The sequence below is a fragment of the Hippichthys cyanospilos genome, chromosome 3 (assembly GCF_059441005.1).
Source record: "Hippichthys cyanospilos isolate Australia breed blue-spotted pipefish chromosome 3, RoL_Hcya_1.0, whole genome shotgun sequence".
NCBI lineage: Eukaryota > Metazoa > Chordata > Actinopteri > Syngnathiformes > Syngnathidae > Hippichthys > Hippichthys cyanospilos.
In genome coordinates this window covers 23503131-23647309 of record NC_142371.1, presented here as the reverse complement: position 1 = coordinate 23647309, position 144179 = coordinate 23503131, and the positions used below count along the sequence as shown (strand labels likewise).

Genomic DNA, 144179 nt, shown 5'->3' with positions numbered 1-144179 from the left:
AATCATTCCGACCTGCACCTGAATCGATAGCTTGGTAGCTAGTTAGCGAGACAGAAAGGTAAGTACATAGGATTTTGCCTAATAGATGGCGCTGCACGATTATGGCCAAAATAATTATCACAATTATTTGAAATCACGATTATTACTCATGATTACTCATCATGTTTGGTCAAACATGTCTGTGTATTTCCCTTGTTGTTGCCCACACAGGACAACACAGCTAATTTACTTGCTGAGTGCAAACCAATGAAAAAAAAAATGAAGCCCACTTAGAACCAAGCACATGATTTACTTTCAAGCAAATTTTATTCAATTAGATGTCAAAATGTCATTTTCGGTCATTTCAAACCGAATGTATTCCAATTTTGGGTCTCAATTGACAGCTAGCCCTGTATATATTATAAATTAGGTGAGAAACAACGCCACTTCACACTGGTAAATAAGATATTCAGGTGAGAAAAGCAGAGGCTTTTGTCATGCAAACATGTGGGAAACACTGCCCCCTGGTGGTAGAACGACAAAGAGTTTGATTTGACATGTATAAGCGGCTTTTTAAATCGTAATATCGCTGAGGATCAACTTACCAGATACCGTAATTTGCTAAATATAGGACGCACACCTGTATAGAACACACCCTTAATTTGATTTTTATTTTTATTTCGTCCCATGCTGTTGCCATGGTGATGGACTGTTTTCAAAGACACATATTGTTGCTGTTGAGGGAATTAACTTGATGCATACTCATGAAACTTTACAAACTTTACCATTTTGATTTTATCTGAGAATTAAGCGTCATTGGTTCCCTTTTATAGATGTCAGATTTAAACAAACGCCTCCAGGAAAATGTACATTTCAAACTTTGCATGTTTCCTCTTAAGATCTTTAAGATAGAAATCACTGAAAACTTTTTACTTTGTCGCATGCTGTTGTCGACTCACTATTTACAAAGAAAAATGATTTTTTTCAAGGCCTAAACCTGAATGATACTCATAAATCTTCACACACTTCAGACTTGGCATTTAAATCCGTATTTTGAAGATTTTTTTTTTCCATGGGATTTTCATTGGCACTAGAAATTTTTAACGAAATATTCTCAGTTTTTTCTCAATCTGTTCAAATTGGGAGGAATAGGTAACAGCCCAAGGCCTACAAAAAAGTCTTTTGGAGCTATATATTAAATCAAACAGGAAGTCTGCCATTTCGATTTTATTTTCGCTCTTTCATAACGGTCTAAATCCAACAAACTCTTCCTAGAGCTTATCCAATCAGCTTCAAACTTTGCGCCTCTCCTCTTAAAACGTATAAAATTGAAAGATACCGAAAGATTACGTTCATGATGATGACGATGACATGGCGGTGCGCTGTTTGCAAAAAGAAATGAGGAGGTTTTTTAAGGGTCTAAACCTGGCTGAAAACTAAAGAAATTTTGCACACACATCAGATCTGGTTTATAAATAAATAATTTATAGATTTCTTCTGCAATTACAAAACGTTGGCCTCATGATGCCCCTTAATGAAACATTTTCAGTTGTATGTGGTTGTAAGAAGATAGGTCATGGGTCTGCAGATGATTAACTGAATGAAAGAAGTAGTTGGTAGGTAGTAGACAAGAAGGCTGTGGTACAGAGTAGGTTAAGTAGTGGGTATTTAGTTGATAACTGATAGATATGTCGGTCAAATCGTTGATACGTAGCCAGTAGCTAGCTAGGTAGCATGACAAGTAGCTAGGTAGGGCAGATTTGTATCTCCAGTAAAAAGTAGGTAGCTACGGTCTCCACAAAATCAAAACACACACTCAAGACCCGCAATGGATGGCAAACAAAACAAACAAAGTGCAAACAAAGCCTTCCTATGCGAGGAGTCAAGGGAGTTATCCCTTGCCTGTTGCTGTAACACAGTATCCAAAAGGCAAGACCCTCGGGACTCCCCAGGGGAACCCTCCCAGGGGAGCCATTAATCCGGAGCTTCGGTAGCATCAGCCGCCGAGGGAAAGGAGGAAACTCACGGGAGAAGGGTTGCAACGGAGGCCCGACACGCAGGAAACACCTGTCACCCCCAACGCTAATGAGACACACAATTAGCAATTAGCAACGCGTTCTGTCAGCGCTAATACCTACCTAGAGCACACATACAATCAGCCTCTGTGCTTGGAAGAAACAAGACCACACATACTGTATGTACTGTAATAATATACTATGGTGTTCTTGTGTGATATGATGTTCCATGTGTGTTTAAAGATTTATAACAATAGCATCAATGCTACTCCCACTAAACCTGGTATTGTCGCTCTGTTAACATTAAATTCGCTGGCTTTGTCTAGATGAGATGATATGATTTGCTCGAACACTAACATTTGAAATGCACAATGTGTAATTCTTCTCTTGTTTTATATGCCAGTTTTAAAGTAACATTCAAATGGCTATTGGCAGGGGTTAGTCACTAAGCCCTTGTTTAGCACCAGTACCCCCGCCCCCCACACACACATTTTTAATTGACTTCTGTATCATCATAGAATATACCACAGACACAGCCTATGACCCCAAAACACTTCTTAGAACAATTTCACACTCATCTTACATTAACCTTAAAAAATTGATGCCTTATTGCTCCTTTGCTTCAAAGTATTAGCGGCATCTTGTGCTATCTTAGAACGTATCAGAAAGTAAAAGAAAATACAAATATGTGAGTTTTTCAGCAAGGAGGACAGGTATCACAAGAACAGATATCCCAAAGAAAGAAAACACTACATTTGTAATGTTCATTAATTAGCTACGTAACTCACGACAAAATACTAATATACATTGCTATGTACGATGACGGCAAGTAGCTAAGTTGCACTTTCATCACTAAGATTCATGAGTTGGCTAACTCACAACATTTTTCATTGCTAAAATTCATGTTTTCCGAAAGTAAATATGATGTTAGCTGACTTGCAAAAACATATCGGTAGACAGCTTTGCATAATAGTTAGCAACAGCATGCTATCACAACAGTGCAGTGTTTTCTACCTGCATGAAATGACAAAATTATACGTGCTAAAGCTAAACCCATGCTACATTTTCTTTTATTAGTTTTTACTGTATGGCGACCATCTTGGCTCGGTCACTGTTCCACCCTTGAAGAAGCATATGGCCCTAATCTGAAATGGCAGCCCCCTTCAAAAAACATTAATAGAACGTAGCGTGAAGGGAATAGGTTGTTTTGGTTAATTATTAGCTTTGTTGTCACTGGCTACTAATTACAACTTGGGAAGCAAGGGACTTCTTCCAAGGCCAACATGGATGTTGGGCATGTCCCCACGGTGGCGCCAGCCTTGTCCCACACCGCCACTATTAGCTTGGCGTTAGCTCCACTTGCCAGCCGTTATTAGCCTGGGTATTAGCGTTGCACAAACTCAGCACTACCTGCATGACTGCTCTTTTGGGACGCTGAAGCGCTAATAATAATAATTACACAATGTAAAAGATAAGGCCTTTAGATGCAATGGTGAATATTCTAGAATTTATCGCAGTGTTGAATGGAATTCATTTGATTAGTATGTTAACATATGACACTTATCGACTGAATATTAAACAGAAGTTTACTAGCCAAGCTAACACATGTGCTAAGTCAATTCAATTTAAAATCGATCAGGATGCTAACTCGCAACAAATTACTACATTTAACTTCCAAGATATGCAAGGTCGTAGTTAAATTGGTTGCTCAGTAGGTAAATGGGTAAGATGTGCTATTGGAAACTAGGTAGTAGGGAGGTAGCTGTCTGGTGGTAGGTCCATACAGTATATAGTATGGCAATTTTAAATAGAGATAATTTGTAATAAGTCAATTGTGGGAACTAGAAAACAGCTAGTGAGGAGAGTGTGTTCCAGTTGTACGATAAATAGTATGTAAATCACAAGATGGTCAGTTCTGTTGATGTAGGTAGGTAGAAATACAGAAGGCAACACAAAGGTGGGTAATTTGATGCTATTAGCGTAGGTAGCTAGATTGATGTATAACATGTTGGTCGTCTTTAAAACGGGCAATGGGTGGATGAGTAGTTGCAGGCAGGTAGATAGGGTAAATTTAAACTCAATTTAGTGTTTTTGGTTGCATTATTTTGAGATTTGCTTGAATTTTGTTAATAATCTCAACAAAATGCTTTTAATTAGCCAAATAGCTTAGCTGGCTAGGCTTGCAAGATGGTGCTATTAGCGTAGCTAGCTAGATTGATGGGTAATGGTTTGGTAGTTGTTTAATCGGAAGATAACCTCCTGTCAGTAGCCTAATGTTACCGTTTCTGGGGAGTTAGGAAGCTAACAAAAACATCACATTAATTTATAGAGTATTAATGTGAATTATTTGACTGTAGCATCGTTAGTTAAGATAGCAATGCTTGTTAGCACCATGGCTAGAAACCGGGCCTTCTGACACTTAAGGTTACCTTTTTGATTTTGATTTAGTAAGATGGGGGAAAGAAAATATTTCATCTAATGTGCGCACACACAAACATACGCACACTTAACTGCCTGTCATGGTCCCAGCGGTGGTGAGTTCAGGTATCATGGGAGTTCCCAATTTTCCAGCTCACACAACAGAGCTGCCCACTGAGACAAGTGCCTGAGTGACATGATGCCCAATGCTTGTTTGCACACACAAATGCAAGCAGTGACTTTTTGGGGCTGAGCAAGCATTGTGAATTTGACTTTTATTGGACTCTGTGGATTATTTCGAGTTGCTGCGTTCATTGCTATTGTAAAACGTGGCGGTTTTCATGAACCACTGAAGTCATCACATTACTTATAGCACGCAAGACTGGTTACTGCAGACTCCTGTGAAGCCATGATGGAGGGGCATTTTGTGTATAACTAATCTTGAGCACAAATTCAAAACTTTGCGCATTTTGGCTGTCAAGTGGGCCCGAGCCCATTTGGACCGGAGTAGCATGAGTAAGCCCACCTTGGTGAGGTGAATGTAGGTATGACTTTCATCTTCCCTCCCTCAGCGTGCTGTTGGGCGCATTGTTCATCAGGCCCGGCTCGCTCCATTAACACGGCAGCGTCGAGGTGACTTTAGCTGCTAATGAAAAACAGATGTGTCCGTTTAATAGTCTTAATAGTGCGCGTGTGCCCGTGTGTGTGCGCGCCTCATTAAATCAGCAGGCCTGATGGTGATGAGAGGCAGCTAATGAATGAAGACAGACGTGTTTAGCGGCATGTTGGATCTATCATCTCGAGGTTTAGTGAGCGACTGAATGACCGGATGGTCACTGGCTCAAATTCAGCCGCCGTCCGCGCTTTTTTATTCGATAAAGCGCTGACCCAGCGGCAGCAAGGGGCAGGATGTGAAGTGCCCCAATATAGCCATTCATTCAAGCTAATGATTAGCCGGTTAATAGCCAGATGCTCACCTCATTCGCTAATGGACACGTCACTCACTAGGCTAGGCCCCGCCTTTTCAAGCCGAAAAAAAAAAATCGATTACAATAATCTATTCATTATGCGCACTTTGTTACTGTATCGTGTTAGTATTTTTGTTAAATCAATACATATCGATCTGATTAATCAAAATATTTTAATAGCTGCAGCCCAAGATGTGATTAGGGATTCAATAAATAAAAAAAAAGGTTTTAACTTTTTTAGCTCATCACTTTTTGTTTGCTTTTTGACATATAATCTTCTTTTGTTTTTTTTTATTTTAATAAAGTGCCATATGTTCATCATGACACGGCGCCGGGGAGCTACTGCAGTGAATTGTGGGAAAATGGCAGGTGCTATCAGTTCCCGGCTGAATAGAAACATGATTAGATTGAAAACTTATGAGCCGCCTTAGGGAGGGAGGGAGAAGAGTGGGAGGGGGGGGCGTGGGGTAGGGGGGCTACCATAGGAAGGTATAGGGGCATGCAGATAAACATTCTGCATTCGCAACCTGTCATCTAGTGGTACAGATTTGGAATTGCAACATAAATAGCAAAAGCAAATTGATCAATAAATTAAATATAAAATTCAAATTTGACTATTTTTAAATAACGACTTTAAATTTTAATACGTTTTTTATTTCATTAGTTAATAGATATAAATAAGATTAGGTGTTTCTATGTTATTGATGCATATTTATTATAAATAGGAAGATTAACACTCACTACACACTTTGATACATTATTTCAAACTAGTGAATGATTTCATGTTATATTAACAAAACATTTGGAATGGATTGTTTTTTATTTTGGCACATAAAATAGTTTTGATTATAGTTTTTTTGGCTGTCAATTTATCAAGTACACAATTACTACAAATTCCACAGATTAGATAAGATTTTTAATTTAATAAAATGGATGTGTTTTCCCACAATTTGATTAATTTACTGTCTAATGTTTTCAATTCTACCACCCAAAATTTTCTAAGGTTTTCATGTCAATGCATTGGCTGCACAATTCTAGATATTTTCAACACTATTAAAAACTGCAGTATTTTTCAGACAATTGAAAAAAACACATTAAAATGAACTATTTTAACTTTTAATTACACCTTTTATCGCCTTTTTTTTCCTTTTAAGAAGAAAACAAAGAATTAATATACTATTTATTCCATGGGGTAGGTAAAATATTACGAACAAAATTTACACAATAACTACAGACAAACGCCAGACAAAAATGACACAAAAATTCAGTCCTCTTCGGAAGAAGGACATCGACCACATTTAACGCTCCGACTTCAGCTTCCAGGCGGATTTTATAATCTAAATATGGTATTATTGTAAATATTATTCTGCAAATAAAAGAAGTCGCTGCGATACTTTGCCACGGTCCTTATTTTAATGAATTGACAGAAAACATATACATGCATCGAGATAAAGTAGTACAGTGTGTGAAACGAAATACAATTTTTCTATTAGACAATTTTACGATAAATGCAAGCTCTTACTTACGTAAATATCTGTTATCAGATTCGCAGATAACTCGCAGATAATAGTTTTTAAGAAGTGAGATGAATCGCGTTTCAATACAGGCAATTTGGCTTGAACGCAAATCATTAAACCCTTCCCTTTCATATTTGCATTAGTCCCTTTTGGCCACCAGATGGCAGCAGTGTATCACTTCTACATTTGTCTGCTTGTCAAGCCAGGGAAAAGTACCGGTACTCATGTAAAAAAAAAACATATTTTTTTTTTGCTGTTGTATTATTTGGAATTTACAATCAATTATAAACAGGAGAGAGGCGATGAACTTACCTCACCACACAGTGAGACCGATGACTTTGACGAGGGTCCTGCAGGCCTAGGAATGCAGTCGGCCATGATGTGTTTACCTTTTGACCTTTTTACCTCCCTTCACATTGATTTTAACTCTTTTTGCTAACCGGAGTTCAAAAATCCAGTTTAGAAACTCTTGAATGATTTGAAAAATCATTTAATAGTGTCCCCTAAGTACTGTAACTGTGATTTGATACACAACTATTTATAAGGGCTTCAAAACCGATAAATGAATCATTCCTAATTGTTAGCAACTGTCCTCCTATTTGTCACTTGTCACTCCTATTTGAAGTTTACTCCAAGACTGGCCCAAAACAACAGAGTTCAAATCTGCATTTTTACATAATAAGAATGTTCAAAGACTCAGATTTCATCTACCCAATGTGAGCTAGCTTAATGCTAACATAGCATCAAACACATAACAGCATTGCTTTTCTTGTCGATGATCTCATCTTTGATAATATTTCATAATCAATACGCGTCTGGAACTAGAAAACTAATAGCTCTCCGGCCCTTCTCCAGACACATTTTTGTCCTTTGATGGATTCAAGATGCGCTTTTATGATCTTGAGATATGAAGTGCTATAAAAACGCTAGGAAGGGAACATGCAAGGCTGTGTTTATTTTATGTTTGCTTGGAGGGTATCCAAATGCAATATTAAGGGCTGCCTTTTGAGGCTTCAGGCTTGTGGAGTGTTTGACTTTGGGGACGTTGGGACGGTTGAGGTTTGAGGCATTTAGAAGTATTGGAATTTAAGAGTTTTTTTACCTTCAGGTGATGGACTTTTGATTTGTTTGACTTCTGCAACATTTGAGGAAGGTTTCAGTTTTCGGGTGAGGGGTTTAACTGAGGCGGTGGACTTGTGATCTGTTTGACTTCTGAAATATTTGACTTTTGAAATGAGACTGACTTTTGAGGGGTTTTGAAGGGATGCATTATTGAGGTGGTTGACTTTTGGGGTGATGGATTTTTGTGACGTTTGCCCTTTTGGCTTAAAAGTGTTTGACTTTTGAGTTGTTTTGTCTTTTGATTTTTGAGTGTGACTTGAGACATTTTAAGTGTTTGACTTTTGAGGCAGTTGACTTTTGGGGTGATTGGAGTTTTGTGAAGATTGACTTAGGCTGTTTGACTTTAGGAATGTGTTCTGGAGTTTGACTTTTAGGTATTTGACTTTTAAGTTGTTTGGTTTGAATTATTTGACCTTTGAGGTGTTGAAACTTTTGCAAGATTTTAACCTTTGAACTGTTTTGGGGGGATGAAATTTTTACATGTTTGCTTTGAGGTGATGGATTTTTGTCAAGTTACATTTGGGCTGTTGAAACATTTGAATTGTTTGACTTTTGAGGGGTTAATTTTGAGTTTCGGAGTGATGGTAATATTGAGGTATTTGACTTTTGGGTAATGAATTTGGGCAGTGACATTTGACATGGACTGTTTTGAATTTTGGAGGCATTTTAGAGGGATGAATTACGATGGTTGGACTAGTTTTGCAGTTTGGCTTTAATGTGTTTTGACTGACTTTGATTTTTTGGCTATTGAATAATTTGAATTTTTAGTTGGACGAGATATTTGAAGTTTGACTTTTAAGGTATTTGAAATGTGTGATTTTGGGGGCAATGTAATCTTGGGAATCATGGTGTGTTTGATTTTATGGGCTATGAATATTTTGGCGACTTTTGAGCTGGCATTTTGAGGCATTTTTGACTTAAGTAGTGTTATGACTATTTTGGTGCTGTTTTAATATTTTTTTTTCCAACAAATTTAACTTGGAATCATTTCTATGGGTCGGACATTTCGAGGACAATGGAGGCTGTTTTTTCTCCCTGGAGACCACCTCTGTGAGTGTCGTCATCCTCGGGATCATGACAGCGCTCTCGCCCCAGCCAGGCCTCTTAAGTGCTGCACAAGAGTGCTTTCTTTGACTCGCTCCCGACCCGACGCATTTAAAGATGAGCAGAGCATAAACGATTGCCGGAGGAAATCCACGAACGCTGCGGCGCTGTGACGCATGAGAGCTACTGGCTTTACGGACAGCAGCAGGCCCGTCAGAACCCCTCAGGGCAAGACGCTTTGAGCCAGCATGTTGCTGACCCATCTGACTAAAATACACACTGTAAAAAAATAAGAGTCTGGTCAAAGAAATGGCTGATTGGGCCCAATTTGGACCTTTTCAACTGAGGGATGTACTCACTTTGTTGCTAGGGGTTTCAACTATGTTTGTTTGTTGTTTTATTTTTTTGAGTAGCTGTTCTAGATTGTAGCAATTACCATATTTTCCGTGCTAAAGACCCACCTTAAAAGGCTTAAATTTTTTTCAAGAGCTGACAGTGCGCCCTATAATCTCGTGCACCTTATATAGCGCATAAACCGCGGGTTTTCATTTTTGGGGGACGAAAAAATAAAATAACTTTATCGCCATGTAAATTCTTCAATTTTTACTTGTGCGTTTCAGTTATAAATGTATTTATACAATTCAAAATGTTATAACAGTCTTCTTGAACTTTTGATGTGCTATATATGCTCCAATCTTGAAGCAATGTGTATGGGAACGCGGCAGAAAAACTGCCAAGTTTTTGTAAAAGAAAGTGCGATTTTATCAAATAAATTCAGAGAGTTCTGATTGATTTGATTAAAAAAATAAGTTCAATATTTAATTGAATAATATTTATATTATTTGAACTCTTGATTCGTGTTGGCATTGATCTAAACATTAGTTTAATGTAATCAAAGGGTACTTTTTCCCTCTATATTTGAGATGCTTTCCACAAATCATCTTTATTCTTAATTTCTGACTGAAGAGGGAAGATTCCCTTTAGTGCAGCACCATCTAGTGGATGCATAATGCAAGCTCAGCCACAACAGTAGCTTCTATTCTATGCGCCTTATAATGTGGTGTGTCGGTGTATGAAAACAGTTTAAAAATAGGCCATTCATTGAAGGTGCGTCTTCTAATCCAGTGGGCCTTATAGTGTGGAAACAAGGTAGGCATTTCTTCAGTTTTCCTTCAATAAAATTGACAAAAGTGACACATAATGCGTGTACCAAATAAAAACATTAAGATTTAGTGTCAATTATATACATGTTTTAATATCTTGGCACAATGGGGAATATTTTTTCTGTTTAAGTTGCACTGGGGCAGAGGAAGAAAAAAGTTATTATTATTATTATTATTATTATTATTATTATTATTATTATTCCCGACCCCATCTTTCCTATAGCAACATGATGAAGCTATTTAAAAAGCTCCCTACTCTAAATAAAATAGACAGGAGCACATTATCCCAATTTGCTGACATCACTTGCACAAGCTTCTCGCCGGCAATAAAACAAAAGAACAAAAAAAACCAAGATATTTTACTGCTCACCCGCGTCGTCAAAAACCTCTTAAGAAGCAGTGTTGGAGAGCCACGGCCTTGAGGAAAAGGGGCAATAAAAGCCTAAAAGGATCACATAGATACAATTGCTGATTAAAGAAACCAAATAGACAAGGTTATACTGTTGAAATTGACACTTTAATAACAATGAGTGCTGTTATATTTATCTGCCCATTTGTGCTGCTCCACCGTTTATGTTCAAATATTTGTGGCTGAAAGGGTGCACCGTAACATGACACTGATGTTCTTTGCTAGTCTTTCTACAATGTTTTGGAACAAGTATTAGGCAAAACGGTATTTGTACGTTAATTGGAAATACAATGACACTTTGACACCACACGGCAAACATGTTTTTAAACAATCGTTTTTTATTTTTTGTCAGGGATAGATAAAACAACTCAAATACTTATTTGGTTTCATCTTGTCTGCAATTAGAAACACACCACGGCACTGAAAGACAGCCTTTCTTTCTGGTATGGTTGTTATTTAATCTGCACAAGTGAACGTTTCTAAACCAAAATGCGTTGCCAGCATCCAGCTGCACCCACGACCAAACTCATTTCGTAATCAGGCAGTTTTATTTCAGCTGAGCAGTGGAAACATCCCCCCTCCCCAACCCCCTTTCGAGAAGGTAGCATGAGGGAATTTTCATCTTGGTCCAAATAAAATAAGTTATTAATTGCATTTATTCACTTGGCAAACAAGTCCAAGAACAGTATCGGGCACTACGAAGTAAAAAGGCTGCACATATTAACCTAATGCAGATAGGAAAACATGTGGCAGTTTTGCTCATGCACTTGCTGGTTGCTAAGAAGTCCTTTCTGTCACATAGACATATACATATGTTGTTGTTTTTTTTGTATAAAATACATCTTTTTTTCAACCCAAGTTGTAATAAAAACAAAAGGAGGAAAAGTAACAGGTATCTCCATATATACACATCAGGTTTGCTTGGCACGCAACAAGTTCAGGAATGTAAACAACATTGCTTCCCTTCACATTCACTATTGTGCTTTAAGGAACATCTCGGAATATCCAAAGGCTTATGTGTGTGTGTGTGTGTGTGTGTGTCTGTATTTTTGTGTCAAGAACGCAGAGAAGAAACTTCACCAGGCACCAATTCAACAAATCCACAGTCTTAGTGAATCTTGCATGGAAGAGACAGGAGAGTTTAGGCAAGTATAATGTGCTACGGTCATTTTGTACAGTGCTACCTTGAAGTTCCCGAGACCCCAAAAGTTGTCGAAAGTTGTCGAGTTGATCCAGAATTTTCAGGTAACTTTTTGGCCAAAGAACAAAGAAGCATTGGAAAAGGAACAGTCATCGAATGTAAAGTCAAGAGGCAGATCACGCGATATTTCCACTCAATCACATGACCGTAAAATCCCACAGGACCTCGGCTAAATCCCATGTGACTTTGACAAGAACCATGCGAAATTTCTGCTGAAGTACCATAAGGAAAATCAAGTGTGGCTTCCACCAAATCACTCGAAACTCCTGCAAAAATCACACAGGTCTTGTGCAAAAATGACACATTTCTATTCAAATTCTGCAAGGCCTACACAAAACCATGTGAAATTTTTGCTACAACGCCACAAGACCGCTACTACTAGCTAAAATCGCGTCAGCCCTCCGTACACAACCACCGTTAAAATCTGCCAACTATCCCATAAAATCACACAAAGTTCCGCCTAATGCGTCAGCTGTTTGTTCATCACAACAGACTGAGATTTTGTTCTTTGAAATACGGCAATGAGGGGCTCCAGCGGAACTCTGCTCAGAATTTTAATACAATTTCGTGAGGCTGTTTTTATACAGATGGGAGGAGGTTTCATACTACAAGCTCTCGTGCGATTTCATGGCCATGAAAATTCTCGTCCCTGCACGGCACAATATTTATCTTGTCTTTGTTTCTTATTCGTTAATGTTCTGCATAACAGTAAAACGCAATGCCAAATGTGGTCCGGCCAATTTCAGAATAAACCTTGTCCTACCAAATAAAATACGGTACAAACATGAACCCTTTTTGGTATGACTTTTGAATTTGTTCCCAGCAGCGAGTCGCGAGAACAGCTGACTTTGATTTGTCTTTCTACTGCGCAACTGCAGCTCCCTAAGGGAGACCCAAGTCCAAATATAAACAACACAACAAAATCACATTCAAATTAAGGTAGCGTAAGAAAAACCGACCTCATTACGTTGATATTTTATTGTACAGTGTCTATCGCCAGCATTTAGCAAGAGCATAATGTGGAAATGTGTTATTTGGTCTTTTTTTGTGTTTGTTTATCACCAAGCAAAAAAAAAAAAAGGTAAAATATTTGCAGAAAAGACGACAGTTTGTTAACGCCGCAAAAATAATTGCAGCACAGTTAACACAAGCAGTCTTCCTTTTGTTAACATTCAGTAAAGAGGAAAGATCTCGGCTGTAGCTGAAAAATGAGTACCAAAAGTAACTCTTCTGTTTATGTTTACATTTGCGAGCCACGCTGTTAATTTTCTTCAGTATGCTTAGCAAAGAGGAAGTATTTTGGAAACGGGATCATTTATAGTAGGCATATAAAGAATTGTGCGCAATCCCCTTCTCATCTAGTCCCCGTGGACTAGATCTGGTCTAGAAATCTGGTCTCGTGGGATTTGTGTCCCATCCCATCCCTATTATCTACCAAAAGCAGCCAACACATCAAAATGACTTGGCACAAGTTTTGCTTCATGCTTAGAGCCGTTATCTTTTTCAATTTAGCAGGGTGTGATACTTCCTGTTTTTTTGTTTTTTTTTTGCTATTTCTATAAACCTTCTGTAAATGAATAAGTGGTTTGAACCGCCTCTTAGATTTTGAATTTGAGTCCATATGTTTAAATGGAAAGAGTATTGAGTACCTATGCATCATTTCTATCTTTATATGCTAGCTGCATGTTACACTTGAAAGGTTTTCCTGAGGTGAGTGGTTGAACTTCAAAGTACCACCTTATTTGCCCGATGTTCTCCCGCTCACACAGGATGTGACCTGCCGGTTTTCTTAAGGATTTAAGCCTTTATTTCCTCAGTAGAAATACCTGAAGATAAAAAAGCGGCGTCCGGTAGTTCAAAGTGTTGGGCGGAATGTAAGATTGTCGTCAATTGTCGTCTTCGTCGTCGTCATCTGTGAGCTCCGCCTCAGCCACGGCCATCTCGGGAATGGCCTCCAGGCTACGTCGGCTACTTTTGGAGTCGGACGAGCCGCTTGCCGGTCTTCCTTTGCTGAGGTCGCACGTCAGTGCTGCGTAATGGATCTGCTTCAGGTTTTCCTGCACTTCGCTGCGGGCGTGTTTTAGGAGGTCTGCCTGGCCCTGAGTGTGGGGGGCATCAAAGGAGAGTGAGATATCCATTCTCACGGGTTTGAAAAGTTCTTGGGTATACCTAGCCGATTTACATTGGATTAATAATTCAAAACTTCATTGTTATCACCCGATCTAATGTTTGTGGTCATATTTTCTCATATAGTGGGGCGGGCCTCCCTGGGGGGGCGTGAGGTGATGCCGGCGGGAGCGGACAACCCCAAGGAAAAGCATTTGTTTTTGCCATGAGAAGTGTAATTGTGATAAATTGGCATCTTAATAATGCTGATTGCATTTCCAAGTGTCTGGCTGATATACCAAATTTGCAAGTTGTTGTCAACTTTTCAACATTTTTGGGGAAAAAACAAGTATTTTTTTGTTCCCACTCTCTCTTTTGAACAGATTCTCCCGGCATCTGACTTCAAAACTATGTAAATGTGTGACGAACACACTTAAAATTGATTTGACTTCCTAGTCATACCGGCTCCGTGACAGAAACTATAACTACAATGTGGCCCCCGATAAAAATGATTTTGACACCCCTGGCTTAGACAAACCTTTAATCTAGATAGCTGCTGTAAAAAGTAGTTAACAGTTGTTGAAAGTTTATTTTATATTGCTTTTTCCTTTAATCAATGTTATAAAGAATGCAGTTATAGGTATGCAATTTTTATCCATAATCTTATTTATGGTCACCTTGGCAAGTGGGGAGGCGAATATTTTCTCTTTCCTGGGGGGGCTTTGCAAAATGTAATTGAGAAGCACTGACTTAGGGAAAAAAAATATATATCTATCTGGGGACAATACATTTTATGAGGGGTTAAAAAATTGGGGGGTAAAATGTAAATTATATTTTTGAGGGAGAATATAAAATGATAGTTTTAGGGAGAACACATCATTTTTTCTTCCTGTAGCTTCTGCAGTTTAAAGTGTATCTTGTCCTCAGTGAAAGTTCATGCTCGCTAACGCTTGAAAAAACATGCTAGCGGAAGACTTTCAAAGCTTGTTCAAAGCAAAATCCCAAAGGAGAAAAACAAGAGCAACACCTATTCTGAGAAATGTCACTCTCATTTGCTTTTTCTATGGAGAAAAACAAAAACAAAAAAACTGTGACTTGATTTTAAGGTCGTATTGCCAAGCCTATGCATCACATTTATTAATTACACATTCAGATCGTTAAAAAAAATACACAAATTGAAGGCATCACCTTGAGAATGGTAATGTTCCACGTGAAGCTCTCCACAGCCTTGTGAAGCTTGCGGCCCTTCAGACCTTCCTTGACCGCCAGCTCGTGGAGGTTCTGATGGAATTGCATGGCTGGCGGGAAGAAAAAAAATATGTCAAGCCTATGGCACCAACAATCGTTCATGTCTGATGCCTAACAGTTGCCATTCCTACTGATCACTTTTTAACAAACCAGGCTGACTCAAAAATCCGGTGCCTCTCCCAGCTGGCTTCGGCCAGTAAGCGGGGGACACTCTAAACTGGTTGCCAGCCAATCACAGGGCACACGTAGACGAATAACCATTCACGCACCAAATCACGCCTAAGGACAATTTAGTTTGTCAAATACACCTGCCGTGCATGTTTTTTTGAGTGTGTGACGAAGCTGAAGTCCCAGGAGAGAACCCACTTGGGCTCGGGGAAAGAATGCAAACTCCACACAAGAAGGCCGGAGCGAGGTGGATTTGAACTCGGGTCCCTTTAAACCTGAGGCGGACGTGCTATACACTGCACAAATGAGCCGTATTAAAACAGATCTTTGAATTTTTTTGGAGCATCTTTTTTTTTTCTATCCAACATATTAAAGCATTGTTCAATATCTAACGTAATTTTCAAGTTCTTTCAATCACTTTCTTGAAAAGGCAGTATTTCAACGTAACATTTTCCAAGATCTGCCTGCAACCCGCTGATTCTGTATATACAGATGGTCGGTATGTAATTTGATTTTCAACCACTTGAAATCTCTTCAATGAAAAGGCAATATTTCAACCGATTGTTTTCCAAATATTGCTAGCACCCACGGGAACCTTTGAGTACGTGACCGAGTGCTAAAATGCACTCTGAAGAAATGAACGTCGGAGGGAAGACGTCCATTTTCCATGTGTGTTTGTGGGCGTGCGTGTCGCGTGTTAATGGCTCAGACTGTTATTGCTTTTTTTACAGCCTCCGGTTGGATCTCGAGATGGGCGGGGTGAGGAGTCTTAAAAGGCAATAAAGTCAAAACGCGACGTTGATGTACACACTCAGTCGGGCAGAAGGGCGATGAAGACCAGAAGCATGACGAAGGAACAAGCGGAAGGAGGTCTCGTCGGCGTGTGAGCATGCATCATTTTTGTTTGCCGCCAAGAATCCGGCTAGTGGGGAAGATGCGCTTGGCACTCAGCCTACATACTACCACTTCCGCCGTCAGCTGGAGTCAGCCCTCCTCGCGGGTCCTGTTGGTGCCATCGCCATGGAAACACGAAGAGATAGGACCCCCCGCCCCCCCAAAGACACACAAGCAAGGGAGGTTAAGCTGGTATAAACATTGGCGAATGCTAATTCCAATCACCAACGCACACCTTTAACCCTCCAATTAACTGATGTGAAACAATGACGTCACATATATACGTTTCAATTTCTGGTACGATTACTTCTTTCTGCACTTTATGACTACAAGGTGCACACATACACACGTCTATGTGGGGGGTTGCCTAGCAACACTGGACAGAGTCTGGCAGGCGCAAAGCAGGAGCAGAGAAGATCCTCCTTTTTCAACGGGTGATTGTGCAAGGAAACAGCGAGCTGAATGGGAACCCACTCCACTGACGACTGACCCCCATTTGCTCAACTTCTTCCAGGCGGTTTTGTGGGATTGTAACTGGACACCCTGAAGAATGTTACACCTGGGAAAATTGCTGTGTTTGTTGGTAATCACGGAGCAACACAAAATCTAAAATTTGCAGTAAACCGGAGCAAGGGGTATGGAACTACGGCCCACCGACTTCTGATATTTTTCGGCAAAAAGGGGCATGGTAATTTTCATTTTAGTCATTTAGTCAAGTCAAAGTTTATCTATAAAACAAATTTAAAAACAACCCCAAAGGGCCGACCAAATTCCTGCACAGTTACTAAAATACAAACGAGTTATCAAGCACAAATATAATAATAAAACAGTATTTTAACCCATATACTGTAGCTCAGGGACTACCGGGTTAATCTTCACTAAATATTTATCGTTGAAAAGGTAATTTGACAAGGACTATAAATGCAAAATGTTTAGAAGATGTGTGCGTATGTTTTGAAGAAACCAGGCGCATGTCGGGCATATGAGTTTTGAATGACAAAAATATGAATTTTCAAAATGTCCATTTTTGGATTCATACAAAAACACATTCCTTAAGGTCTCTACTTTAACATTACAGCAGCCATAAAGTTCTTGCAATTAAAGTGTAGGAAATTAAGAGATTAGTAGACCAAGTGCATCATTGCATTGGACTTTTTTAATCCGAAAAGCAAGATAGCACATCCCTTTGAAGCTGCCAATGAATGACCTGGAATCCCTAGTCTCAAACATCATTTCATGAACGAGTTGGGTAAATTGACAACGTGACCAATAAAAGTAGAAAGCATAGCGCGAACCTTTTGCACGACATCAAACAGAAACTGAGCGAATGAACTGCGGAACTGACACCGTAAAACACAGCTGTGCAATATGAATCCTGTCCTTCTTCATGACAGGGAGATCATCGGTAAATAATGCAAATGTAAATGTTTTTCTAACTGTAATATTTTGCACTGTCATCCTCATATGTATATAGTATCTTCCACTGCATCTACTCCATAATATAATCAGAATGTGAATCTTATCCTTTTTTTAGTGGCTCATTATCATGACCCTTATTGACCTATTACTGTTTTTATTGCCTTACTATTGTCTACTTTATTATTTTCTTTACTGTGTAAAATGCAGATTTGTTTTAGGGAAGTGAACAGACTAAGGATTTCACTGTGCAGTCTTACCATGCATATGACAATAAAACTCTTTGGTGGGGTTCTCTCTGAACTATTTTGATTTTTAATGTCATGCATTTCATTTGTGCATTTAAGTAAGAGGTGTCATGACACCATTCGATGTTGGATTTACAATTGAGCCGCAGAGAAAAAAAAGTTTTTAGTAGTCTCAAGAAGGCGTTCTAAAAAATGTTCAGGATGTCTCTCATTTTGCTTTGAAGCGGCCATTGTAGTGCCATCGGTCTGGAAAAGGACATCCTCTTCATCATTGCTTTTTGTCCTTGCCTGTGGCCAGAGATTTATGGAGTTCCCCTTGTACAGGACAAACAACACCGGAGACTCCTTTGCCAGTATGCAATAAAATTGCTAAATTTGCACAATGTATGAGCTGGGCATCCGTCTGGTGCGTCTTTTGTTTTCATCTTTCCATTGTAATTTGTTTTTTTTAATTGCCTTGATTGTTTTAAACTGTATTGATGGTTTCAAAAGTGTCTGCGAGTGTTTTGGTTGGTTGGATTTCCTTAGGGATAGAGACATCAAAGATTACTGAAATAAACTTGGATTTTTTTTTTTCTCCGCTTTATTCAGTCCCTGATGTCAGTTTGACTTAACAGCATGACACTGAGCAGACATGTACATTATGAGTAAACCAACAAAAAAGTCTTAAAAGGCCGCTCACAGGAAGTCTGCCATTTCGGTTTGAAGCGACCATTTTAACGTCTTTTCCTTCAAACACATACTTGGAAACTAGGTTGAAGCCCATGGATTTTTTTCCCCCCTTTAAATCAGCCCCACAAACCACATACACTTGACAAAATGACAGTTGGGAGGTATTTTCAACGTTGGTAAACCCACAAAAAAAAAGGCACTATTTTAAGATAACTTTCAGGGATCCATCTTTTTAGATGGTTAGCATGGAAAATCGATCTGAAAACGGAAGAAATTTAGTATGGTCATTCTGGGCCAGGTTCGATGACTAAGATGCCATATAACAATGTTCACGTCACAGACGTGTGAAAAATGTCTTCAGAGGAACAAAAATGTCCTTACCTTGCGGGAGGTGGAAATGATATATCATTTTATGCTAGGTGAATATGAATTTGATCTGAAATGACTCAATTTGAAAGTAACAATGGGAGGTTTTGATATTGAGATCTGCAAATAATTAGACAACACACACTCAAATTGTCCAGAGACTAGTGGATTGTGCTTTGTAATTTTGGCTCAGACTGGAAGAAAACTTCAATGAGGGTTTTCCTTTTTTCTTTTTTTTTTTCTATTTTGTTTTTGCTGGGAGACTATTAGAAGTGACTGTGATTTTCAGGATTTAGCTCAGTTTGCCTTTTGATTTACCAACACCCCACAGGCCCCGTTTTGTTCCCCCCTGCGTGCGTGTGTTTTGTGCCTGCGTGTAACAGCCTATTGCAGGTCCTTTTATGAAATAACCAAGCTGAAACCACCAGAAAAGCGAGAAACACACTGCAAAGGGTGGATGTTTGCACAGAGCCAACTGGAAGCTGACTGAACTGGATCACATCCACACATGTTAACAGCAAGGGAACAAAAAGCTTGAAACCATAACCCTGGCTGCGAACCCTGACCAGAAACCCAAATGCTGAAGCTTTTACTTTCTTAACTCAATAGTGTTAAGGAAATGCATTAGAGCCTTTGTTTGATATTAGGCTTAAGGTCTCTAGGTTTTGGTCTTACTTGCCAAACAAATCAGCACAAAATTTGATCAAAAAGGTGCTGTAGTAGAGTAGTCCTCAACCTTATCATAAAACTGTATCACTGATAACAATGTGCTTTCATCGAAAACGAGGCATATGTTTTGCAAAGGAGTCACAATTAAATAATTTAGCTAAAGCTTGCTTCATCTTCCAATTCATTTGCTCTTAATTTGAAAGCCACTGCTCCAGTAGAATGAATGTGCCTCACTGATAACTTTTTTTTAGTAAATGTCTAATGTTTAACAAGTAGTACTAGTAGGAAGTAGTTCTCTAGTAGTGCACAGCTTTGCCTCCATATTAGGCCAATATATTGGTGTCAGATTCTGATTGTTTGATAACTTTGGGCAAACATACTTGGGCAATACTGCAATTTCAGCTCTTACATGTCTTTTTTTTAATGTAAAGAGGTAAATAAGGTTCAGTTTTTAAACAAAATTTAGAACAGTCTGCATACAAATAAATATAAAGACATTTTTATGTCAAGTGGCATATAAAATAGAAGATCTAAATGCCATGCAATTGTAGACATTCTAACTCTTGTAGCTGGATATAAATGTTAATTTTAATACACTGATATATTAATACATTAACATGACCTTGAATTTAGGAGAGTGAGGTGTGGCGATCTCATAAGTGTGGTATCAGGTGAAGCATGTTTTGTAATGTATTGTAATTGCCCTGCTTGTGTAGCAAAATGGTCCCTTTAGTGTGTATAAAATGTCATACAGTATTGGAAAAAAAGTTGTATAGATTCCAGTCATTTAAGTACTATACTGAATACAGTAAGTCTGAGTTGCAATGACACAAGCGTACTTGTGCAAAGATGTTGCGGTAGATAACAACAAAATGCTCCAACGGCTTTTCAAAGAGTGATATGACTTGAGTGGTGCATTTATTTCAAGGGCAGTGTGTCTTGCGGTGATGTGATGGATTATTCACAATTTTGCTGCAGGAACCTCCTGTTGATGTAAAGGGGGAATTGGGTTTGACGTGACCTACTTTCTACATAACACAATGCATACATACGCTATAGAGGCGAGTGTGTTTAATTACCTTCCCTATCTGTTGTAATCTCATTTGATTTGACTTTATGGAGACAAATACTGTGTTTTTTTAATGGTTGTGTTTGTATTCACACTTGAGGGAGGACTACTGTTTGCTCATAAACGCTGTGACTGCCAAAGGAGCACTTTGTCAATGGGGGTTCGCACGTTGTGTGAGTGTGGGTGTGTGCGCGCACGTGTGTGTGTGTGTGTGCACGGATGCGTGTGTATGTGTGTGTGTGTTACAATAACAGTTACATCACATCCTGGAGCGCTCAACAAGATGTTAAGCAGCAGCGGAAGAGGAGATCCAAATAACAGCTTGTATAGCTTTAAATATCCTCAATTATTTTTAGAAGATTGCCAGCCCAGACACATGAGCCACAAACATCGGGCCGGGGTAAAAAAAAAAAAAAAAAAAAATTGCTGACGAATGTTACCTTGTGTAAATGAACCAATGTCAACAAGCTGTGCAAATTTATTTCTAAGGAGATGATAGGCAAATTACATTTTCACAGCAGCAAGCCTAGGTATGTAAATTTGACTGCAGTTGGTCATTTAAAGCTGCAACAATGGATGAATCGACAATTAGTCGATTATCAAATTAATCTAATTCATTGATAATCATCACTCAATCGTGGGAATCATTTTGAGAACAAGGTCTAACAGTATACAAAAATTGTCCAAATCCACAGAATTTCAGTCTCCCAATAGAAATCTGGTTTCTGTAGTCCTTTTCTTAATTAGAATTATTCTAATTGTTTTGAATCAAAATAAAACAGCTGTTTTTTTTTTTTACTTGTTTTTACATGGGGTGAAAAATTACAATGAAATTAAAATAATAAAATATGATTTTTGCCTTTTTTTAATTATTAAAAAAAAAACGAATCATTAGTTACTGCCCTACTAAATCAATATTTGAAAACAAATTGACAAACAATGAATTCTGTTGAATTTTGAGCAAAATGTAGTTAGGGCTCATCTCACGAAGGTCACGTGACCAAACTCAGAAAACCGATTATCCCTGATTGGCCGTTGCCTGAGCCACCCTGATGGCATTTTCAGCCGACAGTAAGTGTCAAAATGACTGCCCCTGAGATAGATAAACACAGGTGCATTTTAATGATGAATTCATATTCCATAAACTTTAAGTGTTTCAAGTTCAACAGCCCTCGACCCATTTCAAACTCTATTATCAGAATAAATCCACTCAACACACCTGAGACACAGGCTTAATCTTATAGAAAAATCTTATCAGACAGAAGAAGATTGTCCTTGGTCAGCATGGGACAAAATCAGGACTAAAACATCCCGGTTGTCTTCATGTGTGTACATGACTTTGCCATTCACATTCAGTAGAAGGGTTGAGTGTGACAATAGAAGACATAAAAAGTTGACTTTCTACCCTGCTGAGCACATTGTGGTCAAGTCACTGCTGCACATTATCATCGCACAGTCCATAACCACAGAGGAGTTAATGACAGAGAAACTTTAAAACAGTACGGCATCTGTTCGCCATTGCAAAGTGTGTCATTAAAACACACACACACACATATTTTAGCTTACGCTAATTGTGCTTATGCAAATGTACCACAATGGCCTCGACTTACCGGCTTTTTGGGTCTGGAGGATCCTCTCGTAGACAGTATCAGAGTTCTCCAGGAGAGTTTTGCTAGTCTGGATCACCTGGAGACCAAAGACACACACACACACACGCACACACACATTAGCCTGCTGCTATGAGGTGGTGCTGCGGTTTTCGGGGAGCTTCCGCACATGGGAGGTCTCTCCGAAAAGACAGCAGCCACTATTACAGGAAGGCCTGCGGGGGCGAGGTCGCCTTCGCAAAAGCCCAAAATTAGAGGGAAAGCAGACAGGAGGACTTTTCTATTAAAAGCTTCGCGTCTGGAAGGCAAAAATGTAGACGCGACTGGCTTTGAAAAGAGAAAATGTGGCTCTTGAGGTAATTTTAGCAAGTCAAACATCAGGGTGAGTCATAGCAAGACGCTAAGTTTAGCTGTGATGCTGTTAAATGGATAACACAGACTAGGGGGTCCTGCCGAGAGTTGCTCATAAGGCATTTTCTTAAGGCATTAGAGAACCTCATCTACAACACTCCACACATTCCAGCTAAAGTCATTATTAACTCATTCACTGCCGGCTCAGTTAAAATGGATCTTTAACATTTCTAGCAATAGTCTATAGTTGTCGAAGGCAATGAATGAGTTAAAATCAAGTAACAATGGTCTAATGCCTAAGTTACTTTTAGGAATGTACCCATTCAGCCAAACTTTTTGAGGAATGTTGGCATCATCCTTTTTTAAAAATCCATTTCAGTGTTAACTACAGAAACCAATTTATTGGAATTTATTGGAACAAAACACAACAATATGCCTATGCGTTATTCCAGACCTCGGCAAACAAAAATTAGAAATCATTTTATGAAAACAACCAGTTTTTTACAAAATATGTGTGTATGACAGGATTGTGTTTTAACCCGTATATTGTGGCTTCGGTTTTCGGACATCACTGAAACGCTTCTCAACATCGGACAACAATATGTTTTTGTTATTTGACACCTCATGACAAAGCAAAGAAGCACCCTTTTTTTTTTTTTTTTTTGCAACACGCACGAAATAATAGTGTGTCGCAAGCTATTGAAACAGATTTAGAATGTTTGTGGCATGTTTACAAACTATATTCAAACAGAAAATACATTCCCTACATCTTTTCCATTTACATATATTTTTGAAAACACTGATGGCACTAATGAGACGCATGTGGCTCAGGAGCTGTGGGTTGCAGAACATTAATTTAGACTATCAACTCACTGAAGTGAAAATCAACTTTTCAAACCTTTTCTGATTACCTGGATAAAACATTTAGGTGTGTGCAATCGATTTTTAAGCATCTGAACACAGCACAGTAGAGCTTTAAAAAAAAAAAAGATTATAATTTTGTTGCAGCACGGCAAAGCCCTGACGGTGCAATCACAGTGACACCGCAGCTGCAGTAAACGTGCTCATTGCTGCGGCGCACACTGTCATTACCTCCCCCAGGGCGAAATCAAATGGCCGTGTGATTTATTTTGAGAGCATGTTCATCTTCCACCCAGACGTAATGCAGGGATCTTTTCTCCAAGTGGTCTGGGAAGCATCTGCTTACAGTACCTCGCCATAATAAACGCTGAAGGTGCTTGTAATTGTGTGTACACACACACACACACATTACCCTACCGAATGTACATCTGAGTTCTAGATCCCCTTTGCACTTTTTGTCCTCATGGAAGTTTCTTTTTATAGAAGAAATAAGGGTTAGCCCCAGATTCTCCTCCCACCAATTAGGAACCAGAACAGTTAGTCTCCACGGCGGCTCAGTCCCACACAGCCCAGTGTCCCTAATGATCCACACATTATTTACAGCGCGCCTCATTTTCATTAGGTTGGGAGCACCAATTAGAGCCCGGGCTTTTGATTGCCTTGATTGTGCTCCACAAATATCTGTCGCTCCCCCCGCCAACGCAAAATTCAATTGTCCTCTTTCCATCACAAACAATTACCTTCACCGGGGTCACCTTAACAAGCACAAGCGCACATTACATAACAGTGCGACTCCATGCCGAATGAAAAGCTAAACAGCCGCGGCGTGCCCGTGCTGTGCATTTGATTAGCTGCTAAATTATTCAAAGTGTCAACGACTGACAACAACATCCGCTTGTCTAATGTGCCAAGAGGCTCTGGAAGGAAATCAGCCATGTGTAACAAAATAAATAAATATATGAATAAGGGAGACGAGGAAAGCCTGGTGTGTTGCATAATGCGCCAGTATTGATTTTCTTACTTCGCAGCAGCGGCGATGCTATTAGCTCACCAAGGTCGCCGTCCCCATTAAGAGCGGCAAAGTCAAGTTATTGATCCGAATGGTGCCGACGCTGATTATTTTTCCGTGGTGGTGGACCGTTACATGTCAGATATATAGACAAAAGCACCCATCCATATATTTTCTATAGCTGTTGGGAGGAACCACAGTCTATGCCAGTTAATATTTGGGTAGCAAAGTGAAGTACAGTAACCCGAGTCAACAATCACACCTTGGGGTCAATCGCGGTGTACATTCCATAAACATGGGCGAGAATCAATTCATTTACGATAGTGCATGTCCTCATTTGGCTTGCGGGTGAATCTTTCACATTCAGACGAATGATTTGGGTTTAGCTGGAGTCTATGACATTTCAACTTGACTTTTCAAAGATTCAAAGTGTTTGCCATGTGCTATGTTGAGAAACAAGTTTCTCTACAATTATTATGTTTACGCTATACGATGGATTTCTTTACAGCCAACAGTTTGCAGTATATATATGCTGTGAAAGATGGTCTCGCTCGGCCCATATGTGACAATACAGGTACCTTGTTTTAAACAATGTAATGACTGAAAGCTTCCTGTAGATGGCAATGTTGTATTTCTTAGGATGAGAGATGAGCACAGGTTTTGAATTGAAGATAAAGATTAGGGAGTGAATCTCATCTTATGTCAATCGTAATGATTTTTCAAAATACTTAAGTTATTTAAAACCACAAAGTCCACCTTTAATATCTGAAACAATTTAACTGATTACCGTATAGGGCAGCAACTATTGAATATTTTAATAATCAATCTGTTGATATTTTTGTCAAATCAATGGAACTGAATAAAAAACGCACTAAGTTCAATTTGTTTTAGTCCACACTGCATCATTTCAAATTAATAAGTGCAAAACATGCCAAATCAATCAGGATTCGGATAAGTATGACATCAGAAAAGGGGCAAAAACCTTGCTTATTTTCAAAGTAAAAGAAAATATTTTGAAATGTTTTATTTTGATTCCACAAAATGTTGCTCACTTCAGAGGCTTATAGAAACCGGATACTTGGAGATAGTTGGAAAAGCTTAAATTTAACTAGATCTCAAAACGATTACTCTGGCTACATAAATGATTATCGATTCATTTGACAATCGCTTAGTTGTTGATTAATCATTGTTACTCCATATTAATGTCCATAAGTCATTTTTTTTCTACTTATGCCCTACTGCCCGAAGATGGCTGGGATAGGCACTTGCAAGCCCGCGACCCTAGTAAGGATGAAAATGGATAGATGGATGTTTCCTCCTAAACAAAGATATTTTCTGGACTTCCCCTTTTATCTGTTTAATTTTATCTTATACCTTTTAATACGTTTTAACTTTATCTTATACCTTTTAATACGTGCTACAATTTCAATGCACTTGACTTTTTCCATTACTCACCAAGTCATAGGTGGTGAAAACCTTTTTGAGGACCTCTGGCAGCAAGCCTTGCGGCTCCATGACTGGATAGTGGTCAGCCAGGTTGAAGAGTATAAGGGGGCCGCTGTCCTGTGCACTCAGTCGAGGGGAGAGGGCCAGGATGCACTGCTTGAGATTGGCCACTGCCGAAAGGCCGCACAGTTCTTTAAAGGACACGATGGCATTCTGCGTGGGGGACGATAAATCAGGAAATTACTTCAGTGTCATGTTTTGTAATGTCTAGGCTAAGCAGACAGTCTGGAAGAAGTTACCATTAGGCATTAAAAGGACTTCCTGCAAATCTACAACACCGAACCACCCAAGAACTATAGTATAGCTGGCAATAATGTGAAAGAAAGAGGCTACTGGGTACATGTGCCATTCTCAGGATGCCCAAAAGAGCTACAGTATGTCTTATTAAACATTTGACCAATGGCCCATGTGGAACACTTTTACCAGTTTGGAGGAAAAATGTTGGTCGGTTTTGCCAAACCTAGCAATCTAATCAAGCAAATGGTTATCAAAACATTGAATGACCCAGATTTTAAGGAGCCGCATGAACAAATTGAAGAGGCAAACTGGATTAGCAAGTGTCTGACCTGCATGTTTTCTCTGAGGTCCGTGGCCTCTCTCAGTGGAAGCGCAGCCGTCTTGAAGACATCATCCAGGGCCTTGATGAGCAGGATCCTCATGCTGGCGTACTCCCTGCTCCTCTTGCCCTTGCGCACAGACAGGCCCCTCTTGTGGGGCTTTCCGCCGCCCCTCCGATTGGTGATGGCCACGTGGACGAAAAGCAGGGTGTGCGGCAGGACCTCGCCGGTGAGCGACTGCAGCGGGATGTGGCGAAAACCCGGTTGCAGGCACTCAAAGGGGATGGTATACTGGCCGATGAACTCGTCACCTATGTAGTCATCGTCCAGAACCACGAAGCGCACCATGGCCAGCTCGGGCAGGTTGATCTGGAACTCAAAGCTTTCATCAAACAGCGGGTTGTCCCCGTTCTGATTGACGGTCTTAGTCCTTTGCTCGGCACAGTCGGCGGGAATGCCGTGGATTTCAGCGTACACGTAAGGGTCTACGACATCCCCCTTGGCACCCGAGCCTTTGGGCTTGGGAAAGTTTTGTCCGCTGATGATCTTAATGTGCAACAATTGGGGAGAGACACCAGGCACTGAATCTTTTGTGTTGGCACTGAAATACGACACCTGCTCACGCATAATCGCTGGCCTCAGGACGTAACCGCAGTTTCCGTTCTGACGGAACCAGCCAATGTTCAAATCCATCATCAGACCAGGAGTCTGGTAGTTCATGGCCACAATCTGGCAACCGCACTTCCAGAAGTCCTGTGGGTTCATGTTGCTGGAGTCGATACGCATAGGGCTAGGGTAAACCCGCGCAAGAAACTTCTTGTTATAGTTAACAAATTCCCCGGGAAAATCACTAGCGCAGCGGCCAGCAAAGACCTCATTGAAGGAGCAGAGTTCCCAATGCTTTTGGCCCTGGAATGAAGTTGGGAAGTCCTTGAACTCCACCGACTTGCACAAGGTAACCAGATCGGAAAGGTCCTTTGACAGCTGGAACTTCTTGGGCACAGCCGTCTGTTGTTCTGGTGAGTCAATGCTCATTCTCTGCGACATCTCAGCCCCCTCATCCTCATCCGTCACTTCACCCTCTGAGCCAGTGAAGTTGGTTCCGAGTTTCTTGCCCTTCAGCAGGATCTTTCCCTTCAGATCCGAAGGAGACGGAAGGTAGCAGTCATCGGGTTTCGGAGGATCTAGGCTAAGCTTATCTCCCAGGATCTTCTTGAGGTGCTGAAACATGACCTTCTGTTGCTTCAAAGAGCAGTGGTTTTCCAAACACAGGATCAGCGGGTATTCTGACGCAACAAAGGCGTACTTGTTGACCACATCAATGACGCTACGAAAGACAATCTGCGAAGTCATGGTGTGACCGGTGTAAATCACGGGTTCATTGTCGGGTCCGTCCCAAACATCCAGCTCCACGCTTCGACAACCCATCTTGAGGGCTCGGATGTACCCCGTCACATCAGAAGGACCCCTGAACTGATCTTCTATAAGGTATGTGTTGTGAGACGCATTGATGTAGTAGTGGGATAATGGCTGGTTCATGTCTTGGCAAACGATTTTGTGCTCGGGGTCAAATATGTGACACTCCGATGACAGAAGGTAGTTAGTGAAGCCGTCCAGAGAGAGCCACCCTCTGAGCCGACCCTCTTTGGATGGCTCATACTTCTGGATGACCTCCAAGCTCGTGTCCTCGCTGACTTGCGCCATGCCCTGCTCTGCCTCCAGGAATATCATCAAGTCCTTCGTGTCCAAAAACTCCTTATTGCTGGAGAACTGGACAAAGAGAAAATAGATTTCCGGTCTCGTGCAGAGGTCGTGAAAAACCTCGATAAACTCATCTCTCGTCACCTGAGAGCCGACCTTGTCTTTTACTTTGTGAAGCTCCTTGAACTTCAGCTCAATTTTCACATTCTTAAGTCCCGGGTTCAACTTTTTGACCAGCTGCACAGCAGCGCATATTGTTATATGTTGACTGTTGTTGTCGTCCACTTCGCTAAAAAGTTCACCAAGCCAGGACGAACGCATGTTATTCTGACTGCTCTCTATCATGTTCAGCGTGTGTTTTCCGTAGGAGATCAGGTATCTCAGGCCAGTAATCCAGGTGTTAGCTACATCTGCAGTGTTGGCCACCAAGTCCAAGGACTCATAGTTCTCACCAAAGATAATGGAAAACGCGCAGTCCTCCGAGATCTGATCATAAGTTCCATTGGTCCGAAAAGTGTCCGTGTTCTTCCCTGTGCGAACCTCTTTGATGGACTTGACGTCGATTTTGGCCTTGTCCGACTCCTTTTTGGTGGGTTCCCACCGCAGGGACTGCATGTCGGCGTCCAGCATAAAGTAGCGGTGGTAAACCCGCGAGTTGGAGCGCACTTTTTTCAGTTCGGAGCCGTCGACCATGGCGGTGATGCAGTCACTGGCGCTGTTCATCTTCTTCTCTGTGGGCATGCTGCTGAATGACACAGTCTTCTTCCGCTCCTTTCGCTGTCTTGAGGAGTCCTGTGAATGTAACAAAAGTATTTGAAGGAACATAAGATGGAAAACTTCATTCTTAATGTCTTGTAAATGAATAGTTGGCTCCCTGAGGTGCATTCACATCCATGAAAGGTGTAATAAAACAAAAAACAAGTAAATATTTTGTTATCTCTGCCCATTACTTGGTAGCTAGACTGTCTGAAGAGCTGGACAGGCCTTAGTTGTGTGATTCATCATCACGTCAGAGGTAGAACTAAGCAAAGCTGTATTGAGTTTTGTCGGAGGCACAGCTTAGCCTTGAATAAATTGCCAATATTTGGTTTCTCTATGAATTTCTCAATGCAGCGGGGTTGAAGGGATGGGGTTGGAATTTTTGTTGACGGTGTGTCCGCTGCATCCACCGAACACTCAAATCCGCAGAACTAAGTGTGACCTGGTGTCTTGGTTTTGAAGAGCTAGCTTCAAGATGGAAACAACCATACCATGGTAGCTATGGTGTGCTAGCATGTGCATCAGAATTCGCAAATAACACCATTTACAGTCGTCATGGTTAACGAAATCTGTTCTCGCTGTTAGCCTAAAAGTATATATAAGTGGATGGGGATAGGGTTTGGAGGTTCATTTTCATGAGCTAGGTCTCACCCTCCATTTTTGAGGGGGAAAAAATATGCCGTAGACATTGTGAGCTCAACTAGAAACTTTTTTTTTACATTGTGAAAAAAAAGCATGACATGTCTCCGTTAATGCATGAAATCACATCCAAATCCAGCGCCAGCCTGGTCGCCTCCTGAACTGTGAACATATTTTGCACTTCTGACTTGAGCGGTGGACTACAAGTACCTGTCACTGTACATTACCAAGAAGTTCCCTTCCGGAAAGAAAAGTTGCCCACACGAATCGACTCAAATTCTCCAGGCAGCGTTGACATTCTCAGTGAACCCTGATACTTTTTTTTTCCACTCTTTTTTTATTTCCCCATTGTCAATGCAGCACCGGGTTCAACTCAAGGGCAAACTTTTATGTTGTGGACTTTGCAGAGTTCACGGAAAGTCAAAGTTGTTCATCATGCAACAAGATAATGATACCCATTAAACTTGAGTGAATAAATGACTGAAATTTGACATCACGACCATTAAAAATTTTCTGCTCATTTACATTTGCGTGTTTAATTAAAACACCTGTTATCTCTCGTCTGGTATAGTCAAATGATCTTTGGTATAAAGTGTGTTTTATCGAACATTTAGTCTACTAAAAACAATACAAATCTATCCTGTTGTTAGGAACAGAAACTGAAGGTTTAGGTACAAACAACTTAAAGGGATAATCCACTTATTTAGAAAATAAATAATATGTTTTTAAAGGTATTAACTGCACATGAAAAATACTTCAGTTATCAAGTTAATTAGAAAACAAATGTTAACTTTTTACTGCTGATAACAACTAAATAAAGCGGGTAATCACTTGTAACGTAAGCGTTGACCTTCGTACTTTGTCATTAGGTCTATGTTTTTTTTTTCTTTTTTTAATACAAAATTTAAGAATACATTCCAGTGCTCATATTTTTTAACATAACTCCAGGTGTGAGTTTGACAGATAACCTAAAGATTAACAAGTTTTGTGTAAATATTCTTGACAAAACGAGGCTGAAACACTGACAAATGTCAAATTTTTTTTATGTGTTTAAAAAAGAAAAACAAGCAAAACCAAAAAACTGCAAAGATATGAAAATATTTTATTAACCCTTTAATGGGCACAGCGGCCACTTTCGGCCGATAGTCTAAACAGGCAAAACGTGCGAAAGCGTCTGCAGCAACAATGGCTTTAATTCGATCGTGCCTCTAAATTTTTCTAAAATCGTGAAAATTCTTGCCTGTTTTAGTACTTAAAAATAGAAAAACGTGTGCCTAATAAAAGCCATTTTTGCCGGTTTAGACTACCAGCCGAAAGCGGGTGCCGTGCCCAGTAAAGGATTAATTGTGTTTGTGGCATGTTAAGACCTTAAGGCAAGTGTTATTCATAAATAATAATTACAGCATTGAGTATGGGAATTTTAGCCTTTTGGGGGACTCATAGGTTACAAATGAAGAGGCCCCAACGAAACTAGACCTGCACAATGTCCAAACACACTGGCTCAATCATAACACGCTTCAAACATGTTAAAAGCCGATACACATAATTTACTTTTACCTCCTTTTGGAAACGCATATATAGCTGGAGGATGTGATCTGACACAAACTGACGCATTTGCCAACTACTTATCATGCTAAATAATAACAAGTTACATTTCGCTTGCCGATTATGAGTTTGACAGTGATATGCATGAGGGCACATAATCCTTATGAGCGGGCGAAAGAATGTGAGCATGTTAACGCAGTCAACTCAGCGGTGCGCTAATGGCTTGTGTCTTCTTCCTGTAGATTAACCTCCATTTCCCTCGGTCACAAGTGTTTTTTTTTTTCTCTCCAATTTCACTCATCTAGTCTCATCATTCCCCTTAAATTTCTAATGCTAATTTTTTAAAGCCGGAGGCAATTTGAGTAATCCAGGAAACGAGAGGGTGAGGCGAGCAACACTTGTGTAACTCAGTTACACTCCAGCTGACGCAAGAATAAGCAATGTGCACACACACAGTGACACGCATCAGCAACGCTTGGAAGAACATCTCGGGCATGCCAGCGGCTCCAGTACCTGGAGTGACACAGGAAGTGACAACGAAGACGCTCACTCAAGGGCGGGGCGGTTGGAAAGCCATCGAAAAACAAACACACAACTTCTTGTACTGAATAAACAAAACACCTGTGTCTTCTTGGAGCCAGGACGTGACGGTCACACGGGATGAGACAAGAGTCAGCTGTGTGACTGCCTTATGAATGCTCAATGTGGACGTCTTTCAGTAACATCAGCATGAGCCCCCATGAATGGACAAGGGATTCGCAAGAGATTAAAATGCCGGTTACCAAGATGATTTAGTTCCCTTGACAGACGAAAGCAGCAAATTATTACAAACTATTACAACCGGTCTTAGAAAATGTCTCAACTGATTGGAAAAAATCAATTAAAAAAAAAAAAAAACTTTTCCCCCCCTCATTTACACTTCAGTTTTCTCAACAAGGCGCTCGAAAGCAGTCGAGAGAGCCCAAATTTCCTTCTCACACACTGACAGTCAAAGGTGGAACTTAAAAAACAATCCCGCTTCTGCCACTGTACCCCTGTGACATGCACACACATCTTGGCAACAACATGGCACTCTAAAACCTTTTGGATTTTTGGTGGTGCTGCAACTAACTTGATTTGAATTACCAATTAATTGGTCTATTAATCGATGAGTCCGATTTTGAAAAAGACATGTTTTGATTTGCATCCCTTTATCGACAGGAGATTGCAAAAAACACTTTTTTTTCCCTTTAAGTATAATTAGATTTTCTTATGATGATTCATAACAATACTATTACGCTTTCTTAAAGGGACAATGTGTAAGATTTTGACCGTTTTTCATGACAGAGAGCAGGTACCATTGTCCGTAGCTATAACAAATATGGCCGCCTCTGGAGAAGTGCCACCTCCCATGTAATATAATTTAATGATAACTAAACCAACAGTTATATTTAAAACATACTGTCGTTAAGAACACATATTCCTTATTAATGAAAAACAGTCTAAATTTTACATACTGTTCCTTTAAAGGACACAAGAAATATTTTCAGTTGAGAGGCAAATTCTGAACATTGAAAGCTTTAGGTTTCTAGACAATTAATTGTTTATCAAAATTACTTATTGATTACTTTGGTAATCGATTAGTTGTATTAAAACCATGTTTGATTCCTATTGTTTTGGTTTCTCTACTTGGGCTGTAATCTTTGGAAAAAAGTACCACATGTACCGTATTTTTTCATAAATACAGTAGGTCCCCTCCCCATGTTTTACTGCAATTTGGGTGAATTTTAAAAAAACATGACTATAAGTCTACATATCGAAAAGTATATATAATCATTTTGAGCCTTGTAAATGACATTATTATTATATTATTTTCGCATTCTGGTTGCGTTATTCAAACACAGATTTGTGGAGAGAATTGGTCTGCGCATTTTTATGCGCATATAAGTCGACCCCCCCCAATAATTGGTTTGAAAATGAGGAAAAAAACGCAACTTGTATAAGGAGAAATAGTCAACAAATCATTGGTTTCCAAAGTAAAAGCAGATTTAGCTGATTTAGATTTAACTCGCTAACTAGTAGTCAAAGCTAGCCATGGTATTTAAAGCACTTTAAAATGATATCTGTAAAATCCAAAACTAAATAGTTCTGAGTCTTTGTTCATGCTTTCAACATTATCTTTACATATCTTCAGTTTATTTTAAAAAGCTGAATTCACTTTACGGGGCTTTTATTATGTTGTATTGTGAAATGACTAAATGTGAAAAATAAAACGGCGGCTTCACGCTGCAACACCTGCTAATTTGCAACTGCTCTCAGCCAGATGGACCAGTTCTGTTTTTACATTGCAAACAGTAAATAAGCCACAGGGCCGCCAAACACTTTGCGCTGTTTGTTGAACATTCTGGTCGTGTGGAAGTACAGTTCAGATACTACACTGCTGTTGTTGCTGCAGAACTGATAATACGCTGTGCGGTTTGAGTTGTGCTTACCACATCCTTTATCATCACCTGACAGAGTGAAATAAATGTTTACCTTTCACCCTCAAGCTTATTTTAATTTTCTTCCCTGAGTCACATTGTTTGCTTCTTTTACCGACAATGTTTGATGCATAGGTGAGGTACAACATTCACTTCTGCTTTGAGCTTCGGGTTTTGAATTTGGGATCTGATTGTTCTATGGCTTTTACTTTCCCCTCATGCTTGCGTGGGTTCCTGCAAGTACTGCCGCTTCCTCCCACATTCCAAAAAATATGCATGGCAGATTACGTGAAGACTCTATAGGTTATCCTTAGGTGGGAATGTGAGTGTGAGTGGATGTGTTTTCGCCACCTGGGACCCTTCAGGGTGTACCCCTGACGATCCGAAGTCGAATGAGTCAAGCTATCTGTAAATAAAGAAGTGAACTTTTTTCTTTTCTTTTTTTTAAGTACCGACACTTTTCATTAGTATAAAATATGCATTTTCTCTCTTTTTTTTTTACCCTTCAAATACTGGGTTTGCTGACCAGATCACTATAAATTGTAGAAATTGTAAATATAGTTAATTTTGCAAAGTGCTATATCCTGAAATTTAGGGCTGCCATCAAATGTTTTCTAATCAATTAAGTAAGACAAAAAGATACCTGATTTTCAAACAAAGATTAGACGAAAGTGTTCACATGCACAAAAATGATTAGTGGTCATAATCTGATAGAAAAAAATATTTATGTGTCTGGAATGAAGCCTATTTTACGTCTATTTTATGATTCAAGTCCTCAATTAACAAGCGATTACGATAAATACAGTGACACGTCACCTTTCAAAAAGGTTAAATAGTAAAAGGAATGGACATCCAAAACGGCCAAATTAAACCCACAAATTTGGCAGCAAACTTAAAAGGAGTTTTTTGGTTGTCCGTTTGTTTATTTTTCCATCACATCAGTTGGGTTAGGCATTGAAATGTGAAGCCTGTTACAAGTTGTTTATTTCCTACTATTGTTGCTAGACTTCCTTAAAACCAGATTGTTACTATTTGGACAGTTGTTTACACGTTTGAATGAAAAATGAAGAACTTCAAATTCCATCCGCTCTTTTGTGCCATGTAATGTGTATTTGTTAAAAGGAATTGCAGGTATATGAAGACTTCCAGGAAAAATTCTGTATATTTTAGTACAGTGGCACTTTGACATGAGCCAACTTTTGAGCTGTTCAAGATACAAGTTGTCATTTGGACTAACTATTTTTGCAATGAGAGTTAGAACATTAACAGAACATAAATAAATGTAGTGATTTAAATCAGTGTCGTTATCAGGCTTCTGTCCACCTTGCTGATGACTTTATCATTTGACTAAATTGTGTCTGCTGGGGATTAATGAATAAATAAATAAATAAATCAACAACAAGCTGGATTGTGGCTCTTCAGGCATGGACGTGGCCACCCCTGATTTAGAGAATAATATTCACTGTATATTCTGTGGAGTTGTGAAAGTCTTCTTTGCTTGTGTCTTCATTACCATTTCACTGCCCCCCGGTGGTCAAGTCATGCACATCAGAAGTACTCACAATACGAAAAAACGTGATGTGCAAACTGTTTGATTTCTTTTTCCTTTTTATGATATCAGTGGATGTTTTAAAAATGCTTCAGAGTGTGCTTTCCTTGAAATAAAAATAAAGATCTTACAAAAATATTAGTTGTGTTTATGCGGAAAGGCTGGAAATAATGGAATTTCAGGTCATTTCAATAAGGAAAAATGATATGCAATACAGTATTTTGAGTTAAAAGCATGACTATTCAATTGATTTCTTTTTTTTATTAGATTACTTTTTGATTGAATGAGAGGGATACATTTTAATAAGCAGAAAAACAAATGACAGAACAATGGAACGCTGTGATTTGTAAGGTGTTTTCTCCAAATGTTGTTTTATTGTCATCGCAAAATCATATCTGAGTAACGCTGGGCGTTAAGTGACTCATGTGATGTTTATCCATCTGCGTCGGGAAAGCAAAGGGGGCATGAAAGCACAACGTGATTTTAAAACTGATTCACAGCGCATCAATTATCGCCCGCACTGATTCACAGGGGCTCTCGATGGTGCCGTGTGATTACGGGACTCTTGTTTTGTTTTTGTTTTCAGGCCACTGAGCATTGTGGCTATGCTGGCTGTAAAAAAAAAAAAAAAAAGTATTTCAAAGCAGGGCGTCAAGGATACGACCACGGAAACTTCTGGAGCCAAATGGGAAGTCACAAAGAGTCAAATTGTGGCGGTTGTATGAAAATCATATTTTTTTAAAAAAAAAAAGGGAATAGGGCTGTGAAGTGTCTCCATTATTCATTCAGAGTATACAGCTCAAAGGAGGTTGATGCCACCAAGATAAACTACATTCTGCTGGCCTGGGATGTTCTCAAGCAGCAAGAGGTTATTTGAGTCTTTTGAGCAAGATTCATGTTTAGTAGCGGGCACATAACAATATGATTAACTCGTTCTACAATCATTTCATCCACGGGTAGGTCTACAAATGAAATAATGAATTCCAATTACTGTATTGTTTAGTTGTGGCAGGGTAACCGCAACTTGTTTTTTCGGCCTTAAAGGGGAAGTCAATCCCAAACTGTTCCTTTAAGAAGCGTATGAAGCCCTACTTGGCTCAAGTTAACATGATTAATATTGCATTTGGGGAATATGAATTAAGTAGCAAAATCTACCCCTTGACATTGTAACTGCTACTCAGTTAGTGAAGATGACTAATCTCTAAATAGGTGAGCTGTGATTGGCGAGCGAACAATGTCATTTTCACTTGACAACAAGTGGCGAAATGTCCGCCCCCTAGGATGGACAAAAATAGTTGGATGTTGCTGCTTAATCCAATATTCTGTAAATATTTACCAAATTACCCTCTTTAGACCAATAGGCCAGCAAAGGACATGTTGTTATGAAATTTTGGGGGTTGACTTGAAATGTCCATTTAATGTCAGATCCTCAATATTGATTGTGAATCGTTCTACATGAGCATTACTTTTAGGGAAATTTTGTATCATATTGATTTGAGACATGGTAGTTGTTATGGTAAGTAGAGTGTCCCCATGGAAGGCCCTGGCTGACTTCTGCTAAAAAGTCACTTTTACGTCACATATCCAAATTTATGCTGTCTTGCCACAACAGTTGAGCAAAACATAGCACTGAAAGGAGGTGGAAATGTCTGCAGGACTTTCGACATGTTTCACTCCTATGTGCTGTCATCATCTTTGCTACTTATTAGGCAAGCTGTAATGACTAAATCTGAAGGCCAGAACGCCAAAGTATGAATGCAAGGGCCACAACTGCTAAAATAAATAAATAAAATAAAAAATATTAAGAGTTCATGAGGTTCAATTACAGCTCCTACCCTCCTGTGTGGAGTATGCATGTTCTCCCCGCACGGGTTTCCTCCGGGTGCTACGGTATCCTCCCGCTTTCCCAAAAACATGCATGGTAGGTTAAATTGGGCACTCCAAATTGCCCTTCGGTGTGTTTGTAAGAGTGAATGGTCATTAGTCTCTGTGTGCCCTGTGATTGGCTGGAAAGCAGCTCAGGGTGTACCCCGCATGCTGCCCAAAGACAGCTGGAATGCTGTAGACACCAGCAAGTCCACGACCTTTGTGAGGACAAGCAGTTATGAAAATGTATGGATGGATATCCATTGTCATGCCGTCTTCTGGCAACAACAGAGCAAATTTTCACATCAGAAGCTGGTTGAATTTTCTGCTAAGGGGTTTCGACATGTTTAATGGCGCCACTCCTGTGTGCTGTCATCATCTTTGCTACTTATTAGGCAAGATGCCATGACTAATGTTTGCAAAATTGTCAAAGAACACAATGTACTAATGTAACGACAGCATTTGAAGTGCAATGGGTGTGTGTTGGAAAGTCATCAGTGGAAAGAAATGACGAAAAAAAAAATGTGTTTCACGGAGCTCAGGTGGAGTCTGACTTCCATATTTGCACCCACCTTAATGATGCTGCTCCTGCGGGGCATGTCTGCCTTGTTGTGGGGCTCGACCGAGGCTTCCACGCCGCCGACGACACCACCTTGGCCGACCATGTTGTCCTCACACATGCCACAGTCGCCGTTCGACACCGAGCCCTCACCGGGCGTCTTCCCCGCCGCCTGCACGCCCACCTCGGCAGCGGCGTGATCCAGCAAGCCGGCCCCGTCCTCCTCGAACTCCGCCATGAACGCACACACTCAAGCAGTTCCGAAAACCCCTCCCGGTTCGGATTTAGTCCAAATTCCCGAAGGAGGGCATTTGCGCCGGGTGCTGCTGCGGCTGCTTCTCGATCATCCGCCGCCGGGTTCTCGGAGGTGTCGCGGGGCTAACAGGGGAGGCGTGTGCGCGGGGAGACGGCGGCGGAACCACTGGCTGTGTCGGTACGCGACACCGTGACATTGGACCGAGCCGGTAGCGAGCTACTGAGCCAAAATACAAGACGCGCGGGTGGTAACGCGTCGCTTTAAACGGCTAAATCCCCTCGGTTCGACTCACCCGGGGAGCTCCAGCTCGTCGGCGGCGGCGGAGCTCTCCATTAAGGGGGGGGAGAGGCGGCGGGGATTTAACAGCTGCTTCGCTTAGCTACCTAGCCAGCTACCTAGCCAGACAGCTAGGTAGTTAGCTAACTTCCTTGACAACTTTTCGCACATGAAAAAAAAAGCCCTCCGGCAAAAATAAACAAGTGGAACCACCGCCAGCATCCGAGGATGGGGACTTTGCTTGACTCCTCGTCGGGGAAAAGTGCAAGCTACTTAGACGTTCGAACCGCAACTACCACTAGTTGTACGTGCACGCGCACGCAAGTTGTGTCGCTTCGTGAGCGCGCGCCGGGCCAAAACAGGATGTGCTGTCAATCAAAGCACAGCCTTGCAATTGTCATTTTTTTTGTATCGAAGTCTCAGAGCAAACATGAGTATAAACGCGCCGCTTTGAATGGTAATGACTTTTTCATGACAATACAGCATATGTCGAAGGCGCATTTTGGAGAGTGCTCAAGCACCCCTAAATTTAAGTCCCAGTACCAGGAACGGAACAACATCACCGACCCCCCCCCATCCCTTAATCTTAAACCCCGTGATACCTGCCACAAATTATAGTGTTCCCTTGTTTATCACGGGAATTACGTTCCCCGATATACCCACAATAACCAAAAGGCGCAAGTTCTTTTTCCCTTCTTTTGTTCCCATCCATTAGTCTGGAAATGTAAACAAATACATAAAAATAACAAAAACAACAACAACAACAAAAACAATAATAATAATAATAATAATAATAATAATAATAATAATAATAATAATAATAATAATAATAATATTTTTAAAAATCTGGTCTGACTTAGAAGGAAGAAAAAGAAAATAATCTTATTACAAATATGTTTCAAAGAGATACTCATTTAACTATTTTCAGCACAAAACGTTCATATTTGGTCTATATTTGAAATGCTCAGGGCTCAAGTTACAACTAATCAGGTTGAACTGTTTTCTGGGTTTTGTCATGTGACTTAGAAGCCGAGCCATGATTGGCTGTTACCTGAGCACATGTGATGTAAGTTCCAGGTCAGATGCAAATGGCAAAATGCATTTTTAAAAGTATGATTTAAAATTTGAAAGCAATTTTATTATCAAATGAATTATTGCCATAAACATAAGATTACAGCTGCAAATAAATTTCCTTTTAAGTCATGAGATTTATTTTTATCCAGTAAATAAGAGTGAGGGTCACGCTGATCCAAAAACATTACAGGAAAAGAAAAAAAACACAGAAAGGGGATGACAACAGATTATTTTTCCAGAGGTTTCAAAAGCGGTAGCGTGTAGGAAACGTCTAACCAAAGAACTTTCTCTTCACAAGGCGTGATGTCACTGCACACTCAGAGATCGGAACGGAAAGTAAGTGTCCAGTTAGACGGTATGATTTGACTCTGTACAGCTTCATTAATTTACGTAGATAGGCCACTGGCTCACATCAAGCAAAATAAATAAATACATAAATACATAAATAAATTTAAAACAACGAAACAAATCAAGCAAGTCAGTCTACTTGCAGAGGTCGAGCCAGTACAGAAGATTATCCAACAGCGTCATCTGCTGGTCATTATGATGTAGCGACGTGAAAATGATCCGATTTGATCATTTTTCTTGAACGATGTAATGCACTTCTGTGAAGAAGGTTTTCCATGCCCCCCGGGATGATATTGATTTATTAGAACTGGCCCGCAGGCATACTGCTTTTTGCGAGCCGCAAGTGTTTTGCACACACCAATACTACATTTCCCACAATGCAACGTTAGCGCGCCTGAGCGAGAGCGGCTTCATTCCTTAATCCATCAGAAGTCATTAGCTTGCAAAACAGCAAAAGTAAGCTTTCAGTTACCGATCAAAAATGGCAACGTTGACGGTGGACACCGAAAACCGAGGGTTTCAAACAAATTTAATGTGTTTAATGTGTGATTAACCTTCGACTGACCCTCGTCTTTTAGTATTTTTTTTCATTTGCCCCCCCTGTCCATCTGACTTTGACAAACCTGTTGTAATGGAATATAAGAACCGGTAAACTCATTTTAAAACATTTATTACTTAATTCCTATTTATTTTACTCATAGTATTTTCTTGATTTTATTTTAAATGATTTTAAGTTACCTATTTGTAAAATAGAAATACTTTATTTTAGGGCCAGACTGCCATCACTTGATCATGTTTTTTCATTTTAATCTTTTAAAACCACACAAGCAATTGTTAATTATGGTGAATATTTTTTGTTTTTCGATGTAGAGCTGAATTCATTAGTGGTGAAGTTGTGGTCCTAAGTGCTTCATTTTCAAGCTGTAGGAACGATCTCTAAGTGGTACATTTTTAAGAAGCGGTTTTCGAATCACCACGTAAACGAAACCGTGCACATCCTGCAAAGATTTACAGTCCAAGGAAGCGTTGGTGGAGACTGCAGCACTACCCCCTAGTGTATTTTGGGGGTATGGGTCTTCAAAGGTGATACACCAGACTGTTACTTGGAAAAACTTGGCATGGCCTCAAAAGAAATGCGCGTGCCCATTGTTTCATTTAAAATCTTCCAAATCTCTGCAAACTTTCGAATATTTATAAATGGCATTGTGTTAAATGCGCAAACAATAAACACAACGTGAAAATCGCGGATTTAGTTGTGGATCTAAAAAAAAAACAAACATGTAAACATTGCAATCTATAAAATTTTGTGAGATGGTATTTTTGTGAATAATTTTGAGACATTTTGGGTCATTTTCAGGTTCAATCCAGAGACCTTAAACATTTTTAGACCCTAAGCCTACCAATTTCCTTGTTACTTCTGGTGATGATCTCACTTGGATAGGATTTTTTCAACAAAAACGAGAATCAGAAGTGAAAAAAGTTCGCTGCCACACCACCAGAATTTAGTTGTTTTTTGTTTTTTTTTGCAGCTTTGATTCTAAATTTGTTTGAATCAATGAATCATTAGTACCTCAAAACGTATTAACTGTATTTCATTCAAATTAATTTGTTGCTGACCTCCTAAAGTCACATTTTTACAGCTCATGTATTAAATTCTGGCCTTTGACCAATGAAGTGGAGTGGTTTTCTTGCTGTAGCATCATTAAACCACTAGAGTGCAGTGTGGCACTGAGGTAAACAGATAACACCGTCAGTAGTTCGCATCCTCTATTATAACAAACTATGCTTAAAGCTTGATTTGAATTTTAGAGGCGCAAATGAACCACTTTTAGTGTTTTTATTCCCCACGGTGTCAATTATTCGCCCCTCCCTCCGACTAGATGATACGCGAAAAGCCTCTTGGAAAAACGACTATTGTTAAAAATATCCCACTGAGATCTATATGGGACTCGATGAGCTCCTGTTGCTCATACAAAATAGACATGAAAACCTTTCATGACGTCTCTGTGTGTGATGGACTTGTCAATGTCTTCAATTAGCAATCAATCAATGAAGGCAGCAAAGTGCTTTGGTGTTGGGGCTTTGGTTTTAATGATCTTTTGGTCTGTGAGCCGTATGGATCGAGGCGGCCTTGTGGGCCCCTCATAACGCCGAGCGGCGTTATTATCTGGGCTGAAATATTGACCTGCAAGGGCCGTGCTGGGGCCTCGTGGCATTATTAGGATTTTCACGTCCATACAGAAACAAATGGGAGTGCGATGTACACTCATGTTTCCCATGCCTTCATTTGTCCTCTTTGCTACGTTTACTAGCCACATTTGTGTGTTTATAAACTGGATGTGTACGTACAGTATGTGTGTAGTGTGTTCATGCGTGTGTGATGTGGCCCTTGGGTGCCATACTGCGGTGCAACAGTGGCGCAAATATCCCATCAGCGTTGGATGCAAACTTTTGACCTTTTACCACTGAGCAAAATGGAGACCCAAATGCACATTTAATGATGTCCTGGTTTAATGACGCCATCAACAAAACATGGATTAGCGTGCTAATGGAATTATTTCATTGAGATGTCAGCCTAATTGTAATGTGATATACAAACTGTAATTTTACTATTTCAGGATTTATGTGAAAATTTATAACATAAAGTAAGTTTATAATCTTGATTGTGGAACCCAAGCAAAAGCTGCATTAATTGCAGATTTGAAATTTCGAATATTAAATATAAAATATTTGAATGAGACTTCAAATTTGGTATGTAATTTATTATTATTAATAATAATAATAATAATAATATTAATAAAAATAATAATAATAATAACAACAAAAATACATTATTATTATTATTATCATTTCTATTAATAATATTAATATTCAAAGATTCAAAGAGATTTATTGTCACATGTATAGCACAAAACCACACAATGAAATTCTTACGCTGTCCACCTCCCGAGCAGACTGCATTCCAAATCAAACAATTAATTTAATTTTATTATTATTATTATTATTATTATATAATATAACCCTAAATCTTGAAAACAACCAATTAATCACTTACTTGGAGAATGCAGACGACTTTCAAAAATATGGTTTTAAAAAAACAACTTTGGCTGGATATTAAAACTGACAACAAAAAATACTCAACGACATTTGTAAATCTTGAAAAGGTTTTCATTCCAAAAATCAACATGAGTGTTCAAAACCATACTCAAATTTAACAATTTTTATTGATGGTTATAATGATCAACTGAGAAAACCATTATTACAGTAATACTTTTTTGTTGCTATATTAGGCATACCATATAATCCAATTCATTTTTAAATTTTTTTATTTTTTTACTTATGTCAATACTTTGTTGAGAAATAAATAGGCACAAAATACAAATAAATGTTTAAACAAACTGGTGATGAAAACTGTTGACAAACATGAGTGAAAAATAATATTTTGTATTTATTCATACATATATATTTTTTTATTCCTCTCGGATTTTTGTGTGTGCCTATATTAATTTCTCCTTTGTACGATCTTTTTATTTATTGGTATGGTGAGTCATCACAGCAAAATAAAAGTCACATTTCTAACGCCTAAAATAGCTTCTTCTGTGTATTTATTTTTACCTGCAAATACGATGGAACATTACTTTATTAATAATTTAGTACACTTGAATTGACATCAGAGGTCATCAAACTCCATGGCATTGCTCAAGAAACCAATAAAGAAGCAAACATGTGCACATTAAATATAAATACTTTTATAATGTACAAATTGTACAGCTGCAGTGGCGACAGCGAACAATAACAACAACGTCGCTGGACAGGACGGCATACAGATAAAGAATACTTTTACACCATCACTGGTATGTCAGCTTTTTATACACAAACAGGCAGCTGGAATGATGAAATATTCAAACGTCTCCTTCCTGACGGTAAAACTAAACAAATAAAACACCATTACCCATAATCCCTAGAGTGGGGCCAGTCTCAGAGGTCCCTACAGGGAAAAAAACACGTCCTGCTTGGCTCTCGTGACGGAAACCTTCGTCGAGGTTACTATTGAAATGTTAAGACAAACAAACTACTGTCACGTGACCTTGATGATGTCACTGAGGGGAGGGCAGACCAAGGCTGTCGATGATTGACATGTTTAAAAAAAAGAACACGTGAAATTAATTTCATTCCTTACTATGATGAAAACGCAAGCCTTAAGTCAAAAGGGATCATTTCCGATACAGTACGGTAAGATATCGATAACACTGAATCATAATATGTAACCATCCGGAATCGATATACTATGAATTGCAATCTGATGAAATACCATCGCAATTCATAATCCACTGCCAATGACAAGGTGTAATTGCTAGTTTGCATCCTAGTATTTTTTTAATGGCCCTTATGTCATGTTTGGACACCCCTGATCGAGTATATTCTATAAGTAAATTGTGCAAGTATTTTTTTTCCTGTCTTAAATGAGACAGAGGTGGGACTAGTGGCATGTGAAGCTCAATTGATGCTTTTTTTTTTTTTTTTTACGCCCCTTAGAAATATTTTGTCGAAATCTGGGATAACGTTGCGGACGGATGCCCCCAAGAATAAAATTTATGCCTCTCTTCATGCCTGTAAGCGGTTGCAAACATCCTGAATTTGAAAATTGCAGTTAGGGCTGAGCAATAAATCTAATTAATTTGATTTAGTCATTTTAAGAACTGAAGGTTTGAAAATTAAAATATATTAAAATATCGTAGTTTTCTAACAACTTAATTTTGGCATTTCAGCAAGTGTTGCAGAAGTTATTGACAGCTTTTATTTTTTGCACGATTAAATAATAACGAATAACGAATTTTGCACGAATAAATTTACATTAAAACCAACTTGAAATCAGTACACATTTAAAAAAAAACATTTTTTCAGAGATTTGGATTTTTTTTTTTTGCACTGATAATTTCTGCTGTCTTTTTCACATTTTCAGCATTAATTTCCAAACGTATAACATATCTCAAACTCACTTTATAAAGTCATGAATGTTTTTCTTATACTTTAGTCGTGGGAGTGACTTCTTGTTTCAGACACAAAACTATAAACAATAAGTGGTACTCTTCCAATATAATGAATATCACTTGACAGCCATATCATTTACCATTTTTTAAAAAATATGCCATTTCTTTTTGCTCCGGAGTCGATGTGAACCGAGGAACCCCTGCAGTATAGTACGGAAAGGAAACTGCACGAGCTTTGCGCCTCTTGAGCGCTTTCTCATTTGCATAAATCATCATAAAACACAAAATAAAACATTCATTTACAGAGCAAGAGCAAAAAAAAAAAAAAAAAAAAAAACAATCCCAACAATGAGAATGTTCTTGGAGCACAATTAGAGTGCTTCTCTCCTCTGGAAAAATCAATCGGGCGGCCAAATGTGACCCTTGAACCCAGGCTGCCATTAAGTATGACCTCACACTTTGCTGTCGGGAAGGGCGCAGACCCTCAGTTTCAAAACAAGAAACCCTCGGGAGGTAGTTTCAAGCTTGGCTTGGTCAATATGACAGACGGGGTCACTCACTTCCAGAAAAGCGTGAAATTCATATTTCGAATCTGGACTCCCGTCGCCAGCACTCCAGTGATGACACTCTCAAAATACTGAAAGAGAATATCCCAGAAGCCAAGTGCGAAACACGCTGATAATAATAACATGAAAATATGTTTGTCTTCGAAAGGCCCTCAAGAAACGACCAAAGTGAGCCCTCATATGGAAAAAAAAACATTGGTGATCTTAAACCCATGTTGGTTGTATTCGGGTGGCAAACAAAATCCGTAAAACTAGTTTGTCTTCGAAGGACCCCCTCGAGTACTCCTCGACTGGCTGATTCTAACCAAAATGGCTGACTTCCCTTGTCGTTTTGGGCATGGCTTATAGGAGTGCTTCTCAAATAGTGGGGCGGACCCCAAAAATAAAATAAGAATTTTGATCGTTTTTTTTTGTTTGTTTCAGACACTTTGATGCACTTGTGTTTTTTTTTCTATTTTAGACTAAGCTGTAACCTGTATACATGCTGTAAAAATAGTTGATGAAAGTTGATTTGTAATGCTTTTTTTTCTCTTGTCAATGTTAAAAAGGGCACAGGTTAAGGTATTGTACTTGTACAATTTTTATAGATATTTTTTTTTTTACAGTCAGCGCGTCAAGTGGGGGGGTACGAAAAGTTTTCTCTTTCCTGGGGAGGGTGGGCTTGTCTCTGGAAACTAATCCTTAAATGGTCAAGATGGAACAAAATGACAAATTTCCTTTGTCTTTTAAGTGGTAATTGAAAAATGAGGCTTCATAACTATTTTTGGGTTCCTCTAGATGGCGCTCTTGCTTCAAAGATGCAGTAGAAGTTTAATACAGGCGATGCAATGTAAATTTAATACATTTCAAATGTACTAGCCTTCAATTTTAAACCAAGAGTGCCATCTGGAGATGCAAAATAATACCACAAATGGTTAACGAGGCTTCGCTTTTCCCATCGTGACTCAGAGGACTTGCTCTGCCATTTTGTTTTCAAGTTTGAGGATGAAGGCTATTGCAATAGAAATGTATAAAATTTCCACTACATATTCAACACAAGTGTGCCATCTTAGAGGACCAAAAAAAAAAAAAAAAACAATTCGCAAGTCACTCATGAGGCTTCAGCTTTGTCATCACTACTTAAAAAAAAAACAGAAAAAAAACACTGTGCCATTTTGTTTTGACTTTTGAAGATAAAGGCTAGTGCAATAGAAATGTATGAAATTCTACAGCATTTTTAAACCAAGAGTGCCATCTAGAGGAGTAAAAATACATCTCAAATGATTCGTGAGGCTTATTTTTTCCATCATTTAAGGTAGAACTGCATGATTATGACCAAAATAATAATCCCGATTATTAATTACAATTATTCATCATGTTTGGTCAAACGTCTATTTATTGCCCTTCTTTTAAACAAGCAGTATATAAACAAGGCTTCAAGGTTTGATACTTACAAATAACAATAAACTAAAATAAATAAAGTAAATAATAATTTCCATAAATTCACTCGACATGGCAAAAACTTGGCACACAGGGCAACACAGCTAACTTACTTGCTGAGTGCAAACCAATTAAAAAAAATGAAGCCGACTTAGAACCAAGCACATTATTTACTTTTAAGCAAATTTTAATCAATTAGCAGTCAAATGTCATTTTCTATCTTTTCGAACCGTTCCAATTTTCGATCTCAATTGACAGCTAGCACTATATTAGGAATCAGGTGAGAAACTCAACACCATTTCACACTGGTAAATGATAACGGCTTTTGTCATGCAAACATGTGGGAAACATTGCCCCCTGGTGGTAGAATAACAAAAAGTTTGATTTGACATGTAAAGCCGCTATAGCTTTTTAAATGTTAATATGACCGAGGATCAACTTAATTAATCATGATCACAATTAAAAATCAATTCATTGTGCAGCCCTAAATTAAGGTTCGTTTTTTTGAACTTTTCAGTCCAAATCTAATCTAAATATTCTGGAATTCTTACAAAATAAATGAGGTATTTTCACCTGTGGGTGAAGTCCTCAAGTGTTAAATAAAAAAAAAAAAAAAAAAAAAAAAAATTAGGCTGGTTAAGGCTAAGCTGGTCTCATGTGTTTTGCGCTCAACACAAAAGCAACAACAGACAACTCTTTGCAACACGTTGACACACAATGCATCTCGTTCAGCGTAATTGGAACATTTAAACGGCAAAACAGTTAAAGAAGAAGAATCATTTCGTTCACGTCGAGGCGTGAACTGTGCGAGGAACCCGGGGTGGACGTTTACTGTCAATCTCGCTCTGGCTAAGTGAACCCCTCCTTCCCTGTGTAAGAAATGCCTGATTCCTGACAGATCCCCTACTGACAAAAGCCATTAGCGACCTAATGAGCGATCCGTGTCATGGATGTGGCCGCCTCGCACCTTAGCGACCGACCCGCTGTCCTGCCTTTTGCTGCAAAACCTCACTATCTCGTGACTCGCTTATTGTCGCAAACAACACCCGCTGAAGAGTGCTCAAAAATCCGGAGGGGGAAAATAAAAAAAACACGCTAACTGCTGTTACCTTAAAACGAGCCAATAAATTTCGATATTGTTTTACAGATGCCTTGCTTCGGATTTTGTTAGTTCAGTTCACGTCTTGGAAGTTTCACAGCATGAATGGACATTTCAGGAATGTGTTTTCTCTTTTCTTGTTGTTAGGCTTGCTCCTAAGTGGAAAATATCAAATTCTTGGCATGGCAAGAGACGTTACGTACTCAGCAAAGGTTACATGGATTTATATACGATGTAAAAAGCTTGTTTGCGCTAGCATGATCAGTTAGCATAAGGTAACGTTATTTATACTTATTGTTTTTCATTCACTTTTTTTATATTAGTGGCCCACGTGGTTTTCATGGAAATATTTACTGTAGTTATTACTGTGTTCGCAATAGGTTATTGATTGACTTCTGTATCAAATTCGGTTACATAAAAAAATCCAAATAAATACAAATAAAAAGCAATGTAAATTTGTTATAATCCAAAGATGCCGTATAATGCAAAGGTAGAACCTCTAAAGTCAAACACCCACTCAATTCATAATGGAAACACGATATAGTTCGGGTACATACCGGAGATGGGGCGAGAAAAAATACTCAGAGACGAGATGCCTCACGAGATTGAGTCCACAAGAAACGAGGAGATTTTTGCAAAATTTGTAACATACTGTCAAATAATTCCTCATTTATTATGCAGTTTTCATTTTTTTTTCTTTTTATAGAGCAGGCAAAGAAAATGAACAATCTAGCGTTCGAATATAAAACTTCTCCAGAAATATTGCGGCGCTCCAATCTTGCGAGATCTCATCGTACGAGATCTCGTCCCATCCCAAATGAAGTTTACGCAGCCACTTAACTCCCTTATTTTAATCACCCCACAACTAAGACATCACAAATGAGAATAATGCTAACCTTTAGCTCACTGCTAGCATTATAGCTAACGAAAGATTTCCGGCAGATAGCCGCAAACTTGATGAGGAACACTGAGTGGGAATACGTCCTCAAATGTAAAAAGCTACATTGCATTCCCCTCAATTTCACATCTGCTTCTTCGGAACATTCTGTACGCAAGGTGAGTGTAGCCGTCGTCGTTGTATCGCTCTGAAGATCTCTTGACGCTACTTTGGATTGCCTGTCGCAAACAAAGCCCTCCCCAAGGGTTTTGCCTTCTAGTCAAGGCAACACTTCAAATCCCGCAGAATTGAATAAATCGCAAGTCTTTTCTTTCTTTAGGCGGTCAGTAGTAAGATGGAGGTTGGTGAGAGTTTGTCCTCCAGACTTTCAAGTTCATCATTCATAACTCTTTGATGTTTCTTCAAAAAGTGAGCGGAGGTCAACCAGAGTCCAAAAACAAGTTTTTCGGCGAGGGGGGCAGCTAAAAGATTGCAAGTGTGAGTTCCAGGTCTTAGTTTGAGAATCTTCATCCGGTTCTTTCAGGTCCTCCAAGTTCACATGGTACATTCACAACGTGTGGTTAAACAGCAGTGTCGGTAAATGAAAGACGGCAGCTTGTGAGGCTCCAAATCCTCAAAATTTGTTGGTGGAACCCTGTCTTGAGGTTTCAGAGGTAAGGTTTCCAGAATTCTGGGCTACTCTTGCAGAATTTCGTTGATTGTTGGGGTCTGTGACTCCGCCGCCATATCCTTGTCTTTAACATCTAGGTCGTCCGATTCTTCATTCTTGTTTTGGTTCTGGTCTGGCTGATCTTCATTTGTATCTTCATCCATTTCAATACCGTTTTCCACTAAAACTTCAACTTGCTGCTCGTCCGTGGCCTCGTTGTCCTTTTTGTCAGCAGCAAAAGTTTCTGTGACTTCCTGGACGTCCGTTCTCTCCAAAGACTCTGTCACGCCCTCTTCATCCAGTTCAGATGTTTCCTTTTCAATCTCTTCTACGTGAGGTACTTCTTCTTTCGTTTGGACAGCTTCTACCTTGACGGCGCTCGTGTCTTCATACTTTCCATCCAGCTCCTTCGTCTTTTCGTTATCTTCGGTCCTGCGCTCATTTTCCTCACTTCCGACTGTTTCCCTGTAGTTTGGGATCTTCACGTCTTTTTCCGGCTTAGGTTGGCTCTTCCTATTTTTGTGCTTTATGCCATTTTTGTTGGCCTTACCGCGAGGTTTGAAGATCAGTTTCTACAACATAGGAAGCTTGCGTAAGCGCTGCAACATTTAATAGAACACAGGAACTCAAGAAAACATAGACACAACAGTCCAATTGAAACAAATTTAACTGTTGGGATCAGGAGAGGGAGAAACTGTTATCTCAAGGTGAACAGTGCAGGGAAACACAACTAGTTGACTTGCGCTATCTCCTAAATCTTTGGCCTATATTAACCGTGTTCTTATGTCATTTTACTCGCACAAAGGTTAGCTTCAGGGGTTATCACTGGTATTCGGGGTCATCTACAATAAATGTCCAGATCTACTTCTGTAAACATTTGGCCCACTGCCGAGGAATTCACTATAACGCTGACAGGGAGGCCATTGTATTTGGCGTAAAAGGGAAAACATCTGTGCGGACAAGGCCACGGAGCAGACATTAGCCAAAAAATCAACAAGAGCAATGTGAGGTCGCGTACCTTGGATTCCCTCCGTTTCCGGCTCAAGACGGGCCGCTGCAGGAACACAATCTGTTTGGTTGCCAGACTGCCATCGCTGCAGAGGACACCAGAATTGTTTTATGACAGGCATAAGACTATTTGCTAGGAGTTTTTACAATTTTTCATACAGTCAGTAAAACGGATAAATCATCTGCCAGGGATATTTGACTAGACAAGATCATTTTAGGCCAGGCAGAACACATTTCTGGCATGGCTGAAAAGTACGGTCAGTAGTTGGTAGGCTATTTCCTGTTTCATTAACCGAGCTAGCTTATTTAAGACCTTAATCCTCTATCTCACTGAGGGGTGAACACTGATGATTGTCAGCCGAGGTACCTGCTCTTTTAATCTCTGCAGTTTATTCAAGGTCGCCAACATTCATGGGTTGCCACGCTTTCGCCAACATTCATGTATTGTTGCTCAATTTAACGTAGTTGAAATTATTATTAGTGTTTCTAACTGAGTATACATTGTATTATTTCAATAATCAGAAAAAAAACAAATTCATCCCTTTGCTGAAAACAGGATTTTATTTCAAATTGAGGTTGTAATAATATAGGTAAACAAAAATTCAGGTAATGGTTCATTCATGTTTCTGTAATATCAGAAAACGTTTTGTTTTTTGTTTTGTTTTTTCCCTAAAAGTAAAATCAATTCAACACATAAGGGTGGTAGCATGAATGACTACATAAAAAGGAGAATTATTTAATTTCCAGGTAGTAGTAGATTGCTTTAGCTCCATTATAATTGATTGAAAATTGATCTAGTAATCAATGTAATTAGTAATGTAAATCATTTGTGATTAGGTAAGTGATGATTACTTTGGATACTTGCCAAAAGTAGAGATTACTTTAGTACTTAATTAGAAAAAGTAATTGCTTACCTTAGTACTTATTACTTAAGGTAAATGATTACTTCAGTAATTAACTTTTTCAGTGCCATGGATGAGAATTCTTGACTAATTTTTACCTAATAAAATCCAATTGACTAGTGTAGTGATAACTGCGACCATTGGATGGCAGTGTTTCCACACTTACAATACAGATATTACCGACATGCAATTCAAAGTAAGCAATGGAACTAGATCTTTCATATGATGTCACCCATATTTAATTGACATAGCATACAATATTCTGTTGGCTTTAAAAGATGAATGAAGGAAAGTGGCCTACTAGAGGTTTCCTTTTCCGATAAGGCCTGGCACTGAAAGAGTTTTAATTACTTATTACGTTTATTTTAATTCCCAATTCTTTTTTTCAGCCATTTTTAAACCATACGTTAGCCAAATACTTTTAAAAAATGTAAAGAAGTACCTGGAATCCAACTTCTGGGGGGAAAAATAAACTAACGTAAAAATATGTCTTCGGGACTGAATGAGTTAAGAGTGCAGTCAAATGTGAGTTTTACTAATAAGGAACACCAGACCTCCTGAACATGCTTCAGACATATGTATACGTTTTTTATGTTATGCATTGCGGTTGACCAGTCCTGTCATTTGCGGTTTCGAAGCAAGATCAGCTCGGGTCTCGTCTGTGTTGGAAACGAAGAGTCTTGATAAGAAAGCGACTTGTCGGTCGTTCTTATGCGCTGCTTTCACGGAACCGGGCCCTCTTAACTGCTGTCATTTGTCAGTGCCACTTTCACGCCGGCGACACACTTTGTAATTTGTCTTTGAGCATTTTTTCTCCATCTAACAAAAGCTTCTATCGCTTCCACACGGGCCCGCGTGTCAGGTTTTGGGTCGGTGCCCCTCTATGATCCCGCGCCTTTCATTCTTTTTTTGACGCCGCTCTCATTAACAAGACGTCTGCTCCGTTTTGTTTTTTTATAAATTGGCCGCCACAGGCCTTTGCTGACAGCTTTATTGTTTGCTTCTGCTTTGCGGCTTTCATGTTCCATCCTGCTGTTTTTTCGGGCTAAAACGGAGCCGTCCGCATGGCCCGCGAATAAGAGCTGCGGCTGCTTGATGACGGCTCGGCAACGTTAAAAGCACCGCTACAAACCTCCCCTTTCGCAAGATGAAATAGATGCAAGAGTTCTTATATAAACCACCCAAAAAGCCTCACAAAACATCTCGTTTTCCATTAGCGGCCTCCTCGTGCTGTCTCTGTGAGCTATTTTCTGGGCTGTCAAGATTGCCGGACGGCTTCCGGGAGAATCAAAGGCGAATAAGCGAGTGCGCGTTCCCAGCAGAAGCTTCAGTCCAGCTTGTTGAGGAAATGACAGGCCTTTGTGGAACACACACTGCTGCGCCAGCAAGACTCACATTTACTCACTTGTGAATGCACCTGGAGGTGGGAGTCTATTAATGCAACATAGAAAAAGGACTTAAAAAAAAAAAGTCATGGAAAGTCACAAACTGTACATAAAATGGACAGCGGTTTCTAGACTAGCTTTTATTTTCAGGCATTGTGATTTGATGTTAAAGCTGACATCAAATTGGTTACCAACAAGTTGAAGCAGACGCTGTTTCTTTTAGGGGTGAAACTCTCAAGCTAATCATGCTCATGCTCTGCATGACAGTAAAACACAAAATGCAATTAGAAAGCCAACTTCAAAATAAACCTTTGTTAACCAGATAATATATGGACAAAAATGCCTTTGTATGCTTTTATTTTGAAGTTGTTCCAAGCAACGTGTTCCAACGTGAAAGCTTGACTATTTCACCACAATACAGACATTGGCTTTCATTTTGGGGGAAAAAAGTGTGTCTTATATTTGAGAGATTTCGGTAAGTCCTTTTTAAGCATTCTTAACTCTTTAAGTGCCAAGCATTATGGGAAAAGGAAACCTCTAGAGGGGCCAGTATATTTTGCATTTTCACTCATCTTTCAAGGCCAACAGATCATTGTGTGCTATGTCTATGTAAATATGGGTACTATCATCATATGAAATAATTGATTTCCATTCCTTACTTTGAATTGCATGTAGGACTTACAACACAGATATTACCTACAGTAATATCTGTGTTATAAGTGTGGAAACACTGCCATCCACTGGTCACAGTTATCACTACAGTGCTCAATCGGCTTATATTAGGTAAACTTTAGTCAAGGGCACAGGTGTCTAATTCAAAGCCAGGAGGACAAATCCGGCCCGCCACATCATTTTATGTGGCCTGCAAATGCTGATTTGACTCCTGGTTTCTGGCTAAAATACTAAACCTGCAAGTTGTCTTCAACTTTTAAAAGTTTTGCGCAAAAAAAAAAACATAACAAAACATTTTTTGTTCCCAATCTCTCTTATGAGCTTTTTCCTGACCTCTGTTTTCAAAACTATCCAAGTGTGTGAAAAACATTTATTTTACTTTACTGTTATTCCGGCCCCCTGACAGAAACGATAACTGCAATGTGGCCCTCGATAAAAATGAGGTTAACACCCCTGGTCAAGGGTGTCAGCTACCCTCCATAAAAAAAACATATTTGATGAGAATTTTATTATTTAATATATTGTTATTGCGATTTTAAAAGACGAGAATTCTCATTTATGGCCCTGAAAGACTTCATTAGCATAATTCAGCATGATGTTGTTGACATCGGTGATGGGAATGTCAACAACAAGAATGTTTCATGGCGATCGGTCAAAAGAAAACTTGTTCTGGAAAAATACTTTGTGCCGTACTTAGTCTGTGTCATTGTCATAATGAGCTTTTGTTTTCTTACGCAATCATCAATCGAACAAGGCTTTTATGTGTCCTCACCGTGCCTGATTTTTATTTTTTTTTTTCATGCCGGCGAACGATGAGATATGACTTAATGGCTGCAAAATGTAATCACCAGCTACACTAATTGAATGCAACCAAGGCGAGACAAGCGCCCGGGTTAATGTTGCGCGGAGACGCCAGCCGAGCGTCGGCTAGCATCCATTTTAGATGAGACAAAAACAACAAAAAGACCCGTTTGCAGACTTGTTGTTTCAACGAGCGAGCGGTAGCCGGCGCACAAACAAGCCTAATGAGTATCAGAGTGAAATGTATCATCAAACTGTTTGCAGGCTGGCTGAGAAATAAGCTGCTTGTTGTAGTCTATCTAGGCCGGCTTGATTAATTAGCTCTGTTGTGTTGCGGCGTTGAGGCACTTTGTGTGTAGAGGGGGTGCGGGGGAGGGATGTGTGTATGTGGGGGTGGGTGGGTGCTATGTGAGATCATGAATCAGTTGTGAAAGAGGATAGAAAATCACTCAAGTCTGGGCGCTGATGGAAATATGTAACACTTCTCTCCATTAGTGGGATGCATCACAGATTTTGTCAATGGAAATGTGAAGCGACTCAACTTTTTTATGCAACGTTTACACCAGATTGTCAACCCCCCGCGAAGTCTGAAACCCGCGAAGTAGGGTATCAGTTCCTAGATTTCTATGTACGCCCCAATATAGCCGCAGTAACCATAAAAAATATATATTTTTTTGTTGTGTATTTTATTTCCTTTCTCCTATTATTTAACATTACGTTATCCTTATTAACATTATCCTATATTAATTAAATAACTAATAATACTTAGTTTATTGAGAATTTGTTCTCAGGACTGGTTATCTGCAACAAGACTCTGGTGAAAGAGTACGCAAGTCATCACGTTGAACTTCTCATTTATTTTAGCTCATGTATGGTGTATCATGTAGTATCTGTTGAATAATAAATCAACAACAATCTTAAGGTCAGTAAACTAACACATAAACACTTGCCGAACTTTATGAATTTACTGTATTTTTAGCCGAGATTAGCGGGTTAGCAACAACTAACAACAACTACAGTACTAACTATAAAGTACAACTTCTACACAAACGAACACATAAAGAGAATAAACACTCATCGCTTATTAAACATAGCCAGTAGCGTGCGTTATCAACATAAATGATAATAAACCATAAATATGAGCCTACCTTGTCATTCACTACATCACCGTAACGAGCCGAATGACGCACAGAGAACTTAAAATAGGAAACGGAAATGTAACGCGACCCAACAAATAAAAGCATACATTTCAAAATAAGATAAAAAACGTCACGAGGGGTAAAACGCTTGAAGAATTCTTAACATAGTTATTAACTAATATTACTTAGTTATTCGATGAAAACAGTACTGTATAATGTACTTTTTTGCTTTTTTCCATTTTTGCGCATTTCTTAAATTATTTTTTTATTTTCAAATATTTTTAATTTTTCCTGGAAAACCCCGCCAAGTACTGAGACCGCAAAGTAGGATTGATCACTGTATTAGATAAAATATATACAAAATATTAACACTTTGATGTGAAAAATAGCCAACTAAGTAATATTGTCTCTTTAAGACATTTCTGTATTAAGATTATTTAGCAAAATGTTTTTGTTTGTTTTAAAGTGGCAATACCTTTCTATTGGTATCATCAGTCATAGTTTCGTTAAAAAGAAAACAAATGTGAATTGGACCAGATACTGAATCCATATTTCTGATTACATGTATTCAATTATTCGATTTTGTTCTGAAGCCGTGACTGAAAAATTTCAGCTCGCTTGAGGAGCTTTATATTTAAGCGTAGAGGCTTTCAAGCATGACGTTTATGCCACCAAGTAGCTCCTTCTCTGAACCAAAAGCGGATGTCGTCGTCATCGCAGCCACGAGCGATGCGTGAGCGCCGGCTTAGCCGAGAAAGCGTTTCCGCGTGGGGATTTTCCTGTGACGGGTGGCAAGCCGCTCTGCTTTAACCGCTACCGAGAAGCAGATTTAGGTCAGCATTTTTGAGCAGGAAGTCGGTTTGAACCTCAACTTTAGACAAGGTGTGTATGCTGGCTGCGTTCCACTTCGTACAATCTAGGCCAAATGATGGCGGAGCGCAAAGTCGGTATACAGCCACAAACAAGGATGAAAGAAGATGAATTATTAAGAGAAGTGTTTTAAGAGGTGGCGTTACCTGTTGGTCTTGATTACAGGTGTTGGCAGCACACAAGTGAGTCTCCAGCCATACATGGCCAAGGACTGCAGCAGGGGAACATAATCAGCCTTCACCTGCAAACCCTGTGAGGAAAAGACACACGCGAGGCTTAAAAACAGCATCAACTCCCGCGCATGATTGTGCGTATCGGTGCTTTTCAAGGCTTTTGTGTCATGTTGGAAGTTTTGCTGCAAAGGTTAGAAAAATAAATCAGAAAATCCCCAGTTTCTATGAGTCAACATGGCAACGCGTTGAGCTGATGACAAGAGTTTGTCAGCGCGCCAAGACTTTGAACAAACAGGCTGCTCACTTTGTGGCAAATATTCACCAACCCCCCCGCTGTCTGTTTTTGTTTTGTTATTTTTTTAGGATGAGATGCATCACTATAAGGCTATAGATATTTGAACAAAACTTATTTGAAAAACGTACTGCAAGCGCATTCCGAAGATGAATCAGATGTCTCGAGGTTTCGCGTGATTTGGCGGACGTCTTCTGAGATTTTGCAGAAATCTCATGAGATTTAGTCAAAGTCTCGTTGCATTTTGCAGTCATTATGTGAGTTTTAAGAGAAATCATGTGGGATTTCGAGGGAGCATTACGAGATTTAACAGAAGTCTTGTGGGATTTAGCAGGTCTCATGAGATTTTGCAGACGTCTCTTGAGTGGACAGAAATATCTTGAATTTTAACAGGAGACCCTTGAATTTAAATTATTATCTCAAGAGATTTAACAAAAGCCTCTAGAGATCTAACGAATGTTGCCTGAATCTTAACTGGAGTCTCGTTGGACTTAGCAGAATTCTTTTGAATTTTATCAGGTCTTGCGAGATTTAGCAGAAGTGTTTTGAGTGGACAGAAATCTCCTGAAATTTAATAGAAATCACTTGAATTTCAACCTACTTCTGCAGAGATTTATGAAAAGTCTCTATAGAGCCTGAGATTTAACTGGAATTTTGTTGGATTTAGTATAAGTCTCATCAGAAGATTTGGCAGAAGCCTCGTGAGATTCAAACAGAGGTCTCATGAGATTTAGATGTCTCGTGAGATTCTATAGAAGTCTCACAAGATTGAACAGAAGTCTTGCAAGATTTAAACAGGGGTCTTGTGAGATATAAGAGACTCCTATTAGCTGTCTCAAAGTCATTCGAGATTTAACAACGGTCTTCAGTTTTAACAAGTCTCATGGATTTTAGCACGAGTGTCATTGGATTTAACAAATGTCCCATGAAATTAAAAAAAAAATCTCTTCAAATTTAACAGCTGTTTCTTGATATTTAATTGAAGTCCCTTAAAGATTTAACACAAGTCTCTAGATATCTATCAGAAGTCTCTAGATATCTAACAGATTTCACTTGAAATTTAACTGGAGTCTCGTAGCATTTAGCTGAAGTCTCGTTACACCAAGCAGAAATCTTGTGAGATTTAAACAGAAGTCTTGTGAGATAAAAAAGAAGTCATTTGAGATTTAACACAAGTCTCTTCAGATTTAACACGTTTCATGGGTGTTGGCATGAATCTCATTCCCATGAGATTTAAAAAAAAAAATCTCTTCAAATTGAACACAAGTCCTTTGAGATTTAATTGAAGTCTCTAGAGAAGTCGCTGAATATTTCACAGATATTGCTTGAGTTTAACTGGAGTCTTGTCGCATTTAGCAAAAGTCTCATTACACCAAGTCGAATTCTAATTAGATGTAGCAGAGATCTCTTGAGATTTAACAGAAAAAGTGTGAGATTTGACAGAATCTCAAAATTTAAAAGATGTTTCTGGAGATTCAACAAGTTTACTGAAATTTAAATGAATTTTCATGGGATTTTGCAGCAATCATGTGTAACTTCAATTCTCTAAAGTGACTAAGTAGAACTTTCAAAAGAATTGAAGAGCATGCCCACAGATTCTTTTTCAGAAATAGTAAACAAAAAACATAATTCAAAAAAACAAAAAAAGATTTACCCATCTTGTACGCACGCTACTCAAACGACAACTGTTCACCTTTAAAATAAGTTCTGAGATGGCACAAGTGCATGACTTGAAATAAAAGGTCAACATTTCATTTGCCGTCTAAATTGTTGAGCTCTGGGGACTTTTCAATTTCATACAAGTTCTGAGTGAGCGAATGTGTATGAAATAAAATCAAATGCTGACATTTTTCATGTAAATTACCGACATCACTGATGTTGAAATGCACGTACCAAATGTAATAAAAGGAACTGGTAGCCTCAAACAGGAAATGAAGCAAATGAAGTCTGAATTAATGCACTTTGATAAGACAAATAAATGGAAAAAGGTAATGAGGCCCGCAAACAGACACACATAATAAATGTCAAACATCACAAAGATTTAAATGCAATTTAAACTCATTCAGTGACGTACAAGGCAAAAGCAGCCTGGAGGGAAAGCGGAAAATAAACATAAAAATGTCAGGCAAGAGAAATAAGTGATAAGCGGCAGACGTGTTCGGCAAGTAAACAAGCGCGCGGATTCTGCATTCAAATGTCAACAGCGTTAAACCCTCGCCTCAAATCACAAAAAAAGTCGTCTTCGTCACAAACCACGTCAAAGTTCAGCTTGTTTTTGCCTTTTCTCGCTGCTCCTTCATTTTTATTCATAGGTAGAGTGTTGAGTTTCACGGGGTTTTGTTTAAAGATGACACATCTGCTCAGACTTTTGTTTTTTGTTTGTTTGTTTTGAGAGACTGCGCCAAACGCTACTGAAACGCAAAAGATCAGTATGACTTGAGTGAAAATGTAAAAGCGGAAAATGTCACCTGACAAACATCAAAAGAACACTGTTTCATCTGAACAGAACTTGTACAATTTAGACCTAGTAGTGATCATAAGGACTAATATTAATAATAGTCTATAAATACTAGTCAATGTGTATCAAGATGAAGCATACAAAAGCTCATGTTATAGTACGTTAAACACAGTAACGGTGACGTAGGCTAGCTGCTAACGTTAGCCCCACCCAAACCATCTATCTTTGAAATGTCTGTCCCTAACCTAGCAGACTCTACTTGAATTTGAATATTAACATTGATATTGTGGAATTCACTGTTTTTAGCCTAAAGCATAAAAAATGCATAACTATGCAGTGAAGCTGACTAATAAATTGATTAAAATACATAATAAAACATCCGCATATATTGTCTTTAAAGGATTACAATAGAATACAGATTAAATGATTTGTACTGTTTTTAGACTGACAACCTTCCACTGGATGTGTAACGAGTGTAATTACATACATTTAGAATGTCAAAATGTTTCCAGTTGGTGAAGAGAGTAATATAAAAGTAATGCAATAGTATTAATTTGAAATGACAGTAATTAATAATAAAGAATGCATTACAGTTTTGAAGTAATTTGCCCAACACTCCATATATTTATATACCTGTACGCATACATACACTCTGGCTGCACAATTAATCGGGTTTTAATCGCAATCACGATATTGGCGGCTATGATTAATTAAGCTGTTCCACGCCGATATTAACATTTAAAAAGTTAAGCACTTTTTTTTAAAGTCAAATCAAGCACGAACATCAAAGGGCAATGTTTCCCATTTGACAAAAGCCTCTTATTTTTAATTTTTCACCAGATTCCTTATATTTACACTGTCAACGCTCAATTGAGAGCTATTTTGAAAAATCCGATTGGCAAAGAATTGGAATAAATTTGTTTTGAAATGACTGAAAATGACATTGACTGCTAATTGATTAAAACTTGCCAAAAAGTAAATAATGTGCTTGATTCTAAGTAGATGATTTTTTTGGATTGGTTTGCACTCAAGTAGGTTAGCTGTGTTGCCCTGTGTGCCAAGTTTCTGCCATTAATTATTTACTTTATTTATTTTAGTTTATTATTATTATTTCCAAGTATCAAGCCCTGAAGCCTCGTTTATATACTGTTTGGGATCGTGATTTCACTATTGACCAAAATAATCCTGATGATTGTTTTGGCCATAATTCTGCAGCCCTAATATACACCCTTGTCTGTTCTTTCATTGTTAAGAAACGTCATCGCAGGCGAAGACGGGGGTGTCAGCAGCTAGCATGACGCACACCCCTTGCAGCGTGTGATATCTCAGTTCTCCTGGTGGAGGTGAGAGAAGAGGCGACCCAGATAGCAGCGGGGCTAATTTGCACCAGCACTCAGCGTGAGAGGTCGCGATCGTCCTGTCAGGTTTCGCTGCTTCGATAAGGCAGGAAGGACTAAGAGCTTAATGTCACGCTAAAAATGGATGGATTTGGGCTAAAAAATGCTCCTAACATTGGGATCAAGATTATTTTCACAAGGAAACATTCTGTTAGACTGGGGAAAAAAAACTAACTGTTTGGACCTCAATTTGAGCCAAATTTGGAGGACTGTGAAGCACTTCAATAGGATAATAAAGTAGCCAAAATTCATTCTCGTAATACTTCAACTAAATAACACGATACTAGCTCTATTGTGAGAATTCTTTTTTGACATAGTTTCTACTATGTGTGAATTTTAAAATGACCAAAAACAGAAATGCTAATTTCGGTAAGCCCGCTAATGGTGTTTCGAGTTATTATAGCAGTAAGCTCGTACATTTTTGGATGAATTTATGTTTTGGAAGAACATTTTTGTGTTTGTATAAGCAATGTTTAAATCTCTTTGGTTTATTACTTTGTCACAAATAAAGAGCTTAAAACAAGTATATTTTGCATCATATTTTATATCAATATCTGTACAACGATGAATGCAATTTTTCATTTCTTTAAACCGAAAATATATTTCTTGTCAGAAAGATGAAAACCTGACGTCCCAACGTTTTAACCTACTGAAAATGTCAAATCAACGAGAATTTATGATACCATGTACAATATAAAATCCTTCATGTTCCCTGGCCATGTGATTAGCTGCACTTTCTTATTAGCTTGTTCAATCCAACAGAGCAGCAGCGGAGCATCAAGAAGCGAATTGGTGGAACAAGGAAACGTCCTTACACACTTAGAAAAGTCTAAATTCCATTAGTGAGATAGCATCTGCAAATACACACACACGCATACAGTATATAGTACACACACGGACAAGCAGGCGAGCACACACCTTTTAAACACACGGGACAGAAATCCATTTTAACACCGAACCTTTGCTGACGAAAGAGATAATCGGGAGCAGATAAGAGCTTGTTTACTGCGACTGACACACACAGGCGCGCACACACAGACAAGCGCCGAGTCAATATGTCAATAAGATGTACTGCATGTTTCAATGTTTCATCCCATAAATAAGTTTAAAACCAACAAAAGTCATAAAGAAGACAAAAGAAAAATCGACAACGATTCACGTAAAGGCGGCATTTTTTTTGGAATTGTTGCATTAAAGAAAATCCTAAAGAGGTTTTGCAGAAGTTGTTTTGAGAATTTTTAGGTGTTTTTATCAATATGTTTGGGAGTTTTTTTTCCTCATTGAAGTACATCCCTTTCCAGAAAAATTCCATAGTTTTGCGAGCAAGCCAGAACCCGCTATCCAAAAATCGCTCATAGAAAACTTGGGAAATTTTGTCAAATTAAAAAATTAATGAAATGGCTTGGACGATTTATACACGATGAAGTTGGAATAGTTCAAATTAGTCAATTCGTAGTGTTGTGCGACGAATAAGTCCGATTTTGAGTGTGAGTGAGCTGTGTGTTTTCAAGCGGAAGTCTCAAGATGTGAGGTAGATTTGCCTGATTTAGAAGAAGTCTTGTGGGATTTTGCAGAACTCTTGTGAGATTTGATCAGTCTCGTCGTATTAAGGAGACGTTTTATGAGTTTTAACAGAAATTTTGTGGGATTTTAGTCGTAGTCTTACCGGTTTTAACAAAAGTCTTGTGAGATTTAGCAGAAGTCTAAGTGAATCTAACAGAAGTCTCTTAAGATTTAACAGAAATCACTTGAATTTTAGCGCCTCTAGAGATTTAACAAAAGTCTCTAGAGAGCGAACAAATGTTGCCTGAAAACCAACTGGAGTCTCTCTGGATTTAATAGAAATCTCTTGAGATTTATCAGAAGTATCATCAAATGTAGCAGAAGTCTTGTGAGATTTAGAAGAAGTCGTGCGGATTTTGCAGAACTCCTGTGATCAAAGTCTCATCACGTTTAGCAGACGTTTTGTGAATTTTAACAGAAATCTTGTGCGATTTTAGCAGTACTCTTATGGGATCTAACAAAGGTCTTGTGAGATTTAGCAGAGGTCTAAGTGAAATTCAACAGAAGTCTCTTGAGTTAATAGAAATCTCTTGAGATTTTAGAGAAGTCACTTGAATTTTAACGCCTCTAGAGATTTAACAAAAGCCTCTAGAGAGCTAACAAATGTTGCCTGAGAATTAACTGGTCTCCCTCTGGATTTAATAGAAGTCTCTTGAGATTTATCAGAAATAGATCTTGTGAGATTTTTAAATCTCGTGAGATTTAACAAGAGTCTTGTAAGATTTAGCAGAAGTCTCCAGAAAAGCTCCAGAGTTTTGCGAGCAAATTGGAATGATGTAAATGTTGAATACACTATTGAAATGAGACATAAATAACAGGTGAAGTTAGGTCTCGTTAAGAATGAACAAACATTTTTTACGTGGAGCCTGTGCTCAACTCATCCCTTTTGACTGCAATGATGTTTTTGTTTGAAACGGTAAATTTTTGGATTAAAACAACATTTCGAGGATTTGGGGAATATGTTCAAGTTGGAATGATGAGAATCAGTTGATAATGTGAGAGGAGTAGCACGTCAAAAAAGTGTGAGGAACAAAATAGAAGAAAACTAAAGTTAATGGAGTGGAATAATGTGTGTGGCCTTTAGCCTTTACACAATAAAAAGAGCTAAGCTAGTCACCAGGAGTCAATAATAGTAATTGCGCCGGACGAAATGAATCATAACGACTGTTGTGAAAATCGTAATAAATGTTGAAAGTGCACTGACGTCAATGACGGTCCACTGCTCCACCACGATGGCGTCGAAGGTGGTGCTGGCCTCGCCTTCGCTGGCTTCCTGGAACACGAAGACGCTTTCCACCGACTTGGGAAGCAAATCTGCAGGAAGGAAAGAAGAAACGGCAGATGTGAGCAACCGACAAATTAGAAGAATTCAGACAAGTCACTTCAGAGTAAAAGTCCCATTTTTGGTGGAACTTTATATGACAAACAGTGGAAAATTCTGCTACTAAATATTCAAAAATCGTTTAGTTTATCAATGGCTAACGTTAACTCATAACTCATGTTACACGGTATGATTTTTATGTGATAATGGGTGACCAGTTATATTTGGGAAGCCAGCAACAGTTCCAACAGCTCCCATACTGAGTATCCAATCACAGAGCACGTGCATGTAACGTTCAACTGGAGGCTTTCTAGTTGGCTTTACTGTCGCCAACTTGTGTTCTGATTGGCTATTGCAACTGTCCATTAACCCAATGTGCCCGTTCACACACCGTGCACAGACGCCCGCAACTGTTGATTGTGAAGGCCTCGGGCAGATCATACAACCTGGAGACACAAGTTAGCTGAATTCTGATTGGATAAAAAAGTCTAACCTAAAACTATAACACTGGAAGGAGCTTAACCAAATGGATATTGTGTATATATGAATCAGTATTGGCTCAATACCGAGTATTATTTCAAGGTATTGCACTGGGAGTTGTTACTAGTATAAGAGTAGCATAATATAATTGTATAGTCGTATAAGTGTACAGTATAAGAATATAATATAATATATAACAGTAATAGAGAAATAAATCTAAAAGTATTTAAAAGTATTACAACAAAAAATAGTATAATAATAGTGTATCAAAAAGCACTATTAATATTGATATCAATATTTGCTATGGGTTTGGTGACTTCACAAGATTTGAGTACCCATGCTGGTATCGGTATGAAGAAGGTAGTATCGAACATCACAAATACTGTACATCTAAAAAAAAAAAGGGGGGGGGGGGGGGGCAATCTATCTTTTAGATAAAAATCCGCTAATAAACCTGAAAAATGACTGGTTGCATGTGCACTTGTGGATGAAAAATTAGCTAGCAATGCCTGAAAATTTTCGGGGAAAATGTGACCATTTATGCTCACTCCGAACTGGGCTTTTATTTTTTTTCACGCAGGATACAACGCGAGAAAAAGCGGGCTTTGACCAGCAGTTGCAAAAGGGTTGAATTAGTCACATGATCTCAAACATGCTCCAATGCTGATACATTTCCTCTGCATCACATCCCAGACAGACTGGCCTTCATGACCCCCATACAACCCCCACTCCTCCTCCCCACCCCCCACGTCTCTTGTTATTCCTTTGAAACACCCGCACACACATGCGCATACGCACACGGTCATCCAGGCTGGCCCTGAGTGCTTTCTCATTACTACCCTGCCATTTCCACACTAATACAGTTTGCCGGAGCCCAGATGCAACACAAGACACTCCACATTTCATTACGAGACCCCAATAATAGCGATGGGGGGGGTGGGAGGGGCGGTTCCTGTGGCAGAAGCGACAAGGAGGAGGACAGAAAAGCAGACAGACAGCGAGGGCCTTCATATGGATGCACCCCCACAAAACCTAATTAAGGTTGCTGCACTCTCAATTGAAGATGTTTCAGACATCTGCTGGCTCGCTCAAATGTAGACATTGTTCACCCGAGACCCCCCAAGACCCCAATATTCATAGTGTTTTTCTTTTTTTTTTGGGTGGGGGGTGGCTCTAGTCATTTTTGGAAGTGATCGGAAAGGATGTCAAAATGTGGCGGTCCGCTGAATGTTAGGATTAAGCGAGTAAGTTCGTTTGGACAATATTACTGTATGATTGATTTATTATTTGGGTTTACTTAGGTGTTACGGTAAAGGTACATACAGTATCGACAGTAAACATCAACTGGGACTTACAAACAGCTCAAAACATGCTTTTACAGTGATGATTTCCTTTTTTTTCATATTTTTTTTTTAGTAAATTTTAGTAGTAAAAAGTTAATATTTAATCTATAATTTCAAGTGTTCCCTTATTTATCACTTGGCTCAGTTTCCAAAAATACTGGATAAAAAAAAAAAGAAAAAGAAATCCACGACGTAGAGGTTGAACATTTGTGTGTACTTTGGCTCCCACTTTTTTTTTCTTTAAGTTTGTTTCTACTGTTAAAAAACATAAATACATATGCCGTATTTTTCGGACTATAAGATGCAACTTTTTTCTCATGATTTGAGCCCCGTGGTGTATAGTTTAGTGTGGCCTTGTTGCATTTGTTTTATTTATTTATTTATTTGCTAGCCACCAAGAGGCAGTCCACCAGTAAAAAAAAAAAAAAAAAAATGTATGTATCTATCTTTATTTTTGTGGAAAAAACAAAACGATGAAACAGAGCCGAAAACATGCGAATCAAAGGCTGTATTCAAAAAGAGTTTTAAAATTACAGTGATGAAAATTATGTATAAAATGAATACGTTTGTTGCAGTAAGCGTGCAATTTAAAACTTAAAAAGTAAAACTTTTTAAAAATTTAAAAAAAATATAAAACGCCTTTCTGCATACATTTCTAATGTTATGTATTGTGCCTTATAATCCGGTGAGGCTTATCTGCGATTATTATTTTTGCTCAATTTTTGCTGGTGCAGTCTATAGTCCGAAAAATGTAGTCATCTATATTTTCTTTAGTCTAGTCCGAAAATATATCCAGAAAAATAGCAACGTAAAACTGCAGTTATGGTTATAAATGAAAATGCACGAAAAAAGTTTTGTTTTTTTTTTCTCTTTTTTTACCTATACGATAATCGCATATGTCTTGACAGCGAGTGAGTAAGGTCACGGATATATGAAATTCAAAAACTTCAAATGTCATGTTTCGATACGTTTACGTGTATTTAATAAGTTTAATTGTGTAAAAAGTGTGTACGAGGGGTAAAAGAAAAAACTCAAATATATCGCGCGGTAGAGTTTAGAATGCCACAAGATTTCTCAGCCTTTTTCAAAATAAACATGATTTCATAGCGATTTCCTAATGCAAAGTCTAGCGTTCCAATTTGCCAGGAAAGGCAGCGTGAAAGGGGCTGGCACTATTCCGGATTTTGTTTCGCCTTGACGGAGACGTGCACTCTGAGTGACACAAAGCTGCACCGCTGGCTGAATGCTGATGTTTGATGCAAGAGCAATCCGGTATGGGTGGTTAATCATCAATAAATGACTCTGAAATGAAAAATGAAATATACATCATTTTGTGCTCATTAAGGCTCGGAGACAGCGTGTGACCAGGTCATGTCTGCCCATTTCAAAATGGAGTCCGGGACCGGCGCTGACAGCTCATTTATATTTCACGCAGTGGACGGGACAGCTGTGGTGAATGTGTGTGCAGCCGGTAATCCATGTTGCTGGGCAGACTTTGCATGGCGATAAACCACAGTACAATGAAGTGCAAAAAAAAAAAAAAAATCTGTAAGTGACTCCGTCATGAAAAAAGTATGCAATAGCCAAAAGATTCCAAAAGAGAAGCATTAAAAACAAACATTATTTTTGTCTCATTGAAGCTGCCTCACAGTTCAAAGGTTCCAGTTCAAATCCACCTGGCTCCGGCCTTCCTGTTTGGAGTTTGCATGCTCTCCCCAAGCCCGCGTGGTTTCTCTCCGTGCACTGCGGCCTCCTCTCACTCCCCCAAAACATGCCGGCAGGTGAATTGGACATACTAAGTTGTCCTTAGGTGTGATTGGTCGTCTGTGTGCCGTGCGATTGGCTGGCAACCAGTTCAGGGTGTCTGAAGCCAGCTAGCCTGCGACCCCTGTGGGGATAAGCTGCTATAGAAAATGGCTGGATGGATGAAGCTCCTCAACTCACTACTACTACCCAATTGCCTGCATGATGACAGCGTCAAAGCACTACTTTTAAATCCTTTACGGTGGACTTATTCCCGCATTTTTGTTCAAGCATCTCAAAAGCAACACAGTCTCTATGTGGCAAAAAAATCATTTGCATGTAGGCTGACTTGTTTGTCATTTTTGCCCAAATTTAGAACGCGTGGCAGGCCGAACGTGGCGCATGTTGAATAGCGGCTCAGGCGTCTGTATGACAGAGTAAAAAAAAAAAAAAAAAAAAAAAAAAGAAAAAAGGCTGCAAATCCCTACAGCAGCTCAGGAGAGAGATTAAGCTATTGGGCAAACAAAAGGCCCAGTCCCGTCAGTCCCGTTTTGCACTTCCGCTATCACTTCCTCCGGAAACTTCACTCTGGGGATGCAGCAGCAACGTGTGTGTGCGCGCGTGCGTGCGTGCGCATGAATGTTTAATGCATTCGCTAAGTTCAATATGTTTTTATTACCTGCGGCAACAGCCAAACCCACACACACTCACAGACATGAGCGGCACACCGCCGGCTTAATCTAACGCACGCACACGCGTGTATGCAAACAATGGCCCTGATGCACTCTCTCATGCCCCGTCGCCATGACAACGCATGTGTACAAGGAGCCCAGGGACATGCGCTGATGTGGCGCCCTGCCTCTCAACAAAGCCCGTCACTTGAAAGACGAGAAGGTGCCGGAACCTTTGCCGGGAAAAGGTCACCGAGTGGGAACGTGGCACCGATGTTTGTTTCCAATAGTGGGTTCATGTACACTTTTATTATTACCTTCGATTATGCGATTTATTGACAAAGATGTGTTTACATTTGAGGTCGCCGGTTTGTTTTTGGCCTTTCTTGGTGGAGTTTGCATGTTCTCCCAGTGCCTGAGTGGGTTTTCTTTGCGTACTCCAGTTTTCTCAATCGATGGATGGAGCCATGAAGTAATGGATTCCTTCTGTTAACTATATACAAATATAATCTATTACTTTTGACTTTAGATTGTAAGTACTTATAGTTTACTTTAGGTTGTAAAGTACTTGACTAAATTATGCAGTACTCAAATTCTTTAGGTAATTAGTACTTATTTTAGGTGATAAGAGTACTACAGTAGTATCACATCGAATACTTTATTTCATTGATGTAATTTATTATTTTAGTTAATAAATACTGAAGTAACTAATGACTTAATTGCCAATCAATTATTTTATGGACTAAAGTAAAGTAATCCAATACTTTGGGTAATAGCGTGTTAATGTCATCTACAAATTTATTGAATGAGTACTGAAGTTATCAAATAGTTTAAGCACTAAAGTATCATGGTAATCTTCTTCAAGGTTCTAAAGTAAAAAAGTAATCTATTAAATTAGGTATCCTTGATTACTTTACTGCTTAATTCTTTTAAGGTGAGCCCTTCTTAGACACTCCTTTAGACAAACATTTTAAAAAATTTAAAAGATATAATTAAATAACTGAGTGAATTTAAGGAATCTTAAAAAAACAAACATTATTTGGAGTGAATGATTTTGTGTCAATGATTATTACTATTGATAGAAAAGAAAACCACACAGGAACTAATTATTATTATTATTATTATTAATTATCATTATTCTATACATCGCACCATCGAGAATGACTTCAGAGTATGACAATCATTCTGTTTTTCATAACCAGGATGTATGAAAAAAATTTCCTGTGTTTGATACTGAACAGGAAGTCGGCCATTTTGCTCAAATTCCGTAGTTTGTCAAACCCCTTTTATGAAATCCGGCCAATGGGAAAACATTCAAAATCGTTGTAATCCTTTTTCTTATAAGAGACTTCACTGCTATCTTGTCAACACAACACTATGAAGGAGGTTTCGATTTGTTATTAACTTCATAATCTGTGTTCCCAGACATTCACCCTGCCAGATGAATGAATTATGACTTGTTTACTCAACTGCCTCAACCCTCCAAAGAAGCCAAACAGGAAATACTTTTAATACCAGCAAGAAAACCCAGACAGCATCGCGTCCCGCCCAACGCAGAAACACGACCGCCCGTTATCTACCTTGAGGGTTTCCCAGGTGGAAATGTCCGTCCACGAGCGAAGCTCCGTTGTTAAAATGCTGCGTCATGTGATCCAGCCAGTTGGCTTCCACCTCTCGGACGTCGTCGCCGCCGCCGTTGAGGCCGGCATGCACCCGCAACGGCACCTTGACCGTGTAGTACTTCACCGTGCTGCCCTCGCGCACTGCCGGGTGGTTGTACAAAGCCAGAAGTTCTGCCCCTGTGGAGAGCAAAGACAAACACATTTTTAGCTATTAGCTGTTAGCTTTCTTCAATATGTCCTGACAAATCTGAGAGTTTGACATTGAAATTGGCATTATTCATCATTTAATGTGAGTTGTATACTCAAGTTTATACACTGACTGCATTTTATAGGACATTTGAGAAAAGACAAAAAGGAAAGAAATGCTTGACGTTTGTGTTGTGGATTGTTTTCCTCTTTTGTGCCAAACGGGGTCCTTTAATCGAGTTATGTGTCTAATTTTGAGATTTTTGGCATGCTGTTACAATATATGTCACTTGGTTCATTAAAACATAAGTAAGGACTTTAGAAAACCGATTTATGCATAGACTTAGCTATTTATTTTCTCTCATCATAGCGAACAATGCCTTAAAACCAAGTTATGGATCCAATTTTTGAGTTAGTCACTTAGTTCATAAAAACAAAGTAAGATTTTTCCAAAAGGGAAGATTTATGCCTAAATTTTGCATTTTTGGTCTCTTATAATGTCAATCAATGCCCTAAAACATGTTATACTGTGTTCTGCTCTTATTGTGCCAAACAGTGCTCTTTAACATACTGTATGTATCCAGTTTTTTTATTTTTGGCATATTTTTACACTGCTACGGTTTGATTCATTAAACTGAGGTATGTATATCTATGTTATTTTGTTTTCTTTTCTTTTTTTGGAGGGCAGGGGGCATTTTTACACTACTAAAGCACAATGTTCATTAAAACAAAGTAAGGACTTTTAGAAAGAGAAGGTATGCTTAGGCTATGAATTTTTGTTCAGTTATCAGTCATAATATATGTACACAATGTGTACAATGTCTGAACAAAACATACTTACACACACACCAGGAATACAAAGTACAGTGTTGCAACAGAAAAATGTAAAACATAAAGTTTAAAGCATGTGTTTGCGCATCTGTGCCGAACTGTGACCTTCAGTTCGCAGCATGTACTGCACTCAATCATGATTTTTGGCATCCTCTTTAGACGACTAAGTCACTCGGTTCATTAAAACAAAGTCAGAACTTTTGGCATGCTGTGACTCTTTGCCTGTATGATTAGCATACACTCAACTGGCGCGATATATGCTGATCTGCAAAAATCCGAACCCCTTTTGTCGCTTCTCCTCTCTCCGACCCAAACGTGCGGCGAATTAAAAGCAGCTCGGAATTTCCTGCGATTGTTTTTCCAGGAATGCAGCAAGTTAAGAGGGAGCGTTTACACTGTAAGTTAATTTGCGGCCAGACTGAGTGAATAATGCATTAAAGGCTCTGCCGCCGGCTCGCTGTTTACATCAAGAGGAAGCGTATACATAATGCAGACGGCCTCGGGAGAGAGACGAGAAAGGAGCGCACGTGTCCCCGTATCGGAGCCAAGCGCAAGTTTTTTCTCTTATTTTGGTGGGAATATTTTTGCCCGGTTTGCACTCACAGAGGAAAAAAAGACCACTCATAGAAACGTACGAACACACAAACATGCAAATAACACACCAAAACGATCACACGCATAATCCTCCTACACACAAACACCACAACCACATGCAGACAAACTCACACAAAAATACGGGCACACACAAGTAGGAATTGAAATTCTATTCGAACTTAAACTTTAAAATCAAGTCTTGACCCTTAAAAAGAGGCCTGAATTATTGGGGTGCACGAAAAAGACCCCCTTAAGGATGAGAGGTCACCACAAAGACAGTAAAAACACAAAACCACACCTGCGCAACCCCATAAATATGAAGTCATACAAAGACACACACATGGACAGACACACACATTCCGAACAAACACAAACGAGCACTCACACTTAACTGAAAAAACTCGTGACAATGTGAAAATACAAATACACACACACTGACAACAACACAGACAAAAAACACTTAAGTACCTACACGTGCAAACGAACGCATGACAATGAACACACACACACACACACAAGCATATAGACACCACACATGCAAGAACACACATACACACAAGTTTTTTTTTTTTCTATTATAATGGGACATCTTATTGAAATAATGCACTTCCTAGTCCCTCACCTTAACCTTCACAAAAGATTGCCCAACCCTTACCCTAACCTCAACCATGCGCCTCATAATCCGGTTCGTTTTATACAGCACACAAACGAGTTTTCATTTTTGGGGGATGGAAACATAAAATAACTTAATCACCGAGTAAATTCTTCCATTTTTACCCCTGTATTTTAGTTATAATTGTTGTTTTACTATTACAATTTTAATAACACACCGTTTGAAATGTTGATATGTTATGTATGCTGCAATTTTGAAGCAATTTACACGGGGACAAGGTGCAAAAATCACAAGTTTTGGTAAATGTTTCCAAAACAAATGCAGAAACTGTTTGTAAACCAACAAAACAACATATTTTAAGGTTTTTTGTTGCAATTTGATTAACAAATATTTAATTTTAATATTTATTTGAATCATAATTATATTCTTTGATTCTTGGATTGTTTTGTTGACATTCCCTTTAGCGTAGCTCCATCTAGTGGATCCTTAATCCAACCCTAGCTACTACAGTAGCTTCTATTCTATGCGCCTCATAATGATGTGCACCTTATAGTGTAGAAAATATGGTACACTAAAAGTAAATCTTGACCCTCAAAAAAAGGGTCCAGCAAAATGGTCCCACAAAGAAAGTTAAATCTGGTATTTGGTGCCTACCTTGTGGAAAAAATCGTGGGCATACACACACACACACACACACACACACACACACACACACACACACACACACACACACTTGGATGTGGGATTGAGGGAGCCAGGGCTCGGTTCCGGTGTCAACGTGCCGACAAAAATGAATCATTCATGAGCGCTTCCTGTCAGGCCGGTGTGACGGACGCGGAGGCCGGACGCCAAACTCTCCCCCCAAATGTTGACATTTCAGCCAGTCACTGCGGAATTCTCGCCAGCACAACATTGGAAAGCGAGCCGGCCAACTTTTTCCCCAAACGACACTCGGGCAAGCACATCAATCTTGGAGGGCTTGTTGTGTCCCACGCCTGATACAAAGCGCTGATATCAAGCATAGTCAATACAGTGACATATCCTCCATCTTGCACGATAGGAAGTTCAAGTTTACTCACGTAATACACAAACGTAAGACAAAGGGGGATACATCATGTGTTTAAAACAATCACAAAAAATTAATACAATACAAGTTCGTCTAAGTCTCTGCTAACTTAGCGCTAACGCATTTTGGATAGGCTAACAAACAGCGTTCGTGTTATAATATATTTAGTAACTGTACGTATCATTTCTGTTATCTTGTGGTGGTGTTGTGGTTTTCTGTTCTTTTCTGTTCTGGGTTTTTATTGAGTTTTGATTTGTCCTTTCATATTCTGGGTTGCTTGGTATTTTGTTCGTGTTAGTTGGTGCTTGTCAGTATCTTGTTGGTATGATTGTGTCTGCGTTAACCTGTTTCCCCAGTGTTGGCCAATCAGCTCCCTGTTTCAATTGTGTCTTGCCCAGGTGTTCCTTGTTGTCTCATCACTTTTGAGTGTAGTTAGTTTCCAGTTTCTTTTCAGTTATTGTAGGGTCATTGTCTCAGTGTTGTTGTTCTGTTGTCTCCGTTTTATTCTAGTGTTTCCCTGAGTCTTTTGTTCAAAAATGTTGGAGTATGTTTATTTCTCAGTTTTTGGATGTTACTTTGTACGCCTTGTTTTCTTTTTGTTATCTTAATGTTAAATGATTATTTTTGAGTTCAACATCTTTCCCTGCACCTCCCCACCTTTAGACAATAACCAACGCAAACGAAACTAACATAACTTAAAAAAAAAAATCAACTGTCCACCTCAAATTTCTTCTAAAGAATGTATGGTTGCAAGAGATACAAAATAAAGATGACCGATAGTGAACTTTAACTTTAGTGTGTGGATGATATTGAAAACGAGGACTATTTTTGAAGTGGTGATAAAGAAGATGATATCTGATAACAGCCAACCTCTGGAAAGGCAAACTCCAGATGAGCAGATAGTTTACTTTAAAGATGACGCATATTTCCTGATCTACAACTGCCTCACCAGCAAATAAAATCCATCATTTAGCGGGGCCCTGCAGTTTACAGATAACAAAGACAAATATGTTGTCTTTGCAGAAAACGTGTGACCTTCCGCTGATGACTCGGTACGTTTTGCGGCTTTTAGTCGGAAAGTGAGATATTCGCTCTGTTTGTGTTGTGAAGAAAAGCGCCAAAATGGTAATTACTCATCATCAGTTCAACACTTCCTTTTTCCTGTGGCATCGCTATTCGGGTAGACCGCTTCTTGTACTTTGGCTAATTGTCATTCCTCTCCTTTCCACTGCATGCCTTCACCTTTCTGAACATACCTTCCCCTGCTCGATGCTCTCACATGTTTTTATAGGTCACCCTATGTTCCTGTTCTCTCATTCACTGTCTCTGAACTAGTATGACGATGTATTAGGGTCACCTGGAAAAAAAAAAGACACAACGACTCAGGCAAGATTTAAAGTCACCCATTCCCGTACATGCTCAAAATAAAAATGAATAACAACAAAACTGCAACACGATGACTTTAAATTTCAGCATGATGACTTTAATCTCATCATGACAGCCTTTAAATCTCATCAAGTTCTTGTTGAAGTGGCTTTCTCACTCAACACTGAAAAGTCATTCAAACTGAGTGGGAGTAAAGTTGAATAAACTTGTGTTTCGTGTTTATAATGTGTATTTTAAAATTGTCCATTATGGTGTGTTACAATTGTATAACAGTTATTACCAATTGTTGCTTGGTGTTGCTAATTTTCTTCCTATCTAAATTCATATTTAATATGCTATAACTCAAATTAACATTCAGCTTATAGCATTTACTTGAAAGCAAAAGTTCACCCATTCTTTTCACCTTCATGCAAAATAACCAATTGTCTGTTAAGATAACCTCTGCTCTATTCATCTTCCAAGTAGTAGTAGTGGCAATTTTTTTTTCAGCCGTACACCATCCAGAGTCAATAATACAAGGAATGGAAATAAATTAAATGTGTGTAACTCAAAAATGAAAGGGCAGGAGCAGTTACACTCTCCCTCAATTGCACCATACTATATGTAAAATAGACCATTTTATTCAGTGCTCACTAAATAAATAAACATATTTGACCTGTACCAAGGTTTCTATCATTTTAACGAATCTGTTTTAAAGTTGTTCTTACATGAAGGTTAGATCTTATCGAGGAAAAGGAGAAAGAAAGAAAACATACAAGAGGGTTAAAAAACTGCTCAAAACTGTGTATAAGTTAGATATTTGCATGTCATTTAAATAGTATATAAATATTATTAATGAATAATAGGGATTTGAGAAGCTATTTTTTCAGTAGGGACTGCTCAATTTTAGATTTAAAAACCTGAGTGGGATTTAGTATTCCGGGGATTTCATTTTGATTCCGTCGATAAATTGGGAGCTTTTATTATTCTTGCTGGAAGCAAACCAATCGCGCCGTCTTCCAAGTTCGGTATTTAACTGTCGTAATTAGTGGATCATAATCTGAATCGGTTCAAAGAATAGTCGTGCGATTGATGCAGATAGTAAATAGTTTAGGACCCAATGTAAATTCTGCAATCCTTGCCCAACGGAAACGAACACAACAAATAGAAATAACACAGTCATTGAAGCCCACGGCACGCTAGGCATGAGGCAAACAACCGAGCCATTCGAGCGATTAATGCTCCATTTGTCTAATGTGCGCGAGAGAGCTCTTCTGGGACAGATCAATCCCAGCTTTCCGAGCTTTCCCAGTCGTCTCCCTCGTTCTCTCTATGTCAGTGTGCCAACGCTGGCCGTCACGCGCGCGATTAGCGCCGACAAGCCAGCGGAACCTCGGGGTGTCAGCGCGGCAAAACATGGGAACATGGGAGCTTGGCACGGGGCTCCCCTTCGCACACCGTCTGGGCCAGCGTGAGCCAAGATGGACCAAGAAAGATGGAGGCCGGAGCAGGTGCGGAACATGGGAAGGATCCGACGGGGAGGCCCAGATGGAAACGCTGTCGTGCCATGTGACGGAAAAGTCACACATACATTTACGGTATTCAGCCGAAAGTTGTATTTTTAGTGTTACAGTATACACGATCTGAGGACGAAGGAGAAGTGGGCGTCTCCATCTGTTCAAGCTCCTACATGCTGTTACTGGATAGACGGTAGGCGTAATTCATACGAGGAACCCGACGAAACAGTTGCGGGGGATTTCACAGATCTCCTTGTGCTAATTGGGCTTCTGTTTAAGATATTCTTTAAGCGCAATGATTGTTTTGGGGAAAGAGGAAAACATCCCAAGGCAGAGTGTTATTGCGTAAGATTGAGGCAATAGCGGGAAACCGTATCGCTGCACTCGTGTTTATTTCAACAGGCACAAGTTGAGACAAATTTAGGTTGGTGTGCCGGAGTTCAGCCGAACTGAAACCATTTTTTTTTTGTACGTTTAGCTAGTGCAGTGGTTTCCAAACGGTAGCCCGGGTACCATTTATGGCCATGTTTTTAGCAACCTACTCCATACACAAAAACATTTTTACCTAGCCCGCAATGAGTTGAGCCCAATGGTCACCAAATGTTTGGCTCGTAAAGTGATGTCCAAACTACAGCCTGGGAGCCATTTACAGCTCACTATCTAGTTTTTAGTATCCCACTAAAAATTAAATAAATAAATAATACATAGTCTGTAATGCCTTTGAAAAAAAGGGCAGTTGAGCCCAACGGTATCCAAACTACAACCCGTGGGCCACCCACAGCCAACCAAATACATGCTTTGGTCTGTGGCACATCCTTAAAAAATAAAATAAAACTTTCTTCAAAATTATTTTACAGCAATCATTTCATTTATAATTTAAGTTCTCTTCATAACTGTGGAAAGCAAATATCATTTTATCGACCTTCCCTTTCTACTCGATGTACACGGATTTTTCAGTTGAGTCTCAAATAAAGGTCAGCCTCCACATAGCATTTTTTGTTCAATAAATCACAAAATTATATAAACAACGTGCTTGGATGAGCTCGTACAACTGGCCCTTGCATTCTTTTATTTTCTTATGAGACCTTCGGAAGAAAAGGTTGGACACCACTGGCCTATTAAGAGTGCGTTGATGCCGACTCAAGTTTGGGCCACGTTTTGGCATGATTGAAGATCTAAAAGTGTCATACACGACTAATGCGATCATTCCATCGGTAAATCATGACGACTGCCACCGCGCACGCGATCAAAACAAACCCGTGCATAGGCAGATGCATTTAAAGCGCCGTATGTGTCACTCATGATTAATATGATGTTATTTATGATAACCATCACTACAAATAAACAGAGCCACTGAAATAATTCACAAAGCTCCAACAAATGATTGAAGCGGTTGTGTCCTTTCCCCAATTGGACATTTTGACCTTTCGCTATCTTAATTACAGCTCGTTAGCGCTTTGTGTGACATCCTTATCGTGATTGTTTGGATTTGTCGGGGAGGATAAAAATGTCCGGCATGTCTTTGGGGATCTACAAGCTGAGCGCAGGCTGGAATGATGACCTTTGTCAACCCTCCACAGACCAATTAGTGGAGGAGGAAAGGGGGGTTACTTGCAGACACCCGGAACAACACGGACACATTTAAACCCTATCCGTGTGAAAACCGGCACAAGGGTGAGAAGTTTAACACCCATTACACTTGTACTTCGCGATGACATCTAATTATTTGACAGCGGAATGCCCCAGCTTGTCCTGCTTCGCTGGTGTCCGCGTGAAAGGCACCAGCCGAGAATCCCGGCGCTAGCATTGTGCGGAAATTCCACGAAAAGGACTGTTTTTTTTTATTCTTTTATTGAAAGACAGTAACCATGGTTACGACTCACCATATGTTCTCTGCCGGTATCTGGTCCTCTGCTTGGTCCCCTGTGCGCTGTCCTTGTTGTTGTTCTGGCACGACGACGACTCCTCCGCCTCCTCTGATATCGGCGACGAGGCGGCAGACACTTCCCCCAAGCCCGTCGAGTGATTCCCGGAGTTCTCGCGCGTGTCCGTCTCCTTTCCTGGACGTTCATGGTGGACAGGACTGGAGGGGTCGGAGGGGTTGCAGCTGCTCAGAGAGCCAAGCACCGAGCTGGGGCTGGAGTGCAGGGACAGCGAAGGGGTGTCCGGTTCTCGGATCATGGTGCAGGGTGCCCCGTAAGGTTCCTGAACGAAGCCCACAAATGTGACGCCCTGCTCGGCTGCGTCCTGGATTTGCTGTTTGGAAGAAACACAAAAAGTCAGTCAGTCTTATGTAGTGCTATTGAGGTGCTATGAGGACGCTATTTTAGGGGGTGCAGTGGACCACTCGGGTTACAGCGTCCCTAGCTTACGTTTTTTTGGAATACAAGTTTTTTCGTCCCCTTGTTAGGGCATTTTTCCCGCTTTACGGCATCGACAACGGTAACAAAATTCAAACTTGGCGGTCAATGTGCATATGTATGACTGGGAGTCGCACCACGCTCATGCGCCACTACGAGTATATACGTCACTGCATACGTCACTGAGATGCTGCTCTGCTATTGGTCGGCGTCACGTTGTCACTAATACTATGATATTGTAGTTATTGTATTTATTATTTTAGTGGGTAATTCAAACTTTAATTTGTGAGCCATGGGTCCCAAGATTGCCAGTGACGTTAAAGGGAGAAGTAAGAAGATGATTTATATGGAAACGAAGCTGGAGATAATCAAGAAATACGAAGCAAGCCTAGCCAACGCCACCCTTACTAGGGAATATGGGCATAACGAGCGCCATCTTAACACTTGAAGACAGGATAAAAGTAATACAGATGAAAGATGGATGAAGCAAAGTGAAAGACATGATGCAAGAAATTGATGCAAGTATGAAAAGGAATCCTTATTGTGGCACTTTCTTTATTTTAATGTTGGATGGTTTTGTTTTTAACTTCAATCAAATTGTAGATTACACAACACGTTTTTTATGTTTACGCCCGAGACATAGATTAGCCATCGTGGTAAATCCCCTGTCGTAAAAAAATTCTGGCTGCAAACATGATTTCATTTTCGAGGAGTTCTACTGTATGTGTGATGAAAAAGAGACTCATTAACTCTTCAACACCTCCTACAGGCAGAAATATAGATTTGCAATATGGTTGACTCCCTTCAAGTTCTCCTTTTGTATTCCTCTTTGTTTACTTGAAGAACCCATGCAACACACACACAAACACACAACGGCGCTGCTGCCGACTGGCACTTCATGTCGGTATTGCGATTGTGCCACGGAGAAAGATTTGCTGTCGAAGAATGTTAATGGACAAGAGTTTCAGCATCGAAACATAACGCGCACACACAAATGCCCCGACGCTTGCCTTTCCTTCACAAACACAACGCCGACCCTTCCCGCCATCTCCATCTCCATGATGGAAGAGAATAAAAATCAAATTGCAGGTTATTCACTATGAAATTAAATTGGAAAACAGTCAAATGGCTTCCCGGCCTTATTGCTTCATGCGAGGCGACGGCTGCCACGCCGCGCTGCGCTTTGCCATGCGTCCAAATGGAATCGCGCAGATAAAAGGTTGTTTTTCATTTAAGGCTAATGCAGGCGGGAGGGGTGATGGACGAGGCGATGGCAAAGGCTGGGGGGTGAGATGAATGGATGGCACCGGCGCATTTGAATGAATTCATTTTCAATAACGCTATCGTCATTAACATCATTTTGTTAAAGGCCTTGTTTGACCAAGTAGAACACACACATTCATTATAATAACCTTCGACAAAGCACACCCACGCTATTAAGTCGGCAATCTAATGAGATCCGCTATCAAAACATCTGCCTGTACAGAAAATAATAATGCTCGCTATTGAATGACTGTGAGCGAGTTATTTATTAGGAAATATTTATTAGCTCATATATTGCTCATCATTTTACTGTGACCAGATGAATTAATTACTTATACAGTGGACCCCGGTGTTACAGCGTCCCTGGCTAATGTTTTTTTTTTCATGTTACGATGTGGAATACTGAGTTTTTCCTCCCCTTTTTATGTTTTTTTTCCCGGTTTTGGACAAAAAACAACTGTCATGAACCTAGGGGGTTTGCTGTATTTGTGTTGTTTTATCTTCATCTGCAGGCGTTTTTAGGTAATTGCACTTATTTTCTGTTGCCGTCACATGATGGAGATGCTGGTCTGCTATTGGTCGGCCTCACTCATTTCAAAATGGCGGAACGGTAAAGCTTTGTTCTATCGCGAGTGGTTACAAAACCGTATGTATAGTGGATTTTACTACTTAATTCAAACTCGAAAGGGTTAGCCATGGGTCCCAAGATTGTTAGTGACGTTAAGGAGAGAAGTAAGAAGATGATTTATATGGAAACGAAGCTGGAGATAATCAAGAAATCTGAAGCTAGCCTAGTCTACCCTTACTAGGGAATATGGGGATAAAAAGTGCAACTCAAAGGTAAATAAATCCTTGCTATGTTATTATTTATGACTTTTTCTGATTGTATAAATGTATATTATATATATGTAGCACTTACTATACTATTTTGGTACCAATTTTTAATATGTATGTACAATTTTAATGTTTTTACCTGGGCTCCTAAACACATTAGCTATTTAACATAGGTTTGGATTGCCCGTCATACGGAGAATTCGTCTTACGAGCCCAACCGCGGAACGGATTCACCTTGTAACACGGGGGCCCACTGTACTATTTTTTTTTAAACTCTTGACAATAATCAAATAAACATTCCACAGTTAGGTGAGCGTCCAAAGGGTCAAGTTAAAGGTTATAGTGCATTTTTCTATTTCATCCTGAAATTTCAGCCAGGAGCCAAAGAGCCGAACTTTTTGTGAGTGGTGTTTGATCTCTGTCTTGTGATACAAAAAGTCCTGCTGATGTTTATGCAATGTGCAGAGACCTCCCGGGACGAGGGATGATTGCTGCGGGTGTCACGGTGATATATTCATGACACAGTTGAGATATTTCCGTCTGGATCAGCCCCGAACAGATGCAGCCGTCAGACGCGGCCTCGGGCGCGACCGCTTCCCGCGGCGTAAACACCGAGAAGGTAGCGGCAAGGTGAGCCAGACGCCTTTTCGGGTCAAAGCACTTTGCACCGCTTGGTTTCCCCTTCGTTAGCCGAGATGATTGCCAGGCCCAAACTCTGCAGAACAATATCCCAGAAGCATCTCGCCGGCGGGGATGACAACAATTTTGAATTCTTCCCTTTTCCTTCCGGCAACGGTATTACGGAGAAGGCATGTGAAGGTCAAGATGGAAGTCGACGGATAATGACAGAGATCGAGACAAAGCCAAAATAATGATATAGCGGGAAAAAGTCATTCCTGTTGGTCGCACTTGGAATAGAATTCGGGCATTCCCGCTCATCTCAGCAGATGAAAACGATAAGCGGCAGTAATGAGGTCCAACAGGACGGCGGAGGCATGACTAATGGAAGGGCAAAGAGGGTTTGAGGGGGTATACTTCGGGGGGGGGGGGGGGGGGGGGGGGGGCAAACATCACGGCGGTGGTTACAAATTCAGGTTAGGGAGCGGAGAAGATGATGAAGATAAAGCTGTTTGCGTCTGGCAGAACTCAAATAAAGATAAGACGTATCATGTTGCATCGTAATTATACCAAAATAAAATCAATATCGTAATTGGAGTGAATCCTATAGTGTTATATCAATGAGTCATGTACTATCATAACCGGAGTGAATCATGTTAATTGGAGGGATTTGTAGAACGATGAAAGAAGAGTGACAGATTTTACCATTGGTCAAAAAAGTTCAAGGATTTGTTTTCCTTCCCCGAAATACAGTACGCGTCAAAAATAATAAATCTAGCCAATCGCAGCATGTATTGTTGGTGCTCTGCATGACAGTAAAACACAAGGTCAACTTCAACATAAACCTTACTTTACCAAATAATATCTGAACACGAATGCCTTAGCATGCTTTTATTTTGAAATTGCTCTCGCCAGAGTGCCATGGCATAGGGATTTGACTAGTCTTTCAACAAACATTCTGAAATTACGTCCAATCACCTTTCGATTCACTGCCAGGCCATTGACAAACGGATATTTGACGTCTATAGCCGTCAATGGCAGTGAATGGGAGAAGGAAAGCGAACCAATGCAGCAAGTGAATTAAACTTTTTTCCAATTCAATATCCATGCATAACATGCACCCGATGAGGTGCGCTGTCATTTTTTGAGACACTTAAACAATTTGAGTGCACCTTGTAGTTGGTAAGTCCTATTGCGTTATAACCGAATTCTACAGTAGTGAAAATGGAATGTACTCCAAAGTAGTTAGCGCGAATCATATTTTAAGAAGAATCCTACCATCATGAGCGTGAATCGTATTGCGTCGTAAACGGAGAGAATCATATTGCTCGGTAAAGAATGCTTTACCGGGAGAGAATCAAATGGGGTAAATGCCATTTCTTACCTTTTTGACGTATCCCTGGATGAGCTCTGGGGTTGGCACCTGCTCTGCGGGCACACACTGTTCCAATTGCAGCCTGCACGGCGGGCACACCGCCTGCCTCCTGTCCCCCCTGCGGGGAGAGCACAACTTGAGCTCCACACTGACTTTGATGCTACCGTATTATACGGGCTATAAGGGGCACTTAAAATCAATAGTGAGCCTTATAATCAGGTGCGCCTTATGTGTGGATGTCAAACTGAAGTTGAATCAAGCTTGACTTGTTGCTGGTTTGTTTTCAGTTACAGTATGTGCCTGATGGTGAAAACTCGTTTGACGTTGACATTACTTCCAAAAAAATACCCGAAATAATGGACATCCTTGATGAAGGGATTGCATTTCCTTGTTGGTTTTGTTGAAGTTTTTGTACTTTCATTCATTTATTGGCTTTTTGTTTACATTGTTTTTTTCCATTTAGCTTTTTTATTTATTGTACGATTTTGATTGTGTTTTTGTTCATCTTTTTGTTTGTGGTTTTGTCATTGTTTTATGACGTTTTATCTTTCATTATTTTTGTTAAAATATGTATTTTTCATTTTTGTTTTGTGGCGTTTATCATTTTCAATTTTTATTCATTAGTTTTCATTCATTTATTCATTATTTTTGTTATCTTTAATTGCATTAATTCCTAATTTATTTTGTTTAAAACTCTTGTTTTCTCATTTTATACGTTTTTTTTCTACTTTTACATATTTTTTTCATTTGTCAATTAACTTGTTTCATTTGTTGACACACTTGTCTTAGGCAGTTAACATTTTCAGATTTCTTTTCCTCTCATTAAAAAAGTTAAAATTATATATATATATATATATATATATATATATATATATATATATATTAACTAGATCTGTTGATTGAGCTCGCGTCATATAACCCAGTGTGACCTATAGTCCGAAATAATCCTTTAATTTAAAAGAAATATAGTGTGAGGTTCTTCGTGGCGGTGTAAACGAGAAGAGCTTGAAAACACTTGCTGCTGGGATCGCTGGCCTGCGGGGAGCGACGACAACAACCGAACAAACTTAAAGACTCTCGCAGATGAAAGGCAAGATCTGCGACGGCAGGAAATTCCATGCAAATCTCCTCATTCGCACACACGCACAGCCCGAACCTCACTTCTCACACGAGTGTATTCAAGCAGGCTGCTTTCTATTTATAAGAAGACGTTTCCCCTTCGTTCTTCTCCCACGTGGGCCCCCAGGAGGAGAACGCCGGCGTTTCCATCTCCCCGCTGCTCATCCTGTTGACAAGAAGCCACGCACGGCCTTTTCCTCACTACATGCGTGTGTACGTGCGCATGACTAGCGCCAAGTCACCTGACATACAGCGGGGTGCATTAGAGCTTCTGGTGTTTGACCTCGCGTGCCGACAAGCTGACACTCGCTGACTTTTAACGCCTCGTACACACACAACAGGACGCCGCTCTGTGCAGTCACTTTCATCGCCGTGGAAACACTTTGCACGAATGGTCTCGTTATTATAGAGTATGCATCGTAAATACATTTGAATTGTTTTGTTTCAGAATTGAAATGAACTGTATCGTCAATGGAGTAAATCGTATTAGGTCGTAGTTGGAGTCAATCACATCATAATTGGATGTCATTTGAGAAAAACGTCTCATATTAATTGACCGTGTTTTATTTTCAGACTCAAGGTCAAGCCTTGGCAAACAAGATATACACTAAAAACAAAGTAAAAATCAAATTATATCATATTTGGTTTGAATCGTATTATATTATCACCACAGTCGTCGCTTGGGTAAAGAACATCTCAAGTAAGATGATCAGCATATCATTTCCGAAGACCTCCATTTCAAACAAATAGGACGAGTCTGAAGATGGAGACCCGTGGAAGACGAGAGTTTGAACAATTGACGAGGAGATAGGAAAGGACGTCCGGTTGTTAAATAGGAGGAGCTATTTGGCCTCCCAGATAGTGATCATGACATTTAGGGCTTTTTAGTATATGCATATGCATCTGTGTCAAAAAAAATAACGCATTGAAATGTCAAATCATTTTACTGTTGCAACATTAGTTTCGGCATTTACATCTAGGCGCATTGCCTCGCACTTCTCTCATTTTCGCCCCTCCCATAACCACAACAGTATGTTATTCGATATACGACGAAGATCTATGTCACCGCTAAAGATTGACTTATAATTGCGTTTTTGTAAAAATTTGTAAAATTTTGTAAAATTCACCGAAATTGAAGTAAAAATATGAGGGGGGGGGAGGGTTGACTCATATGCGAAATACGATAAATTGGAATTTCCAGTGTAAACTCTGCTTCCTTGTTATGATGTTTGGTCAGCTAATGGGCTCCACTCTAGGTTGACGTCAGAGGGTTGTTACTCCGAGGGCAACTTTGACCTTTCGTGTTTCCCCGACAAGGGATGGAAATCGGAAGGGATAACAGTACAGTTACTTTATACGGTTTAATAAAAATACGGTAAGTATAAAATACATTGTTAATTGCAATTTTGTATGACAGATGCTAGAATACTTTACTTGTGGGGCATAGCATTTGTTTGTTGTACTTTACTCTTTCAATTCTTATGTTTTTAAAGACAGTTTTACACCTCTGAGGCATCTACTGTGAATACAAAACAAGAACAATCAACACCTGTTACCTGCCCGAAGGAGTTATCTATCTGTCTAGCTGCCGCAGGAGCGTAGGCGGAAAGAATGTTACATCTTATGCCTCATACATTCACTATGCAACTTAAAATGGAACATACAACACAGTAAAGAGTATCAGTAAGAATTTCTTCAAGTCTTTCTGAGCAATTTGCTACAACGGTATAATGATATTCTGAAATTATGGCTTTTAGTTTTTCTATGCGACCCCAACATTTAAAATGCCCCTCATGATGAAAAACTTGCAGAGGTGTCATTTGTAATCATTTTGTAATTAGACTAAATTGAAGTGTATCATTATTGAAGTGATTAACATTCTAAATGAACCAAGTGATATCAAAAGTCGAGAGAATTATATCGTATCGTAATTTCAGAGCGTTGTATCAATCCAGTAAATCTGAATTATTTACAGAAGTGAGGTCTAGGCCGAGACAAATAAAATAAAACAAGTACAAAGTGTTTCTGAATTGGATTGAATCACATTGAGTCAGAATGGAGTATATGGCATCATAATTGTTGGAAATAATATCACAGTTTGTGTAATTATAGTAACAGGGTTGACCCCATCAAGACTAATTTCTGATTGATATCGGTCTGATTATGGTATCGGATTCTAAAGGTCAACATTAAAAAATCTCAGATTTAGCACTCATATACAACATATGCTTATTGAGGTTTATTTCCAGACTTGATGACTTGTTCATTTTTTAAATAAGTATCACTTGATGAAGTCTCTTCTAGAATTTCATTCGAAAAAATAAATAAAAGCATGTGGCATTCTTGTATAACACTGAGATTTATATCAACGTACTCTAGGATGCAATATCTGTAATGAAAAGAATACATATTCCCAGTGAATCAAAAAGTGCCATGAATCGCATTGAAAGTGGAAGGAATCATATCCTAAATGGACTCGAGGATAAAGGATTGAAACGTTTTGAATTGTATCACAATTGGACTGAGTTGCGTCATAATTGTAGTGAATCATACTGCAAATGGCAAGCAACAATTGCACGCTCCTTTTGGGATGATAAGTGGCCTGTAATTCTTCATCCTTTGTATATTTTGGACAGGAGAGTGGCAGAGAGCTTTTTATGAATACACCTGGGAACGGTTATCAATTGGGGGAGTGAAAAAAAAAAGACAAAACGTGAAAAAAAAAAAAACCTTGGTTGGTCTGGCAGGAGAAAAAGGCTTGGTCGCCATGGTGACGGTTATAACAGTAAGAATAAATACATTCACTTGCTGTGAAAAGATTGGTTGGAGGACTTGTACTTTTCCCCCCTTCTGTTACTTAGTTCTCAATTGCAAGAGAATATAAGAAATAAATGAATAAAAATGAAATGTGGACTTCTATTTCCTTATTGTCTAAATACTGTCATAAAATGTACAAATACGGATGGCGTCCATGACTCATATAAACATGGATTTATGAATCATACATTCCATTTAATCTATTTTTACACACTTGTGCTTCGTTTGCGATCGTCCGGGGAGCCATCCCGGCTTTAGTTTATACACAAACATTTGCATTATGGACCTTTTTCAAATCTCTCACGTTACTGCGCAAAGCAGAAGAAAAGACAAAATGAAAAGCTTTTAGCATGAACACGTCACCGGAAAAGGGGGAGGAAAAAAAAGTCCATTTTGTCTTGCGCTGAGAGTCGTGAAAATGGTTCCTCGGAGACAATCCGGGAATCGAGAGCTCTAATGCGGTGTAATTTGATTTTGGACGGGAAAAGGTTGAGACCGCATCCGACCGTGCATCCGCCGTCCGGGGTTCAGACGACAAAAACTAATGAGACATTTTTTTCAAGGTACTGCGATTGGCCACAACACTCTCACAATTTTACACGCCACGAAATAGACATTAAAAATTGTAAGAACAGAAAATTGCCATTAATTTCATGATTTTTTTTTAGGATATACATACAGTTGCATATATATATATATATATATATATATATATATATATATATATATATATATATATATATATATATATATATATATATATATATGCAACTTCAAAGAAATACCATTATTGATTTTGAAATGAAGACAGGTGGACGAAATCACATTAACGAGGACACAGATATGGCACAGATAAGCTTTGAAAGACAGTAAGAACTTTTTATGGATGGAAATATAACCTATTTTTTTTTATTCTTTTTTTGTTTGTTTTTAGGAATTTTAGATAACATGCAAAAACTATGAAGTCATAGGTTAGTTTTGAAAGACAGTAAGATTTTTTTATGGATTCAAATACAAACTTTTTCTTACAGAAATGTACTATGTACTATATATGTACTATTGTAAGATACTATACAAAAAGTATGACTTTATTGGTTGATTTTGAATAACAGTAAGAACGCTTTTACAGTTGAATGTGCAACTTACTTTTTATTTATTTTTTTTTTCAGGAATTTTCAAAATATTAAAATGTCCTCAGTCTTAAAATTGTTATTCCAGCCTCTAAACAGTAATTAACGGTTTCTGTCATTTCCAATTTAAACAGAATTATTATATTTGTGCAGAATGAAACTGGTATGCATAATAAAACATTTGCAATTTCTTTTTATTCAGGAAAAAATTAATACATTTTATATTAAATTTGACATGTTACAGACCAAATTAGTAACTCAATGTTCAATCATTTCAGATTCGCATTTTCAGCACTGTCAATTATGAAATAATTTCGAGTTTACGAAAAAATAATAGACGATGAATCAATTTTACAATAACCGAGAATTGCGACCTTAAATATGTCTGATTCAGATGATACTAAAACAAAAACTCTATTGATGTTTTTAAGGCTATCTGATGGAGCTAAACTCGCTTTGCGGTTCATCTGCAAAGTTTTATGGCTAAAAAACACTCTGAAGCACGAACCCTGTGGAGTTTGAAAAAGTCAAACATTTTGCCCTTTAAGGCAGCCTAGTGCGTGACCATTCACTTTGTGACATCACTTCCCGCGAGATAAGTGGACATTTATGAGGTGCACTCAGCGCGCAACATAAAAGTCTTTCTCTCGTGCAACAGGCGACGACGAGGCTATAAAAAGATTCCCGGCGGAGAAGTCGACTCCCTCTGGTGCCTTTCTTCATATTTTTTCTTTCCCCCCCGCTCGGGCGCCCTCTCCCTCTTTTGCTTCCTTCTAGCCGTCCATGCGTGGCCTCCATCCATCGCTATGACAACACAGCGTGCCGCTGAACATTTCTTCGCATTTTCACCTGTTTGGGAGTCGTTTCATGCCGGCCGCTCACCTCTACTGCTCTTTAGTGGGGAACTCATTACCCCCCCCCCCCCCACCCCCTCCCCCACCACACACACACACACACACACACACACACACAGAAATTCCCATCAGCCACTGCTTGCTCAACTGTAATGTTCACCACATCGCTGCCTAATGCAACATCGGGGGATTTGACAGTTGACATTTTATATTTTTCTGATGCAAGGTGGGGATGATGTGTGTGTTTGCGTGTGTGTGTGTGTGTGTGGGGGGGGGGGGGGGGGGATAATAATTACCCTTCTATGTCAATCATGTGTGTCCTGTTTCTGAGCTGCATAAGAGTTTTTGATGCCTGTTGACAGTGTTTTTTTTTTTTTTTATAAGGAAAAGGAAACCTGATAAAAATGAACTCATTGCTGCCATTGAAGTCTACAGACAGATTTTTTTTTTTTTAACCGTGCAACCAGGGGGTCTATCACAACTGAATATGTGAAAATGTCTCACCCACTCATGTCCCAAATTGGACAGGAAGTCCCTCACTTTGTGCACGTGGTGTACGTGGGTCATATGTAGTTTTTGTGTGTGTTCTGCTGTGTTCTCCTTTGTTTGTGTGTGTGCGTGAGTGCCTTTTGGTTGGAGTGTGTCAATTGTGTGCAGGTGGTGTCATCCCATTGGCTGGCTCTCCTGATTTGCCGCCCTATTCAAACAGCCCAGGGACCAAACTCTGTCTCTCTCCAGTCATCCCACCGCCAGAAAACGCCACCAGGAACTGTTAGAAATAGTGTTAGCTGTGCTTGTTAGCTGTGTTTGTAAGAATGTGTAGATCCAGCAGTAGTAGGAGGGAGACGCCATTTTTGTTTAACCCTTTTTCTCCTGTTTTTGCGTTAGGTAGATAGTGAGCCAATTGTCATTTGTTTCCTTTTTGTTTGGCTAGTTAGTTAGGGATTCAGAAGATCTTTTATTATTTTGTTTGTTTGCTATCCCTCCGAAGACAATAAAAGCTGCTGTTTTTTGTTCAACACGTTTAGTTTCACGGGCCTTTTCTGGTGGTGAGGGGACGGACGGGGGAGCACAAACATGTTGTAGGCTGGGTGTAACAACCTCCTCAAGGTAAACAGCATTTGTCCCATAATGTGTAAAGGTTGTGCACATACCCATCGTTGAGCTGAACCAAAATGGCGCGGTAGAGCTGGTGTTGCGGGCTGTTGGACTCCGGACCGCAAGGGTGGATGAACGGGTGGATGGCGGCCAGCAGGAAGCCCTGCTGGTAAAGCTCCTGCAACTGCTCGGGCAGCTCTCGTACCGACGACAGACGCAGAGTGGACGTCCCACCTGAGACACAGCAAGAGGTCATGGCAAGGTCAAGAGGACATGACACCATTTTTGACATTTCTAATCCCCCTAAAATACATATATTGAAAATTATACGTAAATTTAACATATTAAAAATGTCGGAATTGCAATTTTCATCCGCTATAGCAGTCATTGGGATAGATATTACATCAGATGTCCATCAGCCCGCCACGCCCCTTTTTGCTTGTATAAATATATGAATTAAACTGACTTGTATGTTTATCTGCTATATTCCTGCATCTATATAGTACAAACTGCAATCAGCCAATGTGACAACAGTCACATTGCAGTATAACAGCCTGTTTCACGTAACAAAATAAAACTTGAGGGACAAGAATGGACACACAAAATGTCTCAAGACGAACGCTTTTACAGTTGACAGTGCAACTTATTTTTTATTGATTTATTTTTTTAGGAATTTTAAAAATATTAAGATGTTCTCTAGTAATTGTCATTCCAGTATTATTTAGTTTCTGTCATTTACAATTTAAACAGAATTATATTTATGCAGAATGAAACTAGTTTAAAACAGTATGCAAAATAAAACATTTGCAAATACAAAGTTTGTATTTTAATGGCTGATAAGATCTGTCATTTTGCTTAGCAACTCCCCGTTAAGGTCATTTTGACTATTTTCAGAGGACCAACGAAGCGAATTTGTCGGAAAGGATTTATCCAACACTATTTTGCATGAAATTGTAATGTTCATTGTTGTTTTGGCCCCAGCGTGTCAGCAAAGTTTCATAAAAACAAGAAACTATACAAATTGGTCTCCTGTTTGTTCATTGATATTCACGACATAGAAAAAAAAAAGTTCTCGCATTAATGAAGAAGTACTGATGAAACACAAAAAACGGTACCGGCTGACATTCTTGAGCAACGATCTGCAGCTGCAGCAGCAGTTAACTATAATTAAAACTGTCCTACAAAAAAAAAAAAAAATAAAAGATCTGACGATTTGCAATTCAGATAGCAAAGTGATTAAGAATTCACTTCAGGTTGCTTTTGCTAAATTAGCTTGGGCGCTTCAGACCTGATCGGAGGAGATCAAAATCCAATCAGCGCTGATTGCTGACGCCGCACGTGCTCGTTGACTCGGCGGTCCGAGAACGGTAGCGTTAGCGGCGGCTAACGAGCCGCAATCAGCCGACGTTGTTAAATAAAAACGCTGTTCGGCCTCGGAGATCAGGCTCTTTAGCTAAAACGGCTAACGTCTCGTAAGGTCGGGTCTACGCGAGGTCGAAGGGAGGCCATGGATAATGTCTTGATGGAGAACTCAGCAATGGATTGTGGGTAATATTTGAAGTAATGATTCCCAACTACTGCGCCATGAGAGATTAATAACTGTGCCAGTTAATGAACCAATTTCGCTTAATTAGTCCAAAAATTGAAATGTTGTCACGGGTATGCCATTCACACAACAGAATAATAACTTTTAGCATTACCAAAATATATGGTACATTTTTGGTTGAACCCTGAGTAAAATATTGGGCCCTCAGTGGTAATGTCATTTAATCTTTGAAATAGGCACTTTGGAAATTTCCCAACAATCATTTTTGTTGTTTGCTGCTTGCATACTTATTGTTTTTTTAAACTCGATTCAGTTAATTCAAACATTAATTAAAACGCTTGAGGGGCGGGGCTTCACAGGTTTCTGACAGTGCCCTGGCGTAGGCAGAATATCGTAAGTCACATGTCAAAGTTATAAGAAATCAATGATCAAAACTAATTCACTGCCATCTACTTTCAGAGTCTCTTTTATCTTAATATTTGAATAGAGAACACACTACTGCAACACACTACTCTCACAGTCGGCAATGGCACATTGTGTTTCCAAAAATATACAGAAAAATTCATGTGAAATTGGATCATTTCCAACGATTTGTGCTGTAAAAAACAAAACAAAACAAAACAAAACAAAAAAAAACTGCCCTAATGACAGCCCTTGCTGTGGTGCATTCAGGGCGCATTCATAATACACTAGGTTCTTTTGGGCAGAAAATGTTTGATTATCCTTATTGGGATCACCATATATACCTCGTCATCAAAAGTACCTGTAAAGCCCTGGTTTCAAAAAATCTAGAACCCCAAATCAATCAAGTCCTTGATCTGACATTGAGTATTAAATGTCCCGAAACGTTCGAGGGAGACGGTTTCAAAAATGTGTCGGCTCGCAAGGTGACGAGTGCGAATTTGACATCCCAGCGTGTCCTCGCAAGAAGCAAAGAATTATGGAATTGATGACAGAAGAAGCAAAAGAAGAAGAACGATGATGTCCTCGGGGGCCTTAAGTCAGCGCCCGTCTAAAAATACCCCCCGAATTTCTCAATCACAGTGTCCTACTGCACCACAATGCTGGCGCTTTGGAAACTAACAGGCGTGAAGGAATTAACACAAAGAAATAGGCCGCTCTGGAAAATGACTGAAACGTACCCCCCCTCTTCCATTTCCATCTTCTCGCACCACTGGCGCATTAATCCTTCTGTGATCCCTAATTTGGTTTTCTTGCCTTTGGTGCAAGAAGAACTCCTGGCGGAGAGAAGCTCGAACGGCACGACGCGAATCCGAGCGGGAAGTCAGGGAAAAAAAAAAGAAAAAAAGCAGAGAAGAGTAAATAAGGAGCGCTTTCAATTAGCCGTGGAAACACAGCCGCGGGCCACTTCTTCCCCGAGTGGGCGCTAATCACTCTGGGAGTCGCTATTAATCCCATTTTTGTTCAAGACTAGATTTCATCATCACAGAGGCTCCTCAAAAACCGGATTCATTTTAATTTGGGGATTGTTTTTATTTTTTTTTGTTCCCACAGACATTGGGACGTCAACATTTGCAACTCCATCCATTTTCTATAGCCATTTATCCTCACTAGGGTCACAGGCCTGCTGGTGCCTATCCCAGCTGTCGATGGGTCATAGGTGGGGGTTACCCTGAACTGGTTGCCAGCCAATCGCTGGGCACACAGGGACTAACAAAAATTCACTCATCCAATCACAATTTAGAGTGTCCAATACACCTGCTATGCACGTTTTTTGGAGTGTGGGAGGAGGCTAGCGTGCCCGGAGAGAACCCACAAAGGCTCAGGGGCAAAATGCAAACTCCATGCAGAATAGGTGAGGTGGATTTGAACTCGTGATTCTGAGGCACAAATGCTAACCACTCATGAAAATAAATTGATAGAATACAACACCAACACAAATGTAACATGCCTGCTTGTGTTTACTATTGGAGCGTGTCCCCTGGTGGGGGGTAAAATAGTCTGCCTACCATTTTTTAACCAAGAGGTTGCTCTATGATGACTAGTAAAAAACAAAATCAAAAAAGCACATAAGCCACACCAGACTATACACCACAGGATCCAAAATGTGAATAATATGTAGTGGATAAGTGGAGATTTACGGTAATTTAAAAAATATACTTGAAATATGCTGTTTATCAGCTGTTAAAAATTGTAAGTCCATCACTCAACTACTGTGTTGAAAGGAGTCAAGCAATGAACCTATCTAATGCAAAAGTAGACCTCTGCTGCCATCTTGTGGCATCAATATGCATTTAGTATATGCTGGGTTCAATTACTCGCATATTTGTCTACAGTCTTTGCTTCAAATCAAAATGGCCGACTTATTATTGCCATTGGTGCTGTACCAGTTTTGGGAGGTCATGTTAGCAGGGATCCACGCTGTGAAAAATATTACAATGCTACAAACAAAACACTGACGTGAAAAAGACGAAAGTTTATTTGTGCATGTAGTGTACAAGAAAACAAAGGGACGTTATGACAAACTATGGCCAAAACAGACGCTTTCCGTCTGACAGGAAACAAATTGGTTTTCCGTAAAATTGTGTTAGCGCGGAGTCAGACAGGAGCATTAAACACAGCGAGGTGGGGGAGGAGGAGGGGGGGGGGGGGGGGGGGTTGTTTATATGGCGGTTGCATGAGTCGGCCGCGGGGGTTGGATTCCAAACGGCTGATGGAGTGAGAGCTCCTAATCAAAGATGGCAGCAAACAATCTAAGGAGGAAATTGGACCTGGAGGTGGCGTGACGCCACCCGCCGTCTTTGTCTGCACTCGTTTGGCGCGCGGTGACATTGTTATTTATGTTGACATTCACTTCGGCTCATGTGTTGGGCCATTTGCGTTTTTTGTTTTATTATCATGCCTGGCATGTTACTTCCTGAATTACAGGCTCAAACTTGAAGCGGTGTAACAAGGAGGTGCCAACATCATTTTTTTTTCCCCTGCTAAAATTCCAGCTAACCCCCCAAGGAAAGTGATTGTGCAAACATGGATCAAAAATCTAATTTAGAACAGATTTTTCACTAAAACCTCTGTAGAACCCAAAACTGGGACCGAAGCTCAAATGTGAAATGGTTTTAAATCATGATCTTAACTTGAAACCTTAATTGGAAACCCAAAACCAGGATTAAAAGCCAAACTCAAAACCCAACCAGTGTTATTTTGAAAACCAAACACTTTTTGAAAGCAAACGCCTGGTTCGAACCCCTTACCGGAACTTGAAACCCTTAAAGCCTCATCCTGTCTTAAATTCCTTACTTGATACCCAAATCCTGATTTGAAACTGTAATGTAAAACCAAATCAGCCATAAAATCCTTATTTGAAACATTAACACTTTTTTGAAAGCAAATGTGACGCTGGAAGCCCTAACCCCATTAAAATCCTTGATTTGAAACCCAAAGCCAGTATTGTGACTGTAATTTGAAACCCAACCAGTGTTCAAACCCTTGTTTAAAACCCTTCCACTTTTTAGAAAGCAAACACCAGGCTTGAAACCAAAACCCAGTTTTGATTTAAAACTGAAGTCCAGTCAAAAAAAAAAAAAAAAAAACTCAAATTTGAAGCCCAACCAGCATTATAACCCTTTTCTGAAACCCTAACACTTTTCTAAAAGCCTGGTTTGAAACCATGACCCCAAGTTGAAACCCTGAAGGCCTAACCATATCTTATATTCCTTATTTGAAACCCAAATTTAAATCCCAATTATTAATATAACCCTTATTTGAAACCCTAGCCCTTTTTTGAAAGTGAATGTCAAACTGTAAACCCTAACCTCATCTTAAATCCTTGATTTGAAACCCAAAGCCAGGATTGAAACCACTGATAAAACCCTATTTAGAACAACTTGGGACTTCTTCACGCAAACTTCAAATCCTACCTGGCTTAAATCACTGGTTTGAAATCCAAGGCCAGAATTGAAACCCTGATTTGAAACCCAACCACTGTTAAAACCCTTAACACAATTTTGAAAGCAAACACCAGGCTGGAAACCTAAATCCATCACCAGGATTAAAACCCAACTTTGAAGCCCAACCACTGTTAAAACCTTTATTGAACGTCAAAAACTCTTTTGAACGCAAACACCAAGTTTGAAGCCCAAATCCTGTCTTAAACTCCAGACTTCAGACACTACTAAAACCCTAACAAATCTTTAAACCCTAACCTTTGTTTTCAATAAGACCCCTTAATTGAGCATGTTGAATGTTTCACACAGAATGGATTAAAAAACAAAATTAGACCCTTGTTAAGCAGGTGGGAAAAAAAAAACAACCTGGTATTTATTTTCTGGTCCCCTAGGGAAAGTTCCACTCAATCAAGAGCGTCGGCGCTCCGTTTTAATTAACTCTCCCAGATTGTTGTCTCATGTCGGAGCAAGAATGACATCGATTTTGTCATTCTTGCTCTGAGGTAGATGTTCATTGATCAGGAACGGCTTCAAATATCGCCAAAGGTCTTTGACGCCACGACAAAAAGCCCGACTCATGATTTGATCCGTCGAAGATCAATCTGATGAACCGGCTTCAAACCCCAAGCACTATTTGAAACCCTAATTTGAAGCGTTAACTGTAATTGAAATCCTCGTTTCAAACCTTAACCTACTTTTCCATCCTAATTTTATACCCTACCCCTTTTTGCAATCTTAATTTGAAAACCAAATCAAAAGTTAAAACCCTAACTTTGAATGCTAAACCTGTCTTGAAGCCCTAATCTAAAAATAAATTGCCCACTTTGCATATCCTATTTTGGAATGCCCTAATCTGAAAAAATCACCTACTTTGCTTATCCTAATTTGAAATCCTAAACCACGTCCGATACTCGACCGATTTAAAACCATACTTTCAACCCCTCCATTAGTCCGCATTAGATCAAAGGAAGCCTGCGCAGAATGATTCAAAATAATAGCCGATTAATTCATTAATCAATTAATCTATGAATTTTGATACCTCTTGAAACCCTAACCTCAACCTCCCCTTGGAACCCTAACGCAAGTGTCTTTAAAGACTGATTTGAAAGGCCCGACCGCGTCTTTGAAACCCTGGCGCCGGCTTCAGAACCCCCCCAGATTTTTGAAGAGCGGCGGCGGTGCCGCGAAGGGAATCGGCGGGGGGCTTTCGAGTGGCTCCTCGTCTCCCACGGCGAGTAAAAACCAGAAAAGATGGGGGCGAGGAAAAGGAAGCGAACATTGGTGGGTCTGAGCGTAGGCGAGGGCGAGAACGGTCTACGTTTCGGGCGGCTAATGACGGCAACGAGGGCCACCCGTGGGGGTTCCCCGCGGGTCTGAGGCCACGTTTTAATTGGCCGCTGAATAACAAGGCGGCGACTTCACGGGGAGAACTGCGAAAGGCCAATTACATTCACGCCTTGGCGCGGGCGCCATTCATTATTCAGGAGGAATTACGGTACTTACTACAAGGAAGTGGTTAGCATAGCTAGCTTGTTTTTCAAAGCCTACTTTGACACACTGATCCAAACTCCAAACCGTTATTTCATACTCTATCCAAGGCTCAATCTGAAGGCGCACTTTGAGACTGGGAATGATGACACGAATGCCAATTTAATACCCTACTCTGAAACCACAATCCAGGCTTGAAAAAAAATCAACTGTCAAAAATGTATCCAGGTTTGAAAGCATAATCCTGTTTTAAAAGCCAACTTTGACACGTAACTTGAAGTCCCATCTCTTACTTGAAATCTTATCTTGACTAACCCTGTTTTGATACCATACTTCAAATCTGAACCGCAAATCTAAAATCTAAATCCTACTTTAAAACCACACCTTGAGCTTCATCTTGGTCTTGTTAGGGTTTTAAACAATTTCACAATTCTACTTGAAAAACCTAAATTGATCATGAAACCTTAATTTCAAACCCAAATCTCTTTTTAAAACCCAAATTTAACTCGAACCCTGTCACTATAATCCTATTGTATAACCCTCCCTTAATCTTAAAACCCCAATACTAGTTTAAAACCCTACCTTGAAACACAAACAAATCTTTAAAACATTAATCGTACTTTAAATCCACGCATTGAGATTGTAATCTTGTTTTAACATCCACATTTAAAACCCTAATCTTGGTGTGGAAGTCTAATAAGAAGCCTCATCTTGGTCTTGTTAGAGTTTTAAACCACTAACAATTTTATAATTCTACTTGAAAACTTAAATTGGTCTTAAAACCCTAAATTGAAACCCAAATCTCATTTTAAAACACAAATGAACTCAAACCCTGTCTTTAAACTCTTTTTAAACCATCTTGAAACCCCAATGCTAGTTCAAAACCCTACCTTGAAACATTAACCTTGTCTTGAAGTCCTACTTTGAATCAAAAACTAAGGTCCTACCTTAAAACCCTAATCTTATTCAAAGCGCAACTGTGAAACCTAAAACCCGTCTTAGTAGACTTAAAGCCCTACTTTAAAACCCTATCCCTGTTTCATAATCTTACTTTCAACCGGTAAATTGGGCTTGAAATCTGAATTTGAAACAAAAATCACATTTTAAAGCCCTCTCTAAACGCCTAATCTGAAATTCTGATACTATAGTGTGTAAAGGCCCTTTTTTGAAACTCTATCCCAAACTTGAAACCCACATCTGAAACTATTTGGCAAATTTAAAAACCCTACCCAAATCTCAAACCCAATTTTGAATCCTGAAACAGGCTTAAAATTCCTCATTTGAAACCCCATCCCAGACTTGAAACTTGAATTTGAAGACCTTATCTAAGTTTTAACTCCCTAATCAGTTTTCAAAATGTACTTTGAACACCTAAACTGGCCTTGAAAGCCTTACTCAAAGCCCTAATTTCAAACCCTACTCTTTTGAAGCCTCAAACCTTCAGAGTCTCGATTTTTGGCAGCAGCCAGGCGGCTCATGGACACCAGCCTACTTTTTGTCTCTCCCGAAGGCATCGTGCGTGTGAATATTAATTTCATATTTGCTCCTCTATTTTTAAACTCGCCGAATGATGGCGGCCCGGCACAAGCGAGTCAATTTGGGGCCACTTTCTCACTTTTGAGGATGAAACCTTCTTCCGTTCTGCCACCGCTTCTTCGATTTCATTTCTCCATAGAGTTCTCGCGAAAACATAGAAGGGAAAATCCCGGGACAAAATCGATTAGGCGCTTGCGTCAAAAGATCGATAACACTGAAATCGACAAGAGTGGTGTACGTGGTACGGTTTCAATTGGATAACCTTACCGTTTCAAAATGGCCGTTGAAAATTAGTGTGTCTTTATTATTAATTGGGATTTTAAATGGGGCTGTCAGATAAAGTTTAGGGTTTCAAGTTTTGGGTTTTAATCCTGTTTTTGGGATAGGGATTTAAATTCGGAATTCAAGTGAGGATGCAAATGAGGCATTTGACTCATTCGATCCCAAAGACGTATTTATACGTCTTTACAAAGTCTAGACTTTGAAGCCCAGTTGTTTACTTGTTTTTTTTGTCTTTTTTTTTCAAATATTAGGTTAAAGGTTTGAAAATATAGTAATAGAAAAGGTCAGGGTTTTAGAGGGGTTTTTTTCAAAATTTCGAGTCGGACTTAGTTTTTTAAATTACGATTTCTGATTTGGTATATTATTTCAAATGAGGGTTTCAATCGAGGGTTGGGGTTTCAAATTTAGATTTTATGATCTGTTCAGGATTTGAAAGTAGGGTTGGGTTTTCAGACTCAGCTTTTTACAAGTTTTTTTTTGACAATCCATAAAAATGTTTAGCCGCCGAGGTTTTTTTTCACTTTTTGTAGATGTGTCGAGATCAATGTCCCAAATCGGTCGAAATTGACACAGAGGGTTTAAAAACAGTGTTTCAAACCAGGTTAAGCATTTCAAATTAGGGTTTTAATGAAGGATTAGCGTTTCGAATTAATGTTACAAACTGGGGTTCGGGTTTCCAGTTTTCTTTCAATCTCGGGTTCGGGTTGCAAACTACTGTTTCGTGATTTAGACTTAGGATTTCAAAGTAGGGTTTTAAATAAGGGTTAGCGTTTCAAATGTGGCTTTTAAACAAGGCCATGGTTCAAATTCCGACTTGCAAACACACCAGAGCAGGCGTTCCCACACGGTGACACAACGCGCAGTAAATCCTGACATTAATCTCCAGAGCACTCCAACACCGAGCGTCTCTGTCTCTCTATCTGTGAGGACTTCCCGGGTGACATGTCGCATTTGTCTCCCTTCGCTTAGGAAGCCACCAAGCAGGCGGGCGGGCATCCGCTCCAGTCGCGACGGCGGTGACATTTCAAGCTCGGCACTAGAGGAATGTCAGGCGAAAGTCAAAACACTTCCTCGGACGCTCTGTCACATGAAAGACTACATGCCAGTCATTGCCGAACTTCGACATCCTCCAAGCGTAGCGGTTCCCAACCTTCACCCAGCCAAAGTGCACCAAAGAGACCATCAAAACATTAGGAGCTATTTCTCTAATGGAAGGATGAAAACGAAAGTCATGCTCATTTCTCAAACGGCAACACTTTGATTTGACAAAAAATGGATACAAAGGTGCAAAATGTGAAGGTCTTACTGTTAAATAAGAGTGTATGTAGCCACAGCAAACATCAGAAGCTAGACTCTCAAACTAGACTCAGAAACTAAATGCAGAAAAATTACTCTGAAACTTGACTGAAAAAAATAGGAAGATAGCATGACTTGACTTTCAGAACCGAGAGCTTCACCAATCAGACTTGAATCCTAGATAAAGCCAACAAAAGACCATTGCAACTGATATCATGACACAAAAGTTGACTTGCTATTAAGTGTTTTGCGTTATGATCGTTGTTCATTTTAAAAATCCAAGTGTTCTTCAGCTTGAGGTCACTGTAAAGATGGCTGATAATTCTCCCTCAGAATGTTTAGGTAAGGAGTATAATTCATAGTTCTGTAAATCACAGCAAGTTGTCCAGGCCCTGAAGCAGCAAAGCAGCAAAGCAGCCCCAGACCATCACCGATGTTCTTTTCGAAAATGATCAGTGATGTTGTTATACTCAAGTCTGGACTCGGACTCTGTCATAAATTATTTTTTGGATTTATTCATCTGCGTCCGGTCTGTTTGGTGTCCACTTTTCAGTATCCTCGATGTTACGAACATAACAGACTCGACGTGGTTATTATGGTCTCAGACTCCTTGGCGTTTGACTCAGACTTGTCTGGAACATGGCCTTTGGACTCTCAAAATACTCTTAGCTAGTTGACTCCGAAAATTAATGTCCTCCTTCAAAAGAAATTTAAAGTTTTTCAGATTATGAAAGAAAAAAATCATCTAATTTGGCAACCTGACTGTGAGTGCTACAGTCCACAGAATTTTCTTTCAGTCATGTCAGCCAGCAGTGGGGTTATAAAATGATTTTACAACCCATCGAGAACTGGATTTAGCCGTAACGTCTTAAACAAATTAACACGAAGCAACCTGAAGATTTTGTAGCGAGACAATTTCGAAGCCCACGTCAAAAATGTGCAGTCGTGAAAATCGTATTTTTCTATCTTAAGGTTTGTCAGTTGGACTTGGGCTTGAACTCCAACCTTTGTGACTGCCTTGACTCGGACTGAGCTTTTGTGACGCAAACTTGACCTTTGTGATTCTGACCTTTTTACTGGAACTTTACCTGGACTCGATAATGTTGGACTTCACTACAGCCCTGACCTGCCAGATTTAAGGAGAGACATCTATGTCCCTTCAGGCTTTAGAAAAGTCCATAAAAGTCCTATAAAACTATTTATTTATTCAATTTTGAAAGCTCATGGGCCTTCAGACTCATAATGGCCGGCCATACTTGTCACCTCTGATTTTTGACCTTGGCAGGTCATTAGGGAGACGCTATGTGTAAATACTTGACTCAAGAGATCCGATGTCAGCCACCAGCGCTTCAAAAAAACACAGCCCTCACAATCACAGCCATAATGTCTGAAATCTTAATTTTGATCAGAAAAGGAGAAATCATTCAGCCCTCCAGTACAGTAATTTGTTTGCCCGAGTCGCTGTCTTTAAGGCTGACAAGGTAATTACCCACCAATCCGGTGCACCTAATGGACGACCTGCAGCGTCGCCTCAACACCCCGAGAGCGTAATTGCCGCGTTTCCGCGTACAAATTATGTTAATTGCAACCAAAGTTCTGCCTTTATGGCAGAAAAGGTGAAATTTGACTCTTGCTGGCACGTTTGACTACCAGGAAGTTGTGTGCGGCGGGCTGCGCGATGCGGTTCGGAACAAGAATAATAATAAAAAAAAAAAGCTCCACGTCGAAACCCCTCGCTCATCTCTCGCCGTCTCTTGGCAACTGTCAGCGGTGGAAAAGACGGGCAAAATGCTCTCGCTTGCCGTGATGGAGGTCCGCATTAATCCCCGAACATGCTTCTCTTTAAAAAGCTTTTTGCCGAACAAATTATAGGTAGTTTCAGCCCGCCTTTCCACTTAGGTGCCTTCAAAACATGACGTTTGAGGTCTTGAGCAAAAAGGGAAATTAGCTGAGTTTGAGCAGGTGGACGTCTCCGCTGTTTCCTGGCTGTCTTTAGGTGTCTTGAATGATGCGAGAACAAAAAGACAAAGCGGCCTTATTAGCATTTAGATGCCTTGTTTACCCTGAGAACCTCTGTTCTTATTTAGCAACACGTCCCTGGCCAAGATGCGGCTAAGCTAAGTACCTCAAGGACGCGCAAATTGTTGACCGGGCGAAAAATGAGCCTGATGTGCTTTTTGCACACTCTGTTTATCTCATCAGTCCTGCGTCCAGAATTTGAAGCATTTGCATTGTTTTATTACTACTCTATGACTTTGTCTTACCGTATTTCCCCAAATATAAGAGGCAAATAAGTATGGCTGCGTCCTATAAACAGTAACTTTTTGTTTGTTTGTTTTTTGACACAATTCCAGGCAGATTGACCCGTCAGTCACAAAAGCCAGGTTTTGACGCACAGATGTGCATTTTTACATCGGCAGTATTCTTATTTACAATATTTACCGTAAAGGGACGAGCTGGAGATGGAGGACATCAATTGGCTGCTCTCTACAAGTGCCTGTTGCAGCTAACAGCAGCTCGTGTTGGCTGAGGTTGTGACGGCATTACTTTTCAATAAAAGAAGAGAGCAGACTGAACCAACATCCGAGTCCATCCTTATTCACACACACACAAATGAATAAAACCGGAAGAAAAACGTTACGATGTCTCCAGCCGATTCAATGAAGAGTGCACCGGTTAGAGCACGCAGAATTGTGCTCGTTTATCAATTGTTTCTTTTGGCATATTCACACTATCATAAACTCGGGTTATGATGAGCCATTCATTTCCAACGAGACCTAATTTCCCTTATTGGTTATCTGCGATACATTTCAGTGGCACATGTAACAGAAGACCAAATTGAAATGTAAAAAAATCAGCTCTTTCAAATCACCTTGGAAATGATAATCAATTTGACGTTTTTTTCACCAAAAATTCCAAGTTTTCCACCCAGCTCGTCTACCAAAAGAAATCCCATATTAGAACATATTTCACATCGTTCACTCCTCCATCAGCATTATATGATCGATTCAAGGTAATCCAATTTCAACATGTCCAAATCCTTCAAGCCATCTCATTACAGGCTTGCAAAAATTTAGAAAATTACGAATTTACACTTCGGTTTTCACAAATATTGTCATCATTTCAACAGGTTCCTTCAATATCATTCCGCATGATTAAGAATAATTCCACCCCACATGCGTCAATGTTTTTCCTCCAGAAATCGCATCTTCTAGTCTGAACACCGCTTTCAAGCCCAAAGCCTCCACGAAACGTTTCTCCAGCGTTCACCTCAGCGAAACATCTAAAAATAGCGTCCGTACGCAAACGGTTTCAGGCATGCAAATTGCTCCCGAGTGCGGAACCGGGCCGGGCCTCCGATGAGCCGTTTGCTGCGGTTTGAAGTCGGCGCGTAGCATCTACTGTATTGCCGCCGCGGGTCCCGAGTCAACCCTCGCTGTTATCTATCGAGCCGGCCATTAAACACTGACAGTCCAATTGTCTTTTACACTTTGGGTGGCTTCACTCTCAGAAGACAAAGTATCTCATTGAAGTTTTTGGAGTACAGTGCTTTGTCACTGGTGTTGAACCTTAAACGCTTCGAATTTGGGACATGCTTTTATGTTGTTGTTTTTTTTTTTTTCAAGAATCCGGACATTTAATCCAATCTATATTTATGTGTTTATTGATTTGAATTTATTTTAAAAAGACTCATGTTAAATAAATTAAGTGCTAAAGTAATCAATTTATTTAGATAATTAAGTATTCAAGTAAATGAAATCAATATATTTTCAAGTTTGACACACACTTATCTCATTTCAAAATCAGATGCCGGCAAAAAGTGTTCAAAGAACGACTGGAAAAAAAAAAGTTTGGTTTCTGGCTCGTCTGCTGGAAAATGGTGTCACTAAAGACAATGCGCATCCATATCAGACTTGAAAAAAATGCTTTGCAAAGGAGTCACTGTAACAAAATTAAGCAATAAGTTGCTTCTTGTTACAATGCATTTGCTCTTACTTTGAAAAGAAAAATAGCACAGCAACAAAAAGCATTAATTTGTTGATACCTGCAGAAAGTCTATTCAAATATCATGTACCTCATAAAGTACCTTAATGCAGCCCCATTTGGGATCTGATTAATCAGTTGATTTAAATTGAAATCCCTTTAACATAAAACGGAACTTTTTAGGCGCACTGGTTTGGTCCCTAACATCAGAAAATGTAAATTATTTATTTTCAGCAAAAGCAGATGTTTTCTAATTTCTTATTTTGATTGAAAACAATAATATTCTGCTTTCACGCAGGACGAGAGAAATCAGATTTCCCCATTTTATAACATTAGATGATGAAATGTTGATGAATCGTTTTACCTCAATACATCACAAACCAAAGGATGGCAAATATTAAACACTTTGTTTCAAAGGATTTGTTAGCATAGCTAATGAAAAGCCTCGGAAAAGCGAGCCCGAGCGTATGCTAATAAGAAGATGTGGCCAATCCATCACCCCGCTTCATGAGAAGTAATTAAGTCCAATTACAGATGGGCTCAAAACTCCCCGTTGAGCGACAGGTGGTCTTCCCCGGTAAAACCCCCCCCTCCACCCACCTTTGTGGTGTCAGTACAAACAAAAGTGAAATTTGAGAGGCTCATATCCTTGTGATGGATTGCCTCAATTTCTCATTCATCCACCCAACTTGTCACATGCCGCCTCTCGTTACCTGTCAAGTTCATTTATTTTTGTGAGCAGAATTCGACTATGATCTCAAAAGTTGAATGTTTTCCTGTGGATATTTATTAATAATTATTTCGTTTTTAGAACAGCTCTGACACTTTATGTTGAATATTTTTTGTAGAAAAGTATTTATTTAAAAATTAGCTCGATGAACATTTTCGTGAACAGATCTCTACTGTAATCCCAAAAGATGACGCGTTACGTTGAATATACTTACATGGACAAATATTCATTCATAATTATTTATTTTTTGTGAATATTTTTTTGTGGACAAATACTTTGTGGACAAAAGGTTGAGAACCACTGGTTTAAACAACCCCTTTGTTAAATTAACCCATTCAGTAGGTTGCCCAATCCTTTGATCTCGACATGAAAGACGTTTCACATCAAAGGGAAAGCAGTGAAGACACCAGGGAGCTGAAATTTCACCCAGGCATTGAAAACATGTCAAGGTTCAACATGGCACGACCACACTATCACACGATTACATTATCACACTACAGGAGTGTGGAAATCATTTAGCAAGGATATTGAGAGAATGATTGAAAAATGGACTGAAAAACTGACAAAATATATCACAAGGGGAAAAGCAAAAAAAACAAAAGCGCTCATTACATTTGATGGACAGTATACGGGACAGAAGAAATGGCACGAAGGGCCGGATCTTGCCACCGGGCCTTGAGTTTGACACCCGTGCTGAAAGCAAACATGCCAGCAATGTAATACAGGCCATGTTGTACATGTCACCTAGGAGGGAGGGACAAGCGGAATGCCGGGAGGATGGAGCTCAGTGCGTCGGAACATTACGGCGTCACGCGGGGAGAAACGGCAGCCGCCGCAAGGTGAACTCTGATTGCTTTTCCTTCTTCCTCTCTCTTGCACGTCGGCAAATTCATCATGCCGACAAATGGCTGCAATCAAAGAGCAGCGTGCATGCAAAAGCGCCTCAATCAACGGACCCTTCACCGGCCTCGCTGGGAAATAAAAGTACGGTCCAACGGCACCGTTTACAACCAAATCGGCTTGCGTGCTGATGGTGAAGGGACGCCGCAAAAAAACAATAAAGAGCTTGTGTAGTTGAAAGTGCAACCTAGCTTGACGGTCCTAACTCAATTCACAACACAGAGCTAATATTTTGAATATTTTTCATTTCTGCCATTTAAATGATATAAAAATGACAATATTTGACATTTTGTAGAATAAACAACAGTTTATGTGTAAATGGAAAATCTAAAAAAAACTTTTTTTCCCTCTACTTGCAGGTTTATGTAGCTATATTTTCTTGCAATTTTTCTTCTTTTTAACTACAACCAGTTAAAATAATGTTGTTTTATAGATAACAAATAAAAAAAAAAATCAACATCTACGATGGACATTTTCATTTATGACTACTGTATATCTATTACAGGTTTACCTCGCTGTCTTTATATTTTTCCTACTGAGTCAAAGAAGGGAATCAAAATTTCAATTTTATGTTTTTCAACTACAAAAAGCAAAAAGGAAATACCTTGCGCAAACTATTATAGCTTTCACTCTTCTTGTTACTTAATATGACAATGATACTCTGGACTACAAAGTAGTGCTAGCTCTTTATTAGCATAGCAAATACTTGTAACAAAGGCTACAACACAACCCGGACACGGGGTTCCCACAATGCATTGCAACAAACTACAGGTAACATTAAAGCTCAAAATACACCACCCAAATGAAAATGCTAATGAGCTAAACACATACAAGGCAACACTATATAACATGCTGAAGATAAGTGCTAACATTAGCAAGCATGTTATCTAGAGTCACAAGTTGGACCAACAAATGACTAATTTGGGGTATATTAGCATAAATGACAACATTCCAACGAAGAAAACACAACTTAGACACTCGTGGGCCAGATCTCACAAAGAGAAGGAAGAACGCGTGAGGACCGACAACAATTGCTCCACACCGTCCTTCCCCACAACAAAAATCACTATCAACAGCGGCCAGAGGTGGCGCCAAAACACAAAAACTAAGCCAAACAAGGCACAAATCTTTAATTGTTAAAAGATAAAGTAAATCAGTCTCAAAACACCCAAATTCTTTCATGGATCTCCTGCAGTCAGGCCACGGATCCCACTTTCAGAACCACTGGCTTAAAGGGTCACCGACACGTAATCGTTAGCTCATCAATGCCGTCATAGGTTAGCATTAAGCTAGCAAACTTTCATAATTCCCATTTTTGTGCATTGGTTGAATAAAATGTCATTCTCTTTGGTTTACATTTAGTTTACAGTAAACTTCACCTACTGAAGGATGAAAAAAAAATTGCTAAAAAAGAATCTTTGACTTGTTTATACAAGATAAAACAAAACAGACACCGCAAAAGCTAGATTTCAGCTTGGGGAAACATTACACGTTAAAATACAGAGGAAATGCACGGCACGCTGCCGTTTACATCAGCAAGTTGCGAATTAGCATACGCCGGCCATATGCTAACATCTGTTCAATTACATCCGTCTTACTTTCAAGTGGCTTTAATGATATGCAACTTTCATCCATTATGTACGAGCCGAGTAGCGACGGTGGCAACCTGCCGACTGAAGAAAAAGTTGCTTTTCAAGGTCAGCCGTTCTGCTCTTGCTCTCGAGGATCCGGGCTTGATTAGTCAAGCCTGATTGCCCATTATTTTACTAATTAGTGCTATAGTTTATAGCAGGGACGTGCTCACAAAATTGCCAAAGACATAATGCGGTGGCAGTACACACAAGTTACGCTAATACGATACCATGAAATGAACTCCGATTCCGATTTGGCTCTTTTCGGTTACGATAATACCCAAATAACTCAAATTTTGATGTGCTATGATTCATTCTTATTACAATAGCATGAAATTAACCCTATGACACTATTCCCTCCAAATCCGGCACCATGTAATAAAGTTCCAATTCCAAAATGATACGATTCCCTCCAATTATGAGACAATCATCATGAATTGTGTGAGATACAATGAAGTCAAATTACGACTGGATATCCGTTGCTTCAATTGCAGCTAACGACCAATCACAACGATTCCGATGTCATATGGTTCACTCTAAACACAGTAAGACATACCATAAATATGACATGATTAACTCCAATTAAGTGACACGATTTTACTCCGATTACAATAGAATTCACCTTTATTATGGTGTGACAAAATTTGCTATAATTAGAATGTTTAACGACAATTATGATATGATTATAATCCAGTTAATTCAGTTATGATATCCGAACTCCGACACGATTCTTCACGATTAAAATGGAATACAATTTGTTCCAATTGTAATAACATCATGTCGATTAACTCCAATTTTATTACAAGTTAACTTTGGTTACATCTTTCGTATTACAGTGCGACACATTTCACTCAAGTTATGATACATTTCACACTATTTATGATACGATTCGTTCCAATTAAAATGTGTTTCCACTCCAATTCAGTTTCAACTTTAATAATGAGAAAATTACTCAAGTTACAATATGATTCTTTCTGATAACATCGGGATAAAATTCACTCTAATCATGCTGCAATTTACTCGATTTACAATAAAAAAAAATCCAATAACAGCGGATCATTATTAATTATAACAACTACATTATGAACCATAACATAAATAATAAAGAATAACTATTTGTATATTGTATATTAACATATTATATATTATATTATAATATAAATTGAGGTAGAAATGATGCCAGTTACTATCAGATTCTTTCCACTTAAAATATGATTCAAATGTGTTAATTTCAGTAGAATAAATTCGTACAAATCGGAACCCCAATTAAATTCAGATTTATTCCAGTTACGATAAGTTTTTTTTTCTTTTAATCGTATACAATCCCGCATACAAAGAATTCACTCCGATTACCATACAATATAACAACACCGACTTCAATAAGCTATGGGCAGGTGTACCGAATGAAGTGGTCAGTACATGTCCATGTAGTTATTTCTGCCCATAAATCACATTAAACATGATGCAGCGGGAGGGGAACCGGGTGGTCCGGGAAGTCTGGAGACGAAGCGCCCATTGTGCTCCCCCCGACACTTGATTAGTCTCCATTAGTGTGCCAGGATGACAGGACGGGACGGAATGGATGGATGAAAAGAATGGAAGAGGGGTGTGTGTGTGTGTTTGTGTGTGTGTGTGTTTGTGTGTTTGTGTATTTGTGTGTGTGTAGATATCGTCTTCCTCGAGGGAGCGTATGTCTGCCACTCAGCTGAAAGTCTGCCAGTCGGCGCCGCCCCGGTGGCTGAATGACTTCACTGCATCAGCACATTTTGCTCCCCCCTGCGTGTCCAGAATGACCTTGTTCCATTTATACTTTTTTTTTTCTTTTTCATGCTCCATTTAAGAGCTTTGAATAATTGCAGGTAGTCGTGTGGGGTGCTCACAAAAACACACACAGCTTCATGAAATAATTAAAGATACTTCCCAAGATATGTGTGAAATTGCTCGCCTCTTTTTTTTCTTTTCCCTCAGTCAGCAATTTTGCTTTTTAACTTTGACTGGCAGCTGCAGGCTAGAAAAAGAGTCAAATGTGTATTGGGTATTTAGAAGCTATTACATCATTCACCGCCTGCCCAGTAAAAATGAAACTTTGACGTTGATAGCCGTCAACGGCAGTGAACGTTTTAACGTAATGTTAGCCATTAAACATGTATTTTAAATGTTAATATACTCTAACAATCATTTCTTTGACTCCTGCATTTTGTGGGGGGGCAGCGATGCCTCGACAGGCTGCTAAAACGCAGCAAAACACGCAGCGGCTGATGAAAGCCGGTGTAAATTGGAGGAGAGCTGTAAGTAATAAAGCTTGGCATCTGCTTTTATTTCACAACCGCCGCGCACACTAAAACAAAAGCGTGTGATATTGGAATAGAAACGCCACGGGGATGAGAGGGTGCTCCGACGTTCTTGATGTTGATATGACTGCCGCTGCCTCTGGAAAGAGCTCAATTCGGATTTACCCATAATGCAATTGTTGGAAATGTGAGGACATATGAGGCTGTGTTTCATATATATATATATATATATATATATATATATATATATATATATATATATATATATATATAGTATTTATCGATTAATCGACACATATATAACCCTAACCCTAACCGATTAATCGATACACACATATATATATATATATATATAGTATTTATCGATTAATCGACAAAGTCAATTATTAAGCTTGTTCGACGATTCATCATTATATCTGTAAATTTAGTTTTAATTACTTTTCGTTTGTTAGTTTTTATGGGTTTTTGTTCTTCACTAGGTATTTGTTTAGCAATAGTTATTGTTTGTACTTGTGTGCAAAATAATTTAAAAAAAAATTGGTAAGCACTGTATGGTAAAAACTCAGCAAATATATTATTTTAAAAACATTTTACAAGGAATCATTCACAAAGAAAATCATTGGGGTCAAGCAGAATCCATATAAGTGGAAAATCTTCACAATGCTAACTAAGTTTGCTAAAGAATTAGCGTTGTGTTGTGGAAAAAGAGCGAGTGAATTCCAAAACTTGGTCCTCACAAATACACTCATGTCCTTACAATATCAGCAGAGGATCTTTTGAAATCACCACTTGAAATGAAGAGTCCCCCCCCCAATACCTCCTCCTCAAGTGACATGAGCAGTTGGTTGCCAGAGCATCAGGTGAGGGGAAAAAAGAAAAAAAAATGACCTTCAATTCCTGCAGCCTACCAGTCTTTACATCAGTGGCTCTCAGACGCAACCGGCCGCTGCGGGAGAGGTCAGCGGGAGAGCGTCGCGCCAGAGTGTCTTTCCGGAGGGAGATTAGCGGCGGGACGGCGGGGGACTTGCGACTTATCCCCGCGGCTCGCTGGCTGGAGAGCTGGAATTGAATCCCTCTCACTGAAGGCCAGCGTGACATTGAGTCGGGAAGCCTTAGTGTTGTTCTAGTCTCGCCGCACGGTAGCATCGAAGCGCCACTGAAATGACCCGTTGGAAGTGATGCGGTGTCAAATCAGGACGTCGTGATTGACAGCGTGACATTTGGATCAATGCGCTAGATAACTTATATGTGGAAAATTTGTTTTTACGCCTCGAATGCGTGAAGGATTTTGGGAAGAGTATTTAAGGCAGCGCTACTAACGCCCCCATTCGCTGCGCTGACTATAAATGAGATTATTATCTATTCAAGTATACCTAAAATGGTATCCTTTTTCACATTCACAAAAGAAAAAGGTCGTCTAAATCAGCAAATGATAACTTTTGTTTTTACAGAGGTTTATACAGGTTACAGCTTATTCTGAAGCTTAAAAAAATAGCTTAAAGCGTCTCAAAGTGCTTGAATTAAAAAGAAAATATGCATCAAACTTTAGTTAAACTAGAAACATTTTTTTATCATTGAACCATTTGACGCTGGAAAAAAAATTGATAAATATGAATAAATCTAGATTGATCTGAAACATTAACACCAATATCTTAAATATTTTAACCGAAAAAAAGGTATGAAACATTGCGCAGATGTTTTTGTTCTAAATCACCTTAATCATTAATGTGATTTAAAAAATATCCCTAGCAATTTAAGAGGTTTTTAATCAATGACACTGCCACAGCACCATCTGGTGCCGTGGATGTGCAATTACACTACACGGCGCAAAAGCAAATAGTGTTTCCCTATGCACCTCCCCTGCCCTCGCATCGGCTTCTGGAATGACTCATTTAAGTTTTGATAGCTTTGTGGAATTTTTGTGTAACATTGAAGGAGGAAGATGGCACTACTACAAGACACGATTGGCTCCTGGCTCAACCATCAACCAATGAGGGCAGGGGTTGTAATCTTCTCCCGCCCCAACTCCCGCCTGTTAGTTAGACCAAGAGAGGAGGTGGCGTTTTACCTCATAACTCTTGTTATAATGTTTGGTCAGCTACAGGCTTCACTTTAATTAGACTTCCGGGCGGCGCTAATATAACCGCGGCTCTTTGTGAAACTACAGCCAAAGGGAAGGGATAACAGTACAGTTACTGTATAAGATGGAATAATTTAAGATTTAAGTCAATATGTGTACTGCAGTAGTCCGATGTCCGAGGGGGGTCCGGGCGCAAAGTTGCGAGGGATCGCTCTACTTCCACAGCTCTTTGGAAACATTTGAGGACCAATCAGAGAGCATTAAATTTACCGTGCAGTTGTAACGTCCTGTATTGTCAACACATTTACTGTTCTATGCATTTGGAATTGCGTGAAAACTGATGTATAGTGTAAATGCAGCCACCATAAGCCGCTGGCCTCTGTTGTGTTTGCATGCTTTGTCGCAGCTTCTTTTCAGCCCGCATCAAAGCAAAGCTTCATTGGCTGTGATTGGCCTCTGGCTGGGATCAATATGTCTCTATCGACTGTGGTGAAATGCAATCAGTCTGGACTAGCAGCGGAGGAGCAACAATGACTACATTTAACAAAAGAAACAAACAAAATAAAAAAAAGCCTCCACCCAGAGGAACAAACAAGGAAGTGAACTCAGCCTTCACCTCTCTTCCCGCCAAGTGGGCGGTCCCATGCTGTTTTAGTATTTCTTTTCCAACTCAGTCAGCAGACACAAAAGTTTTAGTGGAAACAATATGGTGACTTCGTCTTCACTCGGGAGAAACATGCACACGCAGCATTTCCCTCTTTCCCCTCGACAGAATCAGAGCACCCATTATTCCGCCCACAAAAATGAAAACAAAGCCTTTTTATAGCCAATAAATGCATACATTTTACAACATGTACTATATTACTCGCAATTTTCCATATTTTTATGATTAAAATAAATGTCAAACTCTATTTACTAACTTATAACTACATACCTTTATGACATTAACACTAAAAACGTCATCAATCAAAGCTTAGGGCAGCGTTTAAATTCTAGCTCCGCCCCTATCTACATCTACATATATATATATATATATATATATATATATATATATATATATATATATACACAGTATATATATATATATACACAGTATATATATATATATATATATATATATATATATATATATATATATATATATATATATATATATATATATATATATATATATCCACTTCCTGTCAAATTATGATTGACCTGTCCAATCATATTTGCAGTGATCGTTTCATTTTGTTTCCTGTTCAAATCTGAGCATAGTTCCAACAGAAATTGTGGGTTTTTGCTGCTTGACTAGCAGCTTCTGAATGAGCATCATTTGGGAAAATGGCTTCATAGGACTTGGTCAAAACTTTAGTCTTCACATTTGCCCATTTTGAATCGAAATTGCAGATTTTCAGTTAAATTTTGTGCATTTTTCCCTTTTTGGTTTTGGTGTCCATTGGGAGCCTTAAATTTAATTTTCAGCAATATTGAGGAACACAACAAAGCCCATTAATTCATCAGAACAATAATAATAGCGGTGATCACAAAGACTAATGTCCCGATATTTATTACGAACCTGCAGAAACGCTGCTATTGCCACAAAGCGCTTTATTTCTCTAAAATAATCAATCCATAAATCACTTATGTTCAAAGAAAAATCTTTCCCTATTAAGCAAAGAATGAGTAAGCGTAGCAAGCAGAAATTGCTTAGAGAGCAGCGGCGTAAAACTAATTAAAAGGCATCAAGTCTAATTTGTTTTATCACCCAAAAAGCCACAAGCAGATGAATTTGAGCGCTAAATGCTTGTGACATCGACGGCGGCTTCGCTAAGGAGCCTCGTGCGAAAGCATCGCAGAAACAACGCGACTGCGAAGGTCAGAGTAAACACAGGATCATTGGTACGTTTTCAAATAGAGAGCAGTTTTTATAGAGAGCAAATTTTCCATTTCTCTTTACGATAACAACACTTCAAATGACTGAAGTATCAAAATTGTTGAAACTTTCTTGATTTTAGAGCGTAAAGATTTACTATGAGAGGTACAGCTAGCTAACAAGCTAACATAGCTGGACGAAGGCTTTCAATAAATTTGTGGGTTGTGAAAACTAGACTCGTTTGTTTTTCGGTTTTGTATTTTGGATCCGAGCCAAATATCGATTGATTTTTATTTTTTTTCCGTGTCAATTTAGAAAAAGTCAAACCCTCTTTTTGATTGCGAATAGCTAATCATTAGATTTTATTCAACCAAGTGGGAAAACACAGTAATTAACACTCAATTCCAAAGACATATTCTTCACGTTTTTAGAGTCCAGACATTCAATCCCATGAACGGATATAAGTGATCCTTTTTTGTCAAGTGCTTAGATTCTAAAGTGAAATTCTAAAAATGGCTGGTATTAATGAATTAAGTGCTAATCAATTATTTTACTAAATTCAATCAATGACTTTACTGAAGTACTAATTTATGACTTTAGTACCTTATAAATCAAAGTAACTGATTACATTTAGTGCTTAATTACCTAAAGTAATCACACTACCTAAGGTAATCAATTATTTGAGTACATCATGACCTAAAGTGATTAATTACTTTAGTACTGAATTACCAAAGGGGCTTGATTATAGTAGTACTTAATTACCCTGGGTAATCAGATTACTTTAGTGCTTAATTCATTTAGTACCTGCCTTAAAAAGTATGAAACGAAGTACCTGGGATTGAAAAAGTTAAAGATTGCATCTGTGCAAGTCTTGAATACCGAAATAAGATCCTAAATGAAATTATTGAGGTCTTACCATCTTTGCCGATGAGGAAGTCCAGGTAGCGGTAGGTGTAGGCCACGCCCACCTTGGTTTCCACCTGAGGTCTCTTCAGCGTGGAGTAAATCTTGCCTGGTGACTTCTCGTCCGACGTAGGCTTCATCTTACGCAGTCCGCAGCCCATGACGCCGCTTGGTGTGCCGCCAACACTGTGGGGCCAGCAAACACATTTTTTACTACATTTCACTTTCACTCGTTTGGTTCTTTGGTTGAGATTTCTTATATGGAACTTGATGTTTTGTTTAGTTTTTTTTTGGTCTAAATTTAATGACATAATAACCCAGAGTATTTACAGACTTCAAGACTTTACAAGAATTCCTCTTGGCTCGTCTATCACATAGGTGTCAAACTGAAGGCCCGGGGGCCAGATCCGGCCCGCCGCATCATTTATTGTGGCCCATGAAAAGCTGATTTGACTTCAAGTTTCTGGCTGAAATACCAAACTTACAAGTTGTCCAACTTTCAAAATTTTTCATTTTTTGTTCCCAATCTTTCTTTTGAACAGTTTTTACTGACCTCAAAACTAGCTAAGTGCGCAACCAAATGGAAAACTTTGACTTTACAGTTATTTTGGCGCAATAAAAAGCCCACAATAAAAATGATCTATCATCAACAAAACTATTGAATTGCATCTGTATACATTTTTGTTCAAGGGCTATTTGTTTACTTTTTTGATGCCAAAAATGGTTGAATAATATTGATGTTGTCCTAAGGAGGAAAAACAAATGAACCACAACATTTGTTAGTTAGCAGGATTACACAAAAAAATTTCAGAAATTTTTACATACAGTAATCACACATGGGTCAAACTGACCCAGATTATAATTACTATTCCAAAGAAACAAAAAGTAACACATAATTTCACACTTCTTTTATAATCATGTTTTTTTTTAATCCCTCCATACTTCAAATGAACGCCCATTTTTCCCCCCCAGTTCATTTCAGTTTCAAAGCTTTTCCCCTTTTTATTATCTTCTGAAGACGTTTCCACTGACAAAACAGTTGTTATTTTACCGCCAGGCTTTGGGGAGGGTGGAAATCTGCTGGAATTAGTTGGGTGGGGGAAGAAAAAAAAACAAAACAAAACCATCCGAGCAAATGATGAGCTGGCAGATTAGTGAGCTTTCCTGTAAAAACAACCAAACAAATTTTCAATTTCGTGCAGCGCATTCTTACAAATCTTTTGTTTGAACTATTGAATAAACTTTGTTTTTACTATATAAATAAAAACCAGTTCAGACTGTAGTAACGCAACATTTTAATAATAGAACAATGCGCCCGCTTTGTAATACTTTTCCCTTTGATAATGTAAGTATTGTTAAACTTTTGAAGCGAGCAAGCTCATTAATTTTAATATCTGGTTCAAAGACATGAAGGAAAAGCTATGAATAGAGAAAGCGCATTAAAACAACATCAACGCAGCGCGGTTACGAGTGCGCCCCAACTACCGATTGCCAAATTCCCCAACATAATCGGTGTGACGACAAGACGGGTGGTAATACCGAACGTATCTAAAAGGCAGACGAGCGTAAAGCGTTAAAAACATGTCGGGAATGTAATATTCACACATGAGCTTGAAAGGCAGAAGCAATAAGGAAGTACAGGCTGGATAAGCCTCTTCAAATAAATAAATAAATAAATGGGAGTAAATACGGTTGATTTTTCACGGCCGCGCTCTTCCGTGTTCCCGTCGGGGACCAAATGAAATGCAAACGAGCATGGAGAAGGAGAAGGGAGGGAAAGTTGCGGCATATCCCGAGCACCCAACTTGATTCTTGTAAGGCGGGGATGTTATATGGTATCCTGCATGTTTTTTGAGATTTCTGTCCTTCCAACACACCCGATTCAAAGGATCGGTTCATCGGCGCGCTTAGCGGAAGCCTGATATCGATTCGTGATCATATGAATAAGCTGCATAGGATGAGGGAAACATCAAAGACATGCGGGATCGAGGCCCTCGAGAGCCATGTGTGGACATGTCCGATGAAGAAATGAACAGATAAACATGGGGGAAATTAAAATTAAATATAGAATGGATTTTTGGCTGGATTATTGCATTGCATAAAGGCAAATGTACGAATGGATGAGTGGAAGCGTGGATGTATGGGTGGATGAGAAAACTAATGGAGGAATGGATGGATGTCAGATTGATAGATTGAGAAGAACCAATGGAAGGATGGATGGAGAAAACAATAGATGGGTGATAGATGATTGATTGATGCATAGAGGAAGAAACCATTGGCTGGATAATAAATGGACAGATGAAGAGAAGAACCAATGGATGGATGGATGGATGAATAGATGGAGGAATGGGTGAAGAAAATGACAGATGGATGGATGAATAGATGGAGGAATGGTGAAGAAAATAACAGATGGATGGATGATGGCTGGAGAAGATAATTAATGGACGATGGCCAAATTGATGGATGGACAGATGGAGAACATGGATGGATGGATGGATGGATGGAGAAAAAATGGATGATGATAGATGGAGGAATGGTTGAAGAAAATGATGGATGGCTGGCTGATGGATGGGGAAAAGAATTCATGGATGGATGGCTGAATCAATGGATAACCAGATTAAGAAAATGGATGGATGGATGGATGGATGGATAGATGGATTGACAGATGGATGGATGGATGGATGGATGGATGGATGGATGGATTGACAGATGGATGGATGGATGGATGGATGGATGGATGGATGGATGGATGGATGGATGGATGGAGAAAAAATGGATGGATGGGTAGATGGACGAATGGGTGAAGAACATTATAAAAGGATGGATGGTGGATAGAGATGATAATAATGGATGGGTGAATGCCCGAATCAATGGATGGATGGATGGATGGAGAAAAAAATGGATGGATGGATGGATGGATGGATGATGGATGGAGATAAAAATGCATGGATGGGTGTAGAAAACATGGATGGATGGATGGATGGATGGATGGGGGAATGGGTGAAGAAAATGATAAATGGACATTTAAGGTCCCCCACCCCTCCTTAATCATAGTAGAGCGACTTGGATTAGTCTATGCAAGTTTGGAAATGGGTGACAGTGTCTTTCCTCTTCTAAATCAAGTGCTGGTCTATTTAGGGAACGTCACATGGTTTTGCCCGGACACAATGAAACGACAGGGCAGGAAGTGCGGGGGCTTGGGTGGGGGGTTGAACTGCAGGAAGTGTGCACAGTTGGCTGGTGGTAGCGGGACAAAAAGAGGAAATGAGCAGACGGTGGCTACGCTAATGAGGTGAGTGGCGAGAATGTGGAAAGGTGAAACTCAATCAAGGAGAAAAAGAGGAACGCGGGACCGAGGAGCGTGAAATGAAGACGCGGCGGAACGCCAAACAAAAGGAGCCGAGGGAGAAGATGCTGTAGATTAATTCGTGAATGCCAGCGCACATCAGATTCATAGTGGTAAACAGGAAGTCTTGCGGCTAACGATACGCATGACAAGAGTGACAGCTTTCATGGCTCTTCTCTCAAGAACCCACAAAACCCCCAAGATTTAATCTTCGCAACCTTGCAGGATTTAGTTGATGCATGCGACAGTTTTGCTTTCTTCAGAGCACCCACCAGTGCTGAACAATGAACTGAATCCAAACTTGATATCGCAGACTGGAATGCGATTTTCAAATCTCAAAGGCTGCAGTTTGAGGGGGAGTGCTTCATTTTGGTCTGGAGGGTTTACTTTAAAGGGATATTTTGGGTGTGCATCTCTCCAATAAAAAACGGTTTAAATCTTGATATGAGTCAAGAATCTGTTGATTTTATTGTGGAATAATATTCTGATTCAAATTATTTTTGGTACACCCAAATATATAAAAATATACACACACAGATATAATAACACACACATATACACATATACACACATGAAAATACATACAGTATACGGTATACAATATATAAGTACGACGTTGCTTGCTAATGTTTTTTTTTTTCACGTTACAAAGTGGAACACTAATTTTTTTCTTCTTAAAATGCTGGTCTGCTATTGGTCGGCGTTGTGGCGTCATTAAGATGCTGGTCTGCTATTGGTTAGCGTCACAGTGTCCCGAAGATGCTGGTCAGCTATTCGTCGGTGTCACTGTGTCACTAAGATTTCGATATGCTAAAGACTTGATTTGGTGTGAGTGCTGACAATATGATATTTATTGTGCATTTTTGTGCTCAATTCAAACTTGAATTGGTCAGCCATGGCTCCCAAGATTGCTCGTGATGTTAAAGGGAGAAGTAAGAAGAGGATTAGTATGGAAGATAATCAAGAAATATGAAAAAGGCTAGGCTAAGCTAGGCTATCCTTGCTAGAGATTATGGCCGTAAGTAGCTCAAGTCAACGTCACTCAAAGGTAAATAAAATGCCATTTTTCCTTTATATATTTTGTATATAACATACATGTATGTTATATATGAGTAGCACTTACCATTTTGTTACTACTTTTTAATATGAATATACAATTTTGATGTTTTTACCTGCGGTTTAAAATACATTAGCTAATTAGCATAGGTTTCTATTGTCCGCCATACGACGATTTCACCTTACGATCCCAACTCAGGAACGTATTGACGTTGCATGGCCGGGGTCCACTGTGTATATATAAAATAATATTTCATTTCATTGGATACCTGCTGTACAATATATCAACGTCTGAGATTCACCACCAATTTCAGGATGCAAGCAAGCGGCACATGGTGGACCTCGGCCTCTGTGCCATCTCGAGGCCCATAGACAGACAGACACGCGCAGACACACACACACACACACACACACACAGATGAAGGCAGCTATCGCCATGGGAACGAGCCCCTCGCCGACTGTCGGCTTCTCAGAAGAATAATAGGCAGCAATCTCTCTCAGTCTCTCCCTCCTTTCATTGTCACTTTCTCTCTTTCTGCCTCGCTTTAGGACCACACTTTCTCCTCCTCCCCTCCCGCTTACCGGCGCCTCGTGCATGCCTTGGGCGGTCGGGAGTTTGATTTTCACAGCATAATCCATCCACGCCGGGATTTGTCAAAGCCAAAAAAAAAAAAAAAAAGGAAGAAATGGTAATAATAACCACCATCTCCGCCATACGTTTACAAACAGCCATTGGCCATCTGTAAACTTGGAAATGGAAAGTGATTCAAAGTCATCATGTAAGAAAAAAAATTCAGTTTCTAGATGATAACCAAAATTTGAGAAACAAAAGTTGTGTTTATGGCAAAAACTGTCAAACACTTGTATGGAGATACAGTATTTATCAAAGGTATGCGTCGTATAGGAGTGAATTCAAGTTGTAGCTTGATATACGTGTTAAATTCGTTCCATTACCACGCTTGTTTATGAAGTTACTCAAATAATCAATGAGATATGAAGTAGAATATTCAATTCTGCACTCCAAAAACAGTGGAGCCAAAACGCTGACTCAATTTGGAGTCAATTTGACCCAACTTTCTTTGTTATTAACTCATTCAATGCCAGGGACGTTTTTTCCCGTTTTTCCAGACATTCAATCCCAGATACTTAAGTATCAATTTAATACTTGAGTATCTGACAATTAATGTCCTTAATGTACTTAAGTATCGATTGTCCAGACTCTTAAAAAAACGTGAAAATACGTCCCTGGCATTGAATGAGTCATTCTAAAAATGTTTTAAGATGTTTTGTACAAAATTACACATTTTTGGGTGTCGTTTTGTGCTATGCAACCCAAAAGGTTTTCTCAAATTGATTCAAATATATGTTTTTTTTTTTTTTAGAGTATAAAGATATTGCATAGCTGCAGCCCTAAGTTCGACAATTGTTGATTTCCGTGGCTGCAATAATTATTTTAATTATCAATAAATCTGTCATTATTCGGCTTTAAAAAAATTCTATCCCTTTATTCAAAAACAGGACATTATTTCCAATTGACACTATATTAATTGGAGTAAATTGTATCAAATTGTATCACATTTTAATAGTATTGGAGTGATCCAATATCATAATTCTATTGAGCCCTCTTGTGTTTGTGTTGTATCACATTTAAAGAGACGTTGTGTAAGATTTGACAGTTTTTGGTGCCATATCATATCATATCATATATCATATCGTGCTTGGACTGTATCATTTTGCATCGTAATTGAATTGAGTCGCATCATCATCTCAGTTAGTTATGCTATATCATGATTGTACCATATTGCTGATGATGCGCTCACATCAGTTTAAGCAAATCAGAGAACAAGCGATTTTTCATCGGTGGTATTATATGAATTATATCATAGGCAGGTTATCGACATTCGTATTGGTCCTAGTACCGGCAACTCAAAAGATGGCAAAAGTTACACAAAGAGTTGCTACTACCAGGCTCATAAATTCATAAAAAACAAAATAAAAAAACTACCCTGGAGCTAAAGTTGTTGGGTCCTTAGGCACATACATCTTACAAGATCAATAAATGCTGCAATTTTCCTCCACAAATCCAATTCTGTGATCCTTGCATGACGAGAACGACTCCACCGGTGTGCAGGTACTGTACGTGTTTGCTACCCGGCAATCGCCATACATTCCTAAGACAGATGCATGACGTCTTTGAAGAAAGGAGAAAATAATGAAAAGTGAGGCTTCACAGATGACCGTTTTTTTTTTTCTCCAGCAGAAGAAAAAAGAGCGCAATAGAGAGATGACACTGCTGGAGATGAAAACGGCAACGCTTGTCTGGAGACGGGTCGCTTAGCGTGTTGTCTGACTGGTCACGTGCTCCAAAGCGAAACAGACAATTTAACACCAGTGCAACTGAGGATTCTTACGTTTTGAATCCACACTGAAGGGAAGTAAGTCTGTGTGAGGTAGTAAATATAAATGAATTTAAATTGGGGGTGAAACTTAATGTTAGAATTTGAAACCAGTGTTAGGGCTTCAAATTAGCAATTCAAAGAAATACGTTTCCAAGATAGGGTTAGTTTTGAATTTTGGTTTGACGCCAAGTATACCTTTTCAAACAAGGGTTTGAGTTAAAAATAAGACTAAAAAAACTACATAAAACTACAAATAAATAAATGTAATGCCTGATCTCCTGATCCAGGAGTGGCCAAGTTCGGTCCTCAGGAGCCACAATCCAGACTGTTTTCAATGTATCTCTTCAACCAACACACCTGAGTCAAATCAGCGTCGTTATTAGGATTGTGCAAAGCATGCTGATGAGCTAATCACTTGAATCAGGTGTGTTAGTTGAAGAGACACAATGAAAACAGGCTGGATTGTGGCTCTTGAGGACCGAACTTGGCCACCCCTGTCCTGATCCCACGGGAAACAAAAGTACAATCCAGCTTTCTCAATTACTTGACTAGAGTGTTTTGACTTCCGCTTTGTGCTATTATATACGGAAAACAACTTTAGCGTGGTGGAATTTCATTTGGATACCTCATCACCTCATAAACATCACAAGACTTGGGGAGAAGGAATTCCACTGTAAATGAGTTTTACTTGACAAAGATGCAGGGTCCTCCCCTGTGGGCCTCACCTAGGAATTCCTAACAAGTTCCAATGTTGAAATTTTGATCGAGGGTAAGTGCCACATGAGTATGGACCCAAAGGTAAACAAGACACATAAGTAGAACGGTACAAAGTATTTATGGACAAAAATCCAATGGAAATACAGCAAGCATCAGAAACCTGGAAAACTAGACTCAGAAAACGTGACTTGGAAACCAGACTCACAAAACTTGGCTTGGGAAGTAGAGTGATAGACTACACCTGGAAAACTAGACTTAGAAAATTTGACTCAGAAACCAGACTTGCAAAACTAGATTTGGAAAGTAGAGTGATAGCCGACATCTGGGAAACCAGACAGAAAAATTGACTCGGAAACTAGACTCAGAAAACTGGACTTGGAAAGTAGAGTAATAAAATAGACTGAACACAGGACGAAAAGTTGGAAGCTAGACCTCAGAAAGCTAGACTTGGAAACTAGAGTTGGAGACTCTGAAGAAACTCAAAAGACAGTTTGACATGACACCTTGAGAGCTCAAGTTGTCCAAACATAGTTCTTAAATATTGTCAGGCGCAGTAAAGCAGACTAAAGGACCATGGCAACTCTATAGCAACGGAGACATCAAGAACTAAAACAATCACAACAGTAAATACAGGACCCTATACCAAAAAGATAATATAGATAATAATAAAGGTGACAAATCCATGACCATGGATTAGGGTTTGAAATCCTACCGCTGAAACATAATCTTGTAGTCCATAATTCAACTAAACAACAGGTATCAAACGCAAGGCCCGGGGGCCCGATGTCATCCGCAAAAGCAAATCAAGGTTATCAACTTCCATAATGGTTGCTAAAATCTACACCTAAATTTCAATTTGTCATATGTAATGAAAATTGATACTGAGGTAATACATTCGTTTTTTTCTTGGTACCAAACCCTTTGTTACAGTGACTAGTTTAGGTTAACCGTGGTGCACACAATTTGCAAACTATACACAACACATTTTTATCCTCCGCTCAAAGGAATGTTGCAAAAATCTCAAGAAAATCAACGTAATAAATTCTATTAAAATGCATTTCAAAAATTGTAATTATTATGGTTTGATATGGTCCAAAATTTGGACAATGACTGTTTATGTACACAAAATCTCACATGCTCAGCTGCAATCACACAGAAATGTCAAAATTTTGATATTTTACATTTTTCAATCATCTGCTGGAAATTTCAGCTCCTTAAATCTATTTTTCCCAATTGATTTTTTTACGATATCATAAAGAAAATGAAAAGAATGTCCAGAATTTGTAATGCCACAAGGGTTAAAATTATAATTGAGCTATCCATAAATATACACAATTTATGCAAGAATAAGAGGACGTAGATTTTTATAGTTTCGCAGTCACAAAGAAACTGCTTTGGGACTACAAGGTTCCTCCAAAAGTTGCTAGTTTGGTGCGCTTCAAAAGCTTCTCAACTGCTCCTTGTTTGTCTTTCTGTGAGGAGAAAGCGCTTGAGTCAGCACTCAATTTACCTTAATGACATTAAACAGCCCACGCGGGAGGCGCAAACACGCAAACGTCAAGTCGTTAAAGCAGAAAATGACACACCGCGGTGAACAGACAGTCAACGGAAGCGTCCGCGTTGTCAAATTACGTGCCAACGTCCGCTGGTGCCCGCGTCACTATTCGTGTTAATGATGTTTTCAAAGTGGGGGGTGTGCCTCCCCTAGGGGGCGCTATTGAGTGTAAACATGTGCTTAGCTTAGCGACTTTGCTATGCAGGCGATTTCATTGTGAACCTTGGAGAATTGCTGGGGGAAGTTTTTTTGTCCGTTTGGACCGGTGTCAGAGACAATTTGAAACCCTAACACAGGGCTTCAAAGTTGATGAAGAAACCTTAATTCATTCAAGAAAACCTTATTCAGAACTTTAGCATGTTTACTCTTGAGAAAAAAATAGAGCATTATCTTTTGTTTCAAACCATACCTCTGGTTTCAAATTCTGAATTTAAAAACCTAACTGAAACTCCTCACCCTTACGCAAGACTCGAACACTGTTTTAAATCCTTAATCTGAAACCCTAATTTGGCTTCAAATCCAAATCTTGAATTCCTAACCGTATCCCCGAAACCCTCATTTATGTTTAACTCATTCACTACCATTGACGACTATAGACGTCAAAGGTTCATTTTAGCTGGGGTGGCAGTGAATGAGATAACTTATTCGCTGTCTGCCCAGTTGTAAGTATCATCGAAGTCAGCGATGAAGGAGTTAAAATGGCGCCCAAGCCATAGTTTGTTCATTTACATTTCTGCACATTTAAAAAAGCCCTACAATATATTCAACAAACTTCTTCGTAGCAAATATAAATAAAAATTGACGACAGGCCACAAATGACCCCCAAGCCATAGCTTGTTAAATTACTTTATGCATATCTAGAAAAGCCCTACCAATATATTCAACACATTTCTTAGTAGCAAATGTAATTTTCGGTTTATGCCCCGGGCCATATAAAAACAGACGGCGGGTTGCAAACGGCCCCCAAGCCATAGGTTGTTAATTTACAATTTTGCATATTGGAAAAGCCCTATAATATATTCAACACATTTCTAAGTACCAAATGTAATTCCTGGTTTATCCCGCATGCCACAAAAAAAATAGACGGCGGGCCACAAATGGCCCCCAAGCCATAGTTTTGACACCACTGTTATAACATAGCTCTGTTTTGAGACACTAAGCTTTGTTTAAAGCCCAAGCCTTGAAAGCGAATTTTTTGCTTGAAACCCGAGTTAGTGACCCTGACCCTAACCACGTCATGAAATACAGTATTGTAACAATATTTTTGAGATACGTATCCAAGATAATATTCAAAGAGGCCCCATTGAGGACGGGAAACCCAAAGAAAAAACAAAATGCACTTGCAGAAGCGAGGTTTGACGCCTGACCAAGGACACAAACATCTGGAGCGCAGAGCACGCGCCGAGCCGAATAAAAACAAAAATTTCTGCGTGTCGTAAGCAAAACTCCGGCCACGAGTTGACCTTTGACCTCTTTCCTGTTGCCCGGCCGCACGGTTTGCGGTGTGACGCAACGGCAATCGCTTCCACGTTTCCAATTGTGTGTACATGCTTAACGCGTGTGTGTACCAACAGAGTAAAGTTAACTCCAGCTGGAACTAATTATCTGCACTCTCACTCTCGCACACACGCACTCACAACGAGACACAAACACACACATACACACACACATGTCTTTTCCTCTCTCGTACCCCCTGACTTCCTCCTCACTGACATACCTCATCTTGTTTTTTTTGTTGTTTTTTTTCCCATTTAAGCCACCATCACGTTCAGTACTCACAATGCAGCGCAATGACAATATTTGGAGCGTTGTGTCCCTTATCGAATCTGATATTTAGGAATTTATTGTTTCAGCTATTAGTGCATTAAATCCCTCAAATGTTTGTAAATGTTTTAAGAGTCCAGAGAGTCTATCGTTTGTAATGTATTTATTTCATTTTTTTTTAAATGTTTGTTTAAATGATGGTTGAAAAATGTCTGGTACTTTAATTAATTATGAACTAAGGTAATTGATTACTTAGAGTAATTGATTAGTTTTGCACATTAGCTCCTGAACAATTTTTGATTAATTATAATAATGTGCCAAAGTAATCAATTACTTTGAATAATTTATGAAGTAATCAAACAATTTAGGAACTTAGATACTAAAACAATCAATACTGTAATACTTAAGTACTAACGTAATAAGTGACTTTGGTACTTTTGTACGTGATCGATTTTTGATTTATTATAATTAAGTGCCAGAGTAATGGATGACTTAAGGTAATTAAGTGGTAAGTAATCAATTACTTAAGGTAATTGATAAAGTAATCAATTACCTGAGATACCCTGATACTTGTATTAAATAATCTTTTAATTTATTACTTTCCTACTTTCCTGATTGATTTTTGATCGGTTATAATTAAATGCAAAAGTACTTGATTATTTTTGGATTATTATAGTAAGCAATTACCTTAGTACTTAAATTAAATTACCTCAGTACTTAAATTACTAAAGAATTACTTAAGGTACTAAAAAACGGAGTCATAAATGAAGTACTTAGTAATCAATTACTTTAGCACTTCAGGACATAATTACTTACTCTACCTCAAGTAAATATTAAAATTAGTAAAATAATCAATTATTTTAGGTATCTAAATACTAAATGGTCATAAATTACTTTCGAACGTAAATATTAAAGGAGTCAATATTTTAGATAACTGAGAACTAAATTAAACAACTACTTTAAGTACTGTACAACTAATGTAATTGGGTAATGAAGTAGAAATCAATTACTTAAGTACTTCAGGACCTAATTACTTAATCCACCTTAAGTCATTATTAAAATAATAAATTTCTTTAGTTATCTAAATACTAAAAAGTAATAATTTACTGTAAGTAATTAAGTACTAAGATAATCGAAAAGTTTACGGAATTTCCTCAGGTAAGACCACTACTTCATTACCTTGTCTACTATCAGCTAAGTTGAGACCCTTCTTTAGCCCAATTTTGGACATTAAAAAAAAAAAAAAAACAATAACAAGAACTAGCTGGAGTTGAATGTCTGAACTCTTAAAAAGCATAAATATAGATGTTGGGATTGAACGAGTTAATAATATCCAGATACACACACACACACACACACACACACATGGACGGCTCAAGCAAACGCAGGCACGTTTGCGTAAAACTCATTAATGTGTATAGTCCCTTTTAATTAATGCTCAAAACCTACAATACAAATGTATCGGGATAATTTAATTTGATGAAATGATCAAACTACGATCAGGGTAGCTTCAAAACAAAAACAAGAAACAAAAAAAAAAACAAAAAAACCCACCAAAACTACCAAGAAACTTTTTTAAACACTTTACATTCATATTGTGTTATCAAACACATGGCGACATGTTGCAAAATCAAAACGTATGATTAAGACGTGAAGAAAAAAAGCATCCGGTTGTCATCATCGCTGATGACCATCAGCCGCGTCGTACGTGCGCGATGATCGGCGCGTCCGGGTGTAACCGACGCGCGCGATGGATCGGCATCCCCGGTAGCGTCCGGTCACGTGACGTCGGCGTGAGCGTGCGTGCGTGCGCCAAACTTGTACGCGCGCGTCAGGAAGGGCACCAAAGTAACTTAGCGGTGAAAAGTGCGAAATGATTGAAGACACAGAACGATCGTCAAAATGAACCGACCTCTCGCCGTGGATCAAAGTGGGAAAAGCGCGAGCGTCACGCGGAGCGAAGCATCCCACGCGTGGACGACGGTCGGCCGGGTAAAGGCGGCGTCGGTTCCGAGCTCTCCTCCGCGGCCGAACGCACTTCGTTCAGAGGCAGGCTGAAGACGCTCCAAGTCCCCGCTTGGTTCTGCCAGCTCAGGGAAACCACATCCTGTCACATTATTCAGCGGCGCCTCCTCCTCCTCCTTGTTATTCTTCTTCCCCCTCGTGCCTGTGCGTGCGCGCGTTCACGTGATCGTCTGGATGCGAGTGTTGTGACCCGGCAGCCTCCGGTCGACGTCTGCGGCGCGGCTTCCACTCGACTGGATGAAGAATCCATCTGAGGAGACGCAAGGGGGAGGAGGAGAGATGGGATGGGGGGGATTTGGGAAATACCAGAGTTGGAGGAAGGGGGCTACATGTTTTTTTTTTGGTTCTTTTTTGTAGATGGATTCAGGACAAACCATTTAGTCTGATGGGAACCCAGGATTTTTTTATTTTTTTATTTTTTGCTGTACTACAATAAAATGTACTTGCACATCCGCCACAGTAGGTGGCAGTGGTGCTTCTATTGAAGATATAAAGCAAGCAAAAACAATTATCTTAATAAAGTTCCATGTTTTAATTTGATCTCTTTGTTGTTTTGCTCTCTTTTCTTCAGTGTTATAAGGTTACAATGTTATTTGTAGTTTATTTCATATTTCTACCATTGTGTTTGCGTGTGTGAAACAGGATTTGAAATGAAACATGGGATCATCTTCTCATCTTCATCTTTTCCTCATATTTGATTTACATTTTATTCAAAATAAAGCATAAAAGTGGAAATTTATGAGTCCCAGACTGATTCGTTGCGTACGTGATATGTCATCAGTAGTATAGGTTTCAAAAATGACAACGTTGAGGAGCGATCAAAACATTCTTTTATTATTCATATTTCATACAGCTTCATACAGAAAGTCCTTCTGGCCACTGTTCAATGTCATGCTGGAGCGTCAAATCTTGACTATTATTGGTCGCCAGTGGTAATTTCAAAGGGACAGTCAGATTAAAAATTTCAGTAGCAACGCTGCGCATTGTCTACTAATTCCGTATTTTAAAGGGAAATGAGTCGAGATCTCAAGGAGGTTGTTTGGTAAAAAAAAAAAAAAATATTTCAAACTATTTCAAGGAGCGGCGGCCATTTTGCAATTTGCTGTTACTTGCTACTACAGCTGAGTTTGTGCATGTCACGTGACCAAACTCAGAAAACGGCTGAACTGTGAATCGTTGTCACCTGACTAATTGTGATGTCATATTTAGTTGTCAAGTAGCAAAATGGTCACCCTATCATATTCCACTAATGCAATGGTTACATAGAACATGATTTTGCAACCAGAAAAAAAAGGTTTGACTTTCCCTTTACAATGTAAAGGGACCCTGATTTTACTTTAAAATGTAAAGTTTACATTTACCGACTGTTTACTTTTGTCCACTTGTTTCTCTGTAAATCTTCACTCACGTCAAGCATCAAAGGAACTCTCCATAATGAACATGTTTAATAGACATTGTTTGTATTATTGTGGAATGATTAGGAAATATGCTGCAGTTCACATTTATACTTTTGACAGTTGAAAACATTAAAATGTTCAACCCTGATTGATACAAATTATTACCGTAGATTTAACAACAATACAGTAGCTATGATAAATGGCTCCAATAAGATATGAAAATATTAAACTAGATAAATATTACATTATAAGGTGATTTACAGAAAGTGGAAGTGAGTTTAATTTTAGAACCTCGTTGGTTTAAAAAGGTTTCTTCATTTCCTGCCGTGAACAGGAAACAACTATCGCCGTAATATAACATTTTTGGAGCGATGCAGCAGTGCCCTCTAGCGTTCAATATGACAACCATCAAAACCCCTCGGTCCAAATACAAAACTTGATTTTAGTCATGTTTTGTCACTTTGCTGTAGTTTGTTAATAAAAAGGTACATAAACATCCTAATATTACTTTAATTTATTTAATATATACCTTTTATGTATTGTGGTTGTTGAGCTAGACACAAAGTAACGAAATCAAATGTCCAAACATTGGTTGTGAAGTCCGGTGAAATCAATTTTATTTACAGAAAATTAGTTATTTATATTAAAGCCCCCTACACAGGCACAGGGTGCCTACACGCAGAAATGGAAAGAACAATAGGTTTTAATCGACTTCATTCACCTGCATGTTAAATCACTTAAAAATTCAAACTAAATATTTAGTTATCTTGCTAAGATACGAGGACTTTCACTGGCAAATAAGATCCTTTTCACACGGATATATAGAAGCTGGGGTGGAGCATCTTAGGCTTTTTGCACGACCTTGTAATTTTCTCCCTTTTCCTGCCCCCCTTCCCTTTGCAAACAAAAGATGAGTGAATTTCCTTCCCCGCTCTCGCGTTATTTCCAGCTTGCTCGCTTGGTGCATTAGGCTGTCAGTTTCCATGCGACTGCTGATGATTTCTTGAATGGTGCTATTACTTCACATGTCATGGTTCTTACCTCGTGTGTACCACTTTCTTTCTCCGAGTGTTTCCGGAAAAAGTTTAAATGACCAAATATGAATGTTACATTGTCTTCTCAAGCAGATCTGACAGAAAATAAAATACGCTGCATATATTTTTAATTTACCAAAGATAGATGCGCTATCATTGCTTTAAAAGGTCGGGAAAAAAAGACAAAAGGACCACATTTTGTTTTCTTCAACCTTGTTTGGCCACGTGACGTCTGCAATATGAGTGATGATTGGTTGTTACCTGATTTCCTTTATTCAAATTCCACAAACGAAGTGTTAATGGTGCCCAAACTACGGCCAGGGGAATACATTAAAAATTATGTTTGAAAGGGGAAATCAAGTGAAAACAGTTAAAAATATAATTGTTTTTTTTTTTTTTTTTACACAACAATATATCATCAGAACTGTAGTGAATAAAGATAATTTGGTTTTAGAAGTAAAATAAATTGTTCATGTGCCAAGGTCCACCTTACAAAGATCTCACGTTAATAATTCTCATTTAAATAAATAAATAAATACATCACTTTCCTGATTGATTTTAGTGTTTAATAAAAAAAAAAAAAAGCCAAAGACAGGCTCCTGTGTCGTTTCATTTGTATTTGTCATATGCAGCCCCAAATTGATAAAAAAAAGGACACCCCTTACTTAAAACAGCGTAGATTAAATAAATGAATAAATAAAGCATCATTTAAATAAAACAATGTCCCAAGTAAGCATTGTTGCCACTTCCTGTCAAGCTGACTTCCTGTTAGCCCCTCCAATCATCTGAAGTGCCTGCCACACTGACAGGAAGTTACTTATGCAAATGTAACAGAAGCTCTCTGATCAAGTTTGCATAATATTTACCAGCGGGCTTGTTCCGAAAGCACAAGTGGCGAAGAGAGGTCACATGGTGATGTACTGAAAACGTGATGTCACTGCTAGGCGAGGAGGTGCATTAGAGACATGACATAGCTATGTGACATCATCACTTCATTTACATGAGCTGCTGGCAATGAGAACTCCAGTAAAAATGTATTTTTGATTAAAAAAAAATGCTAAAAAAAATAAAATGGTTTGAATTCCCTCGAATTTTTTTGTTTCATAAAGTTCTGCCTGAGGTGGACGTGTTTTATTAATTTGTGTCTGCCATGAAATGGAAATGGATGCAAAACAAGTGAGTAAACAACCAAGTGATAATGGAGGTTTTAAGATCACCATGAGTAACAAGTTTGAAACACTAAGCATGACTTTAAACCCGTTTTTGAAACAAAGGCTGTTTTGAAACTCTAACCCCGCCCTGAACAACTAATTTGACATCCTAACCTTTAGCACAATGGTATTTGAAACCCAACCCGAGACTTGAAATTTTGGGTTGAAAGCCTCAACCCAGCCTTGAAACTGAAATATGAAATCCTAACTCTTAAAAACGTGACTTGAAACCCTACTTTGAACCCATAACATTGGCTTGAAACGCTTTTGCGTCTGGTTTGATGTCCCAACAGTTGCCTTGAAATTAATCCCTGACTTGAAACCTTACTTTAAAACTCACCATAAAGTCAAATCCTAGCCCTGGTTTGAAACCCATGACTTGAAATGTTAACCTTGCCTTGAAACCCTCAATTGAAACTCTAAATCTCATTTAAAACCCTAATGTGAAATTCGAATTCTGCTTTGAAGCCATAGCCTCGGATCGAATCTTTAAAAAAATCCTAAACCTGGTTCTAAATCCTTGTCTCAAAGAAACTCTTATTTAAAACCCTGTTATTTTAAACCGTGATGCTAGTTTGAAACTTTGAAATCCATATTTGAAGCCTTTGATACCCTAACCCTTACATGAAATCCTTAACCCGGCCTTAAACCCTAAACCTGCTTTGAAATCATATATTGAACCCCAAACTGTAATTTGATTGCCATAACCCTTTTGAAACTCTTAAACTCAGTATGAAACAAAAGATCCAATTTAACCCTTGCTTAAAACCATAATCTGGTTCGAAACCCTAACCTGAAACCTTAGCTCTTGTTTGAAACCCTATTGAAGACTTGAAGCCATAATTGATAACAATCCTAACCCATGAACAGTATTTTGACCATTTTGGGGTAACGTTTCCACATATTTCCATCAGTTTTCTGGCACACTACCGGGAACGCCATACCTAAGATACCCATGCCACGTTGAACTTTAACACGATGTCACCATCTGGGTGAAATTTCAGCTCCCTAGTGTTTTCTTTCAATGCTTTCCCTTTGAAGGGAAATACCTTTGATCTAAAGACCAAAGGGCGGCAAAGGGTTGAGATTTACAATCAGTTTGAGCTGTCTCTGATCCTGTCCAATGCGGGGTGGCAGAACCCCCCTTACAGGGTCAAAGCCAAAGAGGACACGTCGTCAGAGGAGGCGGAGGCGGCTACGTGCTGCTCGCCGTACGACGCCGACAGAAACCTGCGGGTCCTCCGCTCGCCCGTCTCTGAGTACCGCATCCTGGACTTCCTGGGGGAGGGCACCTTCGGCGATGTGGTCAAATGCTTGAAGATGTCCACCAGGGAGGAGGTCGCTGTCAAGATCTTCAAGGACGTCGACGCCCCGGACAAATTTCAGAAGGAGGTCCTGAGCAAGAGGTTAGATTGACGACATTATTGAAGACTTGATTTGATCGGCTTCTTTTTTTTTTTTTTTTAAGGCCAGCAAGCTGAAAACGTTAATGGATTTCGACACGGACAAAGTGAACCTGATCCAGTGCAAGAGCATCTTCGTGGACAGGATATTCATGTGTCTGGAGTTTGAGATGTTGGACATCAACTTGTGGGACTTTATGAACACCAGGCCCACCAAGTGCCTCCTGGTCAAGGAGATACGACCCATTCTGCATCAGGTACCTTTGCCTTCATTAGTGATTTTGTTTTGAAAAACTGAAGTGAGTATCTTCTCCCTGCCTGGCGCACCCCTGAATCATGTTTTCGTTCATACTGAGTTCCGTAGCAGCTTTTCCGGGGGTGTCTGTCACAGTAAAAGTCATTCAAATATTAGAATGAACAAACATGTAGCATCCATCATCATCTTTGTATCACAACCACTTATAAACGTAATCCATTTTGGTAGAAAAGTCTGTTTTTTACTTTGAGTGTTCGTTGGTTGGCTTCAATATGTCTGTTTTGCTCCTCTTCTCGAGCTTCCAAAGCGTTTCGTTTCGTTCCAATAGAAATCTCATGAGAACAAGCTCTCGGGTAAAAACGAGACAATGTGACCTGCGAGTTCAAAACAAACATGGCGGGACGAAGGTGTAAAAAATGTTTGTAAGTGGTCAAGGTTTTGCTGAATATAAAAGTAAATGGATGATGAATAATATTTTGATGTAGTAAAATTAGGGGTGGGAATCTGACAGTTTGACGATTCAATTCCCATTTTGGGGTATCTGATTCAATTCAGAACCAGTTTTCGATTCAAAACAATTTTTGATTCAAACCAATAAAAAATGATACGTACGTGTCACGTTCAATGTGAGGCCTTCTAGCTGCCGTTACTGTCCAACTGGTGATTTGATTGACTATCATACCTAATATACACACACACACACACACATATATATATATATATATATATATATATATATATATATATATATATATATATATATATATATATATATATATACAGTATATATATGTATATATATATATATATATATATATATATATATATATATATATATACAGTATATATATATATATATATATATATATATATATATATATATATATATATATATATATATATATATATATATATATATATATATATATATATATATATATATATATATATAAATAGCAGTCTAAATGGCATTTTTACACAGAAAGATTTTTGATACACAGTTGTTGAAATATTTTATCAGTATATGTATGTTAAGTAGTTCTATCCATAGTTTGAGCTAGCTCAATATTGCTGGACCCAAACGGGTATGTTTTAAAAAGCTAAGCTAGCAAGCCTGGCTAATGCGGCTTTTATAATTGAATACCATGTATTCATGTCTTCAGCTGGCCGTGGGCCTGCATTTTCTGAACAGTATTGGACTTATCCACGCAGACCTGAAGCCCAACAACATCATGATGGTGGAGCACGTCAACCAGCCGTACAAAATTAAAATCATCGACTTTGGCTTGGCCCAGCACGTCTCTGAGATCGATCAGGGCCAGCATATTCAGAACCGCCGTTACAGGTTAGCCAAAGTTCCTTTGCCTGTTTGATTCCACTGAGATCGTCACTATGAATGTGTTTATTTTCAGAGCTCCGGAGATCATTCTCGGATCTCCCTACGCGGAGGCCATTGATGTGTGGTCTCTTGGTTGCATCGTTGCTGAGTTGTTTCTGGGCTCGCCACTTTTCTACAGCACCTGCGAATACGATATGGTAAGCTCTCCTTCCATTCGAATTCTGACTGAGGTCATAAGGTTGCTTCAATCTTTTTTTTTTTTTTTTTTGGGCCACAGTTGAGAAAGATCGAGTTCATCTTAGGCCACCTTCCGCAAAGACTACTCAACATTGGGGTCAAAACTTCTCAATTCTACAGGAAGGAGAGGGGCTTCCAGTCATTTCATTGGAAACTAAAGGTATACTGACTGAAAAATGAAAAAAAAAAATCAAGTGGTTCATGAGGCTTAATTTTACCATCAGCACAGATGCAGTGGAAATTGAATACATTTCCATTGCATCAGCCTTTTTCTTTATCTTTATTCCAAATTAAGCAACGCGAACCCTTTCATTTCTCCTCTAAAAGGAACTCTTGGTTTGAAGATGCAGTGGGAATTTGATACATTTCCATTGCACTAGCCTTTACCTTTAGTGCCATTTAAAGGAGCAAAAAACATCAAAAGTGGTTCACGAGGCTTCATTTTCCCATCACTAGAGATGCAGTGGAAATGCATTACCTTTCCGCTTCACTTTATCTTTCAACCAAGAGTGCCATCTAGAGGAGCAAAAAAATAAATAAATAGAAAATAGCAAGTGGCTCATGAGGCTTCATTATTCCATCCCCTCACTAGGTGGTAAATGTCTCAAAATGTTGACTATGTTTCTGACAGTTTTATGTCACTTCTGCCTAGACACCCAACGAGTATGGCTATGTGGCCTGCACCGACAGTTTTATCAACTCTTTGGATGACCTTTGTAAGGTACAAAGCTTTATTCTTTATATTAATAGCATACCAGCTAGGAACACGGGATGAAAAATGTCATTTTCCTGAGTAATTGCATGAGAATGCTGCAGCCGAGGTGAAAATGCCAGATCGGAAGAAATAAACGGGGGGAGATTAATCCAGAGATAGAGGTAATAGGATGGAACATTTGTTTGCTAGTAGCTAAAGATACTGCCTCAGTTTCAAGCTACACATCAACCGGGAATGCAACAAGTGTTGCTAGTCCGATGTCAAGGCTTAGCAATATGCTTTCTACTTCGCAATTCGATTATTGCGGCTTCATTTTATCGCACGGTTTTCATTTATGACCATACATTTCTATTGTTTGGTTACCTCACCCTACGTTTTTAATGTTGCTATGCGTGTGTGTGCGCGTGTGTGTGTGTCTGAGTGTAGTGGTTTTTAACTCTTTCACTGCCATGGATGAGAATTCTCGTCTTTTAAAATAGTAATAAATACTAAAATTCTCGTCAAATATGTTTTTTAATGGAGGGTAGCTGACGTCCTTGACTAATGCTTACCTAATAGAAGACAATTGAGGACTGTAGTGAGATCTGTGAGCATTGGATGGCAGTCTTTCCACACTTCAACACAGTTATTACCTTCAGTACATTCGATTCAATATATTCTGTCGGCCTTGAAAGATAAGTGAAAATGCAAAATATACTGGCCCTCTAGAGGTTCCTTCTTCCAATTCCCTTGGCAGTAAAAGAATTCATGTCAGATTTTGGCAATTGGAAGTTTGATTTAAGATTTTTGTGTCAATTAAACTTTATTTGCTATCTGGTGTGGCCACGATGGATGGATGGATGGATGGATGGATGGATGGATGGGCAGACTTGCCTTTGGTCTCTTTTGAGAAAAAGTCAAAAAATAGTGAGGAACTACGCAAAGTAATAGCCTCAACAGCCAAGAATGAGTCACGGCTATCGAGTCCAAATCCATTTGAAAAACAAAAACTATAATTTTTGCTCGTGTCTCACTCTTAAAGCTTGGCAATGTGTTCCGGTCCAGGTCAGACAAGTGGTCCACCTGTCAAATGAGGACACCACAGCAGAAATCCAAGACCAGGAAATCTTTGTGGATTTGCTGAAGGAGCTTCTACGGCCCGACGCCAACCAGCGACTGATCCCCGATCAGATTCTCCAGCATTCCTTCGTCACCATGGCGGACCTCGGGCTCAGGCACGGCAACAGCTTCTAGTGAGTTCACGGCAAGGCGTTGCGGAAGCCGCCCAAGTAGCCTTAACACTGGATTTATTCTGTTCAAGCATGAAACTGAGCTGCGAAATGATGCAGGCCTGTCAGAATCCGAGTTCCGGGACTCAGGCGGAAGCGCCTTCGGCCTCGCGCCACCAGAATGCACGCGCTCGTCCCACTTGGCAGATTCACCAAGAACATCCCGACATCGTGGGGATCTCGTCGCGCATCTCCAGCCTCCTCAATCTGGACAACCCCGACTTGGATCTATCGCATCGGCTCCATTCGGTCAAGCTAAATAAGCCGCCGCCCCAAGAAAACAAATCGCACATGGCAGGGTAAGTGTCGCAAGATTTTAATTACAGTTCGACCCATTTAGATTTTTTTTTAACCAATTCCACTATTCTGGCAGAGAATAAATACAGATTACTTGATCTAATTATTTTGCCTCATGACTTAATTGGAATCAAGTCATTCACTGCCCGCCCAGTGAAACGGGATCTTTGGCAATCATAGAATCACAGAATGTGCTAAATCACGGGTGTCAAACTCAAGGCCCGGGGGCCAGATCCAAACTTGCAAGTAGTCTTCCAAAAAACAAACATTTTTTTCCCCGTTCTCTCTTTCGCACAGTTTTTGCCGGCTTCCGATTTCAAAACTAGGTAAGTGTGTGACAAACACATTTAAAACAATTCCGACCCTCTGACAGAAACTATAACTATTATGTGGCCCACAATAAAAATGAGTTTGACTCCCCTGTGCTAAATCTTCTGCAAAATGATTAGATTAAGTCAGTTATTTATTGCAAGTTGAGAATATTACTTGGACAAAACGTGAAGGTCCAGTACAGACCATTGAATTTAAAAAATAAAGTCATATTTAACGGTTGGTCTGTTTGGATTTTTGACAGTTTTTTGTTTTGTTTTTCAGAGAACCACAAAAGAAAGAAGATCAGGAGTCAGTCCAGGATCAAAGAGGTATGTTAGCGCTCACTTTTTGCAAACGAAGCAGGATGACATCATTTCTGTCACTCCTACAGACGCTTCTACCAGGATGACCGCCAGAGTGGCTAAATCAGAGCTTGCAGCGCTGAACAGCAACCAGTACGTTTTGGGCTTTATTATTTTGTCGATTCCTTTTAAGATGCCTTCCCAATCCTTCATTTCTGACTTAAAAAAAAAAAAATCACCAGAGTGCCTACAAATACCAACCGAGATGGAATACAGACTACAATCGCCACTGGTGACCAGACACTAAAGGGTAAGCCATTTGTAATTTCTGAGGGATAAAAGGGATCTTTTTTTTAAAAATCAATATCAAGACAATCAAACCAAATTCTAGACCTGATTCAAAACTCATTTACAGTAAAATGATGGCTATGATGGCTATTATTTTTTTCCAGCAATAATCATTTCCATACAATGAAGGTAATGAGCAAGGCTGCTCAAGCTTGTTATAATTTACTACCGTGTACTTGTGTCTTCAGCTGGCTGTCTGTCTGCGTTAACTTGAAAGATTTGGACTGTTTTAAATGGTTTTGAACAATTTGGAACCCTTCCCCCCCCCCAGAAATCCCAAACACCTCAACTGAATCCTCAACCATCAGCATGGCCACTGCAGAGTCAGCCACGCCAAGGAGCATCAAGTAAGACTCGATCATTTTATCATTTTTACCTACAGTAGAACTCCTCTACAATGAAATCGTGTTTGCAGCCAGAAATGTTTTAACAACAGGGAGCTTTTCACAGTGGCAAATATTTGTCTTGGACGTAAACATAAAAAAAATGTAGTGTGCAATCTGACTGAAGTTAAAAACAAAAATATCCAACTAGCCCACATTGAAAAAAAAAAATAAGAGAGCATTTGTTTTCATACTTCCATTAATTTCTTGCATGATGTCTTTCACTTTTCTTCATCCATCTTTCATCTTTATTACTTTTATTCTGTCTTCAAGTGTTAAACTTGGTTTAGGCTTGACGCGCCCGTGACCTCCGCGTGTCTAATGATGTTATTCCGGCAACCACACCCAGCCGCGTGTAGTCTGCACAGAACAGTTTTTCTGCAACGCTTACCTTCTGGAATTTCTGTGCGAGCAGAAAACATGGCGGACGAACTACTGCTTATGGAAGTTTGACGGTACAAACACCATTATGATTGGTCTGAAAAGGACTACCGTGACCTAAATACCGTAAGCAACTCCTGATGAGGAGTCTGTTAAAAGAAGTACACTTGGAAGAATTTAGATCGTTTGTACCGGAATTCTCTACCTCTGTCATAGAGTGGTGTTATTTGTATGCTGTAGACACCATCTACTGCCACCTAGAGTATGGGAGAATATCGTCTGACTGTGTGGGAAAGCCGCTCTGAGTATTAAGTGGTACAAAACGCGTGCCGGTGCGTCAAGCATAAACCAAGCTAGACTTTTGATGCAGCCTTGTTTTTGCTATATTGAATTTCAATGCAAAGGAAATGTAGAGAAAAATATTTCATATTATGCTACAGGTGGATTTTTCCTCATAGGGGGAAATAAGAAAGAGGGAAAGGCTTCAATGCATGAAGATTATTTCACGCAGCTTTTTTTGCACAGGCAGGTTTTGTTGTAGAGGCGTTGTACTGTATGTGTTTTTATGTCATTCACCTTTCATGGTTTTGCTGTTCCAGAAACAAGAAGGGGAAATGGAGGGCTGAGCTTGGCGGTGTCCGTGCACTAAAAAGTTGGTCTTAAGAACTTACTGTACACATTTTGCGATTATTTCATTGTTTCATCATTGCTCATCCGCACTGTGTTCAATAGGAAAAGAAAGATCGAAAAGGAGGAGGTCCACTTTTCGAGCCGCAGCAAATAGTACAAGGTCAGTGTAGCGCCTCCTGACCAAACTTCGGAATTGCACGCTTTAGTTGGTTTGGACTCTTTTAGTGCCAAGGTGGTATCAGAAAAAGAAATCTCTCGATGGTCAATGTATTTAGCATTTTTACTCATCTTTCAAGGCCGACATCAATCATGTGTGCTATGGCTATGTATAAATATTGGTGCTAAACTTGCACATGCAACATAGACATAAGCCGTCTATTGCCATCAATGGTAGAGAATGAGTTAAAATAGTTGAATAGTTGAATGTCTGGCGAAAATTTGCGATCTTGAACAACCGCAACCCCAACATCAGTTACCTTCCCCCACAACGGCAAACGTTCGGCCAATAAGAGAAGGGGAGACACGGTCATTGTTTACAAACCATCCGCCCAGAATACTTTACTTTTTTTTTTTTTTTTTTGCAGGGACTCACCAATAAGAAAGAAGAGAAAAATGAACCCCAAAGATGACCTGGAAATAAGTAATACGGCAAATACCTCTGTCAGGAAAACAACCCAATCCACAACTAGACCTACTGAACCCAGTGTGTAAGTACCAGAATCTTACACATACACAGTGTTTAACTTGATATAAAAGTTCGATCCCAATCAAATATGATGCACTATATTTTTTCAGAAAGACGAAATCTGATGGGGCCCCGACAAAAAACAGTAAGTCAATCCACTCACCTTGGAAGGACACTGAAGTGCAAAATTGGCTTGAAGAGTCTTGAAAGTGCTTCATTAGTCTGCGTAACAGCATGTGGCTTGTCTCCACCTCTTTCCCCAAGAAATTCCAAAGAGCAAAAGGACACGCAACACTTACTCGGCCTGGAGAAGAAGAAGAAACAGATCTGCGCGTAAATTGAAGCCGAACGCCAGCAAAAGAGCTCAGACCAAAACGCAGCCCCCTTCTGGAATTACAAACTGCAGTGGGTAGGTTGGATCATGTCATACACCCACGTCATACCCAGTATCTTTTTTCATCTCATCAATTACTGTAGAAATCATTCATAAGCACCACTCAAACCAAAAATTGTTTGTATTATACAACAGTTTCAACTCGAAGGCCAAGAAAAAGAAAGATGAGACCTGACGCTGTCCATACACTTGTACGGTAAGTTCAACAATCGAAATGTATCAGGCCGATACACAGCCTTCTTTCAATGTTTCATTATTCACGATGGCGATAAATGTCGATAAATGTATCAACTGCTCTTTTTGGAGCAGTTTTACCATCGAGAATTAAAAATTACTGATTAAACTAATAGAAAATTGTGATTATTGAATGAAATTAAAAAATACTGTATTAATAATTGGTAGGTCTTTCGTCAAAATGATCTGTCATTGCTATTTTTGGAAAAAAAATTGGTGTATCAAAAGTATTTGTGGGATAAGACAAAAATACTTATAATGGAATCGGTCTGAAAAAAGTAGTTGTATTGAACGTCCTTGTACTAAAACATTGGCAATTTCTGAACTCATTTGATCCTAAAGACAGTTTTGCCTTTTGACATTTTTTTTTTCAATACAAGAGCTTTAAGAAATCCTTCACAAACTGTCCTTATTCAACTCATTCAAGCCCAAAGACATTATATATATATATATATATATATATATATATATATATATATATATATATATATATATATATATATATATATATATATATATATATATATATATATGAACACGCCTTGTTCCACAGAAACATGCAAACAGCTTTTACTCATTGACGCTAGCTATAATTTGTATCGAGTTGACAGTATAAAATAAGTAAAATAAATAAAGTGCATCTGTATATCAAAAATGTAGAACAAGATAAACTGTCATCTCAAAGAGAATTGTACTGCAATACAATTTATGTAGAAAAACTGTTGAACAAATGAAAAATATATTAAAGATAATTCTCAGTATGTTTATGACAGACAAGATATGAAAAACGTTTTGAAGTAAGCAGCTAAATTCAGAGTGAAATGTGTGTCAGGTTGCTAATCTTTTTAGCTAGGTTTGTTAAGCTTTTGCTTTGTTCAACTATCACAAGAATGTGATGATAGATTGTTTTTTTTCTCATTTGAATGATGTCATCAAATAATCTCCAAAAGATCACTTTACTTACTAGAAAGAGGACCTGTTTCACTTTTAGTGATCGGAGTCTGGTCCAGCAGAAGCTCAGAACCCAAGGAGACTACCAAATCTAAATCTGATTGGAAGTACATGGTATTAGATCATGAATTATACCTACAGCACATAGCGCATATTATTTGTTTTCATTCAGTGTTTTCACCTTTCAGGACTGCTGATGGTCCCGACAGTGTCTCAACAGAATGTAATTCCCGGTGGAGGTTCAGGTATGACATCTCAAAATTTGCCCCCTCAAGCGAATCTAATAACTTCAACCTCTTTTTTTGTTTGTTTTTTTTTTGCGTAGGCTGTCCAGGGTATCTGAATGCAAGGAGTCTTCTAAAAAAACTAATAACTAAGCTAAAATGGTATGACCCACTCTGAAGTTACAGGATGATATTAATTTTTATAACATGAGCAGTAAAATCTTTAAATGTATTAAGACATAAAAGAAGTTAGCAGGTAACATAGCCAGTTGTCTCACTTCATGAATCTCTTGATTCAATCTCGCAAGTAATTCTAAAATATAAAGTAAAATGATTTGTTTGATAGTTTCAAACGTTTAGCTCACAAGACTGTGTTGTAAAATTGTATATTAATGCCGCAGTAGTTCGAAATTCATAAGTCATGACCTCAGTTTTCTTCCTCTATTTCCCAGAACAGCCAATTAGCTAAGAACAAAGATGTCAGGTGACCAGCTGCGGCATCCTGAACGCAGTACCATCTTGTGCCGACAGATGACGCCAAAGCACCACAATTTACTCAAATCTTTGTTTTTCATTAAATTCTTATGCTGCTCTTCTGTGACAGATGCAGCTTAAACTCTTTGTGGTTTTACATGTGTTTAAAAAGTGATTTTTTTTATATAAAATCTGAGGTTTATTTATTTATTTATTTGAGAATTTTAAAGACCGTGTTGGTGATGGTCCTTGTGTCCAGAGATGGGACAAGTCAAAAGATTGCGCGTGTTTGATGTATGTTTTGTTTCCGGCGGCAGACACCAGCAACAGACATCTGTTTGAGGGTAGAAAATAACCAAGCAAAACGCTAGGAATATGGACTTAAAGGTCACTATTTGTGGAGATGCTTTGTGGTAAACTCACAATTGCAATGTTACCAGTCAGCGATAACAAAACCGGAAATTGTTGAGAAAACGGGTTCCAATCAAGAATTGAGTTATTTTTTAGGGTGTTTATTGATAATTGATTTGAAGGTTAAGATTTCAAGCGAGCATTTCAAAGGTTAGGATTTCAAGTAAGTCTTTCAGACCTCTATTGTATTTTCAAATTAATTTTCACAATCCACCATGTCAGTGTTGACACTGCAGCCTTGCTCCCCCAACCACGTTTTGTTTTGTGCCACCCTTGCTACTCAGTGCCTGACAACAAGAAGTCACGATGATTGACACGCTATTGAAAAGTTCTCAGCAGCAGGAAAATGTTTTTCAAACAAACATTCTAATATACACAATGTGTGTCTTTAACACCGCTGTGTGTCTGAGAGACATTTATTAGCAAGCTGTCAATGATCAGCATGAAGGCCTCTTTCACTATTGCAATTCAATTAGCGCTCCCGAAGGCCCCTTGGCTTGTGGTCATGTGACCTTGTTATCCATATATTCACAAACCGCAGGGTAAAAAGTATGAATTTTAATAAAACAACTATGCTTATTTTGTGCCCTTCTTTGTGAAAGGTGTGTCACCTTTTGCTGATTTGATGGCTGTCGTCGTCATGGAAACGTGTTTTAGTTAGACCCCGGCGGCCAAACTAATCCCGCCATGGCAGCTGCCCGGATTTTTTAATCTGTGTTTTTCCTGCAGACAAAAGCCACCGGCCTCCCACCTGCCGCGATGGGCCGATAAACTTCGATAAAAAAAAAACCAGATAGCAATCTGACCCGTTTAATTCCACTAAGGCTGTCAATGGAACGCTTCATACACAGCAATACATTGAGTTTTGGGGTTTGGAATTGAGTTATTAAAACAGAATTCACGCCTGGGTTACGGTTTCAAAAGAGTTAATTGACAAACATCTTCCAACTTCCACTTAGTCGACTGCAACCAATCGTGCGTGCCGCCGTTAATCCTCTCCGACCGTCACATGACTGAGCACATCAGCCTAATCGTCATGAAGAAATCGGCAAAGGAAGCCGGCTTTCTGCACCCACTTAAGACCAATACAGTACGGCACTTATATTGTGGTCTGACTTTCACTTTAAAACTCTCATTTCAAATAGGGTAGCACGATTATGGGGAAAATTATAATCACAATTATTCTGGTCACTATTGAAATCACGATTATTAATCATGATTATTCATTATGTTTGGCCAAATATGTCTATTGTCCTTTTTTTAAACAAGCAATGTATAAGCAAAGCTTCAAGGCTGGATAATTACGAATAATAATAAAATAAAATAAAGTAAATAACACAAATTCACCCAATACATGACAAAAAATTGGCACACAGCTAATTTACTTGCTGAGTGAAAACCAATGAAAAAAAAAGAGAGCCAAGACCATTATTAACTTTCTGCATATTTTAATCTATTAGCAGTCAAAATGTCATTTTCAGTCATTTGAAACTGAATTTATTCAAATTTTTTGTCCAATGTCCAATTTTTCAAAATGGGTGTATATTGACAGCTAGCATTAGGAATCAAGTGAGAAACTCAACGCCATTTCACACTGATAAATAATATCTGAGGGTGACAAAATAGGTTTTTTAATGCAAAAATGTGGGAACATTGACCCCTGGTGGTAGGATGACAAAGTGCTTGATTTGACATGTTCTGTAGCCGCCTTTTAAAATCTTAATATCACCAAGAATTATCTTAATTAATCGTGGCAGCTCATACTCGATCGTGATTCAAATTAAATTAATTGTGCAGCCTTAATTTCAAACATTACTTTTGCTCAAAATCCTAACCCTGATTTTACATTGTAACATTATATCAATATTGTCTTAGAACTTTTAATAGACCCTATTTAGAAACCGTAATATATTTAAAGTTACGGACAGGCAAATGTTGACACCAGGTGTAAGTTTAAGTGTAAGGTTAAGATTTGAAATAGGAATGGGTGAATATTAATCCCAAATTTGGGTATCATGTTGATACCTAGTCTATTTCAAGGTATCGGTAATTGCAATGGCAGCCAGTGCTAGTATCGCAAGGTAGAAACCACAAATTAGAAGAATCAAAATGTTCAATTCCATAACATTTTATGGAAACCATTCTATTTAAATATGATCTGTCATGGTATCGATTCATGGCATCGGTGACTGCTTAAGAGTTGAGTATTCACATTGAAAAACAAAAAGCTACCAAACATCCAGGGTGACCGGTTACAGTCAGCTGGCTAAGTAAGCGCTAGGAGAAGTTAGCAAGGTTGTGTGTGGACATTGAAACTGACAAATGTCTTTGTAATCAAATTAGCCTCAATTAGCGTCGTCCCTTTCAGAACGCACAATGAAGAACGTAGTGGGGGCGGATGGTAGAGGCCTAGTCTGCCACCCAACATCGGCGTCCCCCAGGGAGGCACCCAGCTGGGACCGTGTGGCTAATGGACTTCATGAGGACATGATGAGATGGCGGACTCCTAGCTTAAAAATAATAAAACAGCCAAAGGACAATAACTGGACATAAATCAGAGGCGAAAAAGTTCAGTTGCAGTAAGGGGCTTAAATCCAAGGTTGGGTTTCAAGTTAGGGTGTCATGCCCAAGAGCGTAGGAACCCAAATTAACCCTAATCCTAAAAAGACTGCATAGAGACAAGGTTAAGGTTTGGGAGTTGAGATTCAAGGTTTGGTTTGGGTCCACAACAAAATTAAGGTTTCAAATCAGGGTTGGAACAGAAGACAAGGATAAAAGTTTCCAATGGGGGTTTCAACTTGAGGACAGGATTTCGGGTTAAGAACTGAAGACAAGGTTAGAGCGCCAAACCACGGTCATGGTTTTCAAGTTAGGGTTTGAACTGATCCTTTTAAACTTAGGTTAGGGTGTTAAAAATTTTAGGGTTTCAAATTAGTCACAAGTGCGGTTGAAATATTCGGTTTGTGGCTATGTATCAAGAAGTCTGGCTTTAAATATGAAACACAGGTTAGGTTTTTTTAATTACCCTTTCAATTCAGGGTAAGGCTTTTAAACAAGGGTTAGGGTTGGAAGCAAATGGTAAAGTTTCAAATTTGTGTTTCAAGCCCGGGTTCGTGTTTCAAGTTAAGATATAAGATTTAAAATCCAGGTTTCATGCCAGGGTTTGTATTTTGGGTTAAGAAACTTGGTTTCTTAACTTGGTTTCTTAACTTTCTTAACTTGGTTTCTCCCCCCCCCAAGGAAAGAGAAAACATTTCTTGCCCCCCCCCCCCCCCATCACACCAA

General features: G+C 39.2%; 4 protein-coding genes and 1 long non-coding RNA gene across 5 annotated transcripts in view; 2 read left to right on the top strand and 3 right to left on the bottom strand.

Annotated features, from left to right (window-relative positions):
* LOC148426404 (uncharacterized) overlaps positions 1-5050 on the bottom strand; it is a 62765-nt gene extending 57715 nt beyond the window's left edge. Inside the window, exon 1 of the long non-coding RNA XR_015865251.1 lies at positions 4939-5050. This is a non-coding gene — a long non-coding RNA (uncharacterized LOC148426404). The remainder of the gene's footprint in view (positions 1-4938) is intronic.
* Positions 5051-10724: 5674 nt separating this feature from the next.
* On the bottom strand, positions 10725-38466 carry plcl2 (phospholipase C like 2). The gene is made up of 6 exons (XM_088411011.1): positions 37674-38466; positions 26593-29076; positions 25976-26179; positions 22303-22378; positions 15131-15240; positions 10725-13935 (listed from the first exon to the last, which is right to left on the bottom strand). The coding sequence occupies exons 1-6, from the start codon at positions 37896-37898 to the stop codon at positions 13723-13725; spliced, it is 3312 nt and encodes a 1103-aa protein (XP_088267137.1). The 5' UTR covers positions 37899-38466; the 3' UTR covers positions 10725-13722.
* Positions 38467-43341: 4875 nt separating this feature from the next.
* rftn1b (raftlin, lipid raft linker 1b) lies at positions 43342-126212 on the bottom strand. The gene is made up of 10 exons (XM_088411753.1): positions 125896-126212; positions 113160-113332; positions 88773-88950; positions 81708-81816; positions 77132-77504; positions 69035-69253; positions 63101-63210; positions 56160-56263; positions 50255-50330; positions 43342-49808 (listed from the first exon to the last, which is right to left on the bottom strand). The coding sequence occupies exons 2-10, from the start codon at positions 113305-113307 to the stop codon at positions 49263-49265; spliced, it is 1863 nt and encodes a 620-aa protein (XP_088267879.1). The 5' UTR covers positions 113308-113332; positions 125896-126212; the 3' UTR covers positions 43342-49262.
* Positions 126213-129504: 3292 nt separating this feature from the next.
* Positions 129505-134833, top strand: LOC148426401 (homeodomain-interacting protein kinase 3-like). The gene is made up of 8 exons (XM_088409645.1): positions 129505-129615; positions 130788-131042; positions 131119-131310; positions 132473-132654; positions 132722-132845; positions 132926-133045; positions 133538-133606; positions 134645-134833. Exons 1-8 carry the CDS (start codon positions 129595-129597, stop codon positions 134831-134833), a joined length of 1152 nt encoding a protein of 383 aa, XP_088265771.1. The 5' UTR covers positions 129505-129594.
* A 68-nt stretch (positions 134834-134901) lies between these two features.
* Positions 134902-140535, top strand: LOC148426400 (uncharacterized). The gene is made up of 15 exons (XM_088409644.1): positions 134902-135167; positions 135760-135806; positions 135869-135932; positions 136022-136089; positions 136399-136474; positions 137491-137543; positions 137624-137681; positions 138106-138228; positions 138317-138351; positions 138471-138615; positions 138736-138796; positions 139826-139899; positions 139974-140030; positions 140111-140171; positions 140462-140535. Exons 1-11 carry the CDS (start codon positions 134902-134904, stop codon positions 138773-138775), a joined length of 975 nt encoding a protein of 324 aa, XP_088265770.1. The 3' UTR covers positions 138776-138796; positions 139826-139899; positions 139974-140030; positions 140111-140171; positions 140462-140535.
* Positions 140536-144179: the final 3644 nt, after the last annotated feature.

Bases quoted from the DNA above. Each gene is read 5' to 3' on its own strand.
- LOC148426400 (XM_088409644.1), top strand. From the start codon at position 134,902: ATGAAACTGAGCTGCGAAATGATGCAGGCCTGTCAGAATCCGAGTTCC. The intron at 135,933-136,021 runs GTACGTTTTGGG...AAAAATCACCAG, and splicing joins GCAGCGCTGAACAGCAACCA to AGTGCCTACAAATACCAACC. The intron at 136,475-137,490 runs GTAAGACTCGAT...TTGCTGTTCCAG, and splicing joins GCCACGCCAAGGAGCATCAA to AAACAAGAAGGGGAAATGGA.
- plcl2 (XM_088411011.1), bottom strand. From the start codon at position 37,898: ATGGCGGAGTTCGAGGAGGACGGGGCCGGCTTGCTGGATCACGCCGCT. The intron at 22,379-25,975 runs GTGAGTAATGGA...TTTGGTCTCCAG, and splicing joins TTTTCACCACCTATGACTTG to GTGATCCAGACTAGCAAAAC. The intron at 13,936-15,130 runs GTGATGCCTTCA...CCCCACACTCAG, and splicing joins GGAACATTACCATTCTCAAG to GGCCAGGCAGACCTCCTAAA.
- rftn1b (XM_088411753.1), bottom strand. From the start codon at position 113,307: ATGGGCTGCGGACTGCGTAAGATGAAGCCTACGTCGGACGAGAAGTCA. The intron at 77,505-81,707 runs GTAAGAAATGGC...TCTTCCAAACAG, and splicing joins TCCAGGGATACGTCAAAAAG to CAAATCCAGGACGCAGCCGA. The intron at 56,264-63,100 runs GTCAGTGCACTT...TTTTCCTCACAG, and splicing joins AGCAGTGGACCGTCATTGAC to GGTTTGCAGGTGAAGGCTGA.
- LOC148426401 (XM_088409645.1), top strand. From the start codon at position 129,595: ATGGAAATGGATGCAAAACAA. The intron at 129,616-130,787 runs GTGAGTAAACAA...GCGGGGTGGCAG, and splicing joins TGGAAATGGATGCAAAACAA to AACCCCCCTTACAGGGTCAA. The intron at 131,311-132,472 runs GTACCTTTGCCT...TCATGTCTTCAG, and splicing joins TACGACCCATTCTGCATCAG to CTGGCCGTGGGCCTGCATTT.